Raw genomic sequence first — 132791 nt, forward strand, 5'->3', positions numbered from 1 at the left:
CTTCTCTCTCACTTTCTCTCTCTTTTCCTCTCTCTCTCTCTTACCTAGGGTTTAGGAAATTCGTATGAAATTGAGAGTGAGGGTTTTAAGGTGTTTATATAGGCCTAACATTGAAGAAAATAGCCCCAGGGCCAAGGTATACTTAGGTTATAACCAAATCAGGTCTATATTGGTCCAATGGAGCACTTCTGGTGGTCCTTTTTCCACGTGCGGTCGGACTTAAGCTCACTGACCATGGATCTAGGTCAGTCTGAGTTTTCGTACCGATCGGATTTACAGATCAGCCGTGGCAGACCAATCTCAATTCAACGGTCACCGAAACTCGATAAAGTCCACAACCACTATGACATGCCTGGGCCATCTTCCCTGATTCAAGGGTAAAATTGGGTCAGAATCCAACGGTCAGATTGCTTAAAATCGTCGCGCAAGCGACACGACTCAGATTTCATAAAATCATATTTAATTTCTCACCTTTCTCACCCTCTTTACCCCGGACTCAAGCAAATCGACTCAGGACATCATCTGGACTTGATTTTTGAGGTGATGGTCAAGCCCAACCAGGTGATCATAAATGTCTAAGATCATCGCTATCGGACTTTTGACGCGCGGTCCAGGTCCGATCCAAAGTTTCCAAGTACTCCTGAGAACAACTGGATTTAGCGTTGAATCCCAGATTTCAGGGTAACATAGCGCTAACGATTCTACAGGTTTTGAGTCCTGTAGATCAAATTTAAAGTGATTGATGCTAATTTTACAAGCAATCGAGTTTAGCGCTAATTAACCCACATTTAACTTTTAAGAAATTTGAGGTAGTACTCGGGTCTTTGCATGAAATTTTCCGGGTCATTACAAAACTTCATAGGGCCACCGAAATATTTATTTGCCATCTAACTTGTTGATAAAGGTCACAAAGACATCGATGAAGAGACCACACACATATCATCTTGATCCAAAACTTTTGTGGCCCCCGAGAAGTTTTTAATGGTCAATTATCACTATTTCCTATTGTTGATGCAAAAATCTGGTTAACCCTTTTTAGACTTTCGAGTACCTGCACAGGAAGAAGACAAGGGAGACCTTAGCTAGAGCAGGGGATCATTCGATGCTAAAGTCAGGCTAGGAATCTGGGTATAGTAGTATCGATGAGTTTTGGGTGGGCGATTCTGTCTACTTTCTACCATTAAGAGTGCTCCTATTTATAAGTGAGAGAAGATTGTGGCATGAAATGAGATCTCCGTATTTAGTAGGGGCGTATTGTAGAGGGATTGAAATTCTGAGTACGCCGTAGATATTCTCCGAGATCTTCGGCTGAGATCTCAAAGAGACCCATGTTGCGGTGGTCTCCCAATATCTTTGGTTGGGATATTGGGTAAGGTCAATTGGAGTAAGGTTGGAACTTTTAAGGATGATGCCATTCCGACCTGGGGTTGCGCCGACCTGAGGTTATTATTCTTTCGTCGCTTTTGGGGTCATGTTGTGATGAGGCTATGCTGACTTGATAGCTTTATGAACGGCGGGCGAGGCCTAATTGACCTTAGGCTCCCCGACTTATCCTTGATGGTGGTCGAGGATCCAAGTTCGAGATGGTTCTTTAGTTGGAAGTGGTCTTAAACTGAGTTGGCCGTTTAATTGGGCTTGCTTAACCACTCCGACCTGACCTTTTATTGGCTGACCCATTTTTCCCATAACACCTATATTTTGGTCCACTTGAGATTTGGATCTACTTTATTGTTGGGATGATGCCTTAAAATGAGTTTTTAAAAAGGTTGGTTAGAGTAGATGTAAGGTAAATACATCACGGTGGACCCCATGGTCAAGAAATTCACCCACCTGGTGGATTTGCTGCGCCGAGAGAAAGGAGGGATTCTGTGTTTTAAAAAATGTCGAGCGCATGTTGGACTTGAGGGCTTTTGAATGGCCGAGTCCAAGCTTGGCCCCCGAATATGGCCCTCGGACTTGAAGTTAGCCCTCCAACTTTATACTTAGTCCAAGCCCAGCCCAAGGCGGGCCAAGCCTGAGAGCCCGCGTGCCAAGGCAGGCCTACTAGTATGCAATCCGCCCTCGTTGAGAGATGGGTCCATTTTCCGGTAATCACTCCTCAGCCGTATAATCTCTCCTCATCTCAGCTGCACATGAAATTCGAACAATTCGAAAAGAAAAGGTCCAAACATGGCACTGAATCGCCTTCAAATCTTCAAATCTTCTGCAATAGTCACCCCCTCCTCACTACCAAAATACCCTTTATCTGCCTCCTTCAACGCCAGACGCCTCCGCAAGATTTCTACCCTTCCTCTCTTTTGCTCCAAATCGGGTCCAGCTCTCGAGGTACGCTTCCAACTCACCCGACGCCGTTCGCGTGCCGCTCAATTCTAACATTAGCTAGGCAGGGTCGAGATCTGCAGCTCAGATTAAACCCGTGTCCTCCAGTGGCTCATGTTAGAGGGAATCGGAGGGATTTGTTAATTTTTTTGTTCGTTTGGTAGCAAGAATTGGAGAATCCAAATCCCCGTAAAGAGCTTTTTTTGAAGTCCCACCTCACAGCTATGATTTCAAATCCACTCGATTCTGAACGGAATGAGCCCACCTCGGAGCTCAATTCCACCGGATTTCAAATCCAAGTCGCCAAATGAGCCGACCTCAGGGCTCTTTCTCACTTTTGTTTTTGTTTTTTGTTTTTTGTGTTTTTTTGAAAAAAGCGAAAGCCCCAAAGACAATTACATCTAGCTACCACAAAGTTACTTGATCTGCCGTTCGACCAATTCAAATATGAGTTTGAGCTTTGTTGTTCGATACTCATTGAAGAAACTAGGTTCGTTAGGCTAGTTTCATTCACTTTTCACATTTGTAAAAAACAAAAAACCAAAGTGTGTATTTACGTTTCCAAAAAAAAAGTGTGTATTTATTAGCCAGATTGAGTGTAGACAGTGGGTCCCATCATCATCATCATCATTATTACTACTACTACAAATTATTATCATTTATGGGGATCAATATCTACACCCTCCCATTTTGGTATGGACACCCTTTATTTTCAAGTGGGACTCTTGACATTCTAATACCCGAAGTAGAAAAAAGGGTGTAGGATAAAAATTATGGTTGTATATCATTCCCCATCATTGTCATTTGTCGTTGTTGCCACCTAATGCAACCCGGATATCGACATTGAATCGCAAAGAAATGGACAAGAATTACCCTCACAAGAATATCCGAGTAGAGAGGGAGATATAACTTTATTAATATCAAACTTCTTCTTACAATGCTTAAGAAAAGAATTGCCACTTTGATAATTTTTAGAATTTACTAATTCCTACACCACCTCCCCTTTTATTAGACTCTTAAGTGAAAATATGTAATGAGAATCCCCCAACTAAGAGATTGATTTCAAATCAATCTAATCTACCTAATATGGTTACAACCTAATAATAGTAAAATCAAATATAGAAAATAATCCTAATTACATTTCTAAATCAGCACTATGTCTTCAATCACATTCCCCCTCACATCTTCTATTACATCTTTAAATAAACTCCCATATCTTCCAAAAATATTATATTGCAATCCTTGATTTAAGCTCCCAAATCTGCAAGTAAAACAGTCCACAACCAGCACATGTTGGGCCCTACGGTGGACTGTGGGCCTACGTCATTGTTATGCCCTACAGTGGGCCTAGGTGGGCGATGGGCATACATCAATTCTCCCCAGCTTTGAAAGAACTTGTCCTTGAATTGGAAACCAATCTCAACCTTTGGACTTATACTACCTGTACGACGAATCTTCTTCTTTAGTGGAAGCCAGTGGTGCAACCTTAAGCGTCGGCTCAACATAACTTTTGTTGGAGTCTATTGTAGATGATGTCTCTTTTGCTTGCGCTTTTGTGGGTGCCAACTTATCGTTGTAACTTTAAAATTCTTCATGGATCCTGCAACATTTGCCCTGCTTTTCGTGCCACTGTCATTTTTTGCAAATTTGCTTTTATTGCCTAGGACCCATTGATGTGTCTATAAATGTGATTGCCACTATCAGTGGATCCCTCAATTAATCCATTGGTGAATTCAAGTGTAGGTCCAACGGTAATGCATCGATCACTTCATATGTCAACTATTCCTTTGACTCTGTGGATCTCTTTGTCATTTCTGGAAATTCTACCTCAATTTTAGGTTTTCTATCACGTTCCAATAGTTGACAAATTCGATCATTGGTGTCTTTATAAGCCAGGGCCGCTCATTGTTGGTTAGGACCTTGGTGGGAACCTTCCCCTATGTGTCCACATGCTCCAATGTCGGTCTCCGGTCTCCACGCCAGAGCTCCCACACTTAATTAGTGAGACTGACTATTGAACATGTGAGTTGATCTACCCACTCTGTGAGTGTGTGGATCAAATGAATTACTTGCGCTAACTCTTCCAATGTCACTTCATTCAAAGCCATCAGGAGATGGTATAGAGTCAGTAGTTCCCAACGATCACCTCTTTGATACAAAAATGGTGCTACTTGGTTATCGAATCAATAAGATATCGACACCAAATTGCAAAGAAGTAGACAATAATTACACCCACAAAAATATTTGAGTAGAGTGGGAGAAATAACTTTATTAATATCAAATTTCTTCTTAAAATGCTTTAAGAAGAACTCACACTTAGAAAAAAATTGGAATTTACTACTTCCTACACCACCCATCCTTTTTATAGACTCTTACGTGAGGCTCTATGAGCCTTATGTCTTCAAATATAGAGCCTAATAATAGTAAAATTACATCTCTAAATATGTCAAAGCCTAGTAATAGTAAAAACAAATGTAGAAAATAATACTAATTACATCTCTAAATGAGCCCTATGTCTTCAATCACATCCCCCTCATATCTTCCATCACATCTTTAAATCAATCCCCATATCTTCTGTTACGAACTATATTTCAGCTCATTACAATGTTTTTAACTCTCTTTATTTTATTTTACATAAGTTTAGTTGTATGACATGTTGGGTATTTTTACTTTTGTTACCAATGGCATTATTGTAAATATTGCAAAGTTAGTAAAACTTAATACTGTGGGGGACGTCCCAACCGTAACCACTCTTCTTTCATTCATTCTCCTCTCTCTCTCTCTCTCTCTCTCTCTCTCTCTCTCTCTCTCCTTCCTTTCTTCCTTCTCATCCAAACGCACATGGTATCAGAGCTTATATGATCCAATTTTGATTCCTTTGTCATCTACCACTTCTCTCCTCTTTTCTTCTTTTCTTTTTATTTGAGGTTGAGATCTTAGATTGCTGGGGGGCTTTATCTATACAAATTTCTCATCCCACCCTATGGTGGGTTGTGTACTCTTGGTTTGTGAAGGTGTGTGTCGCCCTCTTTCACTTAAATCCATTGTAATGGATAAAAGTAGGTTATTGTCATGTGAGGCCAGATTTATGGTCCGTTTTGAAAAGTTTTTCTACATGTCGAGTGTGGGCATGACAAGTGTTGAAGAAGCAGTGTATGTGTCAAGATGTTGAGGCAAAAATTGGTGTCAAACCATTGTGTCCGTTGGTGTACATTGGATTCTAATATACTTGATAGGTAAGTTCAAATAAAATATTCTCCTCTTGGTTTATTTATTTCATCCCCTAAATTTGTGGATAAAAAGAATGAAGCCAAGTCAAGTATTCTGTCTTCATTCGAGTTGATGAACTTCTCGATTACATTGACCAAACTCAATGGATCGAATTACCTTCAATGGGTTACATAAGTGGGGGTATTTCTCACAGGAAAAGAAATTTGAAATATTTGACTTCCCCCGAACTTGAAGAAAGTTCTTCTGGATATGAAGATTGGGCAGCTGAGGATGCACAAATTATAGCTCTACTTTGGAATAATATGGAACCTTAGATTAACGCAAATTTTATATTTTCAAAAATTGCGAAGGAAGTATGAGAAAATCTGAGAGAAAGGTATTTGGGTGAAAAGAACTTAAAATATATCTATGAATTATTTTAAAACATATTTGCACTATAATAAGGAGATAAGAGGGTTGGAGAATACTATTCAACCTTGAGAGGCGTGTGGGAAGAATTAAATGTATATCAGCCCTTGACGATCGATTATGATACTATGTGACAACAGAGAGAGGAATTCCGTATTACTACATTCCTCTTTGGACTTCGTCCTAAGTTTGAGCCTATCTGTGTCCAAAATCTTGGAATTCCCTCTATTAATGAGGCATTTGCTCGGGTTCAACATGCAGTTAGTATACAGAGTTCGTTTCCTTCAGATCGTTCAACCCTTCTTTCTATGTTTGGTAGAGTCGAGGTCGTGGACATAGTGGCTGAGTTGGTGGCAGAGATTCAAAGGGACGAAGAAATAACTGGGTAGGTTGTAGTACAAACTTCAATAATAGCCATGGTCGTGACCGGGGTAACTGACAATGCACTCATTTTGATCTTATTAACCACATAGTTGATGTGTTGGGATCTTGTGGGCAAACCTACTTGGGCAAATCAAGTTCATTGTTCTGATGGCGGCACCAAAGGTTATGCTCCTAAGCCTATTTCCTTTGTTTCTGAGCTGAGTACCTTAGGTGAGACAATTACTTTATCAAAGGAGGAATATAGCATACTTTTGAAGGATCGTTCCACTCTCACATCATCATCCTCAACAACTTTTGCTTAGTTAGGTACAATATATCTTGCTTTGAGTGATAGCACCCCTAGGTCATTGATTTAGGTGCTTTTGAGCACATGACTGGTAAGTGGTAAACAAAATTCATTATCTTAATTAGTCAAATTGTCACCTATTTCTTCTGTCACTTTAGCTGACGGTACATCTACCCATGTGTCTGGGTTGGGTACTGTTTGTCCTACCCGTCACTTTCACTGATGTCAGTACTTTACATTTCTAAATTTCCTTTAAGTATATTATCAATGAGTAAATTGACCAAGTCTCTAAATTGTTGTCACATTTTATCCCTCTTATTGTCAATCTTAAGATCTAAAGACGGGGATGATAATTAATGGAGGGAGGTGAAGCAAAGGGACTCTACTATCTTGATCGTGGATTAACTGGAGTGGCTATGCAAGTAGAAGTCTCTCCACATCAATGGCATTCTAGCCTTAGTCACCTGTCTTTACGTAGTTTGAAAAGTCTAGTTCTATCATTATCACATGTTTTTGAGTTGCATCGTAAGGCTTGTGAGTTGAGCAAGCACCATAGAGTGTCTTTTCTTTCTTGCATTGACAAAAAAGAGTGATAAACCTTTTTTAGTAGATTCGGATATTTGGGGTCTAGTTCATTTTACTAGTTGTCAAGTACTTTGTTATATTTGTGGAAGAATAACTTGGTTATATTTGACGAAAGATAGATCAAAGGTGTTTTCCTGTTTTAAATAATTTCATTTGGAAACTCAGACAATTTAATTCTAAGGTGTGTGTTTTACATTATGATAATGCTAGGTAATATATATCCAATTATTTTAATTTATATCTTTCATCCCGCGATATCTTTCACTAAACATCATGCGCACACACACCACAACAAAAATATTTTGGAGTGATGCAGTTTAATTGTATGTTACTTGATAAATATGATGCCTTCATCTATCCTAGATGGAAAATCCCCTCTTTTTGTTTTGTGTTCTCAAATCCCTACATTTTCTATCCCTTCAAAAGTATTTGGTTGTGTTTTGTACATCAGCTTGATTATGTGTATGACAAGTTTGAACCTAGGGCAATCATGTGTATCTTTCTTGGGTATTCTCGTACTCAAAGAGGATACAAGTGTTAATCTTGCTTCCCGCAAAAGATGTGTCAGCTAGTGTTTAAATTATCGATGACAATATCAAATTGTTGCCGATATTTTTGGTATCGTTGGCTCGTTGATACCGAAAATCCATTTTTTGTGTCCCTTTCGGATATTGCCGAAATGTTGGCAATTTTTTCATTTTTTTTTTGATATCTTCAAAGTATCGTTGATAATATACTGATCCCACCTACCATGGGTGGGAACTGTAGCCAATTGCCACATTTTTTTCCCCAATAAAAAGGCGACTTTGCGTACGATTATTGGCGACAACATCGTTGAAATCTAATAAGAAAAAAAAAAGGAAAATACCTGTAATTTTCTCTTGGATCTGTTTGAGAAACGGAGTTTCAGCTCCTCGGAGAACTTTTGGAAGATCGTCTTGTGGATCCACAACTATTCCTCAAAAGGTACGTCACGAACCCTAAAAACCGATTTTTCGATGAAAATTCCTCTGAAGACTGCTTTTCTGGAAAGAATTGGAGTTAAAAAACATCTGAACTTGCTTTTAGGGTTGTGGAAATTGGGAGTTTTGTTTCCTTACGCAGGAAAAATCGACAAGGGGAGTAGATATTCGACGGAAATGGGTTTCTCTTTAAGTTGTGTTTTTTTTTTTTTTTAAAAATAAATTTAATGAGAGGCGTTGTGTTTTGGTTTTAAAGCGGAGAGGATTAGGTGTTACTCGGACTGGGGTGCAGATTGGGTACTACCCCCACCACAACCTAGCTAGAGACGGACGATCTCGTTAGGGGATATGTGGGACCCACCGTGATATATTTATTTTATCGGAGCCATCCATCCATATCGAAAGAACATTTTAGGGCATGAGCCCAAACAGGAGGCAAATCGAAGGCTCTAGTGGACCACACCACCAGAAGCAGTGGTGACAATGTCCCCCACCGTTGGAACCTTCCTAAGGCCCACTGTGATGTTTATTTGCCATCCAACCTATTCATACGGTCACATATACTAGGATGAAGATAAACATAAATATCACCTTGATCCAAAACTTTTGTGGGTTTTCAGTAGTAGGCATTTAATCTCCATTGTTTCTTGTGGTGTGGTCCATGACTCCACGTGAGCATTCGATTTGCCTAATTTTTGGGCTCATCACCTAAATTGATTTTTCAAAATGGATGGACAGTGTGGATAAAACAAATACATCTCGATGGGCCCCACATAACCCCTTACTGGATTGTCCCCCACATAACCCCTTACTGGATTGTCCATCTCTAGATAGGTCCTGGTGGGGGTAGTACCCAATCCCCACCCGTATTACTCGGCCAACACCATAGTGGGTGTTCCCTTTACCGTGTGGGGTCTACTTTGATGAATTTTTTGTATATCCACACCATCCATTTTTATAGCTCATTTTATGACGTGATCCAAAAATATTAATTAGATCCAAATCTTAGGTGGACGTGGACCACACCACTACAAACAATGGTGAATGACCATTAAAAACATTTTGTGGGCCATAAAATTTTTGCATCAAGCTGATGTATGTATTTTCCCTCCATCCAGGTCTGGTTGACCTTACCAATGGGTTGGATGGCAAATAAACATTACAGTGGGCCATAGGAAGTTCTTAGTGGTGAGTGTTCAATCACTACTCTTTCCTATGGTTTGGTCCATCTAAGATTTGGATTTGCTTAATGTTTGGGACCAAGTCTTAAAATGGGATGTTAGGGGGCTCTATGGGGCCCACCGTGATGTATTGTTTTATCCACGTCGTCCATCCATTTTAACAAAACATTTTAGAGCATGAGCTAAAAAAAAAGGCAAATCTAAGGCTCAAGTGGACCACACGATAGGAACTAGTGGGGATTGAACGCATACCGTTGAAAATGTCTTAGGGGTCATAAAAGTTTTTAATCAAGCTAATATTTATGTTTTCCCTTCATCTAGGTCCACGAGACCTTATGAACAGTTTGTATGGCAAATAAACATGACGTTGGGCCCTAGGAAGGTTTCAACGGTGAGTGTTATTGTCACCATGACTTCCTATGGTGTGGTTCACTTAAGCCTTAGATTTGCCTCCCTTTTGGGCTCATGCCATAAAATGACCTATCAAAATGGATGGACAGTGTGGATAAAACACATACATTATCCTAGGCCCCACAAAGTCCATGATAGGGCTGTCCGTCTCTAGCTAGGTCGTGGTGGGGGTAGCACCCAATCCGCTCCCCTACAATAATAGGCGCAGCTTCTGTGGATCCCTGGATCCACCGATGGGATCCTTGACTGTGGGGCCCATTGTGATATATGTGCCTTATATCCACGCCATCCATCCAATTTGAAAACTCATTTTAGGGCATGATCCTAAAAATGAAGCAGTTCTAAATCTCAAGTGGACCATAATACAGGAAATAGTGGTAATTAACCATTAAAACTTCTTGTGGCCCACACAAGTTTTGGATCAAGCTGGCATTTGTGTGGTCTCTTCATCTAGGTCTTTGTGACCTTATCAACAAGTTGGATAGCAAATAAACATTCCGATGGCCCCCATGGAGTTTTTTATGGTGGGGATTCAATCACAACTGTTTCTTGTAGTATGGTCCACCTAAGATTTCTATATGCTTCATTTGTGGATCATGACCGAAAATGAGCTTTCACATGTCTTAATTATTGTATGCTAGCTGCATTTGTATTATATAAACTCGTTTTGTAATTGGAGTGATTTCTTACGACAACGCATGCTTTTTGGGTCCCATTAAATGAAAACTTATTTTGTAATGCTTTCTTTTTGCAATTTTTTTTAAAATTTTATTATTTTATTTTTTTAATTCCTAAATATGCAAATATGTTTTTTTAGGCATCTCCTAAAGTGTCACCGAAAAATTCCACCGTTTCCCCTATGTTTCACCCTTTCCCCTTGCATTTTTGGTTATCGGCATTATTATCGGCAATAATGATAATTTATCTTTATCTCCAACCAGCGAAACTTGTAGTGATACTGACAACTCGAACATTGGTGTCAGCCGATGTCACATTTTTCGAACAAGATTTGTATTTCTTGAAGGGAAGAAAGTCTTTATAACTTGAAGAGAATCCCACTACTATTCTTCCTGTTGTACCGATATTTCTACTGGTGTTGGAGAGATACCTGTGCAACATACAGATAAACCTTTATAGGTTTACTCAAGACGTTCCAAGCATAGAGAGGGAGTTCCTTCAAGCATGCCTTCTACCAATCCTCCTGATTTGTCAGCAAATCCTCACCCTTTAGTCCCTCTTTACATCTCCTAATGAAGGTAATTTACCTATATTGCTCTTTGTAAGGGAACATGTTCTTGTAGTCAACATCATGTTTCTAACTTTGTTTCATTTACTAGTTTATTTCCTTCATTTTGTCAGTTTGCCTTGTCGTTGTTGTCTGTGTCTAATCTTTGTTCTTTCCAGGAGGCTCTAAAGTGTGAAAGGTGGAAATGAGCAATGGAAGAAGAACCAAAAAATCATTTTTGTGTCATGCCCGGAAGGGGTTTTACAAGATTAAACAGGTTCCTCAATGGTCACACAAATTGACTGACCATTTGGAAGAACAGGAGGAAGAATCGACCTACACTTCGTCGAAGACTCAAAATCAAACTTGGATATTAGTTGATCTCCCTGTTGGAAAGCATGCTATGGGATGTGGATGGGTATATACAGTGAAGCATAATCTTGATGGTTCAGTTGATCGATTAAAAATATGGTTGGTTGCGAAGGGACGCGGATTTCCTGCGAAAGCCTTTCGCAGGAAGTTCCTGCGCAAGGATTCAGCGTGGGGCCCACTTAGATTTTGTGAGAAATCCTACCCCTCTATCCGTTTTTGAAGCTCATTTTATGAAGCGAGACAAAAAATGAGGAGGATCAAAAACTCAAGTGGGCCACATGAGAGGAAACATTGGAGATTTAGTGACCACCGTTGAAACATTTATACGGCCATAAAAGTTTTGTAACGGTTTAATTTTTCTGGTTTTTTCACTTTATCTGAGTGAAAATGACCTTATAAACGGTTTAGATGGCATATAAATAGCAAGGTGGAGCCTAGGAAGGTTTCAACAGTAGGCATTCCTTTCCCAACTGTTTCATTTCCTATGGCCCACTTGAGTTTTGGATCCTCCTCATATTTGGTAGCATGTGTTAAAATGAGGTAGAAAAACGGATGGACGGTTTTGATTTCTCACCAACATCGCAGTAGGCCCCACCCAGAATCCTTGTGCAGGTTCGCAGGAAATCCGCGTCCGTTGCGAAGGGATATTCTCAGACTTTAGGAGTTGATTACTCAAATTCTCTCTAGTTGCGAAGCTCAATTTCGGATGTGTGATTGTATCTATTTCTACGAAATTGGACTGGTCTCTACATTAACTTGATATGAAAAATGCATTTCTTCATAGCAATTTGGTTGAAGAAGTATATATGGAGCAACCACCTAGATTTGTTGCTCAAGGTCAGTTTGATCAGGTACGTCCCCTTAAAAAATTAAACTATGGTTTGAAACAACCTCCAAGAGCTTGGTTCGACAAATTTAGTAAAGTGGTGCTTGAATTTGGGATGAAATGTAGCTAGGCAAATCATTCCGTGTTTGTAAGGAAGAGTGAGGCAGGTACTATCGTGTTAGTTGTGTATGTGGACAATATTGTTATCACGGGTAGTGACTGTATAAGAATTGAAAAGTTGAAGGGTTTCTTGTGAAAACACTTTTATACAAAGGACTTGCCTTCGATACTTCTTAGGCATTGAAGTTGTAAGGTCCAAGTTGGGAATTAACTTGTCACAACGAAAATCTGTGATGGATCTATTGGGGGAGACGAGTCTTCTAGGAACTAAGCCAATTGAAAGTCCTATGGATATAAGTCAGAACTTGAGTGGATCAAGGAGAATTGTTTAATGATCCAATTCCAACCAGATACCGCCATTCGGTGGGAAAATTAATCTATTTAACCATCACTTGACCCAATATCACATATCTAGTAAGTGTCGTTAGCCAGTTCATGTAAGCTCCTCAAACTCCTCATATGGAGGCGGTGTTTTGTATCCTCAAGTATTTGAAGGCAACGCTTGGTCATGGTATCCTTTATAAGAGGAATGGTCATCACCGTGTAGAATGATATTCAGATGCAAATTGGGCGGGCTCATCATAACTCATAAGCAGTCAACTACTAGCTACTGTACTTCTGTAGGTGGTAACCTTGTAACTTGGAAGAGTAAAAACAAACTGTGGTGGCTTGTGTAAGTGTTGAAACAGAGTATAGAGCTTTGGTTCATGAAACATGTGAACTCATGTGGCTGAAGGTATTAATGGGTGAGTTGGATTTGTGGTGGATACTCCTATGAAGCTGTACTGCGATAATCAAGCAGCTTCCCACATAGTTAATAATCCAGTTTATCATGAAAGAACCAAGCATATTGAGGTCGATTGTCACTTTATTAAGGAGAAGGTTACCAGCAAGGAAATTTTATGACATTTGTCAAATCACAAGATCAATTGGCAGATTTGTTTACTAAAGTTCTTAGTCGTCCTCTCCTGGAGTGCATCACTATCGAGTTGGGCATTTAGTGATATATATGCTCTAGCTTGAGGGGGAGTGTTACAAACCATATCTCAGACCATTACTATGTGTTTAGCTCTCTTTACCTAGCCTATTTTACATAAGTTTAGTTGTAGGATATGTTGGGTATTTTTACTTTTGTTACTAGCGGCATTTTTGTAAATATTTCATTGTCAATAAAAACGTAAGAGAGTGGGGGTTGTCCCAACCCTATCCACTCATCTTCCCTTCATTCCTCTCTCTCTCTCTCTCTCTCTCTCTCTCTCTCTCTCTCTCTCTCCCCTTCCTTTCTTCATTCTCATCCAAACAAACATCTTCCAAAAATGGTAAACTGCAATATTTGATTTAAGCTCCCAAATCTATAAATAAACAGTAAAAGAATCAGCACATGTTGGGCCCTATAGGGGGCTGTGGGCCGATGTTATTATTGGGCCCTACAGTGGGCTAGGTGGGCCATAGGCCTGCATCATCACTGCACGAATTAAATGGGCATAGTGCAAACAAAGTTTGGGTTGCATGTATCTCCCACCATTTAGAGATGGTTAGTGGGAATACGTCATGCATTTCAAAAACTCATTTTAAAATGTGTTAAGCTTCCCGCTTTCAATGGTGAGAGATATTTGCGCACTGCATGATCCTTGGCACACACTATGCACGCTGAATCTTTCTCATTGTTTTGTTGTTGTTACAAAGACATTGATGTGGACCATGTTATCCTCTGAAACCTTTGACCAATTCAAAGTAATTTCCAAAGAGTAATTCAATTCCTGTCAGAAAATTTAATCACTTTGGAATTTGGCATAGTTATCAACTCATTTTAGTCTTTCTTCTTGTAACAGGTCTCAGATACTGCAGAAAGTCCATCAATAGTCAATGATTTGCTGGATTATCTGAATGAATCATGGACACATTTTCATGCTACAGGTAATGTGTTTTTCTTTTCTTCTTTTGAGTACATATTTTCTTCTTGTTGTAGAATAGTGAAGGTGCTAGAATTATTCTTGACGTTGTCATGGTTGCGATCTCTTTGTATTCTGTAACTGGGTTGCACCTTATAATTTACTAAGTTCTAGTGTTGTTTCATGTCGTATTCATTGGACTCTTGTTTTGCACTTCACATCATGTAGAATGAAACGAGTTGTGGAAAACACTTATATCATCTTCTTTTGTTGTGTTTGGACCCACAACTGAATGGTATTGGAATTGTTTGTTCACTGAAAAGGAAAAGACCAAACTGTTATGATGTTTCCTAGCATTCATGGTAAGAGAGCTGCCCTAATATTGCTATTGGATTCCTTTCAAGTCCAACTTGATGTAATGGCATTGCAATTTGGATCAATTCCAACGTGAGAGTGATGTGACTGCAATTTGGAACCTAGTTTCACAAATTAAACGCTGAGGGAGGTAATTACCAGTTACTCACCAAAAAGAAGAAGAGAAGAACAGCAATCCTTGCAATTATTTGAATTGTGCATCAAATGTTGTTGTCATGTATCTACATGTAGTATGTTGATTTGCCACAAGAAGCCTATAAAACTAGACGAGACCTGAGGACTGTGGGTGACTGTCTCGATTCTGAAATTTGTCCGTGTTGCATTGCATGAAATATCCAAGAACTAAAATATGAAAATAGAAATTAGCTGGTGGAACATTTAGGATATCATCATCATCTAAGCCTTATCACTAATTACATTCATGTTTGTCACTAATAACTAAGGTTTTAGTATGCACACGATGTATAATGGCCCATTGAGTTAGCTACTATTTTGACATTAAATACGGTCATGGATTAGTGTACAAAAGGCCAGGATGTAGCTTGGAATTTCAATTAGCACAGGAAATGATCAAGAGTGTGGCAACACTTTACATTTCCATACTAATTGTTTTGAAAAATCATGCACAATCGTGATCTCCACAAAAAGCATTATCGGATTTGTAATAGCATGTCTTTGGTTTGATTCAAAAGATCAAAACCGTGTTGATTATGAAATGATGATTTTAAATGGAAAATCTTATTTTTCTTGTTTACAGAACCGAGAACCCGAAGATTGGAACACCGGAAAATAGGTGGGGCAATCAAGTCCCCTGGGTTGAAAGTCTCTAGAGCATAAGAAGTGGGGCAGCTTAGACTCTTGGGTTGAAAGTCTCTAAACCCCAAATTGGTACCATTTAAACCCCCATTGATTGAGGCCGGTTGGGTGAGCACAGTGGAAAGTGCAACAGACCAGCTGCGCAGGTTGGGTGGAGTAGTAGTCTAATTAGCTAACATATGAATCGATCCCCTCATTGATTGAGGCTGGGTGGGTGAACACATCTAGAGGCAACATACCACCCAGTATAGGCGGAGTGTGGTGTTAAGATAGTTGAGGCCAATTGTAGTAAAGTGGTGTTGGTGTTCAATAAAAACAGTCGTATTGATTGTTGTGGCGAACCCTTGGTGCATTGTAACATTCATTCATGCATCGGTTTATTTAACTTCTTTCATATGCATTTTTTAAAAAAAAATCTCTTTCATCTGTATTTACTGTTGTTTTTCGAAAAAGGTAAGTAGAAATTTACTCATTGGGCTTTGTAGCTCACCCTGTTGGAATTTTAATTTCAAGACGAAGACACTGTTAGAAGTAAACAAGAATGGATGTGATTTCTTTAAATAATTCTCTTCATTAGCTGAATAAATATTGTATTGGATTTTGAAACTCTTATAATAACTGTGAAAGTGTGATTGGTCAATTCTCCACTTGGTGGAATGAAATAACCTCTTTAATTGTTGTGTTGAATGATGATGCTTGTACCCTTAGAATTATGGGAATGGAAACCTAAAATACTTATTCCCACCATTGGCATGGTATCAGGGTTGAGTATACCTGGGTGCCGGGTTCAGGGCGTGACAAGGTTACTGGTCCAAGGGAAATCTACAAATAGACGAGCTAGAAATGGTGACCCCGCTGGCAATCGAACGTCGGGGGGTGGTCAGAGATGAAGCAACCTTGGCTTTGAAGGATGCTGGCAGGCGGGGTAAGTGCAATTAGTAATTCGAGTCAGGAATAAAATACCTAAATGACTACGACTCAAGGTATGAAATGTATAAAAATGTTTACAGTGGAAATAACATGACTAGTGGGAGTAACGTTTGGCGATAGGCCAGAGGACTATGTGGCCCTATTTGAGTTTGTAGAAGAAAGGGTTAGGCACTTAGGCTACCTGCCTAGTAGGGCAGAAATGGCTTAGATATCAACACTGGTAGAGACTTGGCAAGGGACATAGGATTAGCAAGTTCTTGATGAAGGTATTAAGTTGGAACGTTAGGGGCCTGGGGTGTCTGCAGAAGTGAGGTCAGATAAAAAATATGTGCAAAAGGTTTAATGTGAAGATCACAACGTTCTAGGAAATCAAGATGCAAGGGATATATCAGGAAATTGTCAATTCACTAGGGTGGGAGAAGAATAAAGAATGGGAAGTTTTGGAAGCCTTAGGTTCAACAAGATGGATTCTAGTAGTGTGGGATACAAATATTTGGAGTAAAGAGGATTATCGGAGGGGGAAATACTCATTATCCCTGGTATTTAAAGAAGCATCCTCAGGTTTCAAATGGGTGTTTTCAACAGTTTATGGGCCGTGCTGATTGAGACTTTGTGCTGAATTTCGGGAAGAGCTGAATTCATGCAAGAATAGATGGTGCTTGCCATGGTGTGTTGGTGGTGACTTCAATGTAGTTAGATTGTTCATGAAAAATTGAATAGGGGTTGAATAACCACTACTATGCGTAATTTTTTTGACTGGATTCTAAGAAATGATATTGTTGACCTTCCTATGGGTGAAGTTAAATTCACATGGTCAAATGGTCAAGCTAAAGCGATTAAATCAAAATTAGTTTGGTTCCATCTCTAGATTAGGTGGAGAAACTGCCTTGATTCATCAGAGAGGCTTGCCTAAGTTGGTCTCAGACCATTGTCCAATATTGTTAGAGATAGATGAGGAAGATTGGGGTCCCCGCCCTTTTAGATTCGAGCCCTCTTGGCTAGAAATAGAAGGCTTTGCAGGAAGGTGTCTGAGCGGTGGTCCTCTTTCTCAATTTAGGGGGCAACATGATTGTGCTATTTCAGAAGTTAAATTTGTTGAAAAAAGAAATCTGTAAATGTAAGAAAGAGGAATTAGGAGGCTGATAGGAGTAGACCCCAAAAGTTCTGCAAGAAATTCAGAATCCCGATGTAAAAGAAGAGTCATAAGTCCTATCAGAAGAGGAGAGAGCATGTTGAGAAGTTCATCGGGCAAAATACAATGCGAGATTGTGAGAGGATGAAATTAAATGGTGTCAACGATTGTGGGCCGTTTGGTTGAAAGAGGGTGATCAAAACACAAATTTTTTCATGCTATGGTGAGCGCTAGGGCAGGTGTTAACAAAATAAAATCCATAAATTCATGATCAAGGGGGAAAGAATTGAGGGTAAGGCTAACATATGTTCTTCCATAGTTAATTTCTATAGAAAGTTGCTATCGCGAGAGCATTGGAATAGGCCTCTTCTTGATAATCTGTCTTTTGACCCTATTTCATCACTAGCGGCGGAATCATTGGAAAAGGCATTTTCTGAGGAAGAAGTTAAATTAGTAGTGGAGGATTTGGGTAGTGATAAAACGCCAGGGCCAGATGGCTTTCCGATTGTATTCTATCGGAAGTTTTGGGGGTTGGTCAGGAGGGATGTGCTTGTGTTTATTATTGAATTCTATGAGAAATGATACATAGCATTGGAGCTAGGGGCCACATTCATAGCAATTATTCTTTAAAAAAAAGGTACCGGAAGCCATAGAGACTTTAGACCCATCAGCTTATGGGTGGCCCTTACAAGATCTTGGCCAAGATGCTTGCTTCTAGAATCCGAGCTATGTTGGGAGAAGCAATTTCAGAATCACAAGGGGCTTTTGTAAAAGGAAGACAATGGACAACATTTTGGTGGTGAACGAGTGTATAGATGCTTGCAATAGAAAAGGGTTGAAAGGTTTGGTTTGCAAATTGGACATAGAAAAAACTTACGATCATGTCGATTGGGACTTCCTGGATTATATGTTAGCAAGGTTGGGATGCGGGGCTAAATGGTGAGCTTGGATGCAAGAATGTGTGAAGTCGGCAAAATTTTCAGTTATGGTGAATGGCTCTCTGAATTGTTTATTCCCAATGTCGAGAGGCCTACGTCAAAGGGATCCTCTTATATCTCCATATTTATTTGTTGTTATCATGGAGGCCTTGAGCAGACTGATAGGCTGAGGGGTGGAGATGGGGCTCATGAAAGGAGTTAAAAGTGGATAATTCAGACTTCTAGGTTTCTCATATGCTGTATGTGGATGATTCCTTGTTATTTTGGAAGGCAAGTTGTCCTAGTGTTGAAAATCTTCGAGCAATCATATGTCGGCTTTGAGACAATTTCGGGTTTGAATGTTAATATTAGTAAGAGCGAAATTTTGGGAGTGAGAATTCCGAAGGACGAAACGAAGATATATGCTTTCAAATTTGGGTGTAGGGAGGGTGCTTTTCCTACATACCTAGGTCTCCCGCTATGTATTGGAAAACTGGTTAAACATCTATGGGACAAAGTGATCGAAAGGTTTGAAAGAAGACCATCTCAATGGAAAACTCGACACTTGTCTTTGGGCGGGAAAAAAACTTTGATCAAGATGGCTATGTCTAATCTTCTGGTTTATATATATCGTTATTCAAACGCCTAAAGTTAGTTTTGAACAATTTGGGAAAACTAAGGAGGGATTTTTTGTGTAAAGGAGCAAAAGATAAACATAAATTTCATCTTATTAAATGGGAAGAAGTATGTATGCCCTAAGATGAAGGGGGTGTGGGATTTTGGAAGTTGGAGGATATGAATTTAGCGTTGCTAGGGAAATGGGTTTGGAGGTTTGAGGGTAGAAGTAGATTCTCATTGGAAAGAGGTGATTGTAGGAAATATGGGGTGGAAGATAGGGGGTGGTGGATTAGGTCGTCATTGTTGTATAGATCATCACATCTATTGAAGTCGGTGGCATTAGTAAAACACAAAGTCTGGGAAGGGGTTGGGTTTCTGTTGGGGAACGAGAAGAATATCGGATTTTGGGAAGATAAATGGGCAGTAGGGCGTAAATTGAGGGATCTATTTCCATATTTGGCGGGAATTTCTCTTGAGGTGGATCTCAGGGTGGCGAGCCACTCGAAGGGGAAGCTTCGATTGGGTAACGAGCCGAATAGATAACACATGGATGAAGTAAAAAAAGAACCTCTACCTCTTCCCTTGGCTAGCCATTTAGCCGGCCCCGGAGATAGAAATGCTATTACGCTATGCTCCATAGCCGCCTTCTTGAAATTGTTTTTCCTTTATAGGAGAGGAAGTAGTATAGGCCCCACCATGTATAAGGAATTTGGTGGATGAAGAAATCTCAGAATTTATCAGTTTGCTCTATATGCTTTCTAAGGTATCTCTGGTTATATTAGAACTGGAGATGGTATGGTCAAAAGGAAAATCTGGTAAGTTCTTGGTGAAATCTTTCTATATGTTTGTAAGTGGGGAGGCTTCTTCGGTTGGGGTTTGTTCGACGTCGTTTATTTGGCGATATGGGGCTCCTCCAAAGGTGACGGTGTTCGCATGGCTAGTGGGGAGGAAGAAAGTGCTTACATTGGATAACCTCCGCAGAAGGAATATGATCCTGCCGAATGTATGTCTCTTATGCTTTTGAGCTGAGGAAATGATGGATCATCTGTTGGAGCACAAAAAATCAAGACTTGCGCAAGATGGCTGTGTTGCGCGATCGCGCAACGAAGATGGATTGCGTGATCGCGCAATTGAAGACGGAGTGCTGGGAAGCAGGCCAAGCACAAGCTTGACCCAATCACATGAAAAGAGTAATTGTGTTGCCGCGCAATAGAGATGCGTTGTGCGATCGTGCAATAAGACCTCTATGCGTGAATCTGAGGTTTTGCACGTGTGGAGGCCTATAAATACCCTATTTCCCTCTCATTTAAGCACGAGGGAAAGAAGCATCAGGGAGATCAGAGAGATCAGAGAGAGATTTTTGGAAGCTTTCGGGATCACGAGGTTCAGAGTTCAGGTATCCTGCGAATCGAAGCATGGGAGAAGGGGAGAAAGAAGATGCAGGGAGCCAGCCTGTTGCGCGACCGCACAATAGAGGTCCCAAGCGACGTATATGCTATGAACACAGATTCGTCTTGGATTATGAATTCTATATGCGTCTTGTGTATGCCGACGTGAAATGAGGGTTCTAAACCCGCACAAGTATTCTGTCATTATGACAGATTCTTTACAAGCCAAAATGCTACTGAAATCTTCTGATAAATTACTTTCAATTACATTAATCAAATGGATTTTGTTTCAGAATCAAAGGCAATGTGAGGGATGTAATAAGAATTCAAATTAATGAAATAAAGTAATGATGATTATTCTTTGATTGAATTTCTTTCGTTATCATTATTGAATATAGATATTCCAATCTTCGACACATGTTTTTGATCGAAACAAAATGGCGTCTCTACTGGGGGATCAAACCTAGAGTCTCTGGTTGGAATATCTATGTTTAATACTAATGATATAACAATTAAAGAACACTTGTCATCAAATGGTGCCAAAATGGCAACTCTCGACAGGAACTTCCCCAACTCATCTTTAAAACAAAGTACAGTTCGATTCAATCTGAATAACTAATAGTATGTTTTGGAATTCAGATACTTCGTTCTTACATAATCACGATGGCTTCTCTTCCGATCAACATAGTCGTTTATTTCACACCGGATTCATTGTGGATTATGTTGGCAATGTTCAATCGTTGTCTACAAAGGTATCAGGGAAAGCTGGGTCAACTGTTACCAGAAACAGATGACAACAGGTAATGTTTGGGGTGATCTCCGCCTCACCGACAACGTAAAAGGACGATTGAGAATGCACAGTGGTGACGTCTAGGAGACGGAAGACTCGATCCCTTCCAACGAGAGGCCTAATTCCGTTGCAGACAGTAAGAGGGCCGATTACATGCAACATTGCGAGACACAATCCTGCAATAGCTCCGTCCCCGGTCTATCTCGGAGAGGCCGAAGTATCTCTCTTTTCCCTGTGTGACTTTCCTACCCTATTGGTCGTAGCTTCACCGCAGACCTAGAAGGAGGGGGGAAACCGTCTCGACAAATAGGCCATCTTCCTCTAGGTCTGTTGTGATGACTTCGCCACAAGTATCGACACGAGGCACGTCCCATTTGGGATCGATAAAGTCCCGAGGATCACAGGAGGACCTTATCGAGTTGAGCGGCGGGTCATTTTCTCTAAGCTCCCCTATAACAACCTATTCTTTCTCCCATTCAGCATCAAGGCAATCAAGGAGTGGGAAGGCAACTGTTTTCATGGCAAGAACTAGTCAAACCTACTGTCCATGGATGAGCGTTTAGCCGAGATGGCAAGCACGCAGACAATATTAATGGAAGAATGCAGAAACCTTAAAGAGGCGTTAGCGACGTTAACCCACAAAGTAGCTCAGGTTATTGCCCCTCTGATGATGGTTGCCGCAAATGGCAAAGAACAAGTAGAAGGGTCGCAACCACAGAGGGCAGGGTCGCACGCATTAGTACCCTCCACTTGCACTGTGACCCTAGATGAAGTCCGACAGGTAGCGGCCAAAGCTGTCTATATGGAAAGAGATAGAGAGCATAGAGGAAGATTCTGGTTTCGAACGCGATACCCCCGTGAGATTGAAGATGTACCATTCTCGGTGAACTTCAAATATCTGGACTTCTAGAAGTTTAATGGAGACGGGTCGCCGGAGGAACACCTGATGCAGTTCATCACTACCATGGGGAATTTCTCTACAATTCCGCAGTACTGTTTGTAGGCGTTTGGGTCGTCCTTGATAGGAACGACTTTTAGATGGTATTCAAATCTGGCTCCAAAATCCATACGTACGTGGGATTAGATGCAAGATGCCTTCATGGCAAACTTTTGCTCATCCGATAGAGATGTTAGCCTAATTGAATTAGCTTCCGTCCGGCAACGGGAAGGTAAGCCAATCAAAAAGTTCATTGACCGATGGAAAACCTTGGGAGCATCATGTCGACAACTCACAGGGGAGTCAGAACAAGTGAAGATGTGTCTAAATTCCGTGGAACTAGGGGTTGCATTTGGCTTGACGAGTGCTGACATACGGACTTTTCGTGACCTTGCCACTAAAGCCCACACTCTCGAAGCCATGACCAGAAAAAGCCCCGCCTTTCAGACAAAGACGACAAGCCGGGGCTTGAGTAAGATGTCAACAAATGTCGCCGATAGAGAAAGAAAGAGAGAAGACCCCCAAAGTAGGCAGAAAGATGACAAAAGAGAGGGTAGAAGCCGTTATATAGGAAGGACAACTGATAAGCGGCTCGAACGATATGACAATCACGAGGGGTATACGTTTGAAAAGGAAGATGTACTTCCCATGATGAATCAGCTATTGGTTGCATGGACTATCGAATTGCCCCAACTAAAACCCCTAGAAGATGTGAGGAAAACAAAAGAAAAGAATTTTTGTTACTACCATCGTATGCTCGGTCATCCAACTGAAAACTGTTACGCTATTAAAAACATACGAAACAAAATGGTGAAACGAGGTGAAATTGTAATAGAGAGAGATAAAGAGCGAAGCAAGAAAGCAGTAGCAAACATGATGTCCATGCGGAACACACATTGCTTGCATGTGTTTCGGGCTGTACATAATGAAGAGGCCGAAGACGAGAATAAAACTGAATGGAAGTTTAGGGGTTTCTTATAAAGAGGAGGAAGGAGAGGAATGAATAATGAAAACCCTCGCTAGAAGGTTCGTAGCAAACAACATGACTATAGCTGCGTTCTTTGACGATCGTCGGTAGGGTAGAATAGAAGCAGCTTCGGGGTTCCGAGCCCACAGCCCGTTGAGGTGCTGCAATGCTAAAAGGATACCAGAGACTGAGAATACCTTGTTCTTCGGAACAGAGTCTCCTATAGAGCATTTGATACGGTACGTAAGCCTAAGCAACCGGTGAGACTTTGATAAAAACCATCCGCTACAACAATTTAGCGAGTCCTTGATGGGTCGGGCAAAACTATGGCTCAAAGCAGGAGCATTGGAAGGGGTTACTAGTTGTAAAAAAGCTTGCGATTTGTTCCTGCTTCGGTTCTTTGTGCCCAAAAAAGAAACATGACCTCAACAGAATTGGTCAGATGGGAAGCTAGCGCAGAAGAATGCCCTTATGGATATGTACCGAAATGGAGAAATGCCACCAGTAGTTCATATAAACTGCTCGAATGTCCCGAGATCCATATGGCCGAAGCATGTGCAAGGAGCATAGGGTTGCACACAGAGGAATGACATGAATCCCACACACTCTTTAGTTTGATGAAAAAAGCAGCAACTATGGAATTAAAATCTGGTAAATCACTACCTATTGATTGTTTCTTCAGTAAAGCTCATGCGATACAAGTGTAACAAGTAATGACTGCAACATTGTCTCAGTCGTTTAGTACAATACGGTCTGCTAGACTAGGTAGATTCCCAAGTTCCTAGAATTCATGCTATACAAGTAGGGTATGCGGTCACCACTGGAACACGGTCTCCTACGAGAAAGCAGCTTATTTCCGAGGAAATGTGTTAGACAAGTACCTGTTTAAAAATTTCGTATATTCACTAGCAATGATGAGCGAGGCTATGGCATGGTACCTGGCTTTACCAACAAGGGCCTTCCGATCTTGGGAAAAAATGAAAGAAGCTTTCATCCTACGATTCTACAAGTACAACACTCGGATCCTGAAAACACAGTTGAGACGAACTGTCCAGTATCCTGGAGAAAATGTATTGGATTTCATCCGACAGTGGTGGAATATATGCTCCTGCTATTTCTCATTACCTATATCTGAGGCAACTACGGTAAAAGAATGTATCCAAGTGACCATCCTCAAGTATGAATTGCTCCCAAGGTATGTGGAGTTGCCGGAAACACTCCAGATTGTTGAAGGTATTGGTCAGACAATGCTATAAAAGTTGTAACATGACCGCTATGAAAGCAGCAGTGGAGCTAGTTGGTTCCCTGCCAAAAAGTGCTTGGGAAGCGGTGGTGGTTACATTATGCTCAGGGAAGAAGGTAGCCAGTCCTTCGAGAAAGCAGGGTTTCATAACAGCGTAAGGGAAGGCTTCGGGAAAATCTCGAGACAGAATCCTCATGTGACGAAGAAATCCAATGGGGCTTATCGCGTCGTAAATTTGACCCTAAATGGGATGGCCCGTATATTATACTAGAGGGTTACTCTAATGGGGCTTATCGCATCGTAAATCATAATGCACAAGGGATAGGAATACCTGTCATTAAAAGGTATTATCCTTGAAAGGAATAAAGTTTTGATTGCGAAGGTTATTCATGAAAATTTTACCCAATCAAAGGGGTGGGTACAGTCAGTGTTTTAAATATCGACGATATCGGCCGATATATCCCACGATATATCTTGTATCCCACCTGTGCGAGACGAAATGCATGGGTAGTGCCGATATATCCCACCTATACGATCCGATGAGCATTTTTGATTTTGGATCCTTTTATTTATTTATTTATAAATACTGTAAATCACGTTAAATCAATGTCAAATGGTTATAAATCTATGATTTTGCATGTTTTCCATGAAAAATCATGGATTTGGAGCTTCGATTTCGAGATTTGTGGGAGATATGGCAAGTTGTGGAAAATTGGGAAAAATCGAAATTTCTCAATTTCTCACAACTCAATTACAATCTTTGTATCCAAACACAAAATTAAACATGTAACCTGATCTAGTGATTCTTCTTTTGCTTTTGAATGTATTGCTTGTGTTTCCATACATGTCTTCTTACGTTTATAAATTATATGAATAGACTTTAAATATACTTGCATCAGTTCAGTTGGATAGTGCATGTATTAGGACCCCATACACAGGAAACCCCTATTATGTGCACTTTTTTTTTTTTTTGTAATGTTTTTATTTCTAAGTGTGTATTGATGTCTTTTTCAACAATCCTTGAAGTTACCTTGAAATATTCGACCAATTTCCCAATGTTCCCATGTTTCCCAACAACAACGATACATTACGTGATACAATTGATATATCCCATGCGATAACCGATATGTATCCGTATCCCAAGGGTGCGATATATTATGCGATAATGACATTTAAAACATTGTGTACAATCATGTAATAGCGCAATGAGACGTGTAACCATGTATCTTCATGAACCTTCATTCTTTGATGAAGTGAGGATGAAGAATGATTAATAAAAAGAAGAGTCAAAGAAAGACATGATCTTCAAATATTTTTTCAAATAGAAGGATATGATTGTCGATTCTTCAATCCCAAAAGAGGATAATCGTCGATCTTTCGAGACGATAATTGTTGATAAATCTGCAGAATAACAACTGGTCGGAATTATTACTTTAGCCTTAAAAAAGAATTATTATTATGTACAGGCCCTGAAAAGGCTCCGAGGGTTATCTCCAATTATGAAAGAACATTGCTGATTATCTCCAATTATTAGAGATTATCACCAGGTATAAAAAAATTATCATCTTCAAATTACCAAAGATGGTTCCAAGCAAGGCTGCACGGATGTTATAAGCTAATTATGCATAAGACTTACATGACAACATGGGGGAAGTGACAGAAAAAGCCTTGTATGAGCAATAAAAAGTGTCGCAGATTCTCCACATGTTACATGAGTAGCGGTGAGAGCTAGTGGCTAAAAGCCCACGAAGGCCAACCACGCATAAGACTTATGCCATATCACCGATTCTCCAAATGTTATATGGGTAAGAGCTATACATGAGTTGAACCGAGTCGAGCTTGGCACAGCTCGACTTGGCTTGGCCACTTGCTGACCCTAACTCGAACTCGGCTCGGCTTGGTCCTCGAGCCTGACTGGCTGACTCGGCTTGGTTCGGTCAGCAGCTCAAGCCAATTCGAGCCGAGTTTAAGTCTGTGCGGCATTTTCTCAAACACATGAAGTGCACCTTCAATCTCTCACAGTTTGCAAAACAACTACATCGGTTTGCAGGCATTTCATCAAACACTCAGTAGGCTGCATCAAAATCAAGATTCAAGGGTATTTTTATCATGTAATGTTTGTTTTTTTAGTAGTGATTTGTTTCATATCCATACCTTCCTCGCCACCGGCCGATCCCACGGAGAATGTATCCACCTGAAACAACACTTCATTGAGTCATTTCATCAAACACTTGGTGAGCAACATCAATATCAAAATAACCGAGTCACCGAACTAATTCGTTCCGAGTTCGATTCGAGTTGAGGTTCAATCCGAGTCAATTCGAGCTCGGCCAAGCTCGAACTCGGATCGAAATTTTTTGGAGCTCCAAAAATCAGCTTGACTCGGCTTGAACTTAGTTTCGAACCGAGTCGAATCGAGCTTTTTCCAGTCGAGTCGAGCGAGTTAACCGAGCTAACTCGGTTCGTGTACAGCTCTAGGCGAGAGTTAGTGGCTAAAAGCCCACGAAGGCCAATCATGCAAAAGACCTATGCCGTCTGTATCACTCATGGTAGCGCCATGGGGATGGTTGAAAGAAAATGCCCCCTTATGAATGTACTCAGGTTGTACAAGCGACAAAAAAGATGGCCGCAGTGTGAGCTCTGTGGTTCATCCGTAGATAGGCTAACCATGTATGAGATCCCCCTGGTTCCTAGCTCGATTTCAATAATAACTCATGGGGAATGACGATGACCTTTATAAGAGCTCCCCCCTCATTGATGGATTTGCAGCCTTGTACTTGGTACCCCTACAGGTAGCCTTGTGAGCCCTGCGAACTCTAGAGAGTTACTGAGGCCAACCCCGTGCGTAAATCCTACCGAGTTCATCGCTATGGACTGCGGTGAGTGAACTCCCCAGGTAGTGGTGGTTTAACGAAGTCATGAGAGTTATAGAGGCCAGCTAGCATAAGTCCTACTCGCGCCAACTACTTAAGAGCCTAAACTGTGGTTGCTCCAACTACTTAAAGAGCCTAAACTGTGGTTGCCAACTACTCAAGAGCCTAAATTGTGGTTGCTCTAAATACTCAAGATCCTAAACTGTGGATAACTCAGTTCTTCTAATTGAACTCTAAGATAGTCCCACCCACTAAGGAGAATACAACACAAAGCATACTAACAATCAAAAGTTAGAATGACTTAATTATCGTCATATTATGTCTCAAGTTATGGGGAAACTTGCAATTGAAACATGGATTGACGTAGGTTAAGAATCATTTATAATTATATGCTGGAGTATGAATAAAATTGCTCATATCATTTATACTTGAAATTGTTTTGAAAAGTGCAAAATTCTCATATATCTTGAAATTGTCAATACATTACAATTATTCTGAAATGCCCAAAGAAATTGCCGGTACATTACAATTATTCTAAAATTCCCAAAGCTAGCATGAAATTCTACAAATCTTGTTTAAACTGAACTTGGGCTGCATCGATGTTAAGCTTGGCTTCAATGATAAGTTTGGCCTGATCTGGAGCACCAATGAGCTCCTGTTCTAAGGAGATAACAGTCATCTGGTCCTTTAGAAGTTCCGATTCTTCAAGTTTAGTTATCCTAATGTTCTCAGCGATATCGGCCCTGATCTTGCTCAATTTCAGTTCTTCAGTCTGCTTCTAAGCTTTAAGATTAGCGATTTGCTCATTAATAGCCGCCAGAGTCTGCTCAGAGATCTCTGCTTGGTCTTGAAGCAAATTACATTCCCTTTTATATCCAGAAACAATGGCACAATTCTTGGATACCTTGTCTTTAAGAAGTAGCAGCTCTTTTTGACGATATCTCTGGGGCAATGACTATATTGCGAGCAAACTCTAATTGCTGAAGGGAAGTGCATAATTGGATCAAAGAATTATGAAGCCCCGAGACGCTAATCTTGGCCAACTTTGCAGAATTATCCAAAATTGCGAAGGCGTCGTTGAGGAGAGGCCATTGCTCTGGATCTTGGAACATACAGGTTATGGCTGAGAGGGCGTTCTTGATTAAGATAAGCTTGTAAGGAGGGATCTTTTCTAGAGAGAGAAGGTTTGGTACCGTTGCTGTTGAATTGGAGCTTGCCGAAAATCTCGAAGCTAGAATAGCTGCAGGAAAAGCAAAAAATATAGTGTGAGATAAATAAAAATAAGACAATTCTGTTCAAAGGGAAAACCACAAAGCATGAAGATTTAAAATTAAACTTGTTGTTTGAGGCTTGGAGCCACAAATGAAGGAGTTGATGAGGTTAAGGCTCTAACAATAATAGGAACATTTGGCGACTCAGGGACTGCCACCGCAGGAGTAACATTGAAAGATGGTTTCCTGACCGCGGTGCTTGAATCTAGAGTTGTTGGAGTTGTCACAGCTGTAGCCTCCGAGAAAAAGTGAATTGTGTGGGAGCTGTAACCGGGGCGGTGGAGAATGCAATTGTGGCCTCATCCGTCAAGACCTGTTCTGCATTAATGTCAGCCGCCCCAGTGGTTTCGGAAAGTATTGTCATGTCTTGGTCAACCTCCACGTTGTGGGGTGGACAAAAGGCCTATCTGGAGAAATCAACACCCCCGCCACTGTTTGCACTGTTGGCATAGAAAGTTTCGCTTCCCTCGATGAGGAAACCTCCACAATCCATGGAAGGATTTGAGGGTTAGTTGGGGGAATGCTAATTGGCGGAATAACAAGCATCTCACGAGGAAGTGGGGAATAATTGACACTGAAAGTCATGAATATATTATCCACTGGCGAGTAGCTAAATTCTCCATAATCGAGTGGCTCTTCCTCTGCAGGAGTGTTCGCTTGGCTAGTCGGGGTAGATACATCTTGCGGGATCCGTTGACTAACCGTGGCGACTTCGCCTGCGACGATGTCCTCCTCGTCGATATTTACTTCTCCTTCCCCTTCTAAGTCGCTGCCCTCAGAGGAGCTGCCTTTTTCAATAGAACTGCTACTGGAGGTTGATTCTTCATTCTTACTCTCCTCTGACGATTCTTCCTGGGCAGGTTCTTCAATCATGACTTGTTTGCCTTTGCTGGAGGGGTTGACCTCGCTCGTATGCGTCCTCACTTCTGCAGGGGTAGGGGAGACGCCTTGTTGGCTTTGTTGCATATGAGGGGAGCAAGTTTGCATTTGCGAACGGGTCACAAGAGATGAGAAACTTTGCCTTGCGGACCTCATCATGGGAGATGCAATGGGAGACACGGGCCTACCCTCGGTGCCCATTGTAGTCTCTCTGGTGGGAGTATCAAGCACGACTGTTGGCACCTGTGGAGTTGAGTCGTTACCCTCTTCCTGTGGAGTTGGTGTCGTGGCCTTGACATGTTGCTCTCCTGGTCTCCTCAGTTCTTCTAAAGGTATACCATATGCAATCCAACCCTCCAAAGTATTGGCAGGCTTTACTTGATGGATAGGCTCCTCTAAAGAAATTTCCAGACACTTGATCGGGGGCAGGAGCATGATCCTTCTCAACTATATAACCAATCCCCTGCTCGGGTTTGTAATTCCTCAGCCTTGGCAGAGCGATCGAGACTGGATAGTTCACCAAGTGACAATGGCGTACCAGAAAGAATTAGTGGACCCACCATCGCATCTAGCAGTAAGAAGCTTGGACTGAATGATGATAGCCTAACAGCACGAAGTGGGACCCCATGCGCACGATCAGAAGTTGTTTCCATATCAGTGCCCAATTATACGGACCGACGCCATAACTCATTACTCTAGTGACGACACCGCTGTCCTTCGGGATTATCTGATCATACACGAACTGGCGTGCGATACTAGGATAGTAGGGTTTGCGCCAAAATTCGCTATCTTCCCTCAAAGGGAGGCTGGTGGATCTGATACATATGAAGAAGATACGCTCGCTTGGAGACAATGACTCGTCATCAATGACGTTCTCTATCTTTGGAAATGTTAGAGAAGGGGAACTGGAAAAAAGTAATGGACTCTGTCCTCTCAATCTTGTCCACCACCCAATCGTAGGTCTTTTTAACCATCTTCCACCTTTGGTAGTGACAGAGTGGGAGGCGATCTGGATTCACGTATGCCCTATCTGGTTTGTCGTAAGTCCATGGGAAATATACGCCTAGCCACTTTGCAAAGTAATGCTAGGGTGCGTAGGCCGAAAACGCTCCGACTGCCGGATTCTTGTAGTGAGTGGCCACATTGCCGAAGGTGTGGTATATTGAACAAAGGACTGGAGGAGCCAAGGAATACGTTTTTGCTTACCATCGATCCAACAACCACGAATAGGGTGGGTCTGATGGCATCGACCCATTTTGAGCTGGGGAGCACTACCAGGCTGAGCTAGTAAGCCAGGAAAGCAGCTTGCTCACCAGATGCGCCATATTCTGCTGGATCCTTGATTTTTTGTTTAAGGCCATTTAGCTTTTACGTATAGTTTCCCGCAAAGTTGCAAGGCCAAAAGAGATAATATAGTTATTAAGAGATAATGAAGATGTATGTGAAAGATCTAAGCAGAGCAAAGAAGGACAGAGAATGTACCGAAGGTCTCTTGCAAAATGCACAAGCCAGATGAGGTGCGGGACTTTGCAGATATCGGGAAACTTCGCTATTTCTCTAAAGAGCTCGATGGCGGTTTCCAAAACCTTTGATTGCCGGTTGGTGGGTGAAAAATGTGCAAATTCTTCATTTGTAGGCACGTATTCATTGAAGAAACGACACGTTATCGGAAGACCAACCATCCTATGAAGATCCCATAGCGTGATGCTGACTTTGCCTAGGGAAAGGTTGGAGGAGTTGGTCATCGGGCACCACCAGTAATCAGTGTTCGTAATATCGATAATATCGGCCAATATATCGGCCGATAATATTGGTATCGACAGTCAGCGATACGAAACCCTCTATAGATATAGAAAAATATTGAAAAATAGCCAAAATCCATTTATCGTGTGATATATCACAAAATATCGTGAGATATCGCCAATATATCGCACGATAATGCTTGATATTGCAGATTTTCCGGCAACATCTCATCCGCATCCCATCTAGAAATTCCAAAAATATAGAAAAAAATCTCTTACTCGTCCAATCTGCCTCAGAGAGTAGCTTTCGATTGGATTTGGGTGAATTCCGAAGAAATCCTCTCCAAAATCCGGCGAAATCATTGTCGAGATTCGGAGAAATCATCGATTTGGGAGAAGGGCGTCCGGGCCCTTTTTAATGGAATTTGGGTTGGTCGTTGTACCGCACACCATCAAGCTGACGGGTGTGTTGACGTCACCAAGGTCTGTGGGTCCCATCATAAGGTATGCGTTATATCCAAACCGTTCGTCCATTTCTCAAGCTCGTCGTAAGGCTTGAGCCGAAAAGTAAGACAGATTCAAAAATCAAGTGGACCACACTGCAAGCAGAAGTGGGATATTGAACGTCTATCATTGAAACCCTTTGGAGGTTACAAAAGTTTTGGATCAATATGATATTTGTTTTTCCTCTTCATCTAGGTCTGTGTGACCTCGTGAACAGATTGGATGGAAAATAAAAGTTATGGAGGGCCCTACGAATGTTTTAATGGTGAGAATCTCTGTCCCACTGCTATTTGTGGTGTGGTCCACTTGAGCTTTGGATATGACTCATTTTTTGGGCTCATAATCTAAAATGATATCTCCAAATGATTGAACGGTGTGGATATAATAGATACATTATTGTGGGGCCCATATAACTTTGAATCGTTCGTACAACTCGAGCTCTGGGAATAGCGTTGGTATTGGGACGCGGATTTCTTGTGAAAGCCTTTTGCTGGAACTTCCAGGATGCTGGGTGGGGCCCACCAAGATGTTTGTGAGAAATCCACCCCGTCCATACATTTTCTGAGCTCATTTTAGGACGTGCGACCAAAAATGAGGTCTATCCAACATTCAAGTGGGCCACACGAGAGTAAAAAGTGGGCATTCAGTGAGCACTGTTGAAGCATTCTTATGGCCAAAAAAGTTTTGTATCAGGCTATCTTTTTGGTGTTTTCACTTCATCCCATTTGTAATGACCTTATAAATGGTTTGGATAGCATAAAAAGTAAAAACATCAAGGTGGAGCCTAGAAAGGTTTCAATGGTAGGAATTTCTTTCCCTAATTTTCCCTCTCGTGTGACCCACTTTAGTTTTGTATCCACTCAATTTTGGTCACACATCCTAAAATGAGCTCGCAAAACGGATGTACGGAATGGATTTTTAACATACATTGTAGTGGGCCCCACCCAGCATCCTTGCGAAGGAAGCCTTCTGTAGGAAATCCGGGTCCCTCCTATTGCCGGTGTGGTGGGAAGCAGATTGCATGTTATAGGATACCGAGTAAACTCTGTGGGGCCACTGTAATTAGTGTATTTTATCCACTCCGTCCATCTATTTTACCAAATAATTTTATGATTTTAGCCCAAAAAATGAAGCATATCCAAAGCTCAAGTGGATCACACCACAGAAAACAGTGTGAATTGAAAGTCTACCGTTGAAAAATCATTGGGGGCAAAGAAGTTTTGGATCAAGCTGATATTTGTTCTTTTCCTTCATCCATGTCTTTGTGATTTTATGAATAGGTTGGATGAAAAAGAAACATCACTTTAGGCCCTAGGAAGGTTTCGACGATGGAAATCAATATTCCTATTGTTTCATGCGGTATGGTCCATTCGAGCTTTGGATATGTTTCAAAATTGTGATAGCCCCTAAAATGAGCTGAACAAATGAATGGACGGCGTGGATAAACCACACACATTTATGGTGGGCCCAACAGAGTTTACTCAGAATGATAAGATCTAGTGTGGTGGTGGGAGTAGATTAGGTGAGACCTAGCCTCACCCAAGAACGTACAATCCCTACCATGGGGCCCAACTTGATGTGTGTATTTTATATCCATTCCGTCCATCGGTTTTTTCATATCATCTTACAACATGATCCCAAGAATTAAGAAGATCCAATTATTAGGTGGACGTTACTCAAGGAAACAGTGGTGGTTGAACACCGTACCATTAAAAACTTCTTAGGGTGTACCTTGATTTTCCCTATATTTTATTAGGCACCTAATTTGTTGATAACTTCACATAAGTTTGAATGAAGAGAAAAAACAATTATCGGCTTGATCCAAACTTTTGTGGCCCATTAATGGTCAATCGCGATTGTTTCCTATGGTATGGTCCACCTGATTATTGGATTTGCTTCATTTTTTGGATAATGTCCTAAAATGATATGAAAAAATGGATGGATGGGGTGGATACTGAATATAGTTGTCTTAGTTTAATTGGACAACGCATAGTCGAGGACCCTATACAAAGGAAACCTATTATGTCCACTTTTTTTTTGAGATTTTATTATTTAAAAGTGTGTATTAGGGTCTTTTTTAATAATCCTTGAAGTTTCATTGAAAAATTCAACAAAATTTCCAATGTTTCCCCATGTTTCCCGAAAAGTGTGATAAATTACACGATACAAACAATATATCCCGTGCGATAACCGATACGTTTCTGTATCCCAAGGGTGCGATACATTGCACGATACCGATATTTCAAACACTGCCAGTAATTGAGGAAGCCCTTGAACACAGACACATCTTTGCAAAAATAATCGGATGTGACTTCGATCGCATTGAGGATATCAATCTTGATTAGAATATTCGAGTTCTTCTTGATTATTGCCTTGGCCTACGCATTGTAATAGTTGCGAGAGGATAAGAAGCCATGGGTCCTGAATTCTTCCGTACCCCATGAAGAATCTCAGGTGCGGAAGCATTGCTGCATAGTCTCGAAGAAATGGATAGGGAAGAGATGATGGGGGTTATAACAGGGCATCAAGAACCGCATCGGGGAGATTTTGCCGGTCCTTTGCCAAGAGCCCTTCTCTATCAGATAACCCTCCAAGATTTGGGATTCCTTCACGGCCCAATGTGCTATATAAAGAATCATGTTGTGTGTCATCCGGTCTGTAGGTTCGTTGTGCAGGATTGAGAGATGGTGGTGCTAATTCATTGGAATGATGACCATCTCATCCTTAAAAGGATTGTTGAATTTAATCATCTCCCGATGGACCTTCATGCTGTCCCATGTATTTTGGATACGCTTTTTATTGAACTCCTTGATTTTCTCTTGGAGTCGTTGGTCTTTACTTTTTGATAACCTCCTCTTTGTGAAAGAGGGAGGAGGGTTGGTCTCTCTAATTGACGACCTAGAGCTATTCGTCCGAATGTTCAAAGTGGCCTTCAGCTAATCCTCCCATGCCAATTCGTGGCCCTGCCAGGGAGGTCTTTCTATGTCTCTCATGATTATGGCTTGGCATATGGGGCCGGACAAAAGAGCTATGCAGTCCGAGAAGTCTATTGCTGGAGGGCTTGATTCCTTGAAAGGGGAGGGGTGTCTAGTTGTCGTCTTAACTTGTTTTCCAGGACGGTCGTCTGCCCGTGGACATTGAAGGGTCTGTGGTGATCTCGTTGCTTGGTTCCTGGAAGAGTGATGAGTAGGAGTGGAGGGTTCTTGGTAGGATCTGAAAATCCTCTTACTCTTCACCATTTGATTGGAGTAGAAAACAAAGGGTAGGACGGAATTTTGGTAGATTCTAGGGACTTAGTTGAGTTTTTGCCTAGGTAGATGGGAGTTGTGTGGTCGCGCAATGAAGATTTGTTGTGTGGTCGCGTAAAGGAGTTCTGTTGCATGGTTGTGCAAAGAGATGATGAGGTGCAATAACAGAAGAAGAAAGCAGGAATGGTTGAAGTGAAAGGTGACTGGTTTATATAGCCAGCGGGACACGATTAGCTGTTGCATAGACTGATCGCACAATGGGTGCTAAGAAAATTTTCTTGCGAAAAGTGGTTCGATCTCCCTTTTGATTTTGAAGCAAATTCAAAGGAGGATCGAGGGGGCATCTGTTGGAGCACAAAAAATCAAGACTTGCGCAAGATGGCTGTGTTGCATGATCGCGCAACAGAAGATGGATTGCGTGATCGTGCAATTAAAGACAGTGCTAGGAAGCAGGCTAAGCACAAGCCTAACCCAGTCACATGAAAAGAGTAATTATTTGGCCGCGCAATAGAGATGCATTGTGCGATCGCGCAACAACACCTAGTTGCGCGGATCTGAGGTTTCAAGTGTGAAGGCTTATAAATACCCCTTTCCTCTCATTTGGGCATGAGAGAAAGAAGCATCAGGGAGATCAAAGAGATCAGAGAGAGATTTTTTGGAAGCTTTCAAGATCAAGAGGTTCATAGTTCAGGTATTCTGCGGATCGAAGCATCGGAGAAGGGGAGATAGAAGATGCAGGGAGCAGGGAGTAGGGAACCAGCTTGTTGCGCGACTGCGCAATAGGATCTGTTTACGTGACTGTGCAATAGAGGTCCCAAGCGACCTATATGCTATGCAACTTTGACATATTCGTCATGGATTATGAATTCTATACATGTCTTGTGCATGCTGGCATGAAGCGAGGGTTCCGAACCCGCATAACTATTCCGTCATTAGGACGGATTCTCTACAAGCCGAAATGTTGTCAAACTCTTTTGATAAATTACTTTCAAGTACATTAATCAAATGTATTTTGTTTCGGATTCAAGGGCAGTGTGAGGGATGTAATAAGAATACAAATTAATGAAATAAGGTGATGATGATTATTCTTTGATTGAATTTCTTTCATTATTATTATTGAATATAGATATTCCAATCTCTGACACATGTTTCTGATTGAAACATCATCTATTTATCCAATGCTCGTTGGCTAGAGAAATGTGGGATAACTTCTTTAAATTATTTGGTATTGGATGGGTGTCGCCAGGCTCTATGGATTACTTTTTCTTGAGTTGGCATGGTGGGGGTATCGGAAGGATCGGGTGGAAAATTTGGCACCTAAATCTACTAGTAGGTATTTGGGCTCTATGGTTTGAGAGGAATGGTTGATGTTTTAGAAACCTTAAGGGGCAGGTTTTAGAAGTCTTCCAAAGGGCCAAACTTCATGTTTTGGAATGGGTGCAAGCATCAAAGATCATCACTAATGTGTTGGAATGCTAGGGGGATGTGTAAATCTTTGTTAAAAAAATAAAAATAAATTAAAAATAAATTATTTTTAATTATTATTATTATTATTTTTTGTGAATTTGTGGCTTCAGTCTTTTTCAAATAAAATTGTCAATGTTCAAAAAAAGAAAAACCCTAGAGAGAGGACTATCTACATTTATGAAATACAAGGACTAATGAATACATGATAAGAACAAGTCTAGATACAGTATATATTATAGGTATGGTACATTTAGTGAGCACAAATGAAAGTGAGTATGCGCGAGGTGAACTCTTTCAACAGATTTCAGTCCTTGATAGGGTGGAGTGGCGGAATGGGATTCCTATAGCCAGCCCCAATTAGTTGGGATAAAGCTTAGATGATGATGATGGCCCTTATAATATTTGGGGGAGAGTTTTTGTTCATGCTTCATTTACTTTTTTGAACTTAAAGACTTTTCTCTTCAATTGCATTTGATTGTTGGAAGAACCCAACAAGGACCAGAGAAATGCCTTTGTTTCTTCTCACCAATTGCTTGGTGCTTGCAGAGACTTATTCTCAAATATTCCATTAGATCTAAGCTTGATTTTATTGTGCTATCTTCTTCTGGTAGTTTCTTTATGGTTGATTTTGTTGCCGACTTCAGTTTAAGAAAATTGAGGCAAGGTGATTTCAATTCGTTGGATCTTTGTGGCTTCTTTTTTTATGGTTATTGCAGTCTCTTCTGGCTCACTTTTTACACCTTGCACCTTGCATACTTTTGATCACCTTTTTGCTTAAAGACCTTAATGATATCGGATTCAATGAACAGATTCATTGAAACAGACAGTGATTCTTTTTTCCACCTAGAATGTAGTTCTAAATCAGGCACTTCATATACTTTCATTGCTGTCAATGGCATATGCGATCCCGGGGGCTGTGCACATGTGATTGCACAATTGCATATGCCATTGCATAGCCCCCCATTTTTTATTTTTTTTATTTTTTTATTTTTTGGAAAAAAATAAAAAATCGGAAAAATCAAGAAAAAACTGGAAAAATTATGTAAAAATACTATAACTTAGGGATTTTTTTGGTAGTTTTATTACCAATTTCATTGAAAATATGTTATATTTATTACATCTATTAGATTATTAGATTATAATAAGTCAACTAACAAGTACTCAAATGAATGCATATACTAAAAAAATGTGAAAGTAAAACAGCATGGAAATTTTATTGATGTGATTTTGAACACATATAATTTAAACTGGAAATTTTGATGTGTATGCGGTAGCATAATCACATATTTATGGCATATGCGACTGCATATTTCTGCATGCAACCGCATAATACCCAACGATCATAAAACTGCATATGCCATTATGGCTTATGCGGTTTATACTGTCAAAATGGCATATGTCATGGCATAAGCGCATGTGCGATGCATATGAAAACACTGAATTGCATTTTATTTTGCTTTATTGATTACTTGCCCACTGAATCTTGCATAGCAAATGGCGAACACATCATTAGACTATCTACTTCCTTTTCATTGACTTGATAGCAAAGATTGATCTTAATTAATGATTTAACATTTGATATTGAATAGGAGGATCATATTTTGGTAGATGGGTGCCTGTAGTGGAAGCACATTGCACTCGTGGTTATAAGGAAACAGTCTCAAGTTCATTGAAGCTTCTCTCTCTTTTCCCATCAGCTTTTAGGAATGTTTGGATTGGAGGAATCGTTGATGTGAGATTGGAAAATAGTGGATTTTTTCCTTTGATGTGACCTTTTGTGTTGTTTGGATAGTAAGAAAATTGTGGATTCCACCAAGCAATGCCTTTTCCATTGTTGGATTCTCATGCACAGAATATGAGGTGAGCATTGTGAGAGGAATATGAGAATTCCACTTGCTATCCAAACAAGACCCCTAAAAAGTGGATTGCATGTTTGCATAGTGCCTTGAGAAATAATCATTAGATTGAGATTTCCTATCACAAAGCAAGGATTCATCCAATCCAAACACACCCTTAAAGTTAAATCTCATGAACCTTTCTTGAGTGCTGAGCACTACTATAATAGAAGAACTTCTCTAAGCCAACATAGACGATTACATCTGGGCACACGTGCCAACCTGGCTCATATGTGGGACATCTGACCCATGTATCAGGTGGTCCCGACTACCTTGATGCCCTTTCCCAAAATCAGACCAATAAACTCATCAGGTGTTCCAATTATGTATGGAAAGATTTGACGATGGTTAGAATTTTCCAGCAGTCACATTTGGTGTATTCATGACCTGCCTGATTAGTGGACCACTTAATTTTTCAGGGCCTGGTCATCTAAATGGATGGACACAACTGGTGCATAGGTTGGATTCTCCACACAAATTATAGGTTGGCACATGTGGCCATGCTTAAAGCTGTATTTGTGCTTGGCAGAACTCTATGAAAGAACTGAAGAAGATGCTCAAAAGTATTAAACAGTATTGTGATAAGAGATAAAAATATGATCTGAAAGTGTGTAATATCTAAGAGTTTTATGTGGGAATGCTTATCTATTGTCTTAATGGACAACGTATAGCTTGTCTTCTTTGTTCCCTTTTTTTTTTTTTTTGTATAAAAATTTCTTTACCGTTAAAAAATGCTAGATGTAGAGTCTCAGAAAAGTTTGCCTGAAAAAACCAAAATGAAAATTCTAATATATGAGTTTCTTATTAATAACTACCATTCAAGGATCCACGTGAACTTGGTTGAACCTTCGGTTGATGTCTTATACCTGCAGGCATATATTCTTGAATGTTTATATGGCTTGACATATGCTTCATCCTTGTTTGCAGCTGAAGCAAAACGTCAACTTATAGCTGCTGGATTTCATTTGCTAAATGAGAATGATGAATGGGACCTGAAGCCCGGGGGACGTTACTTCTTTACACGGAACATGTCCAGTCTAGTAGCCTTTGCTGTTGGAGAAAAGTGTGTCCAATGTTTCTCTATTTTATTAGATGAAGCTCTGCAATATATTCTGGCAACTGTTTTAGCCATACCGGAGTATTAAAATTACATTCAAGATGGTTGTTACCTATTTTCATGCATTTAGCTCTTTAGCCTAGACTGCTTTAGGAATATGATATCTGAACTTTTGAATGTTTTGTCAAGGTACAGATGCATGAGTGAATAGAATTGTGAACATCTAGTTTGAACAAAAGAGTAAATGATCAGCTTGTGGTGATGTTTCTTTGTATTCAAAATGAGAAAGTAACCCTCAGTCGCAGTTAAATTCCTTTCAAGTTCAACCTGAAAGTCATGTAGATGCACTTTAGGACCTCAGTCCCTCTGTGAATGCTAAGGGAGATAATTACAGTTTTATTGCTTTCACTTTCTTAGATTAGTTATTCCAATTCAATTCAATAGTGCATCTAAATGCACCTTCAAATTGGATTCAATTCAATAGTGCATCCAAATGCACCCTTAAATTGGCTGGAGTTGGTGCCCATAAGCAGTGTTCAATGTCTCAAATGTCTTGGCCAATATTTTCAGCATCACAGGTCAGCTATATAAATCCATCCAGAAATAGAAAATTTTCTCATGTATCAATGATAATATTATGGACATGCAAAATATATCGGGATATCTATGGTAGTTCACAAATATCGTGTGATATTTGTAATATTTTGCAGATAATATTGTTGATATTTGGCAATACTTACAATATTTTGACTGAAAGAAGCGTAAATCAGAAAAAAGTAAATTTGTTTTTTGCTCAAAATTTTCAGGATTCTCTTTGTATGTTTGTTTTGACAACTCGACTTGAGTTGTTCTAGATCTTACATGAATTTGGTGGAGAAATAGTGTCTGGATTGGGATTTTGGAGCATAGTTCTGTCTAACAATGCACTGTTTTGTGCCCCAACCAATTGAAAACTATTATGCATAGTTTTCTTTGTAATAAGTTTCTCCAAGTATGTAAGCATGTATCTTTTAACATCTCTTGAGGTCTCACCTAAAAATTCCACCATTTTCCTGAAGTTTCTCTCAGAACTTGGCTAGAAGATTTTATGGTGAAAATTATGATGGTTTTCAAGTAGTTTTAAGGTCAATGGGTATTTCGCTAGTTCTAAATTGTTATTGGTTAGGATTAGAAGTTATAAAGTGTACAAGGTTAACTACTGAGATTAGAAGCTAACTCAAGTTTTAATGCAGGGGCATTTTCACACTGGGCTCGAGTGGGGTCGCCTGTGGGATGCAAGGCCACACTCGGGGTGGGCGGGGCTCACGGGGGAGGTCTCGTGTTCGAGACTCCTCACCGGGGATGATTAATGCGCATTTCACACCGGGCTCGAGTGGGGTAGCCTGTGGGATGCGGGGACATGCTCAGGGTGAGCGGCCCGTGTGAGGCGGTACCCATGTGATTTAGAGCCGACGAGGGGGGTTCGGCCGAGGTCCTAACCCAAGAGATGTGGGGCCTGGGCTATGAGATAAATAGATTAATTCGTCATGCTCTAACAGTTCGAGCTTTTAGAGCAAGTGGTTAATTGTCCCGCATCAAATTGGTATCAGAGCGGGAGGTCTCGTGTTCGAGATTCCTCACCGGGGGTGATTAATGCAGGGGCATTTTGACACCGGGCTCAAGTGGGGTCGCCTATGGGATGCAGGGGCACACTCGGGGTGGGCGGGGCCCACAGGGGAGGTGTCGTGTTTGAGACTCCTTGCCGGGGGTGATTAATGTGCATTTCACATTGGGCTTGAGTGGGGTAGCCTGTGGGATGCGGGGACACACTCGGGGTGGGCGGCCCATGTGAGGCAGTACCCATGTGATTTGGGGCCCACGAGGGGGGTTCGGTCGAGGTCCTAACTCATGAGATGTGGGGCCTAGGCTATGAGATAAAGGGATTAATTCGCCATGCTCTAACAGTTCGAACTTTTAGAGCAAGTGGTTAATTGTCTTGCATCAGGTTTCTTTTAGGCTTGCTAATAAAACAAGTAGGAGAAGAAAGGGAATCTTATGATTTTATGGATGAAAGTTGTTCATCATGTGATTGGAGGTTTTGCACCAATGTTGTATGCGCACAGGATCCATGAAGAACCGTAGTAATATTTGTCCGGGAATCCAATAATGCAGTAACAAGACTTCTAAAAGGATGAAAGGAAAAAGAATCTCATCACTCAAGGAATAGAATCAATATGAATCCAAGGCTTTCCCGAATATAAGAGGTATGAGTAAGTTTTGGGCGTGGCGTTTGGTGGCTTAAGGTCACAATGGGGTGAATTGGGAGGTTCCCTGGGGTATCTTTTGGTGATTGTGAAGAGGATTTTGAGGCACTGGTTAATGTCTTGAGGGAAGGGGGTGCTCTAGAAACAATCAACATGCACAACTATCCCAGTCAAGAAAAATCCATAGGCTTAAGAGGTACTCTTAAAGTGATCCTTGTCAATTAATTATGATAAAGGGGAAGGGAATGAGTTCCGTATAAAGATCCTCTCATGGAATGGTAGGGTTTGGGGTTTCCCGGATAAGGGCGCAAATTAAATAATTACGCAGAAGCTAGAAGGTCTAGCTGATATCGTTTTTGGAAACTAAAATCCAAAACATGGAGAAATGAATCACTATGGGGAGATCACATAGAATAGGTGATGCTGGATGCGAGTGGGCAGCAGGAGGTACTTTGGGGATCTGGAGTTTGGGAATTTTGTTGAAAGAGGCTGTGCAGAGTGGGTTTTTCTCAGATTTAATTCTTTTGAAAAATGTGGATAGTGGTTTTCAATGGGTTCTTAGAAGTGTATGGATTGAATGCTCTAAGGTAGAGGGTGGGTTTTCAGGAAAATTTGGATACGTTAGGAATGGATGGAGTGAACCATAGTGTGTTGGGGGTGATTTTAATTTCATTAAATTGGTAATTTTAATTTCATTAAATTCTCTTTTGAAAATTTGATTGGTAGTTGTATCACAAGAAGTATGCAGGATTTTTCTGAGAGATTATTGATTTTCCAATATGAGGAGTTAATTTCACTTGGTTAAACAATAAGAAGTCGCATGACATGTCCAAGATGGATAGGTTTCTTGTGTAAATGTAGTGGGTGGCATCTTTTTTTTATTTTTTTTTCCTGCTGGTCAGTGTGGGTTGCCATTTCTGCTCTTTGATCATTGTCCCAAACTATTAGGCACAATTTTTTTCATGGTATTGCAAGGCAAAGGCGTAATTTGATTGGTGCTTTAAATAGCTTAGCCATGTAGTGTGTAGCTTACGCTACATAGCATAGCTTAGCCTTAACGCCACGCAGCTCATGAAAATAGCTTAAATCACATGTAGCCTACGCCACATGCTAATTTTGTATACACTCCATAGCCTGTTGTATATGCTATGTATTTTACAGTACAAGTTTTTTTCACTAAAACATTAAAATCAGTTAATGTTTTCAATGATTTGTTACCTTTTTCATTTTTAATAAAAATTAATTAATTTTTCAATGATTTGAGTAAAATAATATTAATAATATTAAATCAATTAGGTTGCTCTTTCTTTACCTTTATACTTAATCTTTGCTTATTTTTTCCTATTGTTTTAGGCTGGTTTGGTTGCACCAAGTGTCATTAAATTTCATTATTAATAATACTAATTTGGTACAAAATATCATACAATTTCATTATATTCACAACCAAGCACAACCTTGAAGTAACGTGTAGCTACATGCTATGTAGCTTAAGCCTCATGCTTCAGAGGGGCGAACGCTACGTGACCCACTATTCATTATTTAAAGCATTGCACATGATGCATAGTCTAATGGTAGATAGGGTGATAATTGAAGAGAAAAATAAAATTTGTGATTGCATTGTTAGTTTCTACTTTGATATGCTCCAGGAGGAAGGAAAGGTGCAACCAAATTTCGAGAATCTCTAATATGACCCAGTGTTTAATGAAGATGTAGATGGGTTGGAATGACCCATTGCATAATATTCTCAATTGCAATTGCCTATTAGTTCCTCTCTTTGAAATGTTTTTCAATATAATCTTCCTCTTTTGCCTAGATGATATTTAACCCCAAACCATCTAATAGGAGTCTCAAGATCCATTCTTCATATATAAAGTAGAATAGTAATCAACTACCCTTATTCTCTTTCTCGATTTCTGATGAGTTTCATCTATCTATCTTATTAACTTTTTTACACTTTTTGGCAATGGCAATAAGATAGAAAGCAATTTTCATTCTTCTTTTTTGAGTCAATGTAATGCCTTGATTTTTGATGTACATGCTTGGAGTGAGATATTTACTATTCATGTGTACTTTCTGTACACGTATACCTACCCCCCCGACCTCGCGCTAGTGCACTACCCCCACACATATACTTACTCTCGCACATGTGCACCGCACGTGCACATACTCACACACACAAACGCAAAAATCACTGCACATTGACCATCGACCATCGACCATCGACTTAGACTTGTTGACCTTTGATCTTGAAATGAACCCCTCATGCTGGACCCCTCATGCCACATCATCCCTCGCTTTATACCTCACTTAGCTTTTGTTGACTTGGACTTGGTCGAAGTTAACAAGGGAGGGAATCTCTACACATATCCCCTCCTTTGCCAATGACGTTACTCCCCCTCTCCTCTTCCATGCCTAACCCATAACCCCCCATCCCTATCTTTTATACTCTCCCTCTCCTCTCCCATACCTTCTCCCATACCTCCCATACCTTTCACCACTCCCCCCTCTCCTCTACCGCATCAAGCTCAAGCTCTCCCTCTCTCTCTCTCTCTCTCACTCTCTCCCTCTCACACTCCCAACCCTTTGCAAAAGAAAAGAAAGGAAAGGGAGAAAAGAAAGAAAGAAAGAAAGAAAAGAAAGAAACAAGAGAAGAAAAGAAAGAAAAGAGAAGAGAAGAGGAGAAGAGAGAGAAAGAAAAAAAAGGAAAGAGAAAAGAAAAGGGCGGAGGGGAGGTGGTGTCGTTGGACGCGCTTCACTAGAGTCGATTTGGGGAGGAAAAAGTCATCTTGCATGCTAGGTGGGTCATCTCACACCATCCCTTCATTTGCCAAATGTTGATAGGGCTTGGGCCCAAATTTGAGGCTGTTTGAAAGCTTAAGTGGGCCTCACCATGGAAACAATGATGATTGGATGTCCACCAATATGATGTACGGGTTTTACCCATGTTCCCCCTCCGTTTTGATAGATCCAGGGGTCAACTGGACCCACTGCAGGAAACAGTGGAGCTTGAACACTTGCGTTAAAACCTTCTTGGGGGTGGGCCACGCTGCGAGGACAATATGCCTTGCATGCTGTCCAGACAGCATGACCATCACCCAATGGGTCCCACTGTATCATATCCATGCTGACCACCTAGTGGAGCCCACTGTGATGTACATGTTTTGTTTTTTTTTTTTTTTTTCTACGCTATCCATCTAGTGTGGGCCCCATTGTGGTGTATGTGTTTGTCTACACCGTCCATCCATTTTTGCTAGCTCATTCAGGGAATGAGCCCAAAACTGAAGCAAATCTGAAGTTCAAGTGGGCCATGTTGTAGAAACAGTGGTGATAAATCCCACCATTGAAACATATCATGGGGCCCACTGAGACGTTGATTACCATCCAACCTGTCCATAAGGTCTCAGAGACTTGGACGTGGGCCAGGCCCACAGATGAGGCAGATCCAGACTTGAGTGGACCTTGTGGTAGTAACAAAGGTGGATGAATTTCCACCATTGAAACTGTTGTGGGGTTCACTGTGGTAATTATTTCACACCCAACCTATTGGTATGGTCGTGTGGGACCTAGGTGCATGGAAACCACAAATATTAACTTGATTCAAAGTTGCTGTGGGCCCCATCACATGAGTCAATGGTGGATGAATATCCACCGTTGAAACACTTCCTGGCAATGTTGTCAAAAGCGATCGCATAATCGCATAATGCCATCCATATGGCATATGGATGGCATATGCGATGGTCGCATATGCCATATGGATGGTATGCGATCACATATCGCATAAAGCGATTGCATAATGGCATATGTGATCACATACTCTCCAACGGTCAGAAATCTGACTGTCAGAGCATTATTATTATTATTATTTTAATTTTCGGAAGTTTTGCCTATAAAAAGGCACTTCCCCCTCCATTTGCAACATAAACATCCTAAAACACTCTCTTGCTCTCATACATCATTCTAAAGCCCTCATTATCTCTCTTAGTCTATTTTTTTTTTTTTTTAAAAAAAAAAAAAAAAAAAAACTATTCAAGATCTGGTCAAGGACTCAAAAAGCAAGAAGTTAAAAGAATCAATGATTCAATCACTCTATATTATTCACTCTATTTCTCTCTCTTATCTCTTCTATAATTCTATTCTCTTATTATTTTAGTTTTTTATCTCCATTTTAAGAATCTAATCTCTTATTCTAATTTTCTAACTTTTTAAATTTCCAATATCTATTGTAAGTTTCTAACTTGTGTTTGCGTGATCTATTGTTCTTGATTTCTTTTTAGAATTATCATTTATCAAGATTCAAGAGTCAAGACTCAACTCAAAAATAGACTCTCAAGTCTCAACAACTCAAGAGTCAACTCAATAGTCAAGTCTTAACTCTCAAGTGGCCATCACACACTTGAGTCTCCCAACACAGTCTTCTATTTTGTTTCATACTTTCATGTAATTTGTACACTTGTAGTTTCTTCTATCTACTTTGTACATTGTAGTTTTTAGTTTCTAGATTCTAGACTTCTAGTTTATTTCAACTTTCAAGTTTCTTGTTTGAAGTTTCTAGTTTATTTTTAGTTTCTAGCTTATTTCTAGGTTGTTTTTTATTTATTTTTATTTTTATTTTATTATTTTTTTAAATTTCTATTTTGTAGTTTGCAGTTTGTAGTTTCTAGGATTCAAGATTCAAGACTCAAAGAGTGTGATCATTTTCAACTTTGAAGAATCAAGAGTCAAGACTCACTTTCAAGACTTTCAAGATTCAACTTCCAACTTCCAAGGACTCAAGAGTCACAAGACTCTCTCTCTCTCTCTCTCTCTCACACACACACACACACACACACACACACACACACACAAACACACACTTCATCTTCTTCTCCTCTTTCTCTCTTGGTAAATGTAAAGATATTTTATATCTAATTACCCCCCCCCCCCCCCCCTTCTCTCTCTCTCTCTCTCTCTCTCTCTCTCTCTCTCTCTCTCTCAGTATTTTAAACTATTTACTTTGTTTAGTACTTGGTAGTATTTACTTACTAAGTAGTTAGCACTTGTCTATTACTACTTACTAGTTACTACTACTTATTTAGTTTAGTACTTACTGAGACTAATAGTCTCTATTCTAAATTCTAAATTTCTAATACACACTCGTAGTCTCATGCACAGACTACAGCCAACTACCCTACCCTACTAGGCTACTACATACTGTTATCATGTCTTCTTCCCAATGACCTGGGTTGGAAGTACGGGTCGGTGTAAAATTAATAAATATGCTCCATATCTGTTGCTTGCCAGTTTCTAACAATTGTCATGCACTTATCTTGAATATCTGCAACTTCCTATCTTTTCTTGTTCTTTCAAACTGGTGGTTGTCTCTCTAATTTTGTGTGGTGGCATTTGCATAAGCATATGACTGAAGTTCATCTTTGTTTTCCAGGTACACCTCAGATAGCGGGTTTCATGCGATCGCTGCGCATACAGATAGTCCATGCCTGAAACTGAAACCGATATATTCTTCATTGAAGTCTGGGTTCCATATGATGAATGTCCAAACTTATGGAGCTGGCTTGTGGCACACATGGTTCGACAGAGATTTAAGTGTTGCGGGAAGAGCTATCGTGAAAACTGGCGATGGGTCGTTCCTACATAAGCTTGTGAAAGTCAAGAGACCTTTGTTACGAGTACCAACACTGGCCATTCATCTTGACCGGTTGCTGCTAATTTATGGACTCAACTGCTTCATACTGGCTTTCACTTGGAATTGAGTTATATTTTTTCTTCAGTAACCTGTAATTATTACAATCCAATTAATTGGGATAATGCTTAGATGATGACGATGATGATGAACCATAGTAATTATTGCAATTTAGCTGTAGGATTTAGAGGATGTTCTGCAATATGTATGCAGTGCCGTGATAACTGAAGTGGAATTACTGCCTTTCCCTTTTCAGTTCAGTGCAATTCGTAACCTCATGTCTTAATGTGGTAACAGGTCATGACATGTATTACCTTGAGATTTAACTTCATGCTCTAGCATGCATCAGAGCTACCTAACCTATGTATCGATTTCAAGTCGAAGCTAAAATTGATCAAACTCAGGATTAAGTAACTTGTGGGATGAGATCTTACTAGGTAAAGGAGATAGGCATCATCAGTGCTTTTGTGGGGACTACATCACTTTCTATAGTTTTAGTATGGAGCAGTGGGTTCGAGCCCATAGCTCAACAGTAGACATATTGTGTTTCAACATTAAGGCCCAAGTGCCCAGCTTACCTATCAAAAAAGATTTTGTATGAAGCAGCATGTTACTCTTGCCAAATGGTTGTATTAAGGGGTTCTAAGTGTCCTTTCCAGCGAGATCTTTCAAACTTGCTAGTTTTGAGGTAGAATGGAGAATAATTTGTTCCCTCTTGGATTATGCGGCCACTTCTTGAGAAATATATTTTGGGTTCACAAGAAAAAAGACTCAACAATGATCAATTTTGCAATACTTGAAGCAATGTGGGCTTCATTGTGATGGCCCATAATAGTTTTACCTACTTTAAAATATTTGGTAAAAAATGCCCTCATTCTATCCGGATTTATTCAATGACTACTCTATGCCTAGTTCCATGACTTGTATAGATATTTACATGGCACAGATGGTTTTCACGCTTCTGAGGTTGTTGAGAAGGCTATCCTATTAAAACATAGAAGAGGAAAACCATGGACAATGCTTTTATATCAATTAGGTGGGGTACTCAACAAGATTAGAGCACCTTGGTGCACATGACACCAGATCGTGATTAGTTGAGATGATAAATGTGGGGATCTGAGCTTCTCTATATAGATAAGAGTCTTTTATCACTCTTTGTGAAAAAAACAAAAAAAAAAACAATGTGGGGTAAACCAGAGGGTACTAGTCAAGGGCAAGTGAAAGGTGGGGAAGCTATTCTTAGAACTTGTTAAATGACCACCACTTCAAGAGCATAGTGATAAAAGAAACCATAAACTCAAATGACATTGGAGACTACACATTCTTTCATAGGATTAGGATATCTAAAGTGAAAGAAGCTCTGAGAAAGATGAAAATAGTAAAGGCCCTCGAGATGGTATACCAACAGAGGTTTGGAAGTGCATGGGAGAGATACTAGGTTATTTTAGTTGACAAGGTTGTTTAACAAGATTGTAAGATTGAAGAAAATACCAGATGAATGGAGAAAAGTACTGTGGTGTTGTGCTTATCTATAAGAATAAAGGAGACATAGAGTTGCACCAACTATCTTGAGATTAAACTTATGAGCCATATTATTTGACTTTGGGAGAGGGTGATTGAACAAAGACTAAGGCATGGTCAAATGTATCAATACATCAGTTTGGTTTCATTTTAGGAAGGTCTACCATTGAAACTATTTTCCTACTTAGACAATTGTTATAAAAATATAGGGAGAGGAGGATCTCCACATGGTCTTTATTAACTAGAGAAAGCATACAATATGGTTTCTAAAGAGTTTATCTGGTGGGTGTAGGGAAAGAGAGGAATTTAAAGATGATACATTGACATGATTAGATATATGTATGAGGGAGTGATAACAAATGTGAGGACCACTAGCGCAGAGACAAGTCAGCTCCCAATTACTCTAGGCTTGCACTAGGAGTTGACATTTAGTTCGTACCTTTTTGCATGTATCAAGTTAGGCATTTCTAGGAAAAGATCTCATGGTGTATGTTGTTTGCAGATGACATGGTTTTGATTGACAAGACAAGGGAAGTAAGAAACACAACCAGATTTATGGAGGGATGCTCTAGAATCCATAGGATTTAAAATTAGTTGACTAACATAGAGTATATATAATATAACTCATTGATTGTAATTAACCTATGTATTAGTCTCTAACCTATATAATAGTCTATTACATTATGCTTGTTGGAATTTTGTGCTCCCATTGTCGGTCCCAAGCCCAAATAAAGGAGGGTTGCATCATGTTGGTAGCCATCATCAACTTATGCCATAACTTCTATCATGAATCTGATCTAAGACAAAGTACATATAGTGCAATTTTAATAATAATAGGAGTGGAAACGAGGAATTAGTTAAGATGCTGACCAAGAAGTTTTATGTGTGGTGAGCCTCTTCGCTTAAAGGCCCCTAACGATAAGTAATATTTCTTTCCGGTTTGAGTTGTAGCTTAAAAAAAAGATTCATGAGAGTGGAGAGATTGAGAAGGATGTTGCCCATAGAATTCAAGCTGGGTGGAAGAAATGGAGATATGCTCTAGAGTTTTATGTGATCGTCATGCACCAAGGGAAGTTTTATGTGTGGTGAGCCTCTTTGCTTAAAGGCCCCTAACGATAAGTAATATTTCTTTCCGGTTTGAGTTGTAGCTTAAAAAAAAGATTCATGAGAGTGGAGAGATTGAGAAGGATGTTGCCCATAGAATTCAAGCTGGGTGGAAGAAATGGAGATATGCTCTGGAGTTTTATGCGATCGTCATGCGCCAAGGGAAGAGGAAATTTTAGACTAGCCAAGCTTTATGGAACAAAATGTTGGGCAGTTAAGAAACAACGTGTTCATAGCCATAGGATGAGTGTAGTTGAAATGAAGATGTTGAGATGGATGAGTGGCTAGATAACTTAGGATAGAATTAGAAATGAATACATTCATGGGAACTTAGGAGTAGCACCAATAGGTAATAAGATGAGGGAAAGTAGATTTAGATGGTTTGGTAATGTGTAATGGAGACCAAGAACTATGCTAGTTACGTAAAGGTACTGTAAAGGCATGGTGTGCTATAAAGGCCTTTACATAAAGGTAACAGTGGCAACCGTTATCCGTTATGGGGTTGTAATGGTTGTAACAATCGTTATGTAAAAAAATAAGTTGTAACCATCGTTTCTGGCCCATAACGTCCCCTGTGAGGGCTGTAACAGCCTCGTAATGGTCTATTACGGGGCAAATACAAGTTTTTTGGGTTTTTTCTTTCAATAAAAAAAAGAGATTGTAACAGCCGTTACAGGGGCTGTAACAACTGTTACGACCTATATCATAAAGGTAACGGTGGTGGCCGTTATGGCCATCGTTACTGTTACAGAATGCTTTGCTAAAAGGGCAAGGGGAAGGTCCAATAGGATGTGGGTAGACATTGTAAGAAAAGATTTGATGACCTAAGGACTAATTGAAGTTATGGCCATTGATAGAGTTGAACGGCGGAACAAGATTTTAGCCAACCCCAATTAGTTGGGATAAGGCTTAGATGATGATGATGATGATGATGCTGATGGCAGTGATGTGGGGCTAAACCTACCATGCAATTAGATACATATAAAATACAACAAATGGATACAATAAGCAAACATTAGGAAACATTGAATCTATGTACATCCAGCTAAATGTGTTCATGGGGCTGTTTTGGCCCCTTATTTGACTGGACCTTGATCTATCAGTCCAGGTTTGGGTGGTCCCTAAGGTTTTAGGTATTCACCTAGGGATTGTCTGGTCTTATGGGCATCACCTAGAGCTCAGGCAACCGCTTGTCAATGTTGGAATAAATGATTATTGCTAACGATTTCAGAACCCACCTCTCTCTTTCCATGACTAAAGAACAATCCTTGGATGGTTGCTTACTCTTTTCTCCTTGCATGATTGTGGTTTGCTTTAAGACAAATTATTTATGAAAAGGCCTATATTGCTTCATTCTTTGCATATTTAAGTTATCCTGTCTGTCGATGACAATTCAATCCTTTCGGTCATCCAATGATATCCTATGCATAATTTCAGCTTAGGGACATGTTGAATATGATCCGAACTCTAGTTTAGTGTCATATTTTCTATCATTTCTCTGTTACTGAGGTCTACATATGTCTTTATTGATGAACTAGAAACATGTTGCCATTTCATTACAGTGGCACTTGGGTATAGCGCCAAACCGCAGTTGGCGAGACTTACAACAGAAAATAGAACCTGCATTAAGAAGGGCTTAAATCTTCCCACTTTTTCTGCCACAAATTGCAAGTGAGAATGTATGGAAAAGTCCTGACTGTAGTTTCCAGACTGAGAAATGAATTCAGGAAGTGATGTAGGAAAACGATGCAAGAAACATCTCACTTTACAACTACAACAGTACTTAGCATGGGTGATCATTCATACCCTAAAACATCTCAAGAAACGGGAAGCTAGAAGCATAGGAATTTTTGAGTGGAAATGAATTTCTTGGTAAGTTTGGACCCAACCATATCTCACTTGCATTTTGGTTCAAGTGAATCTATTGACCTTGGGTACCAGGACCTTCTATTCATATCCTAAAATATTAGCTTGTGATCATTTTCTGCTCTTTCATTTTGCTAATACAATCTGACTTAAATGATCTTTCACTGTTTTTCATTTTTAGATTCACAATCTTTGAAAGTAGTCCATATTTTAACTGTATTTTCTTCTTTCCTTTTTTTTTTTCCTTTTCAGCACAGTGAACACAGACGGGTTTAAACCAAACCTAGAGACTCACCTTGTTCCACTTACTGCGACAAAGCTTGAGGAGGCATCTACAAAATCTGAAGAGAAAACTACATCTTCAAAAGCTGCACATCATCCACTGCTTATGCAGGTGTATCTGTTGATCCTTAATGTATTGTAGGCCATTTTGCAATAATTTATAATAAAGCTTATGAAATACAAGTGGCAATCTTTGTTATGTCCGTGTGAACCTCTGAATGGGACCATGTGTGGGACATCTGAATCATTTGTCAGATGGGCCTCACAGTGTAGATAAGCTGGCTGAAAAAATCTACCCAATCAATGCAGCAGGTTGGCTACACATCTACCAAAACAATGGACAGTTAAAAAAAAATTGCAAACATTTATGTTCATTATACACTGTCCTTCTCGATATCAGATCCATCTAATTTTTGGGAGATGTTATTTACATGGCGGGGCAAAGGATGTCCCATGCACTTGCCAAGTTGGCATGTGCAGCTACGTGTTGAGATGAGTGTAGGTTTAGCAAAGCTCTATGAGTAGAGAATGTTGGAGTGTTTGGAGATGTTAAATTTCGGGGATACTTAGTAATCTGCTTGAAGTTGGAAGATTGCACCTATGTTGTCCTAATGTAGTTCCCACATCTCGCAGGTCTTGTCTGATGAACTGGGCTGTAGTAGCTCTGATGAAATCGTGGGAATCGAGTTGAATGTCTGTGATACCCAACCTAGCTGCCTTGGAGGTGTAAATAATGAGTTCATCTTTTCTGGGAGACTAGACAATCTTGCTTCAAGTTATTGTGCTCTACGAGCTCTTGTGGATTCATGTAATTTGCCTGAAGATTTATCAAATGAACATGCTATCAGAATGGTTGCTTTATTTGATAACGAAGAGGTAAATTCCCCTCGTATGCAACTTCTGGTCATATGCATCCATGGTTTCCTTCTTCTTTTTCTTCTTCTACGACTCTAGATGTTGCACTATAGTTAGTTCTGTTACTTGTACAGGTAGGGTCGGGTTCAGTACAGGGAGCAGGTGCCACCACTATGTTTCAGGCCATGAGACGAATCATCGATTGCTTAGCTCATGAATTCTTGCGAGAGGGTGATTTTGAACGTGCCATCCGCCAATCTTTTCTTGGTATAATCCTCTGACAACTGTCTTGGGCCTTCATTCTAGATGTTGGCTTTGGTTGGGACTTGAGGTTGTTGATTTTCTTTGCAAGGAGAATCTTGTTTTTAGATGATTGAACAAATGTGATAGAAGTGAAAACTATTCTTGAAGAGCCCTTCTAACTGGAGTTGTGTGCGTGAGGTGGAGGGGTTCTTTGAGGCACATGTCCAAATGGGGCACACGTCGTGAGATCCAGGCTATTTGTCAGGTGGGGGCCCAACATGGACCTACCTTAGCTCAAAAAAGCTCAAAAATGAAGTGAGCCACTCATCAGGTGGGCTGCATGTGAATTAAACATAACTGTTACTCTTTTTTTTTTCTTTTTTTTTTTTTTTTAAATGTATAATTGTCCATTTTATTTTTCTCACATGTGCATGGCCCACCTGATGAGTGGAGTCAGTGAACTGGCCTGATATTTATACTAAGGCATGTTCAGGGTGTCTTTCACTTGCTGAATGGCACGGTTCTTGCACTTGTGCCACAAAGAATCATCTTCATCTCACATGTCTGAGTCCCATTAGCAGGCTCATTCTTGAACTAATCATACAGAAATGTCTCAGACTTAGCTATGACTATTCCATTGTGTGACCGTCATGCATGTTTTCCTTTCATATATATATATATATATATATAATAGTCATTTTATTATACTGATTCATCCATATCAACTGGAAGATATAATGAATTATGTGCCCTACACTACTTTGTATCTAATTTCAAACCTATTATGTGTCATGTTAGAACCAATTCGGAGTGCATTTATGTGTGCAGAATCTGATGAAAGCTGTATCAATGCCCTTTCTCAATACTTCATTTTAAGCTTCAATATCCATTGTGCACTATATTATTTGATATCATTGGGGTCAAAATGGTTTTCTGCATGTACACATAACAATAGGTGTTACCAACTTGGTAGCAAGACATGGTCTCTGTTGGTGCCATGGCTCCCCCTCATGTCTGACATATGAAGGTTATGGTGTATTTGTACTTCAGATATACTTGCCGTGACTTTTTTTGCTTCTATGCTATTTTCATTGATGATTTCAATCGACACAGTTTTATCCTTTAAAGATGTATAGAGACAACTCCTTTGTTCAAACCAATGTTTTAAGTAGTGAATAGCATGTAGTGTTCTTCCCTCTGAAGCATGAGACGTAAACTACATAGCCTGTAGCATAAGCTACACGCTACTTCTAGATTTTTATCAAGGTTAAACTTGGTTGCACCAATTTCATGATATTATTCACCGAATTAGACTGATTAAGAATGAAATTTGTTAAATTTCATGATATTTGGCGCAACCAAACTCAACCTAAAGTAATAGGAAAGGCCAATGATGAAGAATAAAGGTAAAGAAAGAGCAACGAAACTGATTTGTTACTGTTACTTATATTTTTTACTAGAAGTGTCGAAAAGATTAACTATTTTTTTACTGAAAATAGACAAATTTAACAAATTATTGAAAATATTAATTGATTTTAATGTAGTGAAAAATAACTTGTAATGTGAGCTATGTAGCATGTAGCGTAGTCTATGTAGCGTGTAGCATGTGTAAATTATCATGTAGTGTAGGTCACATGCGACTTAAGCTATTTTCAAGAGCTACGTAGTGTTAAGGCTAAGCTACGCTTAGAGTTGGGCAAGGGGCGACTCGACTCGTCTGATTCGGTCAGACCCAACTCAACCCGAACCGAACCGAATGGCAGAGTCGGGTTCGGATCGAGTAGCCTTAGCCCGATCCGAAATCCGACTGAGTCGAGTTCAAGTTACACAGTAACTTGACCCGACTCGAATCGAAACTCGATCTGGTCGCATTTGACCCGATCCGAAACCCGACTCGATCCGGTTGTCGGGTACTATATAAACAAAAACTAAAAATCCCTTCCCCTCTACCCTAACCCTACCTGCCTGCCACTGCACCCAAGCCAATCCGAGACCGGAACCCTTTCTTCGGCACAATAACACACATCTAACCGGAACCTGAGTCCTCTCTCTCTCTCTCTCTCTCTCTCTCTCTCTCTCTCTCCACTTCCTCCCGATACCCTCCCTCATACTTGAGCTCCGGTAGGAATCCGGCTCGATTAAGGTATTTTTTTTAAAATTTTTTTTAATAATTCATAATTTCTCAAAGGGATGGCTCGGGTAAGCCCGAGTTGGCTTTGGAATGTCCTGGGCCCGCTGTGGTGTGTCCGAGCTGACTCGTGAGCGGCCTGGGCTAGCTGTGGTGTGTTCAGGTTGGCTCGGGTGCAGTGCGGGCTCGCTGTAGACCTATGGTGCATCCTGCCTGGCTTGGTTCGGGTACGGTGCGGTTGGGTTCGATGTGGTGCGCCTGGCCTGGCTCGTAGTGGAACTGTGGTGCGTCTTGCCTGGCCTGGCTCGAGTGCGGTCGCTGTGGTGCGTCTGGCCTAGCTCGGGTGCGGGCTAAAACCTAACCCTAAACCTTAACCCCAAACCCTAATCCCTAAACCTAAACCCTAAACCTAAAACCTAACTCTAACCATAAACCCTAAAGCCTAAAGCCTAAAGCCTAAATCTAAACCCTAATCCCTAAACCTAAACCCTAAACCTAATACCTAAAACCTAATTCTAAACCCTAAACCCTAAACCTAAACCCTAAAACCTAAACCTAAAACCCAAAACCTAACCTTAAACCCTAAACCCCAAACCCTAAACCCTAAACCTAAACCTAAACCCTAAACCTAAACCTAAACCTAAACCCTAAACCCTAAATCCTAAATCCAAACCCTAAACCCTAAACTCTAGAATGGCCTGGGCCTGCTGTGGTGTGTTCGAGCTGACTCGGGAGCGGCCTGGGCTAGCTGCGGTGCGTCCAGGTTGGCTCGGGTGCAATGCGGGCTCACTGTGGACCTATGGTGCATCCCGCCTGGCCTGGTTCGGGTGCGGTGCGGTGCGGTTGGGTTCGATGTGGTGCGCCTAGCTTGGCTCGTAGTGGAACTGTGGTGCGTCCTAGGCCCTAAACCCTAAATCCAAACCCTAAACCTTAAACCCTAAACCCTAAACTATAAACCCTAAGACCTAAACGGCTAAACCTAATCCCTAAACCCTAAATCCTAAATTGCTAATTTGTTCTATTTATTTGAATTAAACAATTAGTGGTTAATTTTTTGGAATTATGGTTTACATTGCTTATTGCTTAGCTTATTATTGTGCATTAGATAGTTAGCTTAATATGTATGGATTATATTGCTTTTTTTGCTTAGCTTATTATTATGCATTATATAGTTAACTTAATATGTATGGATAACATTGCTTTTTTGCTTAGCTTATTATTGTGCATTATATAGTTAGCTTACTATGTATGGATTACATTGCTTTTTTCTTAGCTTATTATTGTGACTTGTGAGTTATATAATTAGTTGCCTATTTGAGGATTTCTATTTGGCCAAACATAGATATAGTGTGTTTTTGGTGGCATAGAAATCGCTCAAATTGACCCATTTTGGACAGTTCAAGGTTAGATAGATAGTATACTTTCATATAACTTATTTAAATGTTCATGTCTGATCTGCGCTCCATCTCCCCATTTTTCTCTAGATATGTTTCTTCCTTTTCATTTCTCAAGTCAAATATCTTCACATTGCTTAGATATTTGGCATTAGAATGTAATGGAAGATCAACTTATCTGGAGAGACATGAGGAGATGCTGTCGGATTTCCGGTGTGGGCATTTAAATGAGAATATGGTACAATCTATCAAACCTTAGATGTGTGACTAATTTAGGGTTTAGTATAAATCTTTAAGGCATTGGAGTGCTAATACTAATCTGATTTAGTATCTTTCAACTATTAGATGGCTAGTGAGGAAATTTTCAATACCCCAATGGTTTGTCAGTTACATCGTCGATGATCTTGGAAGATGAAGGATTAGGTCTAGAAGATGAAGAGCTGCACATTGATATTAGTATCTCACAGTCACAAATTACAGGAAAAGCGAAAAAAAGATCAGTAATGTGTGAAGATTTTGAAGAAGTAACCATGAAAAATGACACAGTGAAGATACAATGTAAGTACTACAAGGCTCAATATGCTAAACAAGTAGATGGGTCGACCACAACTCTGAAGAAACACATTTTGAAGTGTCATAACAAAAGAGAAGTCAGACCTCAGGGCAACATACACTTTCATTTACGCAATCTTTAGTGGGTCCGTCGTAAGGTACATTGTCCATCTATAAGTATAACAGAGACCATGTGAATGAGTTGACGATCGGATTTATTATTGGTAATGAAAGACCATTTTAGATGGTAGAGAGTTCTTTTGTCGAACTAGCCAGAGGCCTTAACCCCAGATACGAGGTCTCCTGTACAACAATAAAGAGAGTGTGCATGAAGATGTATGCAAGCGAGAAGCTCAAGTTGAAAGGACAGTTGGAATCGGTTTTCGAATCAGCCTGACATTAGATTTGTGGACGACATCCAATCAATGAAAGGGGTATATGTCATTAATTGCCCACTACGTTGATGCCGAATGGAGGCTCTGCAAAAGATCCTAAACTTTTGTTATCTTGCGTCTCCTCACGCTGTATTGATGATTTCAGACTGCATCTACAAATGTCTTGTGGAGTGGGGCATTGAGAAGAAAATCTTCTCAATAACTTTAGACAATGCCTCTGCAAATGATATCGTGATAATGAATATGCGGAACCAGTTTAGGGCCACTGGTGACTTGTATTTTTGTAACGCCCTGAAATTCGGGGGTCGAGCATAACCCAGCTCCCGAGTTTCAAAACATCACTTATGCAACATATTTAATGATGGATGTATGTTGTCTGTATGAGTACATAAAACATGGAATAGATTAAGCCAAACTGCAAACATAATTCAGGGATAAGTGATAGACGCAAGCGGAAGACTTAAAGAAACATATGTGTACATATGCAAGTCCCTGAAATACGTATACATACCAGGTCAAACTTACAAGTGTTGCTATCAAAAAAATACAAGCATCAAATGACATTATCTATTCCAAAAGAAAACCCAGAATTCCCACGCATCAGGACATGGCTCACATGAACCCGCCTGAAAACTACATAAAAGAAAATGCGGCCTCATCAGCCTCGAACTCCTGCTCTGCCTCAGGGTTCGCATCAATATCTACATCTAAGACAGAGTCTGGTTGGTGTTTAAACACCGTCCCAGAACGTGGGAGTGAGTGATCAATTCAGTGGAACAATAAAGCAAAGGTTAACTGTTATCAATTCAATCAAGCAGTAATGATAAAGCAGAATAATCAAACATGTCCTAATTACTCTTGTTAGTGCAAGGATGTATGTATAAATGATGCATGCCCTCGCCTTCCTCCCTCGGCGTCTTCATCTTACGTTACGCATGACATCCTCCTGCAGTGCCAACGACTTCCACGCACATGCAAATGCGGTGCATGAACATGGTTACAAGTTGTTATTAGTCATTTTCATACAGCAGGATTGGGAAGCTAAGGTACCTTCCTCATATCAATTTCCACACAGTGATCCATTCTAGGGTCGTCAGTCCTAGGCCATCTCATACTATCATATGGTTTTAGGTCGCTGCAAAGGGCTCGTCACCAATCAATGCACACCTATCATACCTCTGTTACTACTCTAAGGCTCGTCGCCCTAATGCAGTATCAAGGTATGCTCGAGGTCACTACAAAGGGCTCGTCACCAATCAATGTAGGCCGATAGCACGAATATAGTGTCCTATGCCACCATAATTGGCTCACGAGTCTGGTGTGCTCACTGGTCACTACGGGGAGGCTCGTCACCCCAGCGTAGGCCGACAGCTCGACCACGGTGTCCTATACCACCATGTCCGGCTCATGAGTCTTAGCGGATCAAGGTATAATGGTTAACGGGATTTCACTGATAAGTTTGGTACCCTAGATTCAAACAATAGCGTCCATACATGGTTATCATACATCGGACAATCGGGTTACTTGACGAACTCAACTAGCACGAGCGCACATTGGGTTGAACGACATAGAGTGCGCAAACACTCCGTGTGGCCAAACCACTGCCGACAACTCTAATACGACTCGGGTTCGTCAAATCACGTCCTTCGTGGCGAAAGCAACCTCAGCCACGAACCCAAGGCCGATTACCGATTTCCTGGACTATTTCCTAGTCCCAAACACATTCCATGATAACAGATATGCATATACAATTTAGAACAGTAATGGAACAGCAATTCAAATCATGTAGTACGTGAGCATTTGAAGAATATCAACTTAACATGGATTTACACATAAGTAATGCTTGAAGTTAAACAACAAAGAATGTGACTTACATATAGGCAATCATACACACCAATAGGAGAGTTGAGAATCGCTTCTCAACGCCCGCAAATAGGATAATATATTGCACTGTAGACCATTCAGACATTTCTACAAACACTTAGAATACATAGTTCAACATACATGACGCATGTTGAAATACACGCATTTGGACAATTCCTTTTGCCAAGGAGTTGTCACACATACAATTAGCACAAGTATACGACAAATAATCATGGCAAGTACATGTTCATATTTTATACGTATACGGTACTTCCTACATACACAGAATACACAAATCTCAATATAACACATACATATCAGGAACGCAAGATAAACATAGCATTTGGCATGTGAAATTGCATCCAAAACAACAATAAACCATTATCTGACATTGAAAGCCTTGAAAACCATAACCTATACGAATATAGTCCACACCTTAAACCAGAAAAAGCACACCGAACTGATTCAGACGATATGTCTTCGTCATTGGCGACTAGATAACCTAAGGCAAGAATAGAAATGAGCTACAACAACACATAAACTATTCTAAGCTCTAAAAAGATTTGGGTTAGATTAACTTACCCAAGGATGAACTTAGAATCGCCGGAATAATGATTCAAAAGTGATGGTTTAAGGATGTAGTGTAACAGGAAAGAATCTCAAATGATTCACCAACTTCTCTCTCACTTTCTCTCTCTTTTCCTCTCTCTTTTTTAGCTAGCGTTAGGAAATTCGTATGAAAAAGAGAGTGAGGGTTTTAAGGTCTTTATATAGGCCTAACATTGATGAAAATAGCCCTAGGGCCAAGGTATACTTAGGTTATAACCAAATCAGGTCTCTCTCGATCCAACGGAACACTTCTGGTGGTCCTTTCTCCACGTGCGGTCGGACTTAAGCTCACTGACCATGGATCTAGGTCAGGCTGAGTTTTCATACCGATCGGATTTACAGATCAGCCGTGGCGGACCACACTCAATTCAACGGTCACCGAAACTCGATCAGGTCCACAAGCATAATGACATGCCTAGGCCATCTTCCCTGATCCGAGGGTGAAATTGGGTCAGAATCCAATGATCAGATTGTTTAAAATCGTCGCGCAAGCAACACGACTCAGATTTCATAAAATCATATTTAATTTCTCACCGTTCTCACACTCTTTACTCCAGACTCAATCAAATCAACCCAGGACATCATCTGGACTTGAATTTTGAGGTGATGGTCAACTCCAACATGGTGACCATAACTGTCTAAGATCATCGCTATCGGACTTTCGACGCGCGGTCCAGGTACGATCCAAAGCTTCTAAAAATTCCCAAGAGCAACTGGATTTAGCGTTGAATCCCAGATTTCAGAGTAACATAGCGCTAACTATTCTACATGTTTTGAGTCCTGCAGATCAAATTTAAAGTGATTGATGCTAATTTCACAAGCAATCGAGTTTAACGCTAATTAACCCACAAATAACTTCTAAGGAAAATAGAGGTAGTACTAGGGTCTTGGCACGAAATTTTCCGGGTCATTACAATTTTGGTGGAAAGATATTTCATGTTAGGTGTTGTACCCACATCCTAAACTTGATTGTACAAGATGGCCTTAAAACAATTGAACCAACGATCGAGAACATAAAAGAGAGTGAAGTACATACGGGGGTCACCTTCACGATTATATACATGGAATGAGATCGTGAAACGGTTGAATTTGTCATCTTAGAGAACGATGAAGTTGTATGTCATGACATGTTGGAATTCAACTTTTGAAATATTGGATTCAGCAATAGCTTTTAGAGATGCATTCTCTCACTATGTGGAGCATGATAGTGCGTATCTTTGGTTGTCTTCTGATGATGATTAGTCAAGAGCTGAATCGGTTCTCAAGTTTGTTTTAGTTTTTTACGATGCAATGAAGAAATTTTTAGGAAGCAAGTATCCAACAACGAATATATTTCTGCCAAAACTTTGGAGGGTAAAAGATGTTTTGCACAGAAGCTGTGGTGGACCAGACTTTTTACAATTAATGACCATGGTATGCAGTTAAAATTTGATAAGTATTGGTCTGAGTACAGTCTAGTAATGGCTGTTGCAGTCGTTTTTCATCCTCGATACAAGATGTTCATGGTTATATCATCTTTAATAAGTTATATGGTGAGAAGAGTGCCATTGAGGTCGATAAGATTCGTGATGCAGTTGATGATTTGTACAATTTCTGTGTACTGACTTTGGGCACCGCAAAAGTCAATACCGTAGCCGTAGGCCTGTGTACTCCTGAAGTGGGTTTTAGTTCTACTGTTGATGAACAACGAAACACGATCGATGATTTCATGTCTTTCATGGCACAGGTTGAGGCTCAAATGCAGACAACCCAATCAGAACTTGATCACTATCTTAAGGAGGCACTTGTAAACTACAAAGGCGAAGAATTTGATGTTTTAGACTGGTGGAAGTCGAAATATCGTGATTCACAATACCCTGTACTCTCGTTAATGGCACGAAACATATTATCAATTCCAATTTCAACCGTGGCATCAGAATCTATTTTTAGTATGGGGAGTAGGGTCTTGAACAAGTATCAAAGATCACTTACACCAGAATTAATTGAAGCGCTCATTTGTACAAAAGATTTGCTGCGTCCGATCTGAGGGAAAGGGAACTCTGTTGATGAGGAGTTGAGGAAGAAGAGAGTGATAAGCAAGACGAGACAGTACTTGCAACAATTGCATGAAAGAGGCTGCAGGATAAGACACTGCCTTCTATTTCTCTTGCATTTGCTTACAAGTTACAACAAGATTTTGATTTTTTTTTTTTTTGTGGACTTAAATTATAATATTTGATGGGTGGATGGATATTTTTCTCTTTTCATTTATACTTTTAAATTAGTTAATGTTGCTTAAATCTCATATGGTTAGCTGATTGTGTTTATTCATCTTCATTCCTTAATTATTTGTGTTGCCTTAACCTAACCAAATATTTTTCTTTTAAAATAAACACCTATAGATATGTCATTGGAAGATGATCCACTGGCAGATATTTGGGATTACGAAGCCCAAGTTTACTCCCAGGATGGAAAAGTAAAGTTACAATGCAAGTTGTGTGGAAAAATATATGTAAATAAAACAAATCGGTTGAAATTACATTTGGCTTGTCGGGGAGGAGACGTTGCACTATGTAGCAAAGCTCCTTAAGAAGTCCGGGATTTATTTCGAGCCATTCTCGACTCAAATATAAAGACTTTCTCCACCCCTTCCCCTACAACTATAACCAATACAACTAGCCACATAAGATATAAAAGTAGGCTTATTATAATTGAAGGGTTAAGTAGAGGAACTGCCTCCACAGTTAGTAGAGAAGAACAAGAAAGACTTTTAAGGGAACAAGAAGAACAAGATTATAAAGAGGCTGTAAAAGAAAGCTTGAAAATGACATCCAGGACCAGACAACAACATCAATGCCCTTCGAGACAATATGATGCTGAAGCGGGCACGAGTAAGTCATCAAAGTTTCTTAAAAGTTTCGTAGCATTTTATAGGCGGTTGGGAATCCCATACAAATCAGATCATAAAAAAACGACTGAAAAAACTTGTTTAATCTATGAATGAAGATGATGGAAATGCATTTCTGCCATCTGATTCAGTAAAGGTAAACGACTATCTTTTGGACACCTCCAGCTCGGAGTCAGCCTAGAGTTCTCATGCAGTTGAAGGCGTAAAAAGAGAACCAAAGGATGATTCTGGCGATGAAGGTGGAGGAGGGTGTTACTATTATGGACAAGGTTACTCAGGTTACACACCATAAAGGCATTCATCATATAGAGGATATTGAATGAATGAAAGTTTTATTGGTTTGTATGTGGATGTGGTTTATTTACTTTTGATTTTTGACAGTGTTTATTTACTTTGTTCGTTTTATGGACATGGTTTATTTACTTTTGATTTCAAAACAGGATCGGGTAGGGTCAGCCCTAACTCTTTTTATGGACTTGGTTTATTTACTTTTATTTACTTTGTAGTCACATTTTTTGTATGTTGCAACTTGCAATGCAAAGAAGACCCCATTGCGGCCTTGCCATAGTAACCCAGCCCAATGACCCGATCCGACTCGGTGCCAACTTGATCCGACTCGGTATTTCTGACCGGGTCCGACTCAGTTCGGATCAATCCAGCCCAGACTTGGACTTGGATCGAGTCAGGCATGCTGGACTCGATACCGAGTTGGATCGAGTTCGGGTCAGGCCTTTTTCAAAACCAGATTGAGTCGGGTCAGCCCTAACTCAGTCCAACTTGACTTGATGCCCAGCTAATGCAAGGGCATTTTCACACCGGGCTCGAGTGGGGTAGCCCATTGGATGCGGGGACACACTTGGGGTGGGTGACCCATGCGATTTGGGCCCACGAGGGAGGTCTCTTGTTCGAGACTCCTCAACGGGGGTGATTAATGCGTATTTTGTACCGGGCTCGAGTGGGGTAGACCGTGGGATGCGGGGACACACTCGGGGTGGGTGGCCCATGTGATTTGAGGCCCATGAGGGGGGTTCGGCCGAGGTCCTAATCCATGAGATGTGGGGGATTGGGCTATGAGATATAGGGATTAATTCGGCAAACTCTAACAGTTCGAGCTTTTAGAGCAAGTGGTTAATTGTCCTGCATCAAATTGGTATTAGAGCGGGAGGTCTCGTGTTCGAGACTCCTCACTGGGGGTGATTAATGCATGGGCATTTTCAAACCTGGCTCGAGCGGGGTAGCCCGTTGGATTTGGGGACACTTGGGGTGGGTGACCCATGTGATTTGGGGCCCACGGGGGAGGTCTCTTGTTCAAGACTCCTCACTAGGGGTGATTAATACGCATTTCACACCGGGCTTGAGTGGAGTAGCCCGTGGGATGCGGGGACACACTTGGGGTGGGCGGCCCATATGATTTGGGGCCCACGAGAGGGGTTCGGCCGAGGTCCTAACCCATGAGATGTGGGGCCTGGGCTATAAGATAAAGGGATTAATTCGCCATACTCTAACAGTTCGAGCTTTTAGAGCAAGTGATTAATTGTCTTGCATCACTAGCTCTAGCTACGCTATGTAGCGTAAGCTACATGCGACATAGCGTAGCTATTTAAAATACTAGTTGGAACCTAGGAGTGTTTTCAATGTAACAAGTGCAGCATGAAGCATCATGACAACAACTTAAATTTCTTATCAGCAAGGTAATAATTTGGAAAGATCAGTATGTGTTGTTTATTCATAGTTCCACACCTCCAGTTCTTTGCCACATCAATCTTCTATGATTAAATGTTCAGCTTCTTTGGTTTTCAGTACCCATAGTCCTTGGACAATCATGACAAGTTTCTCAATTTCATATCTGCAGTGTCAGCAGACATGGCTCACGGTGTGCACCCAAATTTTGTGGATAAATATGAAGAACACCACCGACCAGAATTACAGAAGGGGCTTGTTATCAAGCACAACGCGAATCAACGCTATGCTACGAGTGCAGTAACAGCCTTTCTATTTAAAGAGATAGCAAATATCCACAGCCTTCCAACTCAGGTATTGTTGTATTAATTTGGGAGGAATGCTAATTGCACAGAGCTTATTGCACTCCCTTACGGATCCCAATGGGCACAAGACTTGTACTGCGTGTTCGGTGTGCCCCACCGTGAATGCTAAGTCCCAAGTATAGCTGTTCAGACGATCCTAACTTCTGAATAGAAATGGGGCAAAAGCAGGGTGGTACTTATTCTCAAATGGATAGGTTGGTTTTGTTGGCCTAGTCTGACTTTTGGGTCATGGCCCATCCATAATGGCACCAGATGAGTGGTCTGGATCTTTTACTCAGCTACTGCTTAGCCTCATCAGAAATTGTGTAATAAGCCATGTGCAATTAGCATTCCTCATGAACTTTAGTACTTCACTGGAAACCTGCTGCCTCTTGGTTATCATTTTGTTGGGATTATAAAAGGTTCTTATTACGCAATTTCTTGGATATTCTTTGTATGATTATGTTAGAAACATTGTGTTGTTGATTAGTTCAGTTGCGACTAACATGAAGGTTAAGATTATTTTTTTCTTCAGATTTTGTGTGCATGCAATTGCATGTTATCAAGAATGTCATTGGAAAGAAATGATGCCCTTATACGCACTCTAAGAAACAAAATTAGTAGTAGGAATACTTGATAAGGTGTTCTTTGAACTGCTATTATGAATAGAATCAATCCCCTGCTCTGGAGCATCAACTTTGGCATTCGATCATAGTCAAAATTGAATTAAGATGTCAAAACCTTGGAAGATTACGAAGGCCCTCTAGTAACTATCATTATAAGAACTAATAATCTCCAATGTTAAATGATATTAGATTATTGTGAGGACTCACTATTACCATCCCGATCTCACCATCATCATGATCTAGCTCATCCCAGCCATTTGGGGTCTACCTCAAAAATCTTGTTTCATTTATCATTCCTCTCTCCTTCCCTATTCTCAATAAGTGAACAGGCCTATGTATTCGCTCTTCCTATCTCAATCTGAGGTCTTTCCCTCGTACTCTTTTCAAGCATTTCAAACCATCATTATAGTTTCCCTCCATATCGGGATAGTCTCTAGTTTTAGTAGTACAACTGAACGACCTCGATTTGCCCGGTGTCATTTTATCTCCTAGGTTGCTTTGAATGACCTCATTCTTGATTCTTTCCATCCTAACCCCACTTATTTATGAAACAAGTTTATAGCGCAAATGGGAAATTATTTAAGTAGGAAATGATTTGTAGAGGGTCTCTTGGTGTTAAGACACAAAATTATATTGTGGTAGTAACATCTAATGCAAAGGTGCAATCATTATGACTTTCCATTCTCGTCTTTACTCTTTAGTCTTAAAAGGGCTAAAATTGCCAATGCAACATCTTTTGCAATTTGTGGAATTTTTTAATATGAAAGTTCCTTGCTATAAGATAAGAAATAAGCAAATGTCCTTGACTTCCTCTCAACAAATTTTAAATAATGGACATTTTGGTCATCTATCAATTTTTAGAGCTGGACAAGAACTGAGCTAGCTCGGTTAACTTACTTGACTCGGCTTGGATAAGCTCGACTCGAAAGTTGGGTTCGGGCAAGCCAAGATGATTATTTGAACTCGAAAAAATTTCGAGCCGTGCTCGAGCTAGCCCAAGCTTGACTCGGCTCGGCTCGGCTCAATTTATATACCTTACACACACACACACACACACACACACACACACCTTTTTATCAAAAAAAGCGCTCTTTTAGTTCTCGCCCTAGCCAGTTGAGCTCGAGCCCCCTTTTTTAGCCCCAAGTAGACGTGAGCCCCCTAAATCCCCCGAATTGAGTGCCCCCCGTTTCGGCTGGCTGTCTGACGACCACACTAGTCCAACACTGGCAGTCCATTTCTCCCTCTCAATCCCTCAATTCTCTCTCTGACTCTCTCTCTCTCTCTCACACTCTTTCTCTTTGTCCTTGTCCAAGCACGCTGTCCAACCGTCCCTGTCCAAGCAGGCGAGCACCCCATCCAGCCATCCCTATTTGAGCACTCGAGTCGGAGCAACCTCTCTCTCTCTCTCTCTCTCTCTCTCTCTCGCACACTAACATGGTAACCCTCTCTCTCTCTATTTGGGTGCCCGACCATTGACCGTGATAGCCAAGACGCTGTGCAGCCCGACTCAGTCACGGTATGAACACTGCAAAATGTCTACCATCATTTTCATTTTTAGTCTTTTAATAAATGGCTAGCATTAGATATGTTTCATTAATTGTACATGATCCAGGCCGTTCTCGGGTAGGGCCCGCCAATATTCATGGACCCCAAAACTAGTTGATTGGCATATCATTTGGGGCAGAAATATGCGTTGTGCAATGCTGCGGTACGAGCGGGCCCCTATTGGTTAGTGATCCAAACCTTTGATATAATGGACCTCACTGGGATGGCCAGATGGTTCATATATACTCTCTTACTCTCTCTCTCTCTCTCTCTCTCTCTCTCTCTCTCTCTCACACTCTCTCTCTCTCTTCGTCCTTGTCCAAGCACGCTGTCCGACAGTCCCTGTCCGAGCAGGCAAGCACCCCATCCGGCCATCCCCGTTTGAGCACTCAAGTTGGAGCAACCTCTCTCTCTCTCTCTCTCTCTCTCTCTCTCTCTCTCTCTCTCTCTCTCTCTCTCTCGCACACTAACACGGTAACCCTCTCTCTCTCTCTATTTGGGTGCCCGACCATTGACCATGATAGCCAGGACGTTGTGCAGCCCGATTCAGTCACGGTATGAACATTGCAAAATGTCTACCATCATTTTCATTTTTAGTCTTTTAATAAATGGCTAGCATTAGATATGTTTCATTTTAAAGCCAATAATTGTACATGATCTAGGCTGTTCTTGGGTAGGGCCCACCAATATTCATTAACCCCAAAACTAGCTGATTGGCATATCATTTGGGGTAGAAATATGCGTTGTACAATGCTGCGGTACGAGCGGGCCCCTATTGGTTAGTGATCCAAACCTTTGATATGTACCTCACTAGGATGGCCGAATGGTTCATATATACTCTCTCTTACTCTCTCTCTTACTCTGTCTCACACATTCTCTCTCTTCGTCCTTGCCCAAGCATGCTGTTCGATCGTCCCTGTCTGAGCAGACGAGCACCCCATCCGGCCATCCTTGTCTGAGCACTCGAGTCGGAGCAACCTCTCTCTCTCTCTCTCTCTCTCTCTCTCTCTCTCTCTCTCTCTCTCTCTCTCTCTCTCTCGTACACTAACACTGTAACCCTCTCTCTCTCTCTTTATTTGGGTGCCTGACCATTGACCATGATAGCCAAGACGTTGTGCAGCCCGACTCGGTCACAATATGAACACTACAAAATGTCTACCATCATTTTCTTTTTTAGTCTTTTAATAAATGGCTATCGTTAGATATGTTTCATTTTAAAGCCAATAATTATACATGATCTAGGCCGTTCTTGGGTGGGGCCCGCTAATATTCATTAACCCCAAAACTAGCTGATTGGCATATCATTTGGGGCAGAAATATGCGTTGTGCAATGCTGCGGTACAAGCGGACCCCTATTGGTTAGTGATCCAAACTTTTGATATGATGGACCTCACTGTGATGGCCTATGAACCAAAAGCCCGTTATATTGGGATATGGTTCATATATACTGTCTTTTGTTGGTCCATTGTACAATTATTGTATTTTCTTTCTTAAATGTCTATTAGTTTTATTGAATTGTTATGGAATTTTTGTATGATACCGACTGTTTGGATCATCGAATTGATGTGGACCACTTGCCTTCACTTATACAAACTGAAAACCCTAATGTGGTGGACAACCCTTAGCCCACATCTTCGCATAGTGCATACATGGTTTTCAGTTCTGAAATAGGGTGTGTTTGGATGCATCAAATCTCTACAAGTATATGATAGCTAGATCATCAAGTAAGCATAAATTTTTGTTCGTGATACTTCCAAATTGCTGTTCTAGGTTTAGTTTGATTGTTTATTATTAATTAGATTTTTAAATTGTTAGTTAGATTTTTTATTGTTAAATTTTCATCAATTGTTCAATTAATCATATTGTTTTTTTTTTTTTTTTTAAATTATATATTGTTATAGTATAGGATGATCAATTGCTCATTTAAGGATTTCTATGTTGCCAAACATAAATACAGTGTGTTTTTGGAGGCATATAAATCTCCAAATTGTCTAGTTTTTGGACAGTTCAAGGTTGGATAGATTGTAATGCTTTCATTTATTCTAATTTTAATGTATACGCTTGTTCCAGTTCATCTCTCTGTTTCTCTCTGGATATATTTCTCGCATTTGTTTCTATTGTCAAATATCCACACAGTGTGGATACTTGGGAATTAAGTGTAGGATCAATATTTCTAGAGAGATACAGGGAGATGCTGTTGGAATTTTGGTGTGATATTTAAATTAGAAAACGATAGCACTACAATCTATCTAACCTTGAATGGGGACTGATTTAGATAGTTAGGCAAGTCTAGGAAATTTGGCGTGGCATTTAAATTGAAAAATGAAAGTACTAAAATCTATAGTGTGGATAATTTCTTTCCATGTGGTCCAAACTGTAACTCCTCATATCCCACTTTGCTATAAGTTAACACCACTTTGTTTTGATAAATGCCTAAAAATTAGTTTATTGTCTTTATATTTATAGATGACTAGTAAGGAAGTCCCAACTACCCCTAGTGCTGGTGCGTCGGCCACATTTCCTCTTATTCCGGAGGGAACGTCTTCGGTTTTGGCAAAATGAAAGAAAATATTAGCAGTGTGGGATGACTTTGAAAAAAGTCGTGGTTAATGGTGTGGTGAAGATAAGATGTGTTCCTTGCAAATCATTATACACTAAGAATCTTTTTTTTTTTTTTTTTTTGTTTTTTAAAGAGAGATGTTCACTAATTTAAATAGACATAGGCAAAGTTATTTAAAGAGACGAAGAATCTTAATTTCAGGCCAATAGTTACTTTCATTTACCAAGTCTGAAGGGGACGACTTTCAAGGTATACTTTACACTCATAAGTTTGACAAAAAGAAGCTAAAAGAGTAGTATGAAAGATTAGTTATCGTTAAAGAAAAACCCATTAGAATGATAGAGACGAAATTTTTCATGGGATACAGTAAATTCCTTAACCCTAAAGTTGGGAAGGTCTCTTGCATCATTATGAAGACAGAGTGCATGAAGATGTATGCAAATGAGAAGATAAAAATGAAAGCAGTTTTGGCATTGGTCTCCACAATAAATTTGATTTCTAATTTGTGGGCGACGCCAATAAAAGAAAGTGATATATTTCATTAACCGCATAGTACGTTGATGAAGATTGGAAACTCTGTAAGACAATTTTGAACTTTCGCCAACTTCCCCTTCCTCATATTGGTTTAGTTATTTCTGATTGCATCTACAATTGACTACTAGATTGGGATATTGAAGAGAATCTCTTCAATAACTTTAAATAATGCCTCTGCAAATGATAATGTAATTTCATTCTTATGTAACCAGTTCAACGCAACCAAAAATTTGTTTTTTAAGGAGAATATTCTAGGTCAGGTGTTGTACCCACATAATAAACTTGATTGTATAGAAAAGGCTGAAAACATTTCACCCCACTATAGAGAATATAAGAAAGTGCAAAATACATAAGGGGGTCATCTTCAAGATTGAGTACATGGAGTGATATAGTCCAACATTTGAATGTGGAATTCAAAAAAAAAGAAGTTAGATGTATGCACACGTGGGAATTCGACTTTTGAGATGTTGGATTCCGCCATTGGAGCTCGCATTCCTTGAATATGCGGTGTGTGATAGAATGTATGCTTGGTTGCCTAGTAAAGATGATTGGAGTAAAGCAAAACAAGTTCACAAGTTTCTCATAGTTTTTTATGACTGCATGCAGATTTTTTCTGGAAATAAGTATCCCATTGCAAATATGTTTCTTCCGTATCTTTGGAAGATTTAGGAAGCCTTAAAAAAGTGCCAGTGTGGGTCCTGATTTTCTGCAGGTGATGGCAATTGGTATGCAAATGAAGTTCGATAAGTACTAGGATGAATGCGATTTGTTAATGGCCTTAGCAGTTGTTCTTGATCCTTGGTGCAAGATGGGCTTGGCTAGGTTCATTTTTATGAAGATTTATTCTGTTGAAAGGTGATACCCGAAACTTCTAAGGCTCATGAAGCAATCGAAGAATTGTACACTTTGTATGTTTCTACTTTACCTACAACAAGTGATAAAGAAGTTAGACCTCCAGGTGGTTGTAGTTCATCTACAAATGATGACAATGTGCTCGATGAACACGTCTTACTTAGCAAAGAAGAAACAGATGATCAGACAAATGAATCAGAGCTAGACTTGTATCTTAAAGAGCTAATCGTAAAGCACTCAGGCTCAGACTTTGATGTTTTGGGACGGTTGAAGATGAGAGTCAATGAATCAAAATACCCTACACTATTGGTGATGGCATAGGCCATTGTCAATTCTAATTTCAATAGTGGCATCAAAATCCGCTTGTAGCATGGGGAGTAGGGTCGTGAGTAAGCATCGAAGCTCACTTTTACCAAAAACAGTTGAAGCATTAATTTGTACACAAGATTAGTTGTGCCCAATTTGGGGAGGTAGTAGTTCTGATATTGAGGATGAGGAGGAGATCGAGTGTCAAGACGATATTACACCTGCAACAACATCAACATGAAGGAGGTTATAAATTATTGTTAATATGTTGAAAGTGGTGTATTGTATACTTGAATGTATTACATATATGAAGAAATGCAATGCCCTTTATTTCATTTTCTTTATATTATGTTTTCGTCAAAACATATTTACTTATTGCTTTTGTTTAGCTTTTATGTCAAGTTCGTTTTTAATTTCTGTTTGATTCCTAATTGTGCCAAAATACAAATTTTATTTTATTTTTTTTCCAAAAAATCAAGTGTAGATATATTGTCATCTCATCCATCGACTGACGTTTAGGACTACGGTTTCCTAGTCTACTCCCCAAGGTCTTCAAAAATTAAAATTATGTGTCGTTTGTGTGGGGTAAAATTTATTAACAAAACTAAGCAACTTAGGTTACACCTATTATGTTGGGGTGGAGATGCAAAACCGTGTTCTAAAGCCCCAAAGGAGGTCCAACTTCTTTTTCAGGCCATTCTAAATTCAAATAAGAAGCCTTCCACCCAATCTAAACCTTTCATAAGAGTTCTAATTAGCGAAAGTTCTGATACGTGAAGAGTAGAGAGAACTAGTAGGGAAGAGGAAGAGGAGGAAGCCAAATTATTAGCATTGAAAGAAGATCAATTATAACCAGCCTTGAAACGTAGTATGGAAGAGGTTTCTAGACATCAACGATGTCCTCTAAGACAACATAATGTCGAAGCAAGATCGAGCACGATAAAAAAGAATAAGAGTAATAAAGCATCGAAGTTTCTCTCCAGTCTCGGTGCATTTTACCAGGTGTTGGGTAATCTGTATAAATATGCTCACAAAGATAGCTCTAAAAATCTAGTTGAATCTATATAAGAGCACGATGGAAAACGCTCACCACTTAATTCAGGAGAGGTGAACGATTACCTATATGAAGATTTAGATAGCAGCTCGGGCTTGGCAAATTAATCTCCTGTAGTTTTTTTTTTTAAAAAAAGAAAAGAAAAAAAAAGAAAAGAAATGCATCTAATGATGGATCGGACGACGAAAGTGATGGATCCAATTTAGATGCAGGAGGTAACTATCATGGATACAACTATGGTTATATGCTAGGAAGGCACTCCTATGGTTGATATTAGGTTGATGTTGTGAACATTGTAAGTTTTTAATATTTTCACCTTTTCATTTGTTAGTCGACTTTGATTTTCACTTCTACAAATATGATGGATTGGATTTTATGTACATTACATATTGGGTTCCACAATTCTCGAGTTCACTACTCTTTAAACAAGTCTAAAGAAGAACTCAACTCGACAATGTGAGCTCACAGAAGGAATGAGCTCAAATCGAACTCGAGTTGACCGACAACCTAAACCAGACTCGACATGTAACCTCGAACTCCAAAGAAAAAAATGGACTAACTTCTAACTCCAACTCGAACTCAAAGAGAAAATGGGCCAAACTTGAACTCGAACTCGAACTCGAACTTAACTCAAAAGCTTGAACTCGAACTCAACTCGAAAGCTCGAACTCAAACTCTGCTCGAGTTGGTCAGTGTGGCTTGAGGACCGAGCCGAGCCGAGCCGAATTCAAGCCAAGATAAGCAGCTGGCTGAACTGAGTTGAGCTTGGCACAACTCGGCTTAGTGTCCTGCTCTATCTATCATCAAAAGGATGGCCGTCTAAAAATTCATTTCAAATGAATTATAAGCATGAAACTAGGGTAATTTTAAACCCTCACTCTACTGTCAAAATCTTTATAACCTCCTATGTTTCATCTATCTCCAAACCATTTCTCTTTCTATCCATCAACAAAATCATTTGTTAATTCGAGAAGGATTCAACTCGTACATATTATGACTTTGTAGAAGTTGGAATGACATTCCATGAAGAAGCCCAATATAATAAACCATTATCACAAACTGGACATTATGGCACAAAAGATTATAGAAAGAAATTTCTGTCTAAAACTAGCAAATAATCATTATTTTTCAAGGAAAAAACGATAAAAAAAGGAAAAAAAGACAGAAAGAAAACTAGCTAATAGTCATGTTGTCATGCCTTGCTTTTGCCGCTCGGGCTCTCCAACTTCCCAAGTGTCGGACTTGGTTACAACAACTTCCTGTCATGCCCTATACTAGGTGAATAGGCTCTAAAGAGCGTTAGTGTATAGTGTGTGTGGTTAGTGGATCTTTTAATATAAGTGCTTGTGCACTCTTTTCTCGTCTCCTGCAGTGTAGTATATGCTCTATTCTAATAAAACATTGTGTGTTAAGGCATGTTGGCCTACAACATTTCCCCAAACTCTCTTCCTTCCTCTTCTTCTCTCTCACTCTTCTCCTCTTTTCTCCACCCCATAATCATCAAATTACCTTCTACTTGGTATCAGAGCATAGATTAGGGCATTTTGCATCAAACAAGTTAAGAGACGACACGTCACCTTGCTGACATTAGCAGCCGTACGAACGCATGGACTCCATTTGAGCTAAAAATTTAGGGGCTTGTTAGATCTTGATTTTAGAAGATTTGTCATGATTTTTTGAGAATTTTTTAGACCTTCTTTCAAGGTGCTTTGGCCGAAATAGAGAAATTCGAAAACCAGGTCCCTAATAAGATTTTCATCGATTTACCTCAAATCGGTAAGTTTTTCTTTAGTTTCTTTGCTCAAGATGGACCGAAATCTTCCCCCCAAGCTAATCATGGAGGATTTTTTTTTTATAGCTATGATTCATGATTGAGTGTGTTTTAACCCCAAATGGACATGTGGCTAGGTTGTTTTTCACTCGTTTGAGTCAGATCTGATTGGATTTGTTGTTATTTTGGAGGATTACTGATTGTTTGGTGTTTATCTTGCATTCCCTTGAAGGATTGAATGAGAAATAGTTGTTTGAATTAGTCCTTCTTACTTGGAGTCTCATATGGACGACAAAGGGCCCTCATCTCTTATCAGGGCTCTCTTGAATCCAACCCCTTGTAGATTACCTCTATTAAGTTGAATGGTGACAACTATCTTCAATAGCACAATATGTAAAAGTGTTCTTGGGAGCTCGTGAGAAGCTATTGTATATTTTGGATGATCCTCCAAGCTCTACAGATGCTACCTATAGGTCTTGGACAAAGGAGAACTATCAAGTTATTGCGTGGTTGTTAAATAGTAAGGATTCTTCTGTTAGCCACGCAGTGATGTTTTTATCCTCGACTAAAGATATTTGGGATACACTTCATGATATGTTCTCAGAGTCTTCACAATTTTTCATGGTATTCCAACTTATTCAAGAAATTGGTCGGTTCCAACAAAACTCAAGATCATTAAAAGATTACTATTCGACACTTTGGGGCATGTGGGATGAGCTGGACCCGTATCAATATGCCCTTAAGCAGCGGTATGATAGTTGTATTATGCAGTTCCTAGCTGGGTTGAACTCCGATCATTTTAATGTTCGGGATTAAGTTATTGTGCAGGATCCTCTTCCCCCGTTGACGACAGTCTATACCATGAGCTAGCGTGCTACTATCTCCTCTCCCTTCCCATTCATTTATGCCACCAGAGCTTTCGACACATCTTGTTGGCGATCAGTCTTCTCTTCTTCTTGGCCTTCGAGCACCATCCTTGAGTTCATGACACACTTTTGGTTATGGTGGTCGTGGTAAAGGCCGTGATGGAGATGCAGTCGTGGCGGTCGTAATTTTCGTAGTCGTGGTGGACATGGACGAGGATGTGATGGTTGCTGCATTTGTTCTCATTGCGGTGGAACCAATGACACTGTTGATTATTGCTGGTAGCTCCATGGTTGTCCTACGTGCGCCGCTGCTTTTGTTGCTTCCATAGTTGCTCCTAAGGGACAGTCTTCCACCCCAGCAGTTGAGCAGTCTTCAGGGGAGTCTCATCATTTCTCGGACTGCATATGATGCCTTGATGCGGCTTCATGGTCGTGATATTCCTGAGCCTTCTCATGCAACTTCAACCCAGTCAAATACTGCTCTTCTTGCGTCATCATCTCCTACCTCCTAGGTCATAGACTTTGGAGCATCCTCTCATATGATTGGTAAGTCACAACTCTTTTCCTCTTATTCTCCTTCTCCCCACACTCAGTATGTCACAGTCATAGATGGAACCCAAACTCCCATCTATGGGATTGGTTCCATCTCTCTTTCTCCTTTGCCTCTGTCCTCAGTTTTGCATGTGCCTCGTTTTCCATTAAATCTATTGTCTATTAGCTCTCTTACTACCTTCTTCTCTTCTCATTGTTTGTTTTAGGACATATAGACGAAGAGAGTAATTGGTGGGGGCATGAGCAAGGAGGTGTTTATCTTCTCAATGATACACCCATTGTCGCTTTTAATACCCTTTCTCTGGATTGAAAGTCCATGACATAGTAACATTGCTGCTTACGCCACCCATTATTAGCTAGATTGGGACTTTTGTTTCCCTCCGTATATGTCCCTAAACCGTTATGCTGTAATCTGTGTGAATTGTCTAAACGTCATCATGCTACGTTTCCTCCTAGCTTTTCCGGGAGGAAACTTCAACCTTTTGATCTGGTTCACTCGGATGTCCGGGGACTAGCCCCAATTTCCTCCACTTTTGGCTTTAGATATTTTGTCACCTTTATTGATGATTATTCACGCATGACGTGGGTTTATCTTTTGAAATTTAAAAGTGAAGTGTTTGACATGTTTAAAGTATTTTATCATGAAGCATACACTCGGTTTCCATGTTCCATCAAAACCCCCAATTCTGATAATGAGAGGGAAAACGTGTCCATTGCTTTTGTGTCCCCATTCTGATAATGAGGGGGAATACATGTCCATTGCTTTTGTGTCCTTGTAGCAAGAGCATGGTATTGTCTCGGACATCATGTGTTCACACACCTCAACAAAATGGTATTGCAGGACAAAAGAATCGTCATCTTCTTGAAGTTACTCATACCCTTCTCCTTTGTATGCACCTACGTAAACATTTTTGGGGTGATGCTCTTCTAACTGCTGGAAATAATGATAAACTTAGTCCCAGGGCAATTAAATGTGTCTTCTTAGGGTATACTCGGAGTTAGAAAATGTATAAATGTTATGGCCCCTCGACTCGCAAGACTGATGTCTCTACCGATGTAACATTCTTTGAGGATGTTTTTTGTTTCCTAGCTCTAGGTTGATCCCTCTGTGATCCTCTTGCGAGTCAGGGGGATCGTGACTCTTATCATTTTCCTCTTTCCACTAGTGATCACGGGGAAACTCCTCTCCCCTTCGTTTAGCATCTTGCTGGTGATTTGGTTGACCCTAAGCCTCTACGGGTGTATCATCGTCGAAATAAATGTTCACACACTACCATCCAGCCTTTCACTCACTTTGGATGTTGGCTCAGGTGATTCTCTTACCTTGAGTCTGAATCTCCCCATTGCCTTCCGCAAAGGGTTGTGATCTTGTACTTAGCACCCCATTAGTAATTTGTACTCATCACTAAATTCTTGAACTCCAAATCTGGTTTATGGTGAGGTTTTTTTTTTTTTTTTTTTTGAGATGTTAGCCATCGACCACAGTACATGCTAACCATACAACATCGTGTAAAAGCATACATCATGCCAACTATGTCTATACATGTCTAAAATACATGAGTACAACTGTGTCCAAAGTATTACACACACACACACACACACACACACACACACACACAGGCTCATAAAAGAAAACAGTAGAAGAGATCTATATATCCCCTCTTGCTGGCTGGTAACGCTTCCCTGAAAAGAAAGGAGCATGATTATGAGCCCAACGCTCAGTGGGTCAACTAGCGCACCGGAAGGTAAGCATTACTTATCAGGGGCCTTACTCAATCAACATATAAATAGACATAATTCAGTGTGAACATGTTATAACATGAATACTACAACATGCAAGAGTGTATACCGCGAACCATCGAGGCCTAGCATGAAGAGTCACTACACAAGCTAGTCCCATACCTACCTTGCGAAGTGATCTCAAGGTGATAGGCTCCTCATCTAGAATACTCCCATACCTATTGGGGAGCGTGGCCCGATGGAAAAGGTCCACATACCATAATTACATGCCTATTAATTCAAGCGCTGTACATGCGAATATGCATGCAATACCCGCCTGTCAACTCTGTCGGAATCAACAATGTTGTGTAGAATAGTAATGTATCTCTGGCACCATCCCCTCGCGATGGCCCAACTCGTCCACCACCCGGCCTATACAGGACATGCTGTCGCACACACCCACGTCGTGCTCATCATCAGTCTTACTCCGATGGTGTGTGGGACTGATTTGATAATAAGGCATTTTGGGCTTGTCACACCCCATCCCATCTAACCTCGACAATGGGAACAATGCCACCCGACCTGCAATGGCGCTTACATTTGTTTTACCCAACCCATCCTTACTGGTAGGGAATATGTCATACACCCTTAAGTGGTTCGCCGACCTGGACCTAACAGTAGGTAGGCTCGTTACACCTCTTCCCCTACTAGTCTCGTTAGTATAAATAGGGTCCTAGCACCCCATCAATTGTGCTCGCCTCCCACCTGACCATCGACGGAGGAGGACCCAACCGATACTAGTTAATGGGCTCAAAGAGAGGAATGTCCCTTTCCCTACCAGAGCGCATCCTCGTAGGAGTCCCTCTTCTAGCCAACGCCAGGTACAACCCATTTCAGCCACAACTTGTTCCATGCACAGCCTATTTTACGCGCACACAATTCTCTAACTCCTCTAACCCACAGCCAGGAATTTGGACTAACACGAGGGCCCTAAACCATAACAGTGCAATCATGCGTGGCCGTGCATGCTTCAATACAACGACAATCTATTATGCTCCCAAAAATATGCAGAGTCAATTCATCATCACACTCGGGATTCACGAATGCCTTGGACCCTCTGGGCGTACCCCTATATCACGGCTCGATGCTCACAAGGACGGTTCCACCCAGGCCCTTGGCTTACCCATAAGTGGCCATGAAACACAACACTTGCCCGTGAGCAGTGGGCCTCTCATGGGCCTCAACCTGGGTTCAACAACTTTATACACATATATGGCATGTATGTAGAGAAATGCATCTACAACAACTTAGCCAAAATGTAAACTAGTGTGTAGGAATATGCCTCTACATTTACTCGGGCCCAACGAGCTTATTGCATACATTGTCAATGGGCTGAATGATACAAGTATAATAATCCATAAAATAATCATAACAATCATCAAGTAGGCCTAGCTCGGCCTAACATCCACATCACAACAAGCGGGCCCAAATAAGGCCTGCCAAGTCCATGCTCAAGTGGCCCAGGGGTGGCCCGTAAGCATCATAAAAGGCCCATATTGAAAAAGTATCAATTTTTGATTCATGTTGTCCGCTTGATTTTGGGCTTGGCTCTAGTGGGCCCAAGTACTAAAATGAGCTACAAGGAGGATGAACATCGTGGAAATAAAGCACATACATCAAGTCGGCCTAAGTACATCCAGTGTGGGCCACAAATTTCCATGTCCAAATCTGAATGTGGGCCCGACGATGTGGGCTTTGATTATCAATTGTTTGGGTGGCATGAAAACATCACGGTAGGCCATGTAAGGTTTCAATGGCTAGTGTTCGATCAACATTGTTTCTCAAAGGCGATGTCCAATTAGATTTGGATCTGTAGCAATTTCGGGCTCAAACCCCTAGTTTGTCTCATTAAGATAGATGAAAGCATAGTTATACATGTACATTGCTGTAGGCCTGCCCATGGTGGGCCTAAGGAGTTTCAACGGTAGGCGTTCACTTCCATTATTTCACATGGCGCACCCCACTTAAGTTTGGATCTGCTTCATTCTTGGGCTGAGTGGGCCCCACCAAGATGACTATATGGTCAGCATTGGGCCCCACAGTCATGGGCTTCTGCCCACGGAGGTCTTAGGTCTTGTCAATATTTGCAGTTTCCTGGGTCCACTTTTTTCAACCCATCGATCAAACGGGATCCGGAGAGATTGGGCCACCAGATGGTGCTCCATGCATGGTATTGGACAGCAGCGATGCAATCTCTAACCCCACCAATGCATTGCTTCAAACGGTCGAGCAATCAGGTCAGTTGAGGGCTGCAAATGGTGAAAGAAGTTTCGTTGAACTATCCAAGAGCGGAATTGTAGAACAGAGGGAGAGAACGAGGAAATTGAAGTTGAGGGATTTGGTGGGCCATTTCCATCTACCCATACAAGTGGCCTCACAGAGACTATCAATATGTTCTACTGTTCTTAAGAAGATATGTAGATGCAATGGGTTGAAACGCTGGCCTTATAGAAAGGTGAAAAGCTTGGATAGGCACATCAATACATTGCAGAAGATCTGTGGAGGCGATGAGAGTTTGAGGGCTGAAATCAAACGACTTCGAAATGAGCGGTTCCAAATCTGCGCCGGCATCGCTGGTAAAGATTGAGAGATCATTTTCACCCTTTATAATATCAATAATAATATAGCAGCATTATGTCTAGAAAATTAAAGCGAGTTTCTAAATAATCGTATTTTTATTGATAAAAACTGCATTTTCCTCTCAGGCCTGGTCCACTCAGTTTATGGCTGGTACAGGTCTTGATTGGGCCTGAATGTCATTTTCAATTAATATATATACATATATGGTTTGATTTAAAAAAAAAAAAAAAAAAGACTCTAGAGGTGGGACAGCTCCACGTGGCACGCTAGTGGACCCCAGCCCTGGACGGTGGCCTGCCAAAATAGATGGGCGGCATGGATTGTACATGGGACTGCACATGGTGGATGTCCGGATAATGACACATGTTACAAATGGGGTCGTCGGTCAGTCCACCCAACATTTGGACAAGGTGAATCTCACCTGCATCATGGTGGGTCCCACGACGTGGACTGCTTGTTGAACAGCGGGTCAGCTTAGATAAAACACATACAATATGGGGGGCTGCACCGTGTAGCCCACCTAACATATGGATGGATGGTGTGGATTGTTCACGGCACAAGGGTGGGTCCAGGATTAGTGGGCTCACACCCTCTAGTACATGGCCAGGAAGGCCTTGGTACAACAGGGTGGGCTGCCCAACAGGCAGTGGGACCACCAGAAAGGTCGAGAAAAGAAGGGAAAACAAAGCAAAAAATCTGCATTAGATTGGGGTCCGACCCAACTTCAGGCTCCACTTGTGACCCTATGGGGCCACTTTGCAGGGAGGGGCCATGTGCTCCAAGTAGCCCCACGTATGGGCTTCGAAAGCCATATGGCGGGGCCTGTTAATTATGTGTGTGCAAATTACGGTGAGGGTCCAAAGTGGGTTACTTACAAAAATTGTGCAGAGAACAACTGTGTAAACTGTTTTTGTCCTCTTTTTGGACGCTGTACATGGATCTTGTGGGGCTTGCTTTGGGCGGTCCAAGAGAGCATTCTTGGACTCATGTGGTCTAACAGGCCCAAGTGGTGGTGCCCAATTTCGATGTGTAAGGCCCGCCACAAGGTTGCAAAGTTACCAATTAACAAAATTTACAGATTTTAGAATTTTGGCCAAGTCCGAAAAACAAAGCGTCGTTTCATCAAGTGTGGGGTCCACTTGAACCCAACTTTCCCCCACTTGTTGGGGACAGTGTTTGTAATATCGATAATATTGGCCGATAATATCGGTATCGGCAGGTAGCGATACGAAACCCCCGAAAATGCAAAAAAAATAAAATAAAAAAATACTGAAAATTACCAAACTTCCATTTATTGTGCGATATATAACAAAATATCGTGAGATATCGCTGCTATATCGCACAATAATGCCTGATATGGCAGATTTTTGCATAGGACTCTAGCCGCGCGACATACCACGCCATTTTATCCGCATCAGACCTAGAAATTCCAAAAATATATAATAAAAAAATTACATATATAGAAAAAAAAATCTATTACCTATTCAATCTGCCTAAGAGTGGAGCTTTCTACTGAATTTGGTGGGCTGTGGTCGACATTTCCGGGTCACAAGAAAGAAATCTATCGATATCAGAAGAAATCTAGGTGAAATCCGGAGAAATCATCTTGAGATCCGAAAAATTATGGATTTGGGCGAGATTTTAGGGTTCCGGTTCTTTGCGTCGAAAAAAAAGGGCTCGGATGCCCTTTTTACGTGAATTTGGGTTGGTAGGTATACCGCACACCATCGAACTTACTGGTGTGTTGACGTCATCAAGTTCTGTGGGTCCCATCATAAGGTATGCGTTATATCCAAACCGTTCGTCCATTTGGCGAGCTCGTCGTAAGGCTTGAGCCGAAAACTAAGACAGATCCAAAGATCAAGTGGACCACACTGCAAATAGCAATGGGAGATTGAACATCTACCATTGAAATCCTTTTGAGGTCATTGAAGTTTTGGATAAATATGATATTTGTTTTTCCTCTTCATCCAAATCTGTGTGACCTCATGAACAGATTGGATGGAAAATAAAAGTTATGGTGGGCCCTACGAATATTTTAATCGTGAGAATCACTGTCCCATTGCTATTTGTGGTGTGGCCCACTTGAGCGTTGGATATGACTTATTTTTGGGCTCATAATCTAAAATGATCTCTCCTAATGGTTGAATGGTGTGGATATAATAAATATATTATTGTGGGCCCATATAACTTTGAATTCGTCTCCAGGGGTAGGACGCGGATTTCTTGCAGTGGAAACCTAGGTGGGGCCCACCATGATGTTTGTGAGGAATTTACCCCATCCATCCGTTTTGTGAGATCATTTTAGGATTTGAGACCAAAACTAATTAGGATCCAAGACTCAAGCGGGCCGCACTAAAGGAAAAGGTGAGTAGGGAAATTCCTACCGTTGGAACCTCCCTAGGTTGACAGTGATGTTTAAATGCCATCCATATTGTTCAGAACGTCATTCCTACTAGGATGAACTGAGAACACATATTTTCCTAATTTAAAACTTCTGTGGCCCCACGAATATTTCAACTGTGGACGTTCAATCCTCACGTTTTCAGCCCACTTGAGTACTAGATTCGGCTCATTTTTGGTCCCATGTCCTAAAATAAACTCACAAAACGGATGATCAGCGTGGATTTCTCACAAACATCACAGTGGGTCCCACCTAGGTCTTTCGCATGAAATCAGCGTTTGCGTACTGAGTAAACTCTGTGGGGCCCACTCTAATTTATGTATTTTATCCACTCTGTCCATCTATTTTACCAGAAAATTTTATGATTTTAGCCCAAAAATAAAGCATATCCAAAGCTCAAGTGGACCACACGATAGAAAACATCGTGAATTGTGTGTGTTGAAAAATCCTTAGGGGCTAAACAAGTTTTGGATCAAGTTGATATTTATTCTTTTCCTTCATCCATGTCTTTGCGATCTTATGAACAGGTTGGATGATATTTGTTCTTTTCCTTCATTGTACGCCCTAGGAAGGTTTCAACGGTGGAAATCAATATTCCTCCATTTCAGCTTTGGATATAGTTCAAATTTGTGATAACCCCTAAAATGATCTGAAAATTGGATGGATGGCGTGTATAAACCACGTACATTTATGGTGTGCACAATGAAGTTTACTCACTACGATAAGATCCAGTGTGGTGCCGGGAGCAGATTAGGTGAGACCGCGGCCTCACCTAAGAACGTATTGTTAGGCCCAACTTGACGTGTGTATTCTGTATCCACTTCGTCCATCCATTTTTTCAAATCATCTTGCAGCATGATCCCGAGAATTAAGAAGATCCAATTATCAGGTGGACTATACTCAAGGAAACAATGGTGGTTGAACACGGTACCATTAAAAACTTCTTAGGGTGCACCTTGATTTTCCCTATATTTTATTAAGCACTTAATCTGTTGATAACTTCACATAAGTTTGAATGAAGAGAAAAAACAATTATCAACTTATCCAAACTTTTGTGGCGTACAAATGATCAATCATAATTGTTTCCTATGGTATGGTCCACCTGATTATTGGATCTGCTTCATTTTTTTGGATAATGTCCTAAAATGATATGAAAAAATGGATGGACGGGGTGGATGCTGAATATAGTTGTCTTAGTTCAATCCAACAGTGCATAGCTTAGTACCATATACAAAGGAAACCTATTATGTCCACTTTTTTGAGATTTTATGATTTAAAAGTGTGTATTAGGGTCTTTTTAAACAATCCCTGAAATTTCATTGAAAAATTCAACAATTTTCCCAATGTTTCCCCATGTTTCCCAAAAAAGTGTGATAAATTACGCAATACGAACGATATATCCCGTGCGATAACCGATACATATCTGTATACCAAGGGTGCGATACATTGCGCGATACTGATATTTTGAACACTGGTTGGGGATTCTAAGTCCACCATCTGTGGCACCTAGGTGTGCCCAACTTCCACCAAAGGTGGGTCTCAAGGTCAATCACAAATCAAGTTAGAAAAGAAAGGCAGGAAAGAGGTAAAATGGGAAGATGTTACCCACTTCTTCTATCTCTGCTTGGTGAATGGCTGAGATGGTTGGCTGTGGTTGTGGTCCACCTACTCCAGGGCCTCCAAATCTCCCAAGATCGTCCTTAAGATCACCCTCAATGTCTCTTCTTTTCTCTATCTTCTCTCAATTTCTTACACTTTTCTCTCTTGTTTTTCCTCTTTTCTTCATTCTCTTTCCTTTTTCTCTCTCTCTATTTTCTCTCATCTTTTCTCTGGATTTTTTAGAGCAAATTGTCTAGAATTATGGCTAACCCAAGGGTTTGGGATTGTTTTGTGCAAGGAACTATAGTTAGGTGTTGCGGAATGGGTTAGGTTAAGAGAAGGGGTGGTCCACATGGCATGAACCCATTAGTGCAAATGGGTGTGAGCGGATGATGTTGCCATACATAGTTTGATGCAGGGACATGTGATGACCTAATCCTAAATGCATGTATATTCAGGTTAAAGAATGTTCAAGTAAATACACGAATCAACTAATCCTTTCCAATCAAAGGGATTAGGTAAATTTCAACACAGAGATGAAGTCATTCCGTCAGGATCATTCCCCTTAGAATAAAATTGTGTAAACAGTAAAAAGGGAGGACATAGGGATATGAGGATATCTCAGATCTAGCATAAGTCAGTCCACAGTCAAGTTTGGATATGATTCTATTGACTAACCATCCCTCTTTTACGTTCAAACTAGAAAGGGAGTATCGAAAGAGGAATGAAAGGGGTGAAGAATGAAGGGTTCGAGATAAAGAAAGTACGGGTCCTTTTGTCGTAAAAAAAAGAGGAAGATGATTCTTACCTTTTCCTGCACCTCGAAGATCTAGAAATAAGGAAACCTGAAATCAGGGCGGAATCCTTGACACCCAATGGCCAATCCTGAAACCCCAATCTCTTGAATAAAGAGGAAAAAAGAGACGAATTTCTATTCATTCAATAATAATGAAAATAGGGTTTCTCACAACGTATATATAAGCTATGGAAAAAGTAAAGGTGCACTAAAGCCCCTGAAAATAAGAAAAATAGCGAAAAAGATGAAAAAATAAAGAAAGTGCAATAAAGCCCCTAAAACAAGAAAAAAGAACAAAAATGCCTAAAACTAAAACACCCGTGTGGTAGGGTGTGAAATCCGATCCATGGATCTATGGTCATGCCGCTCGTGCACTTGTAACACACCAGAAAATGGGTCCAATGGACCCAGTGTCCATCTACATCAACTCCTCCGCTCCAGTATTCTGTCAGCGACGCTTCCTCCTCTGGTACACTTTAAAAGGTGCACCACTGATGTTCACATCAATTTTCCCCGGGTAGGAAGAATTCGCCACTGGCGAAGGTGAACTCCTGTATCTCTTGAGCAAATCGGGGTCGATGCACTGCAACTTTGCCTCCGTGATCTAAGGGTTATCTATAATGGGCCTGTTCCTCCATTTGACTAGGAATTTCTGGAAACCCCCGGAGCGAGTGGAAACCGCCTCGGAGTCCAAAATTTCCTCTATCTCGTCTCTTCTTGATACAGGTGGAAGAGAAGGTAAGATGGGTACAGGAAGATCAGGCTGTGGCTAAGGTCCATATATAGGGGGGTCTTGGAAGAAACAGGGGAACCACTGGATAGAGGTAATGGCTCGTGAAAGGGAACTAGATCTTCCACATTAAATGTGGAACTGATGCCCATGGTAGTAGGGATATCAACAACATAAGCATTAGACCCCAACCTTTTCACAATTTTATATGGGCCTATGCTATAGGCACGAAGCTTCTTCACGGATCCAGGTGGAAACCGATCAGACCTAATACGAACCATGACGTCATCTCCCGGTTGAAATTCCCTAAATCTTCTCTGAGTGTCAGTAGAAAGTTTATAATGGTCATTACTTGAATTAATCTTCCTCTTGATCTCACTATGCAATGCATGTATATGCTGGGCGAAGGACTCCTAACTCTGAAGGACGCTGTGGGGTAGCCATGGGGATTAAATCTATGGGGGCTCGAGGTCTAAGACCTGAAACAATTTCAAACGGGCTCATTCCTGTGGACCTGTTCACTGAAGAATTATATGCGAACTCTGCTGTGGGAAAAATAGTGTCCCAGGTCCTGTGGTGGTCTCCAACCAGACATCTTAACAAATTCCCTAGGCTATGGTTCACTACCTCTGTTTGACCATCTGACTGGGGATGATATGTTGAAGAAAACTGGAGCCTCGTACCCAAAAGATGCCAGAGGGTCTTCCAAAAAAAACTAGTGAACCTAGTATCTCTGTCAGGCACGATGGATCTAAGTACTCCATGGAGTCGCACAACCTTCTGAAAGAATAACTTAGTAACGTGGGAGGCATCTGAGGTTTTATAATAGGGTAGGAAATGGGCCATCTTAGAAAATCGATCAACAACCAAGAGTATGGAGTCATGCTTACGAATAGTCTTCGGAAGCCCAAGCACGAAGTCCATACTGACATCTTGCCATGGGACATGTGGAACTGGCAAAGGAGTATATAAACCTGTATTTTGCTTCCTCTGCTTAGCCAGTTGACATGTCCCACACTGCCCTACAACCTTAGCCACATTTCACTAGAGATTAGGCCAATAGAAACGATCAGACACTAGGGTAACTGTTTTATCTCGACCGAAGTGACTTGCCATCCCTCCAGCATGTAGCTCCCAAACTAGAAAATCACAGAGGGATGTGCGTGGGATACAGAGTTTGTCCCCTCTAAAAAGATATCCATCTATAAGGACAAACTCCGCACTCCTCGAGGGCGGGTCATTAGACAATGACGCATAAATGATCCCAAAATCAGGACAATTTGAGTACTCACCCTTGAGTTGCTCAAAGCCTGTAACTTCAATACTCATGTACCATAGCATCATGATACGACGACTAAATGCGTCAGCAGCCTTATTCTCTTTTCCGGCCTTGCGCTTAAGCACAAACATGTACTCTTGAAGAAATCGTGCCCACTTGGTATTCCCTCAATTTCTTTTGAGAGCTCAAATATTTCAAGGCCTCATGATCAGAGAACAGGACGAATTCTTGCGGTAATAAATAATGCTGCCAATGGCGTAATGATTGCACAACCGCATAGAACTCCTTGTCATAAGTGAAATAGCGTTGTTTAGCCTCGTTCAACTTCTCACTGAAAAAGGCCACAGGATGTCCCTCTTGGCTTAACACTCCGCGTATGGCAATACTTGACGCGTCACACGCTACCTCAAAGGCTTTGGTAAAGTCAGGTAGACGCATGATTGACGCTTCTGTCATCTTCTTTTTAATTTCCTAGAAGCCCGTGCCGCGACTTTAGTCCATTGAAACTCCCCTTTTCGTATGCAATTTGTGATGGGAGCCATAATCGAGCTAAATCCACGGATGAACCACTGATAAATGTAGCTAGGCTGTGAAAGCTTCGCACGTTGTGTATAGTATGCGGCTCAGGCCAATTGACAATGGCCTTGACTTTCTCAGGGTCTGTAGACATACCCTTTGACGATACAACAAACCCCAAGAAGATAACACGGGAGGTCAAGAAGGAACACTTCTTGAGGTTCGCATAGTGCTTTTCTGCGCGTAAGGCGTTGCAGACCTACCTTAAGTGCTCGATGTGCTGGTTAGGGGACGTACTATAGATGAGGATATCATCGAAGTACACAACTAAAAACTTGCCCATAAAGGGTCGCAACACCTGGATCATCACCCTCATAAACGTACTTGGGGCATTAGTTAACTCAAAGGGCATAACCAGCCACTCATACAACTTGTCCTTTGTCTTGAAGGCAGTTTTCCATTCATTTCCCGGGCGAACACGAATTCGGTGATAACCATTCTCGAGGTCGATTTTTGAAAAGATAGTAGAGGTGGCCATCATGTCAAGCGTGTCATCAAGCCTCGGGATGGGAAACCGATACTTGACAGTGATCTTATTTATGACTCTACTATCAAAACACATGCGCCACGTGCCGTCTTTCTTGGGCGTAAGAAGCACGGGCTTAGACTTTCACGAATGAATCCCTTTTTAAGCAATTCATCCACCTACCTCTTCAACTCGGCACGCTCGGTGGGGTTCATTGTATAGTGAGGAAGGTTTGGTAGGGTCGCGCCTGGGACGAAATCTATAACATGCTGAATGTCTCGCATCGGTGGAAGCTTGTTTGGAAGGTCCTTAGGGAAGACATCCCGAAACTCCTCTAGGACCAGACGAGTCTCCTAGGGTATCCCCATAGCAATCTCAGGTGTACTCTCCTTAGCCAGTAGGTAGTACACCATAGTCCCTGCCTTGGTTTCTCTCTCAAACTCCTTAGCATCTATAATGTAGAGAGACTTCGACTGAGGCGCCCTTTAACTCTTAGGATCGCCTGGGGACGCAACATCTTTCGCTCTTGTTGACAATATGGGAGGGGGCAGGCTCAAGACAAGCTTCTTTCCTTCATGCCTTAATACACGATTATTCGTACGCCCAAATATTGTGACATCTTTGTCACAGAGCCACGACCTTCCCAGGATGATATGACTAACGTCCATCGTAACCACATCACACCACAACTTGTCCTTGTATGGTCCAAACTGAATCGGAACAAGGCATCGCTGGGTCATAGGGAGGGATGTTGCATCCACCCAAGAAACTCTGTACGGGTTGGGGTGAGGAACTGGCTTCAACCCCAGGCGACTCAAAGTAACTGGGGAAACTACATTCTCACAATTACCACTGTCTATGATCACTTTGCAGCTCCTTTCTCCACATTTGGTGTAAGCGTGGAAAATGGTGGTTCTGCGCCAATCTTCACTTTCCTTCACCTGGGTCAAGGCGCACCTCACCACTCAAAGTGGGATAGTCTCCACAGTATCATCCTCGGCATCACTAGTCGGGTCAAGGGAGGGGATAACAATCTGCTTAGCATAAAATCACGTAAACAGTAAAAAGGGAGGACCTAGGGATATGAGGATATCCCAGATCTAGCATAAGTCAATCCATGGTAAATTTTGGATTTGATTCTACTGACTAACCATCCCTCTTTCCCATTCAAACTAGAAAGGGGGTTATCCAGAGAGGAACAAAAGGGGTGAAGAATGAAGGGTTCGAGATAAAGAAAGTACAGGTCCTTTTGTCGTCAAAAGAAAAGGAGTATAATTCTTACCTTTTCCTGTACGTTAAAGATCTAGAAATAAGGAAACCTGAAATCGGGGTGGAATCCTCAACACCCAAGAGTCAATCCTGAAACCCTAATCTTTTGAATAAAGAGGAAGAAAGAGACGAATTTCTATTCATTCAATAATAATGAAAATAGGGTTTCTCACAACGTGTATATATGCTATGGAAAAAGTAAAAGTGCACTAAAGCCCTGAAAACAAGAAAAATAACAAAAAAGACAAAAAAATAAAGAAAGTGCAATTAAGCCCCTGAAACAAGAAAAAAGAACAAAAATGCCTAAAACTAAAACACCTGTGTGGTAGGGTAAATCCGACCCATGAATCTATGGTCAGGGTGCAGTCATGCCGCTCTTGCACTCGTAGCGCGTCAGAAAATGGTTCCGATGGACCAAGTGTCCATCCACATCAACTCCTCCGCTCCAGTACTCTATAGGTGACGCCTCCTCCTCTGGTACACTCTAAAGGGTGCACCACTGATGTCCACATCATAGTTCTAGCCCATGCATGGCTTGTACTGATGTGTCAACATGTGAGAGTGCATGAGCATGTAGTGGGCTAGGTGGCATGTGCATGTGAAGTGGGTGGATGGTGAGGTCATGGGTTAGCTAATGGAGGGTGTTGACATAGGTTAGGTTAGTTGCTGGCAATGGGCACACTAAGTGTGCACAAGGGAATGGGCCTCGGGCCCCGTATTCCCACAAATGTACGCGTCGTCTCGTTTCGTGGCGTATCTCCCAATCGGACACTAGATTGATGCATAAAGGGTACGTACGGGATCATGGCGATGAGCTAGTCATCATGGCGTAGGTTTCAGGCCATCTAAAACGGTGTATCCGAGACCCTCTGTTCCGCCTACCGGGCAGTTCGAGTGCAAATTGGGTACACGAGCGTTTCGCCCGGACGCTCGGATTTGGTTCAAGATGAAAACGTATGGGGGTACTCATGACGTGTCTACGAGCACTCTAAGCACACACGGGGTCCATTCCATTTGGGAAACAGACCCGATCCCGATCAGAGCTCTTACACGTGCACACGGGTCATTGAGTTGAAAACGACTAACTGACACCAGGGTTTATAGCCTACCCTTTTAATAAAAGCTGTCCTCGAAATTCCACACCAAACACAATACACTCAAATCAATACCAAATCATCATATAACATGGGCAAATACAATACATCATACAAAGCAATACATGTCATACAATCACTTGAACAGGTAAGGATAACTCTCTCATTTCTAGTTCCCAAGACACTGCCTCCTCATTGTGATATCCCCACTAGACCTTCAGAAGCGGGATCACCTTCGACCGAATGACTTGCTCCCTCCAGTCCAAAATGTGGATAGGTTACTCGACATAAGTGGTATCATCACGAACCTTTAGCTCCTGACAATCAATGACATGCGAAGGGTCTAGCTGGTACTTCCTCAGCATCGATACATGAAAAATGTTGTGGATACTAGATAACTGAGTAGGTAGAGCAACTTGTAAGCAACTGAGCCAACCCTATCCAAGATCTCAAAGGGTCCTACAAAGCGAGGGGCCAACTTCCCCTTCTGCCCGAATCTCATGACACCCTTTAGAAACACATGATCACCAACTGAGAACTCTAGGTCCCTCCAACGATGGTCAATACCCCCTTTGCTTGCTCTACGCTACTTAGATCCACTCTTTGATCAGCGAGACCTTCTCGGTCGTCTCTTTGCACGTACTCCTGTCCGTGATAGCTGCATTCGCCAATCTCTGCCCAACAGCTAGGGGATCTACAAGGCCGTCCGTACAATATTGCCTCGTAGGGAACCATCTTAATACTCGAATGATAAATATTGTTGTATGTGAACTCCACCAAAGGCAGGTGATCCTCCCAACTACCCCGAAGTCTAAAGAACAAGCTCACAAGATATCCTCTGACACTCGTATGACTTTCTCGGTCTGCCCATCAATTTGGGGGTGAAAGGCAATGCTGAAGTGTAGAGTGGTACCTAACATGATGAGGACATCACTTCACATACACCTTTGCGTACGTATTAGAGGAGGTGGGCCGCATCAATTTCTTTGTGACTAGGCGAGTACCCATGATCATGTTGAAAACCCCATGTGCATGTGTGGGCATCTGAAAGACCCTACACTAGGAAGGTACACACGGGTTGCTTTAGGGAGTGATTTGGACCGTCGAATTCGAGTGACGTGACGATTAGGCTGTTGGATTGCATGGATCACATGATCGGGCCATTAATTGTGAATTGTCTTCATCATTTTGGACATTATTATCTTTTAGTATTTAGTTTATGATTACTTTTTGTTTGGACACCTTATGAATGATTTTAGTTAATTTTTCTTTAGACTAGGGTCATTTTCGTCAAATTTCATAAGACGGTTGAAGTTGTAATGACCTCTCTTCACTAGGTTTTTTTTGAGAAAAAAAAAAGAGAGAAAAAAGCTCCTTGCTTCTTCCGTCTTCATGTGATTTTAATGTGACTTCCATGTGAATTGGAAGGAAAATTGGTGCGAAGCTAATCTTCATCAATGGGGGTGCGAGGCTTCCATCTATCCCCCACATCCTCACCCCTTCATCAACCATCAAGGTATTCTTCAAGTTCTTCATTCTTCTCCATCCCAAATCATCACCATTCTTCTGATCCTTATCCCATATACATCTATAGGCGAGCCAAACCCTAAGGACCCAAAACCTCACAAACCTAGCCCACACGTGTGAACCCATAGGGTGGGCTGTACGGCCAAACTATTGTTCCTTTGGCTTTCCACTACCTTTGCATCAAAACTTTACTTTCTCTTTTCCAAACCCTAACCCTAAACATATAAATCTCAAATTTTTCTGTTTCCCCAAATCACCAAACCCTAGCTCTTCACATTCTTCAATTAAGCCCAAATCCTTACATTCCTTTCATTCAAAACCCTAATTCCCTTATCGTAGTACCTAAACCTTTAACCCCTCTACCCAATTTATCCTATTAACCCTAATTCCAAGTTTTTCCTAATTTTCCTGAACCCTAATTTCACCCTAGGTAGTATTTGATCTTCTCATTTGAAATAGTCTTTACCTTATGCTATTTGGATGTCCCTACATCCATTAGATTCTAGTTTCCTTTATTTAATGGCCTTGTAGGATGATGCTTGATAACCTAGGCTAGAATTATGCATGATCTTCTCTTGGAATTTTGGTGTTTGTGATGATGATAGCAAGTTTTGTGTTTTTTATTAATTAAGTTAATTTTGTTGATTGATCTCACACAATATTTGAGTTCATGCATCGGTCCTACATCATAACGCCTCCTGAAATCGGTCACGATCTGAAACAATAATAATTGAGACTCAATGCAGTCTCACCACTAGTTCAACATACATCTGGTTCAGCTCCACTGGGCTATGTGTGGTGTGTATGGTGAGAAAGCGAGTTGTCTTGGTCAACTTATTGATGATGACCCAAACTGTGTCATGTCCTCGATGAGTCCTCGGTAAACCCACAACAAAGTCTATAGAAGTGTGCTCTTGGTTCCAGTTTGGGACCGGTGGCAGCTGTAGTTTCCCTGGCGGGTGACGATACTCTGCCTTCACCTGCTAGTATGTGAGGCAACGAGCTATGTACTCTACTATCTCCCTCTTCATACCCGGCCACCGGTACTGCCTACACACATCTTTGTACATCTTGGTCCCTCTTGGGTAGATGGTAAGCTTGGAGCACTAAGCCTTGTCCAAGATCTCCTTCTTCATATCTGCTAGATCTAGGACGCACAATCTCCCCTTGAAGCGCACTCCTCCATCGGCATCAACCTGTTAGTCATATGAGACTTAACCATTTATCTGCCCGTTGTGCCTCAATCACCCTGCTGACTAGGGTCGGCTGAATAGACAAGCTTGAGAGGCGTATGGTAGAAGACTCCAAGCTCATCTGAACATTAAAGTCTGCTACAACATTAAACATCAACCACTCTCGAACCATCAACTATGCAACAATACCTCGCGGCTTGCTGCTCAGGGCATGCACAACCATATTAACCTTGCCTAGGTGATACTGTAGAGTAAGGTCATAGTCCTTTAGGAACTCCATCCATCCGCGCTACGGCAAGTTTCCTCTGCAAAAATAGATACTTGAGGCTCTTATGGTCAGAAAATGGCTCATACTTCTTGTACAAATAGTGCCTCCACAACTTTAGTGTGAAGACCACTGCTGCTAGCTCCAAATCATGTGTAAGGTAGTTTTGTTCATGAGGCTTCAATTGCCTAGAAGCATACATGACCACCCTCCCTTGTTGCATTAACACAGAACCCAATCCTTGGAGAGAAGCATCACTGTACACTACAAAACCACCACCCTTAGTAGGAATGGTGAGGACGGGTGAGGTCGTCAGCTTCTTCTTCAACTCACAAAATGCCTGCTCACAAGTGTCAGACCAAACAAACTTCACCTCCTTCTATGTCAGATGAGTAAAGGGACTGTCGATGCGGGAGAATCCCTCTATGAATCGTCGATAGTAACCAGCAAGACCAAGGAAGCTGAAGGAAATCGATTCCAATCTAACACTGTCCCTACCTTTGATAGATCAACAACTACACTGTCTCGGGTAATTACGTGGCCAAGAAATTTCACATTCTCTTGCCAAAAATCACACTTCTCCAGCTTGGCATACAACCGATGATCTCGTAGGGTCAGCAATACAATCCTTAGATGTTGCTCGTGCTCCTTGTGTCTGTGAATATACTAGAATGTCATTAATGAAGACCATCACGAACTGATCAAGATATGGCCGGAACATGTCATTCATCAAACCCATAAACACCGCGGGCGCGTTTGTAAGTCCAAATGGCATGACAAGGAACTTGTAGTGCCCATGGTGACATCAGAATGTAGTCTTCAGAATGTCCTCTCAAACTATCAACCAATGATACCCTGATTGCAAGTCTATCTTAGAGAAGAACTTTGCTCCCTTCAATTGGTCAAACAGGTTATCTATCCTTGGCAGATGATACGTGTCCTTTATAGTGATCTGGTTGAGCTGGTGGTAGTCCATGCATAACCTCAACGACCCATCCTTCTTCACGAACAAGAGCGATGCTCCCCACGGTGAAACACACGGCCGGATAAAACCTTGCCTTAATATCTCTTCAATCTACTCCTTCAACTCATTCCGCTTTGAAGGTGCCATATTGTGTGGTGTGATCGAAATCGGCGCGGTCCCCGGCATAAGATCAATGCAAAAGTTTATGGACCTCTTTGGCGGTAGCCCTAAGATCTCCTAAAACACATCCGGGTACTCGTAAACAATTGAGATCTCATCAATTCTCTGCTTGCAGAGCTCTACATCAGCTACTATGGTTGCCATCGACCTCTCTAATGGCCCCTTTCTCAACATCCCTTGGTATTGAAATGACTGCCAACCAGGAATGGAGAAAGTGACCATCTTCTGAAAGTAGTCAAGCTTGGCGTGGTATGCTGCCAACCAATCCCTCCCCAAAATGACGTCGAATTTTGACATCTCCAACACAATCAGATTAGCGGGGAGGACAAAATCTCCAATTGGCACAAGGCACTCCTTACACACTAGGTTCAAGGTTGCTGACCTACCCAAAGGGGTAGCTACAACAAACTACCTATCCAAGGGTCTAGGTGCAACATCCAAATAGGAGATAAAAGCAAGAGATACAAAAGAATGCGATGCACCCAAAACAAACAACACACTAGCTGGGGAAGAAAAGACAACTAGGGCAAGTGCTGCTTTGGCCCTCTTTGGACATGCTGCTGCTGCCATTGGGCTCGGTGCTCGTAGCTGCTTGCCACCTCCGCGGACATCGGTAATCCTGAGAAAGATGTCCCGGGGTGCTACAATTGTGGTGTTTCCTCGTGAACTTTTGCTGTACTAGTAGCTAGCCTGTGGATCGCTCCGTCTCCTACCGCTTCGTAGCTCTCTGCTGTTGAGGGGGTGCAGCTTGCCCCTTGCCCTTGTCCTCGTGGAATTGATGGGCCTCCTCTATCCTATTCTACTCTACTCACGTGCTGGATGAGATCGGCATATTACATGATGTTTAGAGCTGCCAATCGACTCTGAATCGCTGGCCGACGTTCCTGTTGCAAGCGGCTGATGTGGTGCTCCTCATTTGCTACCAACTATGCGTCAAACCACGAGAGCTCTGTAAATCGGTCCTCATGCTGTGCCACTGTCATGGAGCCTTGATCCAACAACAAGAACTCCCTTTCTTTCTTCGCCTGTACATTCTTCGGGAAATACTTCACGTTGAAACGTGCGTAGAACGAGCCCCAAGTCTAAACTGTGCCTGGCGCGACGGTGCGTGTCTCCATTTGCCACCAACATCTTGCCTCTCCCTCCATAACAAACGTGGCTAGAGTAACCTTCTACTCCGCCAACCGGCTCATCACCGAAAACAGGCATTCCATCTGCGCTCTCTACTCCTCTGCCACCATAGGGTTTGGCTCCCCCCAAAACGCCGATGGGCTCATCCACTTGAACTTGCGGATCAGGGTGTCCTGCCTACCTAACCCGCTGCCAGAAGCCTCTCCCTTTGACCTTCGAACTTGCGGATCAGGGTGTCCTGCCTACCTAACCCACTGCCATAAATGGGGCCATGCTCCCTAATGCTTTATATATGTCTCCCTTTGACGACTGCGGCTCCTCTGGCACCGACCACATCTTTGATGTCTCTACTGGCTCTAGTAACTTCTTTAAGGCCATGTTGCGGACAGAGCAACAAACATTTAGGAATGAACGCAGGGGAATCTTATGTATGATTCTATGTTCTCAAGGAAGACTAAGTTCGTTCTCCAAACTAGAAATCCTAAATGTATGCTAAGTTCTCAACCAATGTTTTGTTGCAGATTTCCCAAGATTATTGCTCTGATACTAAGTCTATCGCACCTCGCTTCCGATGGTCAGTCTCTCCACCATGGGCTGGCCCATTGTATTGTATATGTTGTATATCTATGCTTTTCATTTGTCTTGATGAGACCATCCAGGGGTTTGAGCTTGAAATTGTGGCAAATCCAAATATAAGTGGACCCCGCCTTTGCAAGACAATGTTGATCGAACACTGATCATTGAAACTTACATGGCCTACCGTGATGTTTTTGTGCCATCCAAATGGTTGATAATCGAAACCCACATGGCCTGGCCCACTTTTTGATTTGGACATGGAAATTTGTGGCCCACCCCGGATTTACTTAGGCCTGCTTGATGTATGTGCTTTATTTCTACGATGTTCATCCACCTTGTAGCTCATTTTAGTAGTTGGGCTGGCTCATTTTAGTAGTTGGGCCCAATAAAGCCAAGCAAAAACTCAAGCAGACAACATGAGTGGAAAATTAATACTTTTTCAATATGGAGCTTTTATGATGCTTACAGACCACCCTTGTGCCACTTGAGCATGGACTTGGCAGGCTTTGTTTGGGCCCGATTGTTGTGATGTGGATGTTGGGCCAAGCTAGGCCCACTTGATGATTGTTATAATTATTTTATGGATTATTATACTTTTGTCATTCACCCCATTTGCAATGTATGCAATAGGCTTGTCGAGCCTAAGTAAATGTAGAGGCATATTCCTACACACTTGCTTACATTTTGGCTGAGTTTTGTAGATGCATTTCTCTACATACATGGCATATAAATACGTATACAATTGGTGTTGGACCCGGTTTAAGGCCCACGAGAGGCCCATTGCTCATGAGCAAGTGTTGTGTTTCCTAGCCAGTTTTGGGTAAGCCAAGGGCCCAGGTGGACCATCTCCATGAACATCGGGCCGTGATATTGGGGTACGCCCCAAGGGTCCTAGACACTCATGAATTCCGAGTGTGATGATGAATGGACTCTGCATAGTTTCGAGAACATGATAGACTGCCATTGCATTTATGCATGCACGACTACGCATGATTGCATTGTTATGGTTTAGGGCTCTTGTGTTGGTCTAGATTCTTGGCTGCGAGCCAAACAAGCCAGAGAATTATGTGTGCCTAGAATAGGTTGTGCCTAAAATGAGATGTACCTAGCGTTGGCTAGAAGAGAGGCTCCTGCGAGGATGTGATTTGGTAGGGAGAGGGACATTCCTCCCTTTGAGCCTGCTAATTGGTACCGGTTGGGTCCTCCTCCGTCAACGGTCGGGTGGGAGGTGAGCATAGTTGATGGGGTGACAGGACCCTTTTTTATACTGATGAGACCCAGAGGGGAAGAGGTGGAACAAGCTTACCTACTGTTAGGTCTGGGTTGGCAAACCACTTGAGGGTGTATGACGTATTCTCGATTATTGAGGACAGGTGGGGTAAAACAAATGTAAGCCCCATTACAGGTCGGGTGGCGGTGTTCCCACTGTTGAGGTTGGATGGGATGGGGTGTGACGAGCCCAAAATGCCTCATTTGCAAATGTGTCCCATAGACCTTTGAAGCCGGAATGATGAGCACGACCTGGGTGTGTGCGACACTGTTTTTTATAAGAAGTTAGGTGGTGGATGAGTTGGGCCATTGGGAGGGGATGGTGCCAGAGATACATTACTACTCTACACGACATTGTTGATTTCGACAGAGTCGATAGGTAGGTATTGTATGCATATTTACATGTATAACACTCGGGTTAGTAGGCATGTAATCATGGTATGTGGACCTTTCCCATTGGGCCACGATTCCCAACAGGTCTGGGGCTATTCTGGATCAGGAGTCTGTCACCTTGATATCACTTCGCAAGGTAGGTATGGGACTAGCTTGTGTAGTGACTCTTGGTGTTAGGCCCCGATGGCTCGCGGTACCGCATGCTACGATACCCGAATACACTCCTGTTATAAAATGTTCACATTGATATTATGTCTATTTATCTGTTGATTAAGGAAGGCCCTTGATAATTTGTGCTTACCTTCCGATGCCCGAGTTGACCCACTGAGTGTTGGGCTCATCACCATGCTCTTTTATTTTCAAGGTGGCGTTACCACCCGGTTTGAGGGGATAGATAGATTTCTTCTACTGTTTTCTTTTATGGGCTTGTATATATACATAGTGCTTTAGACACCGTTGCACTTGTGTATTTTGGACATATGTATATACATAGTTGGCATGATGTATGCTTTTACATGATGCTGTATGGTTAGCACGTATTGTGGTTGATGGCCAAATTCGGAGTTCAGGAATTTAGTGAGCTTGTACGTCGAGTCTGGGGCATGGCCGGAAGCTGTTGCAACTGAGTCCCAACTCTCAGGAAGTTGGAGAGCCAACCGCCGGAAGCGGGGTGCGACACATGCTCTAGAAACTCAAAATTTCCTTTTCTACCATAGATAGTAGTTGCTAGAGGGTGTACTTTCGTTGGAAATTTCTGGAGCAATGCCAGCTATTTCTCACCAGGAGACGTGGCAAGATGGCTCCCATTGAATTCTGTGTTGGGGTTTTTGGGAGCTGGTAGTTGAAAGGTTATGAGAGGTTTTCGGTGCAAGTCCATAGATATGTTACTTTCTCTTAATTCACAATGATCATCCTCGTAACCGAGAGGCTGATCACAAATAAAAGTTAGGGCTATTGTCTCATCTGAATTTGTTGTTTGGTTTATAAAATTCTAGTGAACCCTTGTTATGGAAATTGGTGATTCCACTAACGGTTGGTGATAGTCGAATTTCATGAACAACACAAGCATATGTCCTAGATAGTGTTTCTCCTTTCTGGGCAGTGGTCTTGAAACCAAAGTGCAAAGAGGATGGAGCGTGATTGGCTCTAATTTTGGGATGTCTCCAAAAGAGTGGATTGGGTGGCTAACCGGCTATCAACAGTGTACTCCTTTATATATACTCGTCATAGGAAATTCCACCTTTGATAGTCAAGATGTAGTTACCTAGGCTGTCAATGGGCTGGGCTGGTCCGTTGGGTTTCCAGGCCCAGCCCAGCACAGGCTAAATCTCAAGCCTCAATTTTGGATATCAGCCAGGAGTGCCCTATCTTGATTGTCAGGCCCAGTACATAAATGGGCTGGATCCAGGCCCAAGTCCAGACCACTCTGTGGTTATCATGGGCTGGTTTAGGTCTTACTTTTCAGATCTGACAAATGAATGGGATGGGGTTGGGCAGACCCTGGCTTTTAGCCCTATCCGGCATATTGAGAGCTTTAGGTCCATTGTTGAAAATGATTCCCTTCTTGTTCTTCCCTAATAGATATCTCTTTTCATTTAATTATCTGTTGTGAGATTACGTTTCTGTTGCTACATTTCTGTCAACAATCTTGACAGTGTGGTGATATCGGCCAACTGGGACATGCGTACTTTGAATGTGAACTGTTGGTCGCCTTTTCCTTATCAGCTTTTTGTTTTGTACATTCTGGCCTGCTGATGGGTGCACTAGCCTAATTCTGGGGCTGGCACATTTACATGTTGGGTCCACCTAATGGACGGCTTGGATCTCACACCCATGTGCCATGTCAGCATGTGTGGGCGCATATATGGTAGCTGAGCTATACACACCCTTGGAATTATTAGCCTCTGTTTCCACATTCATCCCCCCATGCTCCAATGTATTATGGGTCTCTGATGATCTGTGGTGAATGTGGTTTGTTTGATCCTGGAACTCTAGACATGTTTCCAAGGAATTTTTGTTTTTATTTTTTTAATGATGATATGTTGATAATCATGCCGATTCTCAGTTCGTTTATGATAGAGAACACAAATATGGTGCACACTCATAAGCACCATATGGGCTGGCATTTGTGCCTTTCTTGATTTAAAACATGAAGGTGCGTCTGCAAGGACACTGAAAATTTCAACTTCAAGAACAAAAAATTAGCAATCTGAAAATTCAGGATTTGATGGGCATGCGAATGCTTATGGAATCTCTGTTAGGATTGACGGTTGGGCATATAGTAGGCACATGTGCTTTCATCTGTCAAATGGGTTCGTATTATTATTATTATTTTATTCTTCTCCTTATTGTTATTGTTATTGTTGTTGTTATTATTATTGTCAGGAGCCATTTGGCATCTCTACAAATAAGAGCTTATTTGATTATTTGTAAAAAAAAAGTCTCTTTTTTAAAAAAAATAAAAATTGATTGGTTGGTAAAGGTATAATTTTACATCTCTACAAATAGGTCTCTTAATTCTTTAGTCATGGAGAGTTCACCTTCTTTTAAGTGCTTATTTTCCTTAAGCAGGTATATGTTTTAGGGCTTAAAACATTTAAAAAAATTCCCATCTTGCCTTCATCTACTCTCTCTCTCTCTCTCTCTCTCTCTCTCTCTCGCTTGTTGCTGCCATGGCCGTCTCAACACTTTCTTTCTCTGAGAAGCAGCAACTGTTGCCGCCATGGCCGTCTCAACACTTTCTTTCTCTGAGAAGCAGCAACTGTTGCCGCCATGGCCGTCTCACACTTTCTTTCTCTGAGAAGCAGCAACTGTTGCCATGGGTCCAGTTGTGTTGATGGGTTTTTCTCTTCAAACCCTAAGGGAGAAGAAGACGGGACTGGGCCTGGTTGGCTGCCATTGTGTGCATGATTCGAGCGGCTCATTAGGTAGGTCCCACCTTGTAGATGCCCTGATCTGAGGAACAGGCCAATCTGCCCATTAAGTGGGCCCTCGACGTGCACAAAAGAAATAGACGGTTAAAGAGTTGACGAGGGGTCTTTTTGAAGCTACATGTTAAGCACACCAATGAGTGCACCTGGGCATCTATACAATGGGGCCCACCTGATGTACCGTGGGGCCTGTAGGTCATCGTGGCCCAAACCCAGCACAACGTGGATTAGGCCATATCGAGCTACTGAACTTGTGGACGCCTAACTGTTGAGATTTGGGCCATTCATCAGTTGGGCCCCAACTCAAACATGCCTTGGCCTAGAAGTCAGGCCAGTGGTGGGCCACGTGCTTCAATTGACCACTAGTCCTTACTCAATGAGAACATAGGACCTTTTTGTCTTGAAAGATACTAACAAATTCTCACCATCCAAGCATTGAAAAGGAACGTGTATTGAATAGATTGAAATGTATAATACTATGAATTTGAAGACTAGGTTGATGATAGTGATCACAATGCCAATAATATTGACCTCACAACATAAAGGGTGTTGGCGGTTAGAGAGGCAACTGTAGATGCCCTTCTTGGATCAATGTAGTGTTGTTTTGTGGGTTTGTGGCTATGATTTTATGCTTCATGGATTATGTTTATTTTGAACCATGAGTAATGAAACTATACTTTCTGTTTCTTTTAAAACAATTGATTGTTTAGTAGCACACCATTAGTAGGTGCATGTATCTACATGGTGCCACAAGACCATCATGTATATTGCAATGGACTGAGCAACCTCAGTTTGACATCAAAGGGTGTTCACATGGCCGTCACATTGAAGGTGGGCCCACATGATGAAAGACTCGTATTAAAGGTGGGCTACAAACGATAAATGGTCCACATCAAAGGTGGGATCCACATGATGGATGGTGGACATTGAAGGTGGGCCCACATGATGGACGGTTGACATTGAAGGTGGGCTGATATGATGAACGATCCATATTGAATGTGGGCCTCACATTCCACTTGATTGGATGATTTTGGCCATCCAATCAATAGCTAGAAAAATACGAACATTCCACATGGATTATAATGGAGTCATTGCAATTTTAAAAATGACAGCAACTACATCTGAAAAACGCTCTTGTTTACCAAATGAGCTTATTGTGAAACGAGGGCTAGAACAAAAAGTCTTAGGGGTCGTTTGGCACCATGGATTTCGGGGGATTTGAGGGGATTTTAAATCCCCTGGTTGTTTGGCACCATAAAGTAACTGGGGGTTTCAAATCCAGGGGGTTTCAAATCCCTTCAAAGAGGGGGTTTGAAATCCACGGTGAGAGCTTGGATTACATCTAAAATCCTTCCAAGAGTTGCATGTGTAACATGTGTATCACCATACTATTATTCTATTGGGCACATGACCGACTAATGATATCCTAAAATAATTATATTATCAACCGCATCACTATAATTACTTTAATATGATGATCAACACCGTCCAAACATTGTCCATGTAAATCAACAGTTAAAAATTGTTGGTTAGTCACTTGGACATGATCTGGTGCTTGTGGCCCATTCGAGACTTGAAATTTCATCATTTTCGGGCAAAGCATATATTGCAGTGGGCTTATTACAACCATTGTGTCAAACATTACATACGTCACTAATTAGATATATTAAAGTTGATTTAGTAATTAAATTCAAACCCCTGTAAATATACCATGCATAACTACTTTTGGATTAAAGTTGATTCCCAATTCAGGGTGGCAAACACAATAGGAGGGTTCCAAATCCACTCTCCCAAACAGGCCCTTATCAAAGTGGCTCTCATTGGATTAGATAAGAGAAGCCAAATGGACCCTTATTATTATTGTTGTTGTTCTTCTTCTTCTTATTATTATCATCATCATCATAATCGTCATTGTTATTGCTGATGGAAAGAGCTCACGAATGATTCTTCAGCCTTAGAAAAATGTTGCTTTCTTCCTATTGATTATCCAGCTTCTGTTGCTTGTATTTAATTTGTGTGGATAAAACATTTTATGGATGTTGCAAAGCAATGGATAAATGAATAAAAGAGTATGCAAGAGCAACCATCTGAATACTTTCCTTACATGCCACTGTGCTGGGAATCACATGTACATGTAGTCTGGTGGGCCCCATCATTTTTGTTCAGTAGCCCAAAAATCAGGCCGGCCTGCTCATTAGGTGGGTCACACATGCATGAGAAAGTGGCAGTTAAAAAAATTGACCACAGATCCCATTCAAAAACACAAATGGTCCATCTCATGACCAGAACGACCAAATTTTTGGTTCACAGCATATAGCGCAATGGACCAACCTGATGAATGGCCTAGATCTCACATGCGTAGGGAGGAGGGTAGGATTTAGGTGCTACTTTCATGAGTAGACCATGGCACTACTCAAAATAAAAATGACCAATATTATGAGCAGATTTAATGTTTGTGAATGGATGAGAAATAGACTGACATTGTTTCACCAACTCATTCATATCTATGTAGGAATTTGTAGTAAGGAATGATATGGGATGTGGATCTACGATCGGTCCTATACTGGCTGCAGGGGTTGGCATCCGAACTGTGGATTGTGGTATTGCGCAACTCTCCATGCACAGGTTTGTGTCTACCACATTCTCTTACAACATATAAGATGCCTAAAAATGAGTTCATCTCATTTTAGTTAAAAGTAATTATGTATTAGAGATCTTGAACTCCAATACATAATCACTGTTAAGATGAACTCATTATGTATCAGAGATCTTGATCTCTGATACATAATTACTGATAATTAAAATGAAATGAACTCATTTTTAGGCATCTACCAAACAGGGCTTAATGGTATGCCTGACACCCTGTTTATTAGTCCTTAGAAGCCATTGTCCTCTGTTGTCTGCTGAAATAAGGCCCACAGAACCTATTAGTTTCCAGTGCTGGGGTCCTTGCTTCCAGTCAATGGGGTGCTGTTGTCATCATAGCACACAAATTTGCGGAGTGCTGACTCTTCTCATACCAAGTATGAAGAAATATTAAAAAAAGAAAAGAAAAAGAAGAATTGTTTTGGGAATTGGTCTTCTAATTCCTGAGTTCGACTCAGCAAGTCAACAAGGAACTCACCAATTTTCTGAAAAGTTGGTGAGTAGATTATTGACTCAGCTGATGTTTTTATAAACTTGGATTGTTGGATTGTAGACTTGGTATTCGGAGGCCAACCAAACTGAGCCATCTTGGACTCGTTTCTCCAGCAAATCTGCAAGTTTTTTAACTCCATAAAATGGCAGCAACTCCCACTAAAACGCTGTGTATGAACCACCTTATGGGTGGGTATAACCTATAAAGTTCACCCAAATGGATATTCGCAACTGTCGGATCAGTAGCTTGATTCTGGATACTCAAAAGAAATTAACATCAACTAATCGAAAGGCTAGGATTTATGTCTGTGCTATTTCTGGTTATGGCCCACCCAAGAGGTATATGCTTTGGCACTTAGTCGTTCTGGGTTGATGGGTCTGCATGTTTAGGTGCATATGTGCGTGCACATCATCAATAACAACCCCTCCCCCCCCCCCCCCCCAGCGAAAAAAGAAAAAGAAAAATGTAAAATTTAGTAGTTTGTAAATGGTAGTATGAGACACTTGGAATGAATAACTATTGGTAGTTTTTAAGGGAGAATTTCACATGCACGCTAATATTTTCCATGTAATTTCAACAATCTACTCACACCTATCTTAACAAAAGATGTATTCCTTGTTACTTTTATGCACTTCATCAATAAGTGAAGTCAATGTCCTAAGTTTGTGGTGCAACTGGCTTATGGGAAGGATCCGCCCAAACGTAGGCACCTTTCGTCTATGAGAACCACAAAAAAACTAGAAATAAAAATCCTCAGAAATTTTATTCAGTTCAAAGATGCCTTGAGCCTATTCATGTAAGGCCCTTAAATAAACTCCTTAGATGTACAAAGAAGGTAGGTTCATAATATTATTGACAACAATGACCTAATACAAAAATGAAAAATTAATAAAAAGATGCTTAAGGATATGAATGAATTTAAGAAGATTTGGCTGATTGATTTTTGCATAACTAGCTGCTTAATTAGGCGACTTGCGCTTCCTTACTGATGGGCCAACTGTGTGGCTTGGGCTTGGGTCTAATGGGATTGGCCTTAGTTCAGCCTGCATCAGTCCTCCCCAGCTTGAAAGAACTTGACCTGGGCAATTTAATGGCCAAAAATTGTTACCATTACAAGTCACTATGCTGCCTCATAACTGTTATTTTTTTAAAGAAAGAAATTAGGATAAAAAATAAAAAATCTAAAATATTGAGAAGATTCTAAATTTGTATTCTTTTATGTTTTTGAACATGAAATATTGAGTAGATTCTAAATTTGCACTCACTTTGTTCAATACCTGTATCTGCAAATGTAAGTTGACTCTAATATCTTTATCATGTTTTTCAACCTGACATAAACCTCCTCATTCTTGAGAAATGATGCATCATATTTGTATCTCGTATATTAATAATATCATACATTACAATAATAAAAACAAAAACTTTAACAATTACATCATATAAATATTTTAGTAATAATTAATAACAATAGGTGCATTGGTATTACTAGAATTAGACATTACCTGTTGCACGAAGGTTGTTGTGAAGCTGATTTATCCAACGCTTGTCAATTCTCTTCCGGTAATCTATATATATATATATATATGGAAAATGTACTATGCGCTTGACCTCACGATAAGCTCTTGTGAGGTCGAGCTGTGTGGGCCCCACCGTGATGCGTGTCAACCATCAACACCGTGCATTTGATGGGTCTCCTCTAAATTATGGGATATCCCAAAAATCAGCCGTATACGGAACTCAGGTGGGCCGTACCATCTAAAATCATGTGAAGACACCATTAAAACATATAAAAGCACTTGGTGGGGCCCACCTGAGTTTTGAATGCTGCTGAAACTTGGTCTAAACCCTCATCCAAGTGGGACACACATAATGGATGGGCTGGATTTGCAAACCACATCTTGGTGGGCCCAAAAAATGATTATGAATGTTTTAATGGTGCACGGCCCCTCCCCACTTCTGTATGTGGTGTGGCCCATGCAAGTCACGGATTGACTTGATTTTCGAGACCTAGGCCTACGATGGAATGGTGCACTGACTGATGGGGTAGATGTTCGAAACGCATCACGGTGGGGCCCACACAGCTCGACCTCATGGGATGGACTCGTGAGGTCGAGTGCATAGTACCTTTTCCCATATATATATATATATATATATATATATATATATATATATAATCATGTCAAATAGTAAGCTTCGCGTTATCCATGACATCATGAAGGAATGTCACTTCACTTTTATCTATGGCATCATTGAGAAAGGTCATTGTAAGTATCTCGTTGGATTCTATAAGTTGAATAACTCTCATGAGTAGTTTCATCACCTTGAGGATGTTTGTTTATATATATTGTCATTGTTGGTTTGCACAACTTCATCTAGTGTCCCAAATGTCTTCTGCCCATATTTTGTGTTGAGCTATTTCAGATATGCAAATATGTCACTCAATTCTTCACTTGATATGTGAGTTGCTCCTCATTTAGATATGTTTACTATTGGGCATGGCTTCATTTTTTACTTTCCTCTCAAATCTCTTGGACGGCCTTGATTTGCTTATTTGACATAAGAACGTGAGCCATTTATTTATCCAGCCCATCTAATTGATTTTGACAATTGATCAGCTAAGCTAACGGGCCTCTTTTGGATCAAGTCAGTTTTGCTGATTGTGAACGGCCTGGATATCCTCATCAATACACTATGTATATCTTCAAATCAACGGCTTGGATCACCAAACCATTCCTCCTATCCTATGGCTATTTGTCCGAATATATTATGTTGGACTAACCAAAGGCGTAGGGGTGATGAAGACTTATTTACATTAGTTCGGTTGTTATGCCCATTGGTGTATATAAAGTAGCCCATATACACGCAACAATGACAGCGGACAAACAGGAGATTCAAGTCATCCATCAGGTAGATCCCACCGTGTTAACAATCCAGCCTCAAAATCAGGCCCGCCTGCTTAAGGTGAGCTGGTATAGGTAATTTGCTAAGTTATTAGTATTATATTTTTTGTCAGTAAACTATGCAACTAATGTATGAATCAGCTTGATTTTGGGGCTACATTAGAAGAACAGTGTTAACCTCCTGGTGGATGGCTCAGATGTCCTGCATCCCTGCTGTCTATGGCGCACAGTATAGCATGTACATGGCCTGCTTGGTCACTCCAATGGGCTTAACAACCTCCTTAGACATCTCCATCAGACAAGGTTTGCTCCAGATGCATAGGGACTAGCCATTGGACCTAGGAAGTGTTTAGGGTGATTCATAGGGTGTTGGATGCCTTGTTAATCGTCAAGATTGGAAAATCCTAGACCTTCAATCAATTGGAAGTGGATTGTGTCCAATCCCTAGTCGGACCTTTAAGCGTCCGACCAGATCTGTGTGGGGCCCCACCATGATGTGTCTGTTTATCCACACTGTCCATCCATTTTCTAAGATCACGCCAGGGTATGGGCCCAAAAATGAGGCTGATCCAACGCTCTAGTGGACCACACCAGAGATTACTCTTGCATTTAATGTGCCTCATTTTTGGGCTCATACCCTAGCATGATCTTAGAAAAGGGATGGACAGTGGGCCCCACACAGATCTAGTTGGATGCTTAGAGGTCCGACCTGGGGTCGTACGCAATCTGCTTCCCATTCCAATAGCTCATATACAAAGGAAAAGAGTTGAAAAATTCCTATCTGAAGAGTTTTATTTTCCTCCCAGTTTACTGTGAAGCCCATCATCATTTAAACATGACCCTCGATCCAATGGTTAGTATCCTGTCACAATACATCTGTGTAGGATGATACAGAGGGCCAGGAAGAACAAGGTATAGTTGGGACATCTCTCAACGTTGCATTGCACGTGGCAGGGAGTTGACCATGTAGTGGGCCTCAATACGGTAGCGTATGAGTCGAATATCACAGTAATTAGACAATCATAGCCAAAAATTTTCTTTATTTTATGTTACTTACTGTCGACCAATTAACCCATTTTTCTGCAATACGGTTTCTTATTGTTCATATGTCAAGGATTTCTTGATTGATGTGTATCTTAATCCATTTTACATCCACAGTGGGGCCCGTTAGATGAGTAGTTGTGATTGACACATCAAACTGGCACGTGCATGCGGCAAGATTGCTCCACCGTATATATATGAGGTCGACCTCATGGGAGCTTCGCATGAGGCTAAGCTTTGTGGACCCCACCGTAATGTGTGATGGACATCACGCCCTGCATTTGGTAGGTCTCCTTTAGGCTATGGGATGTGCAGAAAATCAGCCGGAACTGAGGTGGGCCATATCATCTAAAAATATGGAAAATCATGCTTAAAATATCTAAAAGCACTCGGTAAGGTCTACCTGAGTTTTGGAATGGCCTTAAATTTGGTGTGATCCCTCATCCAATGCAATGGATGGGCTGGATGTCTAAATCACACACACAGGCACACATGGAATTGGTACCATGAGGTCGACCTCATGGGAGCTTCCCATGAAGTTGAGCTATGTGGGCCACACCGTGATGTGTGATGGACATCCATCCCTTCAATCAATCAAATGCACCCTTCCATGGTGAGCCATGGGCCTAAAAATCAAGCCAATTCATTACTTAGGTGAGGCCACACTACTAATAACAGTTGAGAGTGGATGCCCGCCTATTGAAACATTTCTAATTGTATATAGAGCCTAATGACATATGGTTTTAACATTCAGCCCAATCATTGTGTGTCCTACTTGGATGAGGTGTCATGCAAAATTTCTGGCTATTCCAAAAATCAGCTGGTCCCACCAAGTGCTTTTAGATGTTTGAAGCATGATTCCCCATGGTTTTAGATGGGGTGGCCCACCTGAGCTCTGGATATGGTTGGTTTTTGACACATCTTATAACCTAGAAGGGACCTACCAATGCATGGCGTGGATGTCCATCACACATCATGGTGGGGCCCATAGAGCTCGATCTGATAGTACCATTTCCTATATATGTATGTATTTATGCCATGGTCCAATCCACCAATCAGGTCGGTCAAAGTTTACAAAATAAATTGCAGCTGAAACAAGCTTGGCTAAGATATTGTAAGTTGTCGATATGTTTTGTATAGTGGCCCAACTAATTAGCGGGGCAACTCATTTTTAGGCTAGATCATGATAAGAGCCACCCGATGGCTTGCCTCTTAGTGAGGATAAGCAAGGCTCTATTGTAGAAAAACACCCACACACAATCAATGTAGGCAAAACAAAAACACAAAAGAGTCAAATAAAAAACCTAAAAGGCCAAAGAAAAAACAAGCGAACAAAGATTTACATACGTGATTCAGCAAGATGCTTATGTCTACGGAAAAACAATATAGAGCTTCATTATTCACTAAAACAAGAGAAAATAGAAATACAAGACTTTTCTTCCACTCTTTCACTACACAAGAACTTTCTCGCTAAGGAATACCCTTTATACAAACCACTACAAGAGAGCCCATGCCAAAGCCTAAGAGAACTAGGCTTCATTGTGCATGTGTATGCACGCATGCAAGATGAGGGGCAAAAGCCATCTTTAATTAAGAGATGAGTACTCCAATGCCTGTGCTAGATTGTAGCGGAGTCGATCATGACATTGACAACAATCACATTGCTAATAACAATATTTTCAATCAACCAACATAAATTGCCTATCAACTCTCCATTTGCAAGTACCATTGCTCCTTTTACAATCTTCAATTGACCATTTTCAATAGAAAATTTGTAGCTATATTCATCTAATTTTCCAATAATAGAAGACTCTTCTACAGATCCAGTATGTGCCACAACCCAGAATTGTATGTTTGATACTATCAAACATAGTAATTTCGATATATCTCCAATCTCCACAATTTACATGTGCTATCATCTCTTATCTAAAGCACGTCGTCATCACTAAGCAATATATGTAAAAACAGTCTCTGTGTGGTGTCATATGGAATAAAACACTTGAAATCAAAATCCATTGGTGGTTTATATTATCTTTCTTCATCGTACACTTCATCTTCTTTTATTTCTTCATCATCTATCTACACAAGTTGCCCATTCACATCTAATGATCGAGCATCTTTTTCTTATACTTATTCAATTTTAATATCTTCTTCTCCTTGACTGCTAGTAGGCTTCATGTTGTTACTACTTGCCTCCCTTTTCCGCTGTTGAGAAGCTTTATTGTGTGTCAATTCATGAGTTGCGTTTTCAACTTGGGTCCATGTAAAGGACTCGTCGGCAAAGACTAGATCCTCCGTCTCCGCAACCCATCACTCTCTGCCTCGAAATCATCTAGGCCGATAGGATCATAGAATCTAGGCTTCTTCTTTTCTTTTTTCTTTTTTTGCTTAGCCTGGAATCTTTCCCACAAATTCTAGTTATACTGGACGAAGACTAAGTCATTGAGTTTCTTTTGTTCGAGACGATTTCTTTCTTCTTCTTTTTTCATGTGAATCTACATAACATTTAGAAATTTCAATTAGCAATTTATCATTGAAATTTGAAACTGAAAATGAATTATAGAACTTCAAGTTGTAAAACTTACCAACTCAAATGTATTCTAAATGTACTCTTAACCGCTCGAAGAACACGGGAGGCCAAGAAATCTCATGGCCAACTTTTGTAGTGCTGAATCACTCCTAGTCAGGTCAACTCCATACATAGACCACCAATTAGCTGTGCAAATAAGTTTAAGTTAAACACTTTATCACTTAGACTTCTTATATTATAAGTTATAAAATTCGTAGAATTACATATTTGGTAATTTCATACTTTTATGCCTAATAACAATCTCTCTTGACCAAATCTCTACATTTTTCATGTAGAAGTTCAGCTCCTAGGAAATTCTATCATGATCTTCTTTTTCTGGAACCATTCTTTCTAAAGCATCAAGAACCGACCATATGCATCGCTAATGCCGTGGTCCGATCAATGGACACAAAGAATACGGTCGAATTAAGGATGTAGGTAACCAAATGCAATGAGGATGACATTTGGCTGCCTCATCTAGCATTTATAGTATTTATGATGGGCTATTAATCTCATTCTTTACAGTCGAAGTGTTTAGTAATTTTGTCTCTTGTCCTTTCCATCATATCGTAGATATAGCCCATGGGTGGCTTTTCATCACTGTCCACCAATCGTAACACACTTAGTAAATGTTCTGATAATTTTAAGGCCTTTACCACTACATTCCAAAATGATTAGGAAAGAATAGTTTGTTGGACTAACTTTCCTTCGGCCTTTTTTGACTATGGTCCATTATTCCAATTGGCTGACATTACAAATGTCCTAAGTTCAACTTTCTTTGAATTTAACTTTTGCAGTGTTACGAAAATGTTGCAAATTAGGTCATGACTCGACGAAGCAAATTACACCCAATGTGACTTCACATTTGATGGAGAAGAAGGGCATGCTTGTATATAAAACCGTGATTTTCCTAGCCCTAGTAATTACCTTAAGATACAATCTACCTACATCTTCTAACATTAAATCAACACGATATGCTGCATATGGTGTCCAAAAGAAACGTCGCCTCTTCTCTAGAAAAAGGCAATTAACAATTGTATAATTAGCTACATTGTCCGTGATTACTTAGACAACATATTTCTCTCCTACCCCTTCAACTACACTACCTAACAATCTGAATAAATAATTGATCGTGTGGGAATGGGCCTATGCATTCACAGACTTTAAAAACATTATCTTAGTTGGATAATTTACAAGAAATTTTATTGATGTCTGACCGGATCTATTAATTCATAAATCGGCCATTAACAAACAACCATGGATTTTCCAACTTTCTTTGTATTCGGATATAAAGTTTCTACTAAACTCCACCTTATATTTTATTAACTCTTTTTCTCTTCATGATAGGAATGAGGTTTCAAGCCAAGTTCAAATTGACCTATAACATCAACCATTACTTTGAAATTCTCTATCTTCACTGTGTTAAAAGTTACACTAGCTTAATACAACCACTTTGCAATGTACTGAATCGTGGTTTTTCTATCATCCTTATATCGGTTTTCTAAAGTAGTTTGGACAAGTCCTTTGCCCTTACCCTTGGTCAACCGCATCTTCCGGATGTAGTCTACATCATATATCCATAAGCCTATGCCCACAGGCTCTTTTGGCGACCGGTCTAAATCGCCTTGTGAATGCAGGCAATGTAGATTCATATAAATGTACTATATTGATATCCTCGTAAGTTTTTCTCCATAAATTCTTCTTGAATAGTTGTTGTTGTCATGTCTTTTTCGAGCATGTTTGTCCATGTACTCCATGATTTTCTTATGGATCTCTAGAGCAATATTGGGACATACTCTTGTTTTTGTTCCCAATGCGTGCGCAACAAGGTATCCCGAATTGGCCGTATCGGTCGATACGTAACAGTAATAGCCCAGGTCGTTACGCGATACGTAACGGTTGTTACAGGCCTAAAAGAAAATAGGAAAAAAAAAAAAAAACCTTTTTTTCCTTTCTTTCCTTCTTCTTCTTCTTCTTCTCGATTGACACTCTCGTTTTCTTCTTCTTCATCTTCTTCTCCTTCTTCTCGGGTTGCGGCTACGGCCTTGCTGCAGCTGCAGCTCTCGTTTTCTTTCTTTCCCTCTTGTTTTCTTCCTCTCTCTCATTTTCCCTTTCTTTCCCTCTCATTGTTTCTTTTTCCCAGTCATTTCTCTCTCCCTCTCTCTTGGTTTGGAAAAAAATGAATGGGCGCATGGCTGTTGGTCTCCGGCGCACAACGCTTAGTGCACTTGCACTATTTCAGTGCATGCGGCCCACCTTGATTTATGTATTGTATTATATATCCATGCCACCCATCAGTTTTTCTTGATCATTTCAAGGTATTGTCCCTAAAATGAAGCAGATCGAGATCTCAAGTGGATCACATAATAGGATTGAATGCCCACTGTGCACTTGCAGTGTTTTAGTGCATGTGGCCCACCTTGATTTATGTGTTGTATTATATATCCATGCCACCCAATAGTTTTTCCTGATCATTTCAAGGCATGGTCCCTAAAATGAAGCAGATCTAGATCCCAAGTGGACCGCACAATAGGATTGAATACCCACTACCCACTGTGCACTTGCATTGTTTTAGTGCATGCGGCCCACCTTGATTTATGTGTTGTATTATGTATCCATGCTACCCATCAGTTTTTCCTGATCATTTCAAGGCATGGTCCCTAAAATGATGCAGATCCAGATCTCAAGTGGACTGCGCAATAAGATTGAATGCCCACTGTTAAAAACTTATTAAGGCCCACTGTAATGTTTATTTAGCATCGAAACTACTGATAAGGTTGCATGGACTTAGATCAAGGAAAACAAAAGTCGCAGCTTTAAAAAAAATAAAAATAAAAATTAATAATAATAATAATAATAATAAAAGTTTTAATTGTTGGAATTCAATCACTACTGTGTGGTCCACCAAAGATTTGGATTTGCCTGATTTTTTGGACCATGCCCTAAAATGAGTTGGCAAAATGGATGGACAACATGGATATACAACAAATGCATCAAAAATTCAAGGTGGGTCTATGTTCAGAGCGTCATTCACTAACGGTCCACCTAAGGTTTAAATCTGCCTGTTTTTTTGGATCATGCTTTAAAGTGAGCTGGCAAAATAGATTGACGACAAGGATATACAAATACAATAAGGTGGACCTCAATTTCAAGGCCTCACCCATTAGTGGTCCACCTTAGATATGGATCTACCTCATTTTTAGATCATGCCTTAAAATGATTTGATAAAACGGATGGATGTCATTGATATACAATACATACATCATGGTGGGCCCTATTTACATGGCCATAAAAATTGTCCATGAGGCATACATTAACTCAAAATTAATAAATTAAATTATGACACTATTGATGCCATGTCACAATTCCAAAATTAAATTATTTAAATGATTTTCACCTTAATTTGCAAACACTTGTTTTTCTGAAATAGGATCATTTGATATTTTTCATTCATCACTGTTCAATAAATATCCACCAATCCATTAGTGAGATAAGTGCTAGCAGATTGCATGAATTTAACGTTGATTTGGGGCATCAAATGGTCCACCAAATCAGCTCTAAATCGACAACACTATTTACTTGAATATAATTTCAAATTTTTTTCTTAAGATTTATTGGGAAAAATTATATTAACTTGTTAGATATATGAATTATATAATTGGACACAAAAGTCCTTAAATTGTATGTTGAAATAAAATGTACACAAGTTACAAGGTATGTAATACACCAATACCTACAAATATGAGATATTTTGGTATTAGATTCATTCTAATTAATTCATATTGATATTATATAGTTAGATAATTAAATGTAAAATATCTATAGCTAATACCAGGTTGTCTGGTTCATAAATTCATCAGATTCAACTTCTCACCAAAGAGTGAACCGTCACACCACCATAAACATGTTCCAATTTATAAATGAATGCATATTTGGAATGCTTAGAATATTTGGATTTAATCCATATTTTTTCAATTTTTTTTAGCAAAAAAAAAATAAAAATTGCACCGTTACGGGCCGTTACATCCCTGCATTGTGAATACACCCCCATATCCGTATCGATATCGGTGGGCACCGTTACGCCAACCGATACCGATACGGGATACTTAGTGCATAAGGTATTGTTTATGTCAACCAATACTACCAAAACTTATGAATCTGCATATATCACACATTACCTAGAACTTTTCATCGGTATTTTGATAGTGCCCGTACTTCCAACCCGGGTCATTTGACTTTGCTTTCAAAGTAGAAGATTGAGAAGAAGATATGATGACACTATATAGTAGGTAGTGAGTAGGGACTGTAATGTATTAGTGTATGAGTAAGTGTGTATTAGACAAACAATGAAAGTATGAAACAATCAAATAAAATATATACTAGCTAGTAGTTAAATAACAATGTTTCAAATAGCGCCCGTAACATACACTACGTAGTGTAGTGTAGCTGTAGCGCTACGTAGTGTGTAGCGTCCGTAGTGTAAACTATAATGTGTTTTTTTACTATTTTATTATTATTATTATTATTATTTTTCACGCTTTCTTTGTTTCTAATGTTGAGGAATGTGACACTTATATTATACTTCTATGGGATTTTTATTTCTTTTCATAATTGTGACTTGTGGTTTCAAGTAGACATTATTAATTAAAGTGGTTTGCTTAGAAAGTTGTTGATGTGATAATTATTTGATTTGGCTTATATAAGTGGATTGACTTTTGATAAATGATAACTAATAACTTTTTTGAACATGCTTATAATTGATAAAATGAATCATCTTTTAGGCATTTATATATATATTTTTTTCCTTTTTTTTTTTTTCATTTCTTATTATATGTCTTATTTTTAAATTAAAAAATAGAAGTATCATGTAGCTTAAGCTATACGCTACACGCTATAGAGGGCTGAGTGCTATGCATCACGCTACCACTATTTAAAATACTGTTAAATACTGACTACTAACTAACTAGCAAGTAGTAAGTAGTAACTACTAACTACTAAATATCAAATTAGTTACTAAATAGTAAATACTAATTACTAAATTCTAAATATTAAATGCTATTATACTAATGTAGAGAGAGAGAGAGAGAGAGAGAGAGAGATGATTGTGGTAGTGAGTTACAATATTAAAATATCTAGAAATGAAGTCTTGACTCATCTCTTGCACTTGAAAATCTTGAAAGTTGAACCCCTCTTGAAGTCTTGAGTCTTTAGTCTTGAATCTTGACTCTTGATGTAAATGTCTTCAATGTCGATGCTTGGTAAAATAAATGAGTAGAACTAGAAACAAGAAAGTAGAAAGTAGAAACAAGAAACTAATAATGAATGAATGATACACTAACTAGTAGTTAGTAACTAAAGAAACACAAATACGCAGTACACTTATACAATTATAATTTACAAATTGCAATAAAATAAAATAATGTTGAATATTGGGTGGCTTGGCTCTTGAGTGTGTGTCACTTACTCTTGAGTTGACTTGTTGAGTGTCTTGAGTCTTGAGAATGCTAATGAAAGAAATAAATCATACAAGTTGGAACTTAAAGTAGAGATAAAGATATTAGAAATAGATGCTAAGGAAAGAAAGAAAGAGAGATGAGATAAGAATATGAGAGTTGATAGTTGAGATTTGATAATAGATTAGAGAAGAGAGAAAGGAAGAGAGAGAGTGAATAAGAAAATAAAAGAGTATTGGAGAATAGAGATAGAGAAAGTAAATGGATTAGAGAGAGAGAGAGAGAGAGAGAGAGAGAGAGTAAATGGAGAGAATTGTCTTGAATTGTCTTCTAAGTATGGGATTGAAGGGCATTAGAATAATTTAAAATGAAAGCAAGAGTGTATGAGAGTGTAAGGGAAGATAAATAAAGCAAATGGACAAGGGAAGAGTGCTTTTTACAGGCAAAAGCACCAAAAAACAAAAATTATGCTCCAATGGTCAAATTTCTGACTGTTGAAGCATTTGCGATCGCATATATCACATATGGTATACGCGACCATTACATACATATGCCATATACTGATGGATATGCGATTGCTTTTGACAACATTGCATGGTCTGTTAGGCCTCTAACCTGGGGGTGGGCAAATGGGCCTGTGATTTTCAATGAAGACAAAGGAAGCGCCTCTGATTCAGAGCATTGGTGTGAATGGACCACGGCCAAGATATCTCCTCAGTCGTAGCTGCTAATCTTGGGCCTTTCCTTGAGTTGAACATGGACTGTTGCTGTATCTTTCTTATGCATCTATTTGCAGGAAAGAAAGATGTGCATTGTCCTTTATGGAGATTTTGGGGGTAACGGGTGTATTCACGTTGGTTGGGACCCAACAGAAACCAATGGTTTATAGTCGTCTAAGCTGAAAACATGAGCATGGTGCTGTATATTGTTAATATATACCTCAGTGAGCCCGCCCTATGGTCTACATCATGATCATGGAATGGCCCACTTATGGAGTATCATCCCCTTTTAATGACATGAAAAACTTTGATACTCTGGCAGCTTGATGATTGATATGTAGACATTTAAATTACTTTGAAATTTGCATACATACAAGTAGTTAAGATTAACCGTCTTATTTAGGCATACAAGTTTAGATGTAATATAAATCAAAATTTAGACTCGATTGATTATCTTGCTATCAGATCTGTGGACATTTATTGGATGGTTAAAAATGAAAATTATCCAATGGTCTTATTTCAACAAACAAGTGATTATGAATCAGAGGTTAAGGTTATGCAACAAGTATAAGTTTTAGACTGCAACCTGACAACAATGAATTTCAGAATTTATCCCTTTTAATTTGAGTTAATTTATGCCAACTGTACCATTTCTAAGTGCCTGTGTACGAAGCGTCATAAGCAGCCGGAGTATCAAATAACTCCCCTCTCATTATCCTACATTCCGCGAGGTGAATCTGGTGATAAGACTGCAAGTCAGAATATATGGTAGTCATAGATAGTCAAACCATTCTGCAGTCTGTGGAGAGAAGATGTCATTTCTCTTTGAATCTCTCGCCCTCTCACAGCTTGGCTTTTAATAAACATTGACTTTTTCATTCTCAATCGGTGACGTGAGCATTGATAGGATATTTCTGCCATCAGGAAATGCTTAGATTCTACACCTAGTAAAGGGCCCTTTCATTTCATCAATCCGGCCAAGAGAAAAGGTACTATGCGTTCGACCTTACGAGTCCGTCCCATGAGGTCGAGCTGTGTGGGCCCCACCGTGATGCTTTTCGAACATCTACCCCATTAGTCAGATGCACCATTCCATCGTGGGCCTAGGTCTCAAAAATCAAGTCAATCCGTGACTTTATTTATAGTGCTAGCTATTTTGATACTGTATGGTAACTTTTCCATGCACCTAATTGCATTTGGAATCTCAGACATCAGCGTTATATATCTTGCACAGTCCAATAGTTCTGGTCCGCTATTCATATGCTGCCTTGATTTTAACTTTCCCATTCACCTAATTGCATTTGGAATCTCAGCATCAGCGTCATATATCTTGCACAGTCCAGTAGTTCTGGTCCGCTATTCATATGCTGCCTTGTAAAAATCATAATAATTGGATTGTGCTAACCTCCCAATAAAAGGATGTAAGAATGGATGGACGATATTATTCTAAGGGCTTGTTTGTTTTGATATAATTACCCATGTTTGCATCGTAAAAGCATAATTAATTCTCGCAAGTCCGCTTGGAAAGGATAGAATCCCTGCAGCAACACCCAACATTATTTCATTATGAAAACTGTGGGCCCCGCAATGATGTATGCATTATATCCCCATCGCCCAATCAAATTTTCAAACATTATTTCATCTCACTTTCTTGCACCATTGAAAGATGATCCGGCATGTGTCCTACTTGGTTAATCGAGACTGTCCAAATTACTGATCCAGCTTTGGATGGAGCATTACCTAAAAGTCGCGGTCAGAAGATAATATTAGAAATCCGATTCTTTCCTGACGATCCATTTGACAGCCATTAATTGATGGTTAGGATTGGTTTATCAACATGATTCTGAAGAATGCTTCATCCACAGCAGCATCAAAATTTGGGTGGTCTCGACATCTGTACATCACTGCTACAGTTCCACATGTAAGGAGCATGAGCCACAACAACATTCTGAATATGAGTCTACCCCTCCCGCACGCGCTATATATATATATATATATAGCGGAACGCGCACGTGCGAAGACTACCAACGAACTTTTTTGAGAACTCATCATATTTGATGATTCTCAAAAATCTGAACGGTCCACATGAAGTAGAACCTCATGAAACCCCTGGTACTAATTTTTACTTTGAACCAAAACTTTGGTGGGCCATAAAAATGCAAACAGTTTCTTCCCTTGATTTGAGTTTCTCCTTACCATGGCCCACCAGAATCTTAGATCAGGGTGAAAATTCACCCCCTAAGGTTTCATGGGATTCCGCATCTTATGGACAGTTCGATTTGACACCCATGACACGTGTGGAAAGGTGCGTAGGAGAGCATCTCTCTCTCTCTCTCTCTCTCTCTCTCTCTCTCTATATATATATATATATATATATATATGAGAAATGCTCACACACAACTAGTTGGACCGTCTCGATTAATTAATGCTAATTAATGTTGAGACGGAGATAGAACTCTGTTTCACGTTACCTTCAAACCGGTCTTTCAAAATGGTTAATGGCTTGGGTGGCCCTTTTGTGGTGTTAATGTAAGATACACCCGATCATCATATGTGTCACTCGATGTTAGACTTATGGACTGAAAATCAACCCCATTGGTGGTTCAGGTGGACAACACAGTTGGAAACAGTGTGCTGAAATAGCTCACCCTCCATAATGATTCATTTGATGAGGCCCACTTGAATCACGTGTGGATCGTATTTTTCAGTCCCACGCCTAGAATTTTCTATCACATCTAATGGTTGGAGTGGATTTTACATATTTATGATTGGGGTCCCGTAAAAATCAAAGGTGGACGTCTCTTCCTCAAATGTTCTATTGGTGTGGCTCACTTGAAGTACAAGTCTGCCCTATATTTCGGCTCTACACCCACAATGAGATTGCACATCTGATGGTCGGAGTAGATCTTATATATCTTATATATATATATATATGACTCGGTGGGTCATATCAAAAATCAAGGTAGGCTTTTTCTTCCTTTGTTAAATTTCTTTAGATTTTCGAAAGAAAAGGTGCGTGTTTCAAAAAATGTGGGAGTGGATTAGGTGCAGCCCGTCCTTAAGTAGTACTGTGCATCCCTAACCTTAGGGCCTACCTTGATATACGCATTGTATATCCATGCTCTACATCCATATTTTCAGCTCATGATAGGACATCATTCAAAAAATGAAGTAGATAAAATTCTCAGGTGGACCACACCATAGAAACTATAGTGATTAGCTATTAAAAACTTTTTGTGGGCCAAAAGTTTTGAATCAAGCTGAAATTTGTTTTTTATTTTTAATTTATTTCATCAAGGTCTTGTGAACTTATCAATAAGTTGGTTGGCAAGTAAAAAATTACGGTGAGCCTTAGGAAATTTTTAATGGTAAGAGTTGAATATCCACTATTTCCTATGGTGTGTACCACTTGAGATTTATAACTGCTTCATTTTTAGATTAATGTTCTAAAATGAGCAAAAAAAAAAAAAACCAATGGGCCGTGGGGATATACACAATACCTACATCAATGTGGGCTGCATGATCAGGGACGAACTGTGTTGCATTTTTTTTTTTCTTATTTTTTCTTCCAAAAATTATAATAAGCACTTCCTTTTTTTTTTTTTTTGTTGTAATGGAGCCGAAGAAACTTAACTGCTGAAGAGGAATGTATAACCTTATTTTTATTAGGTCCATCGTGATGTGCATGTGACATCCAGCCTACACCAATAGAACAGTGGAGGGAGAGATGTCAACCTCTGATTTTTATAATACTCACAATCATGAGTAAATTAAATCAACTCCAACCATTAGATGCCACACCAAAGGTTAGACGTAGAACTCAAAAATTAGGGCCATATTTGATTTAAGTGTACCTCATCAAATGAATTATTTTGGAAGATAAGCTTTTTTCACACACTATTTCCAATTGTGCGGTCCACTTGAACCATGGATAGAGTTGATTTTTGGTTCTTAGGTCTAACATGGGTTGACATACATGATGGTCGCCGGGATCATTTTCAAGAGACCTCTGAAAAAGCTAAGGTGAAGCAAACGCCCTCTGTCTCAACATTAAATGCCTAACTAGTTGGACCAAAATGCAGTGTCCAACTAGTGTGTGAGCATCTCTCTCTCTCTCTCTCTCTCTCTCTCTCTCTCTCTATATATATATATTTGTTACCTTGTTAGTACACCCTCACAGTCACTGTTAGCCACCCCCACTAGGGATCGATGCCAAGACCTCAGTGTTGAAACGAGGCATTGTTCACTCAGTCTACCACTTGTATATATGTGTGTGTGTGTGGATTATATTGGGAGATGATGCTCAAAAGTGGAATGTCATTTTTCAGCGCCCCCCAACCCCAAACGTGTACAGCTAAAATCACTGAGAAATGTAAACATACAGTATTGTATGTGTACTTTCCCATTCATTGCTTTCTTTCCTGCCAATTCGTCAAGTTTATGGAACATGGGAGATACATCGTAAAGATCCCTCGTACATGCATTAGTTGAGATGCACAATCAAGATCAATGGAGCTGGACGATCTGGATCATTCTATCTTGTCTGACTTACATGATGAGTTGATTGGTCCAGTTTTCGCCCTAGCGCACTTTTCACATGCATTAGATTTTCGTCATTTTCTCAAAATAATCCAATGGGACAACATTTTTGGGGCAGACAGTCGATAGGTCCCACAATGCTACACGTGTGGCTTGTACATAAGCTCTCAAAATATTGCATGCGATAATCTACATTGGCCTAACCAATGACGGGCTTTTTCTTTTTTCGCCATTGCATTCTGTTAAGCTGACGGAGAAACCTCATGTATGTGTTTTTTCTCCTCAATTGCAGTGTGAGGGAGATGTGTGGAAAGGAAGATGTGGATACCGCTTACAAGCATTTCAAGGCGTTTTACCAAACATTTTCTAGTATTGACAAGAAGCTCAAGGTTGATTATTAAATTCAAGTAACGGACCTTTTCCAAATCTCTTTAAAAATAACGTTGATATTATACATTCTCTTTTTATAGTTCATATATGGTTTGTTATTATACCAAGTTCATTTTTCCAATGTCCCCTGGGAAGATTTCAAATTACTAGTTGGACAACCAATCAGCAATCTACGTTGCCCATTCATTTCCCTATTATCCCCATTGGCACACCATGAAGCAAAAATCACACTGGCCATTTTGAACCAGAACATCTGATCAGTACCATGAAAATTGGACAGTTTTTATCATTTGAATGATCCTAGCCGTTCGATCAAATCAGCAATTTGGCTCTGTGGTGATATACTGAAACTATCTGAAGCATTGCTCCAGGGTTCGATGCCATCGCCTGCAAGTATCCATGGCCGTGGGACCCATCGTAATATATGTGCCTTGCATCCACCCTGTTCATCCGTTTTGACAATTCATGCTAAGGGATGATCCAAATCTCAGGTGGGCCACACCATAGGAGACAGTAGTGAGTGACCATTATAAACTTCCTGTGGACTACAAAGGTTTTGGATCAAGCTTATATTTGTGTGGTCCATCCAGAGATGTTTATGACCTTATTGAAGTGGTTGGATGGAAAATAAACATTCCAGTGGCCCTGGAGAAGTTTTTAACGATGGGTATTCAATTACCCATCTTTCCTGTGTGTGGTCCACCCAAGATTCGGATCTGCTTCATTTCCTGGGATCATGCCCTCAAATGAGATGTACGGCATAAACGTTAGGTACATACATCACGGTGGGCTTCACAGTCCGGGATCTACCAAATCTGCGCTCCAATACTAAAATGCACTAAGTACCGAAATGGAGGAGCGCAGTACGTTTCCTATCCAACTCGGGCAAGCCAACTCATTAGGGAAGCATCACACGGATCTCATAGAGACGATTGGTTGCCTAATAGGGAGCCGGCCACGTGGATCATGCCCTGAACGGGCCGGATCCCACATGCATCTGCGTTTGTATTGGCGCGTGGAGATGCCCATCTGCCATTATCATCTCCAAAAGAAAAAAGAAAAAAAAAAAAAGAAGAAGAAGAAGAAGACAATTATAGAGTTTGGCCAAGTAGTGTGAACGCAAAGGATATTCTTTCATTCTACTTTCACATATGTAACTCAATCTGATACACTGATTCCCACCATTCTTCACAACCAAAAAAAAAAAAAAAAAAAAGATCCCAAAAAGACAAATCACCGATGCTTAAAACAAAAAAAAGGGCCCCACCAAAACCTCTACGGCTGCATTACGGCTTCTCACTAGATTTAGCTGGTTTTGGGTTCGAAGCAGTGCCGATGTTGAGATCAGGATTAGGATTAGTGTCTGGTTTGGACAGCTTCTGTTTGAGCTCGGATAAGAGCGCCTGGTTCTCTTGATTGAGAAGCTGGGCCTTCTTCCTTAGCCTCTCATTCTCTTGTATCATGTAACAGTTTTGCAAGTACAGCTCTGAGTTCAGCTTTTCCATGTCTCTCAAGTACTCTGTCATCACATACACGTCCCAATATGAACATCTCATAGATATATATATTCTTTTATCCTAAAATAACAAATTACAATTAGACCAATAAATCCAAATCTCTTAAAGAAAAAGAAAGTCCATGCTGTTCTAGCTAGATTGATGCTTGGATAACTGAGAGAGAGAGAGGCCAAAATGAATAGTGGCAAAAAAGAGAGGAGAATTTCCAGAACTTGGAAAAAAATGTGAACGAAATGACCTTGCCTACTAGAGCAAAGACAGAGACACCAACTTAAACAGATACAAATGACCAACAATAAGAAACAAAAGCAAAAGGCCCAAGTTCATTCAAAACCAAACACATCAATGTCAAATAAACTAATACATTGGAAAAAGGTTCAAACAGGCCAAAACCCTTGAAAGAAAACCAATCCAAGTAATAACCTCCTGTTTTTCCACCTTGGTGCAACAAGGATAATAAAGAACGACCCCACAAGACCTACAACTCACTCAAACATACACCCAACTCTAAAATCTCATTCTTTTATCAATACTAGTTACAAAGATATATAGCATGTCTGATAGAGAGAGTTTGAGAGAGAGAGAGAGATGTTTTTTTTTTCCTAAAATATTTTATTTAAAAGAAGAATCACCTTGCGTTTGTAGAAGTTGGTTGGGCTTGAGTGTGTAGATACGGTAAAGTGGAAAAGGAAAATGATGGAAAGAAGGGACTGAGTGAAAAGGGATTTATATAGAGAGGGAGAGGAGTAAGGAGAGGAAGGGACATGCTTCTCCTGCCACAACAATCATGCATGTAGAAGCACATAAGGCGGCCTCTATTAAGGAGGGCGATTTTAATGTTCGCCATGATTATGGATGGCGGAGATGGCGTCATGTGATGATGGAGGGTGTAGAGAGGGGCAGTTCCGTAAATCTGAAAATCTCTCAAAATGATGGAGGGTTGGGCTCTGCCCCAAGATTCGCAATGATGGTCTGGATTGGGTCCAACCGACGGTGCCCATCATCACATTACATTTCCCACCTTCCCTCCATCGATTACTCTTTTGTTGTTATCTCTCCCTTCCTCTCTGTCTCTCTCTTTCTTATGCTTGCTATTTTTAAGTTCTCGTTGGCTATATGTCCACGGAAACGTTTCCGTTTGCCCCGCGGGACTACTGAAGAATGTAGCTCTCGGGTTCCCTTCATGTATGCAGAACCCGATCTGCATTGATCGTAACCCTTAATCAGTTTGGGGCCCACTGTTGATTCTCAAAAACGTGCATAGGCCAACCAGTTTGGAAGATCAACGGCAGGCCATCCAAGAAATAGAATTACGCTTAGTGTGATCGTAAAAAGTTGCTATTTCAGCTTTTAACTGTCCATCTGTAGGCCATGGTGTTGGTCCACTGTAGGATCATCAAGAAGGTGTTTTTATTATTTTATTTTTAAAATAAAATTTAATGAAGGGTCATCACAGAGAGGTTCTCTATGGTGGGCCCATGTTGTATCCACAACACCACTCACTTTTATTTGGGGTGTACACTTGCGAGTTGCCTGCCTCTTTTTTTTTTTTTTAGTTCTTTTGTCCCCTCCGTATCTTTGTAGCTGCTTTTGAGTTGAGCATGCATTGAGTGGGAGATGGGTGCTTAACGTGATTTGCAGGGTTGGGAATTGTCGCTTTTGCCCCTATGGCATATGGTGAGTGTGGGAGTAAATTCGTAATTTGAGCTTGGGGGCGTTCTCGCGAAGCTCGTTTGGAAGGATTTAACTGATGGTCTAAATCAACTCCTGTGAATGGCCCACCAAATAAGTGGATCTCGAGGGTAACAGCTAGAAATTAAAATGGCCCTAGTTTTACACGTAACCATGGTGAGTGTGGGAGTAAATTCGTAATTTTTTTTAATGAATTTTTTTTTTGTATTTTTTAATGAATTTAATGGCCTTTTAATCCAAAAATGACATTATACTCCACAAGGTAGGGACGTTATATTTGGAAAAGGCCCTATGCAAATAATGGCCATAGTCACGTTATAAAACAGTTGTTATGGGAAGGTAACGGCCGCCGTTGTTTCGAAGATAACTACTATTATTTAAGAGGCGTTTCTCATTGCATAACACGACAACCAGCGAGTGATTACTTTAGCCACGACAACCATTACAACCCGTATTGTCATATTTTCTTAATGAGTAATATGGCATTGGTTTTTCGGTTCTTTGGTGGATGTTTATTAATCTAGACCATTGTTGTTTTTTGCATTCCGTTGTGTACTGATGGTACCCACATTTCATAGATGGATAATGTTTGGTGATGGCTACTAAATTATTTGGCTAAATTTGACTGTTTTTCTTAACAGACACTACCAGTTGGTGAAACAACATAGCTTACCTATTTTGCTTCATAAGTTATAAAAGAAAGGGGAAATAAAATAGTCACGGCTAAAATTGAGAAATAGATGATCTTATTTCAATATTAGAATTAGGAAGATGGAATATCTTCTAATTCAAAACTGTATGTTATATATATGTTTAAATTAGATAAGGTTAAGGGAAGTCATGAATTAACTGAGGAAAGGACTTATAAAATTTTGAGGAAATTGATTTAATAGGAATTTTTAAGGTATATGAAACTAAAAATAATATTGGATCATTTGGATAATATGATAACATATCTGCAACCCACTTACTACCATAACAATATAATCCTTTTAAAATGAAAGAAAGAGACAGCATAGAGGACCAGGGCCATACTGGCTAAGGACATTGCAGTTGTTGGGGATCAATTTGTAAAAGAATGCAAAACTGGACACTCTTAAATAGCCTTCTATTGTTTTAGAGAATGCTTGTCTTAACTCTGAAGTTATTACTCAGATTCTTTAGATTTGATGGAGCTACCCTTAAAATTAACACTTGAACAACAACAAGTAGAGAACGATAGGAAAGACAACCCCTTCGCTCTCCAGAAAATTTAAACCAAACAACCATAGACATAATAATTCGTTTAGGGGAATAGTAATGAAAAAAAAAAAGAAAAAAAAAGAGTAGATATAAAGCCTTAATTTTCAACTTTTAAACCAAAACAAATTTGTTGTATTTGTGAAAAAGGGTCACCATCATAGTTAGCAAAACTCCATTTTAAACTCTAGTTTTTAAATACATGTATAATTTGTTAAATGTTTAAAACTTTGTATATATTTCTGAAGATAGGCAAAAATTCTTATTTCATTCAAAAAGAAAAGAAAGAAAAAGAAAAAGAAGAGGGTGATTCAAACATATGGATTGGTCATTGCCATCCTTTGATTAAATGGAGTAAAAAGTGAAAACTTTTAATGAAGAGCTATTAATTTATATATGGCCTACTTGGAAAAAAAGAAGGATTTGATAAAGTCAAGAGCAATACTAACCCATTATTTAGTTACCTATGTACATTCACTTAAGCACCTTAAAGTTTTAACTATTTTGATTTTAGTTTTATATTTTAGACCCATTTATAGGGTTGGTGACCTATGTTCTAAATGAAGTCATGGCACTTTATATAGTAGAATGACGGAAAATGACATATGTAGTTTGAACATGGCCCAATTATGCACAACCACTAGTGGGTGGGTCCCACAAGAGTTTCCTCCGTTATCAATTCATGTTTTCTCTCGGTGGTTTAAAGTCGAATTTCAAATTTAACTTTGAACTTCGAATTGGATAAGGATGAGATCAGATAACCTTCGGCCTCATCCAAACTCACTGAGCCTTTCCTTTAAATAAGAATATGATCTCTCATAAATAGCATATGTCCCGTAATTTTCAAGAGTCAAAAGAGAAAACTATAGAGAGTAAGTACCATATCTTATATGTCTATCATGTTTGTCCCTTACACAATCTAAACCATTTACCATAATATGGACTCATCTTAATTGAAGAATCAACAAGGTGATTAGACTTCTTTGCTCCTATAGTGGTTAGGCAAACCATTGAACCAACCCCATTTATATTCTACTTTTACGAAGGTTTCAAAAATCATGTATACCGTCAGATCCTGCAACCCCTCTCTTCTGGGTCAACTTTTAGTGGTTTCAGAGTAATTCTACAATGTATCTCCGATCTAGTGAGGAACAAATCGCGTTGAGGTAAGTATTAACAATCAAATTTAAAATATTAATATTTTATTACTACTTTTATTGTAAGTGAAATTACGGTAATAACCACTTTAATTAAAGTATGAATATGCGAATATGTCCTAGAGGGTGGTGAATAAGACTTTTATAAAATTTTTATGGTTTATTTAAAGTCCTATCAAACTTGTCCTAAGTAGATATCCATGAATAAGGATTTCTCCAAAGTAACTCTAATGGCTTCCAAGCCAAATAGAGAATCCAATCATAATGCTATTTGACAGATAAGATACATTTTGTAGATTATGATGGATGTAACTGTGTATGAGGTGTGTTCTTAGATATTCATTTATAAAAGCATTTAAGGAATCATACAAGTAATCAAAGACTAATATCAATCACAAATACAGTCATTTTTATAATGGTTCGACTACTTGTCTACTCCACTCCCGGCTGACACACTCAACCCTTCAGTGTACCGGACTTCACTAAGGAGGTTTAACAACAGGTTCACCTCAAATCGGAGGTTTTAAATCAGGTTCACCTCTAACCAGTACAACCTACACCTATGCTGACAATTTATGCTCCCACAAGTAAGGATCAACACATAGCACCCAATTTTAGGCACACTGGCCAAGGATCCACTCAAGGAACCTCACAAGTTTATGGTCCCACGAGCAAAGGTCAACACAAAGCACCCAACTTTTAGACCACCCTAGTCAAGGACCTAAGAGTTTATGCTCTCCACAGAGCAAGGGTCAACACAAAGCACCCACCACGTACACTCCCACCGGAGGCCTCCTACGAGGACTTGCAAAGGGTGAGAAACACTTTAGACCCAATCCTACAGAAGGAATGATCAAAAGGGTCCTCTGGACTCTAATAACTTACAGATAAGCAGACAAGTTCCTTTCAGCGCATTGTTGAAGATCTCCTCCTTTGACGAAGAGCTTCAGCTTCCTTGATCCGCAACTCAGAAGATGTACCAATTCATGGCAACGGGTTGGGTCAAGGCTATAATGGAATCCTACTCTATTGAATATTTTCCTATAAGAGAGATAGAGCGATTCCAATCATCTATGCATTCAAGGCATCCCAGCTTAATGATTTGTTATTAAGGTGGTAGCTGGAGGATTCTTGAATGCGGAAGTTCATTTCCCAATCCACTCTATTGAATGTCAATGATGAGGGTGGATTGGAGGATGAACTCCCATGAGAGAAAAAGGCTAAGAGTATATGATCTAGGGTTAAGCACACAAAAGCACTCTCTCTTTTTCTCTATCCAACAATCAAGGGCAAGCTCTCATTAAATAGACAGAAGTTTCCAACGGATATAAAACGGTCACATTTTTTACAGAGTTCGATCTCATCGAGCATATACTCTCGATAACATTGATTGGCCGCTCGATGATACGAACTCAAATGTTAAAAGCTTTTGAAACCTTTTGCTAGCTGGTCGAGGAAATTGAACTTGCGTCGATGTCATCGGATTTCGAACTCCAATTTCATCGATACGAGATTTGATTCCTCGACACTTGAAAATTGAAAGATTTTGCCTTTGAAAATTTTCAGGTTAAAAGAATGATCAAGGCACACTCGATATCATCCGAATTTGAATGTCGATGATATCGATGGTCATGTTGACGCATCGATAAATCTAAAGGATTTTTCAGTTAAGCTTGGTGGACAGTTTATGTCCATTCTCTATACCATCGATCCAACCTCGATATTATCGATAATTGAATATCGATTCTATCGAGTGACCCTTGATCTAAGATAAACAACCTAAAAATATTGCTGGAAAACAGAGTGTTTAATTCGATATCATCGAAGGGCTTCCGATATCATCGAAGTTTGAATTCCGAGGATATCGAGGAGTACTTCGATATATCGAAGATTTTGCGATTTGCCATAGTAGAACTTAGACACATTATATATGATGTCGATTTTATTAAGTCAGCTTCGATAGACTCGAGATTTAATTATCGATGATATCGATACGACTATCAATACATCGATAATTCTGTCCAAAGCTATATGTGGTTGCTGGACATCTTAAGTCCTCATTTCGATATTATCGAGTGAGTTTTGAGGACATCGACAGCTAGGTTCGATTTCATCAAACCACTTATCGATAAATTGACAAAGGAAGAAAACTAAGAGATTTTTCTGCAGTTTGAAAAAGTTTTTTAACCCAAAAACCCTATGATATTCTAATCAATTTTAAGGATTTTAATTACCTGGTGTTTTAGGACATGGGATGTGAGGCTAAAATTTACCTGTGGCGAGTTCAGGCCCACATCCAGTTGAGGCAGACAGTTGATTGATCTTCCTATGGAGCTTCTCGGTCTAACCAACTCAACACTCATGCTAATTAACAAACTGGGCACTTTCAATCTCTCCCTTTGTCAATTACGTGACAAAATACCAAAACACCCTAGAACAATTCTATACTGACATCCTAAATTGTGTGTACATGAACTTTACACAATTGTACAATGTTATCTAGTTCACATACACAAACATTCAGAAGCTGCTCCCCCTAACTGCAAACTCCTCCTATCTTATTGCAGCTGCTCCCCCCTAACACCTGCATCACCAAACTAGGGCACTTTCATTTGACGCCGTTCATCCAAAAGCATGGTTTGATAGTGACGTAGCCTAGGAGGCTCAACAGTTGTGTCTCTCTTCATCTCTTCCCGAGATTAGTGCTCTCCTGCAGTCGACTGCCTCACATGCTCAACTTTCATATCCTCCTACTCCTTGGGGATCCAATAGAATGCCACTGCTCAGTCTGGAGTCTATCACAAATCACCAAGCTCATTACCTAGAACGTCACCTACTGAATGGGATGGCTAGTATGGAGGAGCGTCTTTACAATTGTGAAAGCTACCTCACCGCGATTGAAGAGAAAGTTGACGTTCTCCAGCAAACCAACCAGCAAGTGGTAGACTTGCTCACACATGGTGATCCTCAGGGATGTTAGGAGTTGACTGGGAAAGTTCAATGTTGCTGCAGTTTTTCACATTGATTTTTTTTGGTGTGCTCATTTTTTGGAGCTAAGATTGGATGGTTTTTCTGTTTAAACTGACTGACTGTTATACTTCTGCCAATCTTGAGCAGTATAGTTTTGGATATTTTGGGATATGGCCGGTTATCATTTACACATATTTACTGCCATGTTTTAAATTTTGGGCTTCCTTGTTTTCTCTGGTTATAGCTCCAATAGTGTGTGATGCATGTAATATTTTGATCTATATATTGTCTGCTATGCATCCATGTTTTACATCTATCTATTTTGTGTGTATGCTCCCTAAATAATGGTTCTCTCATATTATCTACTTCAGTCAATATCACCTGTTATATTTACCTTTGCCAATGACTGACAAAAAGGGGGAGAACAAATCCCACACCCCGAAGGAAAATTGTGTGTATCTGCTTGTGTTGGTGATATAGGTGTTAGGGGGAGTAGCCACAACAAAATAGGGGGAGTTTGTAGTTTAGTTCAAATGTTTGTAGGGAACATATTAGTTCTTTTACTTTTATTTCATCTATGTTTCTACATTCTTCAATAGTTGTTACTTTAAGATTGAACCATTTCGGTAATGATCTTAGTATTTTCCTACAGATTTTTGGAACCAGAACTTTCTCACCTAATCCACCCATGGAGTTGCAAATGATATTCAGTTTTGTGAAAAACTCCATGAATGTCTCATGCTCTTCCATTCTGAGACTTTCGAACTGTGATGTCAAGAGTTGCAGTTTAGATCACTTCACAGTGCTTGTTCCTTCATGGGTTGTTTTCAACAAATCCCATGCTTATTTGGCTATTCCACACATACTGATTTGATTGAAAATATCTTGTGACAGCACAGTAGATAACATTCATAGCTTTAGCTTCAGCAGTTTGGTTTTCTTTATCGAATGTTGTCTATTTTTCTTTGGATTTTGGTTTGGTGATAGTTGTGTCATTTTCAAGTACTATTTGTTCAGATGGTGGCATATATCCTCGTTCAACTATATCCCAAACATCATGATCCAAAGATCTCAGAAAGTAGTGCATTCTAGCCTTCCAATATGCATAATTTGATCCATCAAATACTGGAACTCTAGTAATCGATGAGCCCTCTCCTTTGGCCATATTACCAACTTCAATCAAGATCACTCTCTAAGCGGTGAAGCCCTTTAAGAGAGACCCGCTCTGATACCAATTGAAATTGTGGTAATGACTGCTTTAGTTGAAGTAGAAATTCTGCACTGTACCTGTTTCCCGTTTTGATGCTTTATTATTATTGCTTTCCTTTTTATTCCTTACGGCGAACTTGTCATAATAGCCAGCATCGGCAAAGAAAGACTCTGCTTCTGTATACGGTTTTGCATTAGCCATCACCTTACATTGAATCTCATCTTTACAGTACTTGAAGCATTGATGAAGAGTTGACGGTACGATGCCATATTGGTGCATCCAAGGTCTTCCTAAAAGGAGATTATATGTCGTTACTGCATTGAAGACGTGATAAACGACATCTATCGTTAGTTCCCCTATCTCCAATGTTAATGTAATTTTGTTGAGCGCCCATTGTCCATCTTGATTGAACCCTTGTATCATCATCCCACTAGGACGCAAATGAGAACGACGATATCCCAGTTCATTTAACATCATTAACAACAATAGGTTCACTATAGACCCATTATCTAGCATTATTCATTTTATCTATTTACCGTTGACATAACTCACAACCATCAACGGTCTATTATGATCTTCACCACAAATTAGGTCGTCATCGGAGAAAGAAATGACTGGCATACAATTGTATTGTTTTTCGTGTTCCATCTCTATAAGTAATTCTGACATGATTATCGGATAGAGCTTGAATCGGACTGTTTCGAGAATCTTTTGACAGTCATAACACATCATACACATTTAGTCAAGCTGGTATGCCTTTCAGATGACTCACGACATCATATGTTACCTTCTCGACCTTATTCTTCCCCTTTTCTCTGATACTGTCATAGCATTCTTCAGATGGTTCTCTTCTTATTACCTCGACGTTCTGTTTATGTTCTGTTTATGAGGACTTCTTATCATTTTACCCGAGCGTAATGTGACCACTGCGGCTTTACCTGTCCGCCTCAACGAACGACTATCATCCATTTCCCTTACCGGTAATTTCTTGAATAATTGATGCACTCGTTGTCAGATTATTACTCTTATGTCTGTCGAAAATCAACGAAAGAACTTATTAGCATTTATTCACCAATATATTCTATCCCAGAGATAAAAGGAAGGATGTTTCCACTGAGAGTCGCCATTTTGGCACCTTATAGGACTCTAAACAATGATGAAATTCTCTAAGTCAGTCTTAAATCAATATTAAGTAAGATAAAGTTCCCTAGCAGAGTCGCCATTTTGTTTCAACAAGAAACGAAAAGCATTTTTTTTATTTAGGGAATTATCTCGCTCAATATTAACAAAAGATAGAGCAAAGAGAATAATAATCAATTTAATTCATTCTGAGTTCATTACATCCTTTTGACCCTTGATTCCGAGACAGAATTTCTTAGGTAATACAAAAATGCAAGTATTGCATTGGCTCAAATATAAATTTCGGCAGCATTCCGGCTTATATCAGTCATATCCCCAGAGGAGATGAGTTGTGCAGGCTTTCCATGCATTTCGTCCCTCATTGACATGATGGAGGAGTGTCAAAATTCCTTTGAAACACCTGAACCCACCCGAAAACCTAAAAAAATGCAGCACGGTATTGCCTCAAAGAATACCCGCGCAACTCCTATGAGTTGCCCAGGCCAAGGAGTTGTGTGGGCCCGCATAACTCGTTAGGAGTGGCCTACGCTCCGCACCCTCTCTCCTTCTCTTT

General features: G+C 40.4%; 1 protein-coding gene across 7 annotated transcripts; it reads left to right on the forward strand.

The window, feature by feature from the left end:
* Positions 1-2064: 2064 nt before the first annotated feature.
* Positions 2065-121510, forward strand: LOC131251031 (probable aspartyl aminopeptidase). Of its 7 annotated transcripts, none has more exons than XR_009173568.1 (11): positions 2069-2325; positions 14143-14227; positions 39122-39257; positions 46917-47189; positions 51918-52059; positions 52581-52823; positions 52937-53069; positions 64726-64907; positions 103076-103188; positions 107761-107927; positions 121216-121510. XR_009173568.1 is itself a non-coding variant. In XM_058251517.1 (11 exons), exons 2-11 carry the CDS (start codon positions 11018-11020, stop codon positions 116387-116389), a joined length of 1431 nt encoding a protein of 476 aa, XP_058107500.1. In that variant the 5' UTR covers positions 2188-2325; positions 10792-11017; the 3' UTR covers positions 116390-116635. The 7 variants fall into 7 exon arrangements, 6 of the variants coding, with proteins under 6 accessions (XP_058107518.1, XP_058107481.1, XP_058107510.1 ...); XM_058251517.1 differs by lacking the exons at positions 107761-107927; positions 121216-121510 and adding exons at positions 10792-11023; positions 116272-116635 and having other exon boundaries at positions 2188-2325; XM_058251498.1 differs by lacking the exons at positions 107761-107927; positions 121216-121510 and adding an exon at positions 116272-116629 and having other exon boundaries at positions 2068-2325.
* Positions 121511-132791: the final 11281 nt, after the last annotated feature.

Source organism: Magnolia sinica, chromosome 1 (assembly GCF_029962835.1).
Source record: "Magnolia sinica isolate HGM2019 chromosome 1, MsV1, whole genome shotgun sequence".
Classification (NCBI taxonomy): domain Eukaryota; kingdom Viridiplantae; phylum Streptophyta; class Magnoliopsida; order Magnoliales; family Magnoliaceae; genus Magnolia; species Magnolia sinica.

What these genes read in the sequence shown, in the direction of transcription:
- LOC131251031 (XM_058251498.1), top strand. Translation starts at nt 2,170, where the DNA reads ATGGCACTGAATCGCCTTCAAATCTTCAAATCTTCTGCAATAGTCACC. An exon ending in AATCGGGTCCAGCTCTCGAG is followed by an intron (nt 2,326 to 14,142) that starts GTACGCTTCCAA and finishes TTCTTGTAACAG; the next exon opens with GTCTCAGATACTGCAGAAAG. An exon ending in ATCATCCACTGCTTATGCAG is followed by an intron (nt 52,060 to 52,580) that starts GTGTATCTGTTG and finishes CACATCTCGCAG; the next exon opens with GTCTTGTCTGATGAACTGGG.